Here is a 121,896-nt window from a genome sequence, read left to right as displayed (position 1 = left end):
CTCTTATTCTGACCCAAGAAGTAGACTTGGGCATTAAACACATTAAACTTATTGCTCAAAAACCAAACACACAATCATAAATGCAAAGAATACTTCCACGTAAACTCAGTTAAATGATAATTGACACATTATTAAAGAATATTGACCGAAATAAACATGCTTCAAAAACCCTTCAAGCCACAAAACAAAGTTGGAGAGTAACTGTGGATCATAATTCACTTTCTAAATTTCAAACAATGTATATGGGTAAAATATAATGCTGTTAATAACATAAAATTACTCAAGTTAGTAATAATTTATTTACACAACATTAAATAGTTTACACTGCCAGTGCGTACCAATGCTTTTTAAATTTGTCAGGAAGGCTCGAAGGGCTAACAAACTGTATACAACGAACTTTTTTAGAAAGGTATTGTTTTTCACGTAGTAGGAATTGTATAGATATTTTTTTGGAATGTTATGAAACAGCAGTTGTATCTATTTAGAATCTGCCATGATAAAATGGATTCGTGAATTTGTTAAGTAATTGATTTCAATAAGTATATATCGAGTTAAGATGTAATTTGATAGGTAATCAGAAGGCAGAATGTTTTCCATTTACTGTAAAAATGCATAATATGCTTTAATTTTACAATACCTTTCTACAAAGAACAATCAAAGAGACGATATAAAAAAATAATAAAACAAACTTAAGAAACATATCTATTGGTGAATCTATAAGATTAGTACAAAAAATAATAAAACTCTTTAAAAATATCTTCTTTTTTCATAAAAATACTTTTGATTTGAAACCCCACAAATCTAATATTAAGTTTTCAAAATAATCCCTAGAGGACAACTTGAATTAGGAGACATCAGACATTATCAATAATTGTTATTGCATTGAATCATAGACAAATAAAATAAATATAGACCGGCAGCAGTGCTGCAGTTAGCATGTTCCGGCACCCACCACTAGGAGTATCGTGTAGTTACCACGCACACCGCTGCAGCGTCTGCTGGTAGAATACGGCTCCTGCGCTCCTCGCCTGCAGCAGTGTGCGCCGTAACTACACGGCACTCCTAGAACGCGCCGGAACCTACCTTCGACAGTCTATATTTATTCTATTTTACTATGATTAAATGCAATTATTAATTGACTTAATTTTTATTTATAAGAATAAAAGGTTGAGTCTAAACATGTTTTTAAAAGTGGTATGCATTAGATTCAACCCGCACCCAGAAAACCAAAACTTGGGTTAACTGAAACCATGATGAACAAATTTGTAATTAGAAGATCTTGTATATCATACCATAGTAGGTTCATAAAAATTAACTTACAGATTAGATTAACTTACATACATTTTTAGTAGGCCTATACAATAATAAAAGTCAAAACAACTGCTGAAGATCTCTTTGAACCGAACTAACTTTAAATTCCAACCATTAATTAACTTAAAAAAACAGGTTATTCTAAATGACATCCCATCTTTACTTTGGTTAATCGTAACAGTTTTACTTAATTTTAGAAAAAAGTTGGTGACGTAATGAAATATGTTTTTTTAAGATTTAGGTTACTGCATCCAAAATGGCCTTGCCACCTTTATTTAGTGATATCAGGGTTTTACTGTATTCTCAATTCAGGAAATAATAAAGGTTAATGAATTTTTACTTAAATATATTTTATACATCTTAATTTATACATAGGGTGTCTCACGAAGTTGCTGTTTTTGAATTAATAAACCAGAAATTTCGAGCTCGCTACAAACTTGAAACTTAACTAACAGTTATCATAATTATATAAATAACTTCTCGATCAGCATTGTACGTGTTATTAAATTTACGGAAAGTAAATAAAAGAAACGTCTTATAACACTTAAAACATATATTTACGCTTAATGTTACCCACAAGATGGTAAATATAAAAAAATGTGGTAAGTGGTGATCGATTTCCATCTTTTTTGTATTTTGACCGTCTTATGAGTAACAATAATACCCCCGCCGCAGCAAACCTGCAGACTAAGCGAATTTCCATTTGCCTGATTGGATTTACACTAAAATGTCTACTTAAAAATATAACATTTATTTCCTATTTAAATAGAATTAGTTTAACAAGTACTTAGGTTTGCTGCATCAGGGAGGGTAAAACTGTTTTTTTCTTTTTTTTCTAAAACGTTAATAGTTAGTAAGAAATAAAAACATTTTCCAAATTTGATCAAAATGTGTTCATAAACAAGCAAACTACAACAGTTTACTTGCTCTCCATAAGAATAACATGGGAATTTAAAATTTAAAATTCTTTAATTTTCTCCGTAACCATTAGGCGCATCATAACACTTCAATATACTAAATTATTTGTTTTTTTTTAAGCTCTACAAAATGGTTTGGAAAGAAATTGCTAAATTTTATGTTTTTTGGGTCAAAAATGAGAAAACCTATTTTTACCCCATAAAACCCCCCGTAAACCCCCGTTCCCATAGTCCGATCATGCTGGTTCGCGAACTCATTCAAGTTTATCCCGCCTAACACCTTCATACCAAATTTTATCAAAATCGGACAAAAATTACTCAAGTTATCGTGCGGATGGGCACATATATACCGGGTGTCCAAAACCACCCGTACACCCCTTTAAAAACGAGGGAAACGTTTTCTTACAAACAAAAAATAATACAGAACTAGATAAATTGGTCACGGTCTACCAAATGGTGATAATTTCAAATCCAAAATTACACCGGAAGTGGCTTTTTCAGACCGGAAGTGGACTTTTTTAAATGTAAACTACCAATTTTGATCACAGAAACGGATTCTACGTTAAAAAATACATAACTTTTGTCTACAAAAATTTTAGAAAAAACTTTTTTTCTACCCTTAATCCCCTATTAAAATCAATAATTTTGGGTCATTCATCTGTCAAAGATACTCGAAACAATAATAGAGAAAAACAATAACAAAGATTACATAAAGACATATGACGAATAGGATCAGCTGTTTATTGTAAACACTATGGTAATTGAGTAACAACTGGTCTACACATTACTTAGTTTCATTTTATTTTAAAAATAAATCATTTGTTTTTACATTAAAGTGGTCAAATGTAAAAACAAATGATAAAAAAAATTAATTCTAGCCATGTGTTACTCAATTACTAATGCGTTTACAATAAACAGCTGATCCTATTCATCATATGTATTTATGTAATCTTTGTTATTTGTTTTTCTCTATTATTGTTTCGAGTATCTTTGAAAGATAAATGACCCAAAGTTATTGATTTTAATAGGGGATTAAGGGTAGAAAACAAGTTTTTTATAAACATGTTTTAGACGAAAGTTATGTATTTTTTAACGTAGAATCCGATTCTGTGATCAAAATTGGTAGTTTACATTTAAAAAAGTCCACTTCCGGTCTGAAAAAGCCACTTCCGGTGTGATTTTGGATTTGAAATTATCACCATTTGGTAGACCGTGACCAATTTATCTAGTTCTGTATTATTTTTTGTTTGTAAGAAAACGTTTCCCTCGTTTTTAAAGGGGTGTACGGGTGGTTTTGGACACCCGGTATATATACAGGGTGTTTTTTTTAAGTGTGCCACCATTGGGATCTCAGTAACTAATGCTTTTACAGCAAACTTTAAATGGGGAACATTCCCTTGTTTTAAAAGAAGTTCAAAAATAATTAAATAAAATTTTTGTAAATGGCCGCCATTTTCCAATATGGCGGCAAACTTCATTTTTTCTTATGGAACACCCTATATTTTATCATGTTTTCGGATAGAACATGCAATTTAAAAACTTTTTTATTCTTGACTTTTTTTCGATAGACTCACTCGTTTAGGAGCTACAGAGAGGTAAAGGTTTAATTTAGTTAGGTTTTCATAACAGCTGTTATTGCTCTATCGACCATTTCCATTTCCAGCTGTTTACTAGCATTGTTGGAATAGCATTGGTTTTGTTGTAACCTGCAAACTTGCAGTCTGAGAATAGTTGTCGTTCACCGTGCCATTTATTTATAATTTCTTGTGGTTTTTAACTTGTATAGTTTTATTAGTTTTATTTTTTTTATTACGCTTATTGTGAAAGCTTTCTTACTATGGAATTTACAAACAATGAAAAACTTGACATGGTTGAAGTGTATTTTCTGTGTAACAGAAACTGTAGTGCAGCAAATATCGCATATCAACAGAGGTATCCTGATAGGCGAGTACCGAATCGTAGATATTTCAAAAAACTTATTTTAAACTTGGCAGCCAATGGTTCTTTTGTGAAGCCACGTCAGAGAGTAAGCACAGTTGTTACTGATGAATTTGAAATTGATGTTTTGGCATACTTTGAGGCTTTTCCTAATGCTTCTATTAGAGAAGTTGCATCCATTTTGCAAACTACAACCTCCTCAGTTTTTAAAGTAGTAAAGAAAAACAAGTACCACCCTTATAAGTATGCGACAGTTCAAGCTTCGCTGCCGGGTGATGAAAATAGGAGGCTACAGTTTTGTGGATGGTTAGCTCAGGAGGCTGTAAATACACCAGGGTATTTATCGAACATTATATGGACTGATGAAACTAACTTTTCAAATAGAGGAATGTGGAATCGGAAGAACTACCATTACTGGGCTAAAGAAAATCCATTAGTAGTGAGAGAAGGACATGACCAAGTTCGATTCTCGATAAACTGTTGGTGTGCTGTGTTAAATAATGCAGTTATAGCAGTACACTTTTATGAGGGAAATTTGACAAGACATATGTATTTGCAGATTTTAGAGAACATTTTATTGGACTCAATTGAGGATTTACCTATCAATGTAAGAAACCAGTTGGTGTACCAACAAGACGGTGCCCCAGCACATAACAGTCGGGTTGCAGTGGAGTTTTTGAACACTCACTTTCCTGGAAAGTGGATTGGTACAAATGGCCCATTACAATGGCCAACGAGGTCCCCAGACCTAACACATATGGATTTTTTTCTATGGGGTTTTTTAAAAGACGAATTGTACAAATCCCGATACAACAATGTTGCAGATATGACAACCAGAGTCAGAGAAATCCTTCATGGAGTACACCACAACACACTCAATAAGGCTGTGGTGAATGATGTTTTGAAAAGGGCGACTGCTTGTATTTATACAGATGGTGGCCACTTTGAACACCTATTGTAAATAGTTTATTGTATCAAAAGTAAAGTTGTTACAATTAAAATAAATCTTTCCTTTGTGTACAGTAGATAACTTTAATTATTTTCTTATTATAAACAGCAAGTAAAATAAGAATAAGCCACGAGCTCACTTGAAACTAATACACCTTATATTAAACCTTTACCTCTCTGTAGCTCCTAAACGAGTGAGTTTATCGAAAAAATGTCAAGAATAAAAAAGTTTTTAAATTGTATGTTCTATCCGAAAACATGATAAAATATAGGGTGTTCCAAAAGAAAAAATTAAGTTGGCCGCCATATTGGAAAATGGCGGCCATTTACAAAAATTTTATTCAATTATTTTTGAACCTCTTTTAAAACAAGAGAATGTTCCCCATTTAAAGTTTGCTGTAAAATCATTAGTTACTGAGATCCCAATGATGGCACACTTAAAAAAAACACCCGTATATCTCTCTATATATAGATATATATAATACATATATAAAAATTTAAACGAATGGTGTTTTTGGCCTCTGGGGACATCAAAATGGAAAAGTAAATCGGTCCCGGGCCTAGGTCTTACCATGAGACCTACGGTAATAGCTACTTCCCTATAGGGAAATTCGCTAAAAGCGTAAATATATGTTTTAAGTGTTATAAGATGTTTCTTTCATTTAATTTCCGCATAAATTATATATAAATAATATAATACCCCGAGTCTAATTTATTTCTGGCTGATCAATCAGAACAAAATTGCAGAAAGCAAAGTCTTTCAAATGCTTATGACTTTAATTTTTTGTTTCTATCAGTGCATTAGATGCATCTGTTTCAATGACAGTTATGAGTAAAAATAACTTAGTTTAAGATTTAACTCTTTCCCATCTCTTTATTTTTGATTCACTTGGAATCAGGCATTATTTAAATAATTTATTAATAAAAACCCTTTTTTAAAAACAAAACGTTTTTAAACGCAGTATAAAGTAAAAGTGGAAAATAATTTATAAATATGTGGAGGGTATAAATACTTGTAAGATTTAAAACGAAAAACGTGGGGTTCATGCAATAGACAATTTACAATTACCTTCGCCTAATTTAACAAATGTATTATTATCAATTGCATGAACCCCACGTTTTTCATTTTAAATCTTACAAGTATTTATACCCTCCACATATTTATAAATTATTTTCTACTTTTACTTTATAGTGCGTTTAAAAACGTTTGTTTTTAAAAAAAGGGTTTTTATTTATAAATTATTTTCTACTTTTTAGTTATAGTGTATAAAGAATCTCTTGGGAGCATAACCTGAACCTCTTAACCTCTTCTCTTTGAACTGTTAAATTTAAGCATTTATAGCTGACTTAAATTAATTGATATATTTACATTCTTTCAAAATGTAAACATGGAAAATTTGGAAGCCCATGGGGCGTAGCCCAAAGGAAATATGAAAATTAAATGATATAATATTGCATTGTCATCCATTTGTGAGATATGTTTCAAATTTCAAGTCTCTAGCTCATCGGAAACTTCGTTTAAAATTGATATCAAAATTTGTAGGAAAGCGAGCTAATAAAAACAAGCCCATTGGGCGTAGCCCAAGGGAAATATGAAAATTAAATTATATAATATTGCATTGTCATCCATTTGTGAGCTATGTTTCAAGTCTCTAGCTCATCGGGAAGTATCAAAATTTGCAAGAAAGCGAGTTAATAAAAACAGGCCCGTGGGGCGTAGCCCAAGGGAAATATGAAAATTAAATTATATAATATTGCATTGTCTTCCATTTGTGAGCTAAGTTTGAAGTTTCAAGTCTCTAGCTCATCGGGAAGTTAGTATAAAATACATTGCAAAATTTGTACCGGACAAGAAAGCGAGCTAATAAAAACGTTTTAAAATGGTTTTGCTTTGCATAAAATAAATTACTTTAACAAAACAACAGCATTAGGCCACTTAGATTCCTGCCATTTTGTTCTGACATCAGGTCAAGTGAGACTTGATGTTGATTTTTTCATACGTTTCTTATTGTACCTCTAAAGTTTCAAGTGAAGTGTCTTTGATACCTCCGGTGTCTCAATTAAAAAAAGCAACCTCTTTGTGGGACGCCATGTATATTATATAGTCCCAGATGAAATACCAAATAGCTAGTTTACCAATAGTTAACTGTAACCAATATTTAGATAAGTGGGGTTCCTTCGTAGCCATTTCGCTATTTACCCTTAAAGGCCACAGGCTCTTTGAAACTCTTGAGGAACTCTTCAGCTTCTTTCACGATGCCCTCGAGTCTCTCCCTGGTGGCCGTGGAAATACCGGAGGTGGACAGCTTGTCCCGGGCGGATACGATGGCCGTCCGTCGTCCCGTCATGTTGTGGAAGACTCGGACATGCTTCTCACCAGCCGTCAACACGTAGTCTCCAGCGGAGTCAAACAACACTCGAGATATCGGACCTGCAACCAGATTATTTAGTTTTGGGTGTACGGTAGAAAAGTAAGGGACAGAGGAAACATTCAATACTTTATACTTTATACTTTTATACTTTTCAATGAAATGGTGACCATACAAAGTAGGTATTTTAAGCCAAGTATGAATGGAGATGAGTGAAGGATGAGTGGCGCGATCTTGTAGTCTTGTTAGTGACTAAGGCCGACATTCCTTAGAAACAGCTGTTAATTAATAGCCCATACAGCTAATGGCAACTAAGGGACCTACAGTTTATAGTGGAATCCGAACCACATTTTCGCCTTGGTGTATACGAATTGGTCTAATTTTTAGATAGCACTGTGGATAGTCGTAGTACTCAGTAGCGGACGTTAATCCACACCAGGGAGTATCGCATCCACAGTGCATGCCTATAAATATCCACAATTAGTGATTTCCTAGTAGCTGGATTACAGGACGACGCCCCCCGTCCCAGTGCACCACAATGGTGCACTAAGTGGTTGGATTTCTTCTCCTAAACCCCCTCGTACAGTAAAAGAAAGAAGAGGTGTCATTGAATTTTTGATGGACAAAGGTATAGGATTGTTAGGTTTTCTTAATATGTCACCTGTAAGCACGAAGGTAGTATTGATAAATTCTTAATGTAGTATTTACTGTCAATCCGGTAGGAACTTTGTTATTTTGATAAGATAGTATTAATCCTATCCTTTTATATTCATGAAACCATTATAACCTTTTTTCAAACTTTTAACAATGCAAGTTTTAGAGTTGATCTGTTATTCTTTTCTAGTTAAATAATGGTCAGCAGTACCTGTCTGATTCGTCACTGTTATAACTGTGTGTGTGATCAGAACAGAAAAAAGGGCTGATTAATTAATTAAGATTCAATCAATAATACATGAAGCTGGACAGTGTTTTTGGTCACTGGGGACATAAAAACAAAAAAGTAAATCATTTCTGGGTCAAGGTATTACTGTGCCAAAGTAACAGCATCTTCCTTATAGAGGAAATCCATTTTAAGTATGTTATCACCATGCTACCGGTACTGTCATGTTGAACAGATTGGAAAACTGTATTTTATTTAACTTTTCTCATTTTTTTTCTACTACTTAATACACTTAAAATAGAAGGGAATACCTCAGTAACATCCCTTTAACGTTTGTTCTACTTAAATGATGTTGACGATTTAGGTGTTTTTTTAAAAGCAGAGACAAATATAACGAAAAAGGTTTATTTAATTTAGGGCTTAGCCCTCCTAGTGTTTGATTTATTTCTAGATTGCACTTTTAAAGGTCCAGCAATGCTGATCAGCTCTTTTTAGGCTAGGAATATTAGGTATATAATTGGCAGTTAGCGGAAAGTTTAGGTACAGTCCTAATCATCACTTTTCTTTATGTTTTTTGGGTCGCTGAACACGAATATGAGGTTTGCTGACAGATATTTTGCCCGGAACATGGTTTATTTTGTGAAAAACCTTAAAATTTGGGCACTTTTTTTGGTTTTTCGGGCAAATCTCGGTAAGTATGGGTTTTGAGAAAATCCTGCTTTGTAAAATTAAAGATGACAAAATTTACTACAAGTTTCCTACATAATGTTTGTTTCTACGACGAACCGTTACGCCACTAGAGCACACTAAAAAAGGCCAGAAGTACAAAAAATTTAAAACATTGCTAAATGCTGCCGTTTTACATTAGGTTTCCAAGGAAACAACCCATGTTACGATAATTTTTACTATTTATTCATAATAACAAACTGAAACACACTTTAAAATACCCCCGCCGCAGCAAACCTGCAGACTAAGCGAATTTCCATTTCCCTGATTGGATTTACAGTATTACACTAAAATGTCTCCTTAAAAATATCACATTTATTCCCTATTTAAATAAAAGTTTAACGAGTACTTAGGTTTGCTGCAACAGGGAGGGTAAAAAGATGTTTTTTTTTGTAAAATGTAATATTTTAATATGAAATGAATGCATTTTCCAAATGTGATCTAAATATGTTCATAAAGAAGCAAACCACAACAGGCAAACTTATTCTCCATAAAAAATAACATGGGCTTTTTAATTTACAGATTTTTAAATATTTTTTCATTTTAAAACATTTTAAATTTACAGATTTGTGGAATTTTCTCCGTAACCATTATGCGCATAACAACGCTTTAATATACTAAATTATTTGTCTTTTTAAGCTCTACAAAATGGTATGGAAAGAAATCGCTAAATTTTAAGTTTATATATAGGGTCAAAAATAGGAAAACCAATTTTTACCCCATAAAACCCCCATAAATTCCTGTTCCCATAGTTTATCTTTGAATATTCTCAGCTGCCTACCGTTTTCTTCTTTATAGCAAGGCAAGGAGTGGTGAGTGTGTTGTCGATTAAGTTTTTCTTGGTTGATGCTTGGTTTTTGATGGTTGAAAGGTTGATGCTCTGGCCATAACTTTTGTGTAGTAGGAACCCACCATCAATAACATACTGCCCTTGACAATGGAAGTGCTTGTTTTTAATGGGGACAGGGGCTTTAGGCCTTTAAAGATTTGATTTGGTTCTTTGTGCAAACCGTTATTATCAAACAACGAGAAAAAGTATGGACCCAGTTCGTAGGACAAGAAGTGTTTTAGTTCTTCAGCAGAATTCTTAGCGATGCTGATACGTTGAAACAATGTGTTGGGGTTTACGGGTAAGAATTCTCTACTTTCATCGCGTTATTTACTATGGCAAGTGGCTGGACACGGTCTGCTCGTCGGAACTTGACGTTACCAAAGTTAAAGTTATCTACAACTCTTTTAATGTATTTCATCCTTTTTTCTCAATCACTATATAGCAGTCAACCCTGTGGCCAGCAACATCCCTGTGCTGGGAAAATAAATGGGGATTTTGTGGGAAGGGGAAAGTTCCAGCAGTCAGTCATACATCTTGGCATAGATTTATCAAGTGTGTTTCAGTTCATTATCATGAATAAATAGTTCAAATTATCGTAACATGGGTTGTTTCCATTGAAACCTAATGTAAAACCTTTGTAAAACGGTTTTATTTTCATTGTTGGTACTTCTGGCCATTTTTAGTGTGCTCTAGTGGCGGAACGGTTCGTCGTAGAAACAAACATTATATAGGAAACTTGTAGTAAATTTTGCATCTTTAATTTTACAAAGCAGGATTTTCTCAAAAACCCATACTTACAGAGATTTGCTCGAAAAACCAAAAAAAGTGAACGAATTTTAAGGTTTTTTACAAAATAAACAATGTTCCGGGCAAAATATCTGTCAGCAAACCTCATATTCGTGTTCAGGGACCCAAAAACATAAAGAAAAGTGATAATTAGGACTGTACCTAAACTTTCTGCTAACTTTCCTAATATGCCTAGACTATAATGGATTTAAATGTAAATTGTTTAATAACAGCTGATCCTTCAATTGAATATTTAACTATTGTCAGACAGTAAACAAGAGACAAAACTGAACTGTTTATGAAATAATAGTGTAGGCAAATTTAAATGATAATTGCAACCTGATTTAATTTATTGTAATTTAATTTATTATTTAAATCAGTAGTTGTTTTCACCTAATAACGGTCTTAAACACAAATAATCTTTGGACGGTAAAAGGATATCACATTCACATTATTCGTTTTGAAAAAAAAAACAAGTTTTGAACTTCAAAATTCCCATTTGAGCACGTATACCTCTTTCCAAACTTTTTATTTCACACATTTTTTTACCTATATTAATTTAAGTTATTAAAAATATTCACCATAATAAACATGAATAAAATAAAAATGAATGTTTACAGAATGTAAGAACATAAAAACAATTGCTTAGCACTGTACAACAAATGTTCAAGATAAATCCAAGGAGACATCAAAGAGAACTATTGAGTAATCCAGCTCAGTCACAGTCACAGTCATTCAATGACAGAAGAGAAGGGGGAAGTAGAAAGTCTTTCACTTGAGAATGCGGAGCCCAGAACACACTTTCACCCAAACATGTGAGGATGAAGTTACTGGTCTTGTACACGGCTTGGCTGTCCTTTGTGGGTGAGTTTGATTTGATTGTTTTATTCATCTTAAACATCATAATAAATCAACAAAATTGGTGGATAGTGAAGAAATGGATGGCTAAAGCATAGTTGTTCTAAAAAAAAGAAGAACATAATTGTAATAGTAGGAATTAAAAAAATTCATATTGTGAAATATCTTTAAGAAAAGTATAATTTAAATAGCTATCCCGAAAATCAGAAAAATAAAACTCTGAGAGCCACGCATTTGAATTTGGTTTTAGATTAAATTATTTTATATATAGCGGAGGTTTATTGTACATTTTAGGTGCCAATTATTGTGTAGTCAAATTAAACCAGTTTAGCTTATGCTGTGATGGCTTTTGAATTTTAAAATTTTGTATCATAATTATTGAGGTCAGATTGGTTTAGCATGAATGGTAAAAGTTTTTATAATATCATTCAAGTGATTTGATAGATATATGAGCTCTACTAGGTAAGGTAAGAATTTTGAATTTAATACAAAATAGTTTACCGTTTTTTTTTCTTTTTGCTCATTACCGTGCATTGATCCATAATAACAATTCAGTCGTATGTAATGATAGAAAACATTACAAGCACTATTTGTAGGTGTTATTTGTGATAAAAAAAAAATAAATAAATTTTAATCTCATAGCTTTAAAGGCAAGTATTAAATAATGTCCAGTAAGCTTTTTTTCATTAACCAGAAATCTTGCTATAATACAATATTATAAATCAATTTTATGACAGTTATTGTAAGCAATCTTCTTTTGTCGCAAACCCTTGAAGTAACGTTCTAATGAATTTTGAATCGTTAGAATTAAATAATACTTTCATTACACAGTAAAATAAGATTAGTTTGAAATCTTTGAGAGATTCAAATCTGAATTTTAGATGATACACTTTCTTTGGCAAGAGCAAGTTTACATTTTCAACCCAAATCAAACTTTCACTCAGGTTCTAATGTGTTTCACAACGAATCTAGTTTGTCCAGTCACAAAATGAATCTGTATTTAAATTTAGATTTCCAAAATCAAGATAACTAGGTTACTAATTGAATTGAAACCCCTACACAGATGGGTCAAAATATAAAAAGATCCTTTACATAGGATTTATATTATTGATGGTGTATGTATTTTATCTAATTTTTTACAAATCTACAAAATATTCTTCTAAATAGATGTACTTTTTTCAGTTTCAAAGTGATTCAAAATGATGTTCAGGATCAGTAATGTAGGTACATTCTAGTTTGTTTTCAGGACTATCAGAGGCTTTGTTTATTCCTGAAGAACTTCCAACATTGCTGTCCTTCTTGTACACCAATATTCCTCCAATATTCAAAGGTAAAAATTAGTTAAGTAATAAATTAAAAAAAATATATAATAATATTATTTATAATACTTTTAAAAATCAATGTTAGAAGGTTGTAAAGACATAAACTAAACATTCTTAGAGTTTAATATTGGTTTGAGGTGTTTTGAACGCTTTGCTAAGTGTTTGAATTACTTTGATAAAAAATGCCACTTCTATCAAACAAAACAAAAAATCTTCTTGTATCAATAACAAAAAGGTATGACATACTTTTCAGAACTGTAACATAAAACACCAGTTAAATATGCCTGGTTCAAGTACCACACCACACGCTAAATTTCCGGTTAGACCTGCGTACAGAGATCTTGGTTATCCTCCAAGGGTTTGCCCCTAGATTTAACTTTAACCCTCAACCGTGCCGTTGCCTGGGTTGAGGGTTACCACATCAGCAAACTGGAGCATCTGGTTTATCACACAAATGTCCGTATGGTCCAGATCAATTCGGTCACTGCCCCTTTCACCGCAGTGATCAACGTGGTGGCCTTCCATCACCACCCCTGTAATTGTTTCAGTTTTCTGCACACAAAATACAGGCGCTTGTGTTTGAAACACAAGTATGGGTTAGCTCTATCTGCTTCTGTAGCCTGGGGTTCATAGTTGTCCACCTGTTACAGCCACAGCTGAGGCTTATTCTGCCCCACTCCTAGCCGCAGTAGGTTGGGGCTCATCGGGCCTCACCTGACCGTTGCTGTAGGCTAGCTCAGTATCGTAGCTAGTGCAGTCACGATTCACACTCCCTTATCAGTCACCGCTATCATCTGGGCGTCTGGTATCGCACACAGAGCCCTGTATCCAGCTCTTTGCACAGATTCCTATCACTGTCTCTTCCACCGCAGTGAGCGTGGGCTTTCTATCTTTATCTGTCATTCCCACGCTCGTCTATATGTTCACATGTAGTCCTAGGAGGTCTGGTTTACAGATCCCTGCGTCGCCGTGGTACTCTGGGGACTCCACCTACCACTGTAGTCTGAAAGTTCAGATCACCCACCTAACATAACACGTACAGGCTGAGACTTCAACCTCACTGCAGACTGGGTATCCATCGTGGCCTCAAGGCTACAGCTGGGAGTTATCTGCCCCATTGGTCACTGCGGTCCTGGGTGTTTAGTTAAATACGCAGACATCCACAACTGCAGTTAGTAGTTGTCCGCAGAAAGGAAAACTCATCCTACACTTGTTTATTACCTATCACAACAGTGTAGCATGCCTATCAAAACTCAAAACCTGTTTAGGTTGAAACTCTAGCCTTGGTTAGGCATTCCAGGCTATGCCAATGGTTACACCAGACAGGGTTTTTTGGAGGCACAAATAACCGAAAATAAGGATAGGAAAATAAGGAGAGGAGGGGCGCGCAACTACCTCTTGGGTCCATAGCGTGTCATACTCATATGCTAACCGTGGGCCTGACTAAAGGTCTGGTTTCACCAACCCCTCCCTCAAAATAGGCACAAAAGTCTGAAATAATACCTTTCGAGCATTACAAAAACATCCATCTAGAGAATACAAACAATTCTCATTCGTCTTTAAAATTTTAAGTTTTTCACGTCTCTAAACCAATCCTTATCAACAGGCACAGACTCCAGGCTCGGCGTTGGTTTCCGAGTTGGACCAAACGCGGACTTCCAAATCCAAGTTGAACTCGGACCTCAAACACGGACTCAGCCACTTGGGCCAGACGCTGAGGGTTCAAGCAAGAAGCGACACGTCCCGGAGCTAGACCAGGCGTTCGCCTCCAGCGAGAACCATGTTTATACACCCAACAGAGTAAAAACACGCCCGGACACTCCTATTGGCTGGCTACACACGTGGAAATCCTCCTTGGGGTCGTCTGCGGAGAACGAACTGACCAGACCGAACAATCCAGCTTTGGACTACGACGTTGTGAAACATCTTCAACAGCTGTACAAGGTTCAACCAATAAACGAGATGGATGAGGTGATCAACTGACGTAGAAGTGAAGTTGAACAAGTTGAGGAATTGACTGTGATATTGTATTTTGGAAGATTAACTTATTATGTACAAATGTAAAAATGTGTTGAGGTAAATGTAGATGAGTGTGAAAAGTACCATATTTTTCCTTGTGTATGTTATATAAAATTTTAAACAATCTTAAAGGAATACCAAAGTACAAGTTAGCCGATGAAGGTCTTGATATATTTTGTAGTATGATAGGTGTCTATAAAGTAATAGTTTTGATGTGGTTTGAAAACACTTTTAATATATGAACATGGCTTTTAAATCTATTTTTGTATGTGAAATGTGGATTAAGAAACAAATTAGCCCATAACATTATACATAAGGCTAATCTTGTAGACATTCAATTCGTTTATAATGGTAATAAGTGGAACATTTTCAATAAAGAGGATCTTCAAAAATGATAGGACTAGGGATAATCAATCATTTGGAAAAGGCACTTTAATACACAAGAGTAAGGAATAACACATATTAAAATAACCTTGCCACTACAAACCTGCAGGCTAAGCGAATTTCCAATTTTTTATTTGATTCCAACTTTTTGTAAAAATTTGTACCCAAACATGTGCAATTCAGCTATAAGGTTGTAGTTGATAATGATGTTAATGAAGTTAATAACCACCTACGGTAATAGCTTCTTTCCAACAGGGGGTATCCACTAAAAATTTCATTTTTTTAGACCAAAAAGGTCAAGTATCCAAAATGGGCTTGGACGTCTGACAAAGAAGTACCTGGGTTGAAACTGATGTCAACATCGCTTAACTTTCAAAGTCCACAAGATTAGCATGTTCACCAAACAGCTACATAACTAGCTGAACAAACAGTTTCGCTTTCACAGCTCGTTTGCACTTCGTTTCACACACTTTCACATGCAAAGAGGCAGTCTTAGCGTGCAACAGCGGTCAAATGACATGCAATGGTAAACAGTTGAAGTTTGTAGTAGATGGCAGTAGTGGCATATGAGGAGACCTCAGAACAAAACAATATTGTAAGGAATAAAAAATTGAAATGGTTATGTTTAAAACAATCTTTGGTAAAAATAGTCAGTTCATTATCCTCTTTGGTTTGGAGTTATAAACTGTAGTTATTTCCAAAATTTCTACTGGTAATGTATTTTGGTATATGTTTATGTAAAGATTCACCGAATTATACGATTCAAGCGTGAAGTTGATTTTATATAATTCTATCGATTTAGTTCACAAGCTAAACGCTGTGTTCAAGGTTTTGATTGATTCAAATTTTTTTACAATTTTCTTTGATGGATTTTGAATAGGGAAGCTAGTAATCTGATTAACATTAGATAGACCTCTGAGGTAAGGGACGCTACACTTGCTCACTTTGCGGTGTGTATTTTCTACAGGTATAAATGGAACATCAGTTTTAAAACATTGCCATGATAAATTGTAACAATTATACTAAACTCTAATGAAAAAGTTCTGATTAAAATGAAAATCAAATCAAGGGGTAACATGCAAAAAATTGAAGTTAGATGAGGTTTTGATAAGGTGACTCAATTTAGTCAAAAAGACTCTTTAAAAAGAGAATAGACTAGAATTGTTTAATTAAATAAAAGAATTTGAACTATTCCAGTTTGATCCAAACTCTCAAGGATCAGTGCAGTCTTAAACTTTATATTTAGGCCTACACCAGGCTATGCCTTTGTTAGTTATTGAATCATAGACTGTAAAGGTAAAAAAAGTAGAAATTCTTTATAATACAACTAATCAGTTAAAATAGTAACAAAATGGGGACTCGTTTTCAAGGTTTTTTTCAATTGCTTTGGATGAAAGATCAGGTAGTTCGACATGTATAGCACAGGCTAGATAGCCTAATTGGCATTGCCACTTAAGAATATTTCCCATCCCAAATGTTAATTACCTCACAAGTATCTGAATTAACTCCGGTAGACTTACCGTTGCTATAAACGTTGTCTATGACTTTATCACAGACGCCAGAGAGAGCTGAGTATAGACTGAGTGTTGCGCCGGTTGCTATAGCGACCACTTCTCCGTTGGGAGACAACGCGAGATGTGCCGCAGCCGAGCTTGCATTGTACTTCCCAGTCACACACAAGTGTGGGTCTTCTCCTTTCTCAAATTCAACTGGAACACACAAAGGACAATGAGTATTGAGTTATGTCATTGGTTTCACACCTTCACATTCTAGGACGCTAGACTCTAGCATGAAACTGGTTTACACATTATTTCAAGATAGACCTAGAGGGTTGCGGCATTACCATTAACATTTCAGATGAGGAAGTATTTTATTACTAGGTGCATATTAACCCAAATATGAGTTAAGGATGAATGTAGAATAAGAGTGTTATGCTTTATGTAGCTTTGTTAATGACTAAGATCAGCTGTTTCATTAACCATTTATTGAAAGTCCAATGATCAGGGACAGCTGGATCTAGTTTCAAACCATAAAAAAGCTACGGACTTTTCTCAGAATCAAACCTATACATTACTAAGCAGGCAATATAACCACTCAGCCACCCAGCTAAATTATCATGTAGCTAAAGTGTCATAAGAATGTATAATATCTCTAATCTCAATAGAGCCTAGAGAGTTAGCTGGACCAGTGATAGAGCTCAGGACTTTGTCCCAGAGGTTCTGGGTTAAAATCTCACCATTCCCCAATAGATTTTATCCACGTGATAATGCCATGACTCTTTAGGCCTAGCCTGAAGTTATGTGTAAAAATGGTTCCGTGCTAGAGCCTAATGTCCTGGGGTGTGAATTGGGACATAAAAATAATAAAACATCATGAGTGCCAAGACATTACTTAAACTTCTGTGAATTACACTTACTATTTGTGTTGAAGACTTTCCACGTTCCGTCTTTGCTGACCGTAGCTATTCGGCTAGAGTCTGAGCTGAAGTCAAAGTCATACACACCGCTTGAATGTCCGGCCAGCTCAAACGCCCTTGAAACCTGCTTGAACTCTCCTGTCTTGGCGAACACTACTTCCCATACCTTCACATCGGGGGCGAAACCTGAGAAATATCATCGTCAAACAGCTTTATTAGTTAGTAAACACTGAGGACTGTGAGAAAATAAGCGCATATTTTGTGTTAGCATTGTGAATTAGTTTTTACAAAATGACGTCAAAGGCATCAAAACCAGTCGCCATATAGACAAATTTTGGATTACTCGGACAGAAAAGGGTTATTTGACCTTTTGTAGATAATTTGTGAAGTAATCCGGAAAGTAATACTCAAAAATATTAGCTACAACTGGACTATATATTTTCATGATGGGTTAGCCTCTGGATCAAGATAATGCAAGTATAAAAGGTTTAATTTACCTGTTGCGTCAATTGATCCTTAAGTTATGAAATAACTACGGCTGTTTCGTACTGCTAAACGAGTACATCTTCTAGCAGTACGAAACGGCCGTATATATTTCATAACTTAAGGATCAATTGACGCAACAGGTAAATTAAACCTTTTATACTTGGACTATATAGATGTTATGTCTTCTTAGGTATCGTAAAGTCAATGGTAAATTGGTAATACCCAGTATGAGCAATCAGCCCTAGACTAATGCAGTTCACAACATACTGTAACAGTGCTACCAATCTAATCTCTGATATATTTCCTGATGGAGGCTGACATTCTTAGGCAGTAAGGCATAAAAAATCTTCTACAAAAACAAATGCTACCGCCAAAAAGGTAACTTTGAATAAGTATCTCAAGTTCTTAACTGAAACAAATACAAAAATAAAGTACTACCAACCCGATGCCACCACGAAGCGTCCACAAGGAGACACTTTAGCCCTGAATGTATTCAGCAGACACGTATCTAAGGTTGTCAGCACTGAGCCCTTCAAATCCCAAATGACCAGCTGATTAGCGGCTGAACAACTCATGATGAACTTGCCGTTAACTGCCACGCCGAGACCAACCGTCTCCTCGGCGAATTGCTGGAACAATTGGACAACTTCGGTCAATCACCTGAAGCAGTTGGTAAGAATCAATTCTAATAGCAACAATGTTTACAAAGCCTGGTTTTTTATTGTGTCATCAGAGTGGCGATCGAGATACATAGCTGCACAAGAAACCTTCTCCATCATTGTAGCCTTTGTTCATCTCAACAATTAATTTATGTTGGATTAATCTAAAAGAAATAAGAACCAACCTAGAAACATTTCATTTTGTGTAAAGAGGAGGACTTTGAGCTTTAACTTGACCAGTTGCATTTGTTAATTACTGCGTCTAAGAATACCAGTAACATTTTAGTGTTGATTGCATTTGATTCCATGTAAACACCTAAAGTTTGCCAAAGAGTTTAAAGCATTGACCTTAAAGTCATCTCTTTCATGATGATCAGCCGAAGCCAATGCCATAGATAAGCATACTCCCTTAAGTTGGGTCTGCACAGTTTATTACTATTAATCAAGCTTTTTCATTATAGACAACGCTACACAAATATTCCCTCAAATGTATTATGTTTTATTTATATTGAAAACCTCAACCCTCTATTTCAAATAGCTCATTGAATAACTAATTCAACATCAGAATTCAAAAGGGTTAGTAAAGCAAATAAATTTTTAACAAGGTTCTAATAACACTTGTATGTTATGTACAAGGAAAGGATTTAAAAATGTTTTCATCGCAAGGCTAGTTTTCACCTCCATTACCAAAGATTTAGTCAAGGCCATAATTTTGTTGTTGGCCGAATTTATATTCCTTGAACAACTGTGGATACTCATGTATTGGTAATTATTGTGTAAATAAATTTCTTGAGTGACTGATTGATTGATTGACTCATAGTTGAACAAGCCTCAGGAAACAGATAGAAACTACAGCAACAAAATTCACTAAAGAAGTAGATGATAAGAATATAGAATAATTTACTCTCGACGATTGGAAAAAGTGGATGATGCTGACAAACAGGAAGTTAATCTTTTGCTGTAAAAGTCAAGCAGTATATATTTTTCCTTCATGTAGTTTCAAGCTCGGGTTCAAAGAAGTGTCAGAACAATAAATGTATTTCACTTTTTTCTCTCTAGTGTTGTTTATCATAATTCATCTTGACAAAACTCACATCTATGAACTTGTAAATGTAAAGATGTAATGAGGCAATAAAGAATTTGAATCTCAAGGCCTTGATCAATTTGCAAAACACCTTTTGTTTGGTTCAGCAATAAAACAATAGAAGGAAGGAGAATGCAGAGAGAGAGAGAGAGAGAGAGAGAGAGAGAGAGAGAGAGAGAGTGGGGGGGGGGTCAGTAGCTTAACCAAGGTTTGAGGACATGAGCCTCACACTGTCACCTTGGTTTCAAATGCAATATCCTGAAAAGCCACCAGCCTCAGTCGTGATGCACCGTTTCCTTAGTCCCGTCCTTCGGGACAATCACTTCTTCCTTGTTTCGGCCAAGGGGCAAAACGGAACTTACTCTAGCTCTATAGTTGCTCCGGGGAGCAGTGTGCGAAAATGCCCAAAATATTAATTTTTAATAAATGATGTCAAAATATTGTGTATTTTGTGCTGTTTAAGAAAATATATAACACTTTATACTTTGGATATTTTTTTTATATAAGAAGGAATCATTAATTCTGCATTAAGATACATTAAGGAAACTACCCATTTTCTCAGTTTTTCCTGATTTACTAAGCTTGTAATAGTCTAATCTTAAATCAAACTGCATATTTGCATTTAGGAAAAAAACTGAACAATTTGCATACCCATAGTCCAATATTGTATAAAAAAATCATTTTCCCGGATTTTTGAAAGAGGGCCCTTTTGGATTCTACTGAGCCTGCCCTTCAAGGGTTCAAATGTGAATATCCAAAAGTTAGTTTTTATAAGTTTAGTACCATTCTAAAGAAAACTACTTAACTCATCAAGCCCAAATATGACACAATACTTCCTGTTACCATGGTGAATAGTTTCATGCAGTTTTAGAATGGTACCATTAATTATTTTACTTTAAAAATAAATTGTTTATTATAAAAAAAAACACAATAAATAATTAGTAATTTTTTATTTTATATTTTAAAAACTAGACCTAATTACTTGTTTATATAGCATGAAATCATAGAAAACAATCTAAGGAATGAATATCCTTAGATATTCTGTCAAATACACTGACTTTTCAAACAAGTAAAACTTATATGACGGCATAATGTTAGCTATAGTATCTTTCATATTGCATCAACTATCATGATAACAAAAACTAGGCCACAAAATCGAATCTAGACTGTAGGGCACTTTGTAAAAATTTAGACGGTTTTAGGAAATTTGTCCCCTCCACCTTATCAACCTACCATTAAAATAATAGCACAACACGATGATTGCCAAAACTTCAATCAGCTGTTACATTATACAGGGTGAGTTTTTTAAAGTGATCCAATAGCTAACTTTTTAATTACAGGACTTAGCACCTCACTTTAAATTTGAAACTTGCTCAGTTTTAAGTTTCACTCAAGAATACGATTTCAGATTTTTTCATAGATTTTTCAAAACCTACGTCCAATTGAATCTGGGATTCCTCAAGGAAGTGTCCTCGGGCCGTTTTTGTATATTCTCTACACAGCAGATCTCCCAGAAAATGAGTTGGTAGAAATTGCTACATTTGCGGATGATACTGCGGTTTTGTCTGTTCATCGTGATCCATTTCAAGCTTCTCTAAATTTACAGCAAAATCTGAACATAATTACTGATTGGTTTAAGACATGGAGGTTCAAAATTAATGAAACTAAATCTGTCCACATTACTTTTACTCTAAATCAAAATTCTTGTCCTCCTGTCACAATAAACAACACCCAACTTCCCGAAGTAACTGAGGTTAAATACTTAGGTATCCATTTAGATAGGAAGTTAACTTGGAAAACACACATTTGGAGAAAACGGCAACAACTAAATTTAAAATCTAATCAGTTAAATTGGCTCATCGGAAGAAAATCAAAACTTAGTCTAGAAAATAAATTATTGCTATATAAAACTATATTGAAACCAATCTGGACATATGGAGTGCAACTATGGGGCTCAGCGAGTACTTCTAATATAGAAATTCTCGAAAGATACCAATCGACAATGCTGAGGAAGATAACAAATGCACCATGGTATGTCAGCAATAGGACACTACATCAAGACCTTAAGATGCCTACAGTTAAGGACGAAATCATGACCATAAGTGAACGATATATTACGAAATTGGAATCTCATCAAAATCATTTAGCTCTTAACTTATTAAACAACGTGGATACAATTTACAGACTTAAGAGGCCATCAATTCTCGACCTGCCCTACAGATTTTTGTAAAGTGTTTTTATTGAAAAATTTGTTGTTGAGAGTGCTCAACAGCTATTTTTAATGTTCCAAAGTCAATTTTTCGTACTACATAGTATTTACTTATTGTTCAATATATAATAGAACAGATTGTAAAGTAAATAAATAAATAAAAAAAAAAAAAAAAAATTTCTGACAGCAGATTTTTTTCCACAGGTGCTCATTTTGACAGAAAATTGGTTTTAGTAAAAAGTTTAATGTTTTCTGTTCTATCAGTAAAATTTTTGTCAAAAGAACTAAGTAATAATTAATTATCAACATTATCAGTCAGTGTTAAGGAGACATAGGGAAACTTTATTCTAAGAAAAGAGTTACCAATCTGTTTCCTGAAACTTATCTACTGTGATAGGAACTTTTGGAACAAAGATATAACAAATTTATAAAATAATAGTGGTTTAGTTACCTTTACTTTCGTCCCAGTTCAATAAAAAGTTGTAATATCTACAACCATGGTTTCAACGCTAGTTGCGTCATGGGCAACTTACCAGTTCAGGGGCAAGCCACAACAATGAGTATTTACTTATAATTCATGATAAATTAGTATAAGTAATCATAGAGATATTAAAGCAGTGAAAATTTATGATTAATAATCATGGAATTGATGTAGAAAATTATTATTTAACATTTATTCATATGTACTAGATAAAAATGTGTTTAGTTACCACAACTTCACAAACAATAAAAGTACAATTTATAGTTTAAAAACCAGTACTAGAAAATCTAAAGGGAGGTTTTTATAAGGTTTCGAATCCTTTTAATGATGTTTTTATATTTTCACGCAGGATCTTAACTTGAGATGGGTTTGGATTGATATAGGTAGGCCTTTCTGTAGATTAACATTATTTATTTATTTACAAAAACCGCTCATATAAAACCTTTTTAGAATCTAAATGTACAAATGAACATAACTCCAAAAAATTTTATTCATCTCTAGGAATAAAATATGAGATGGAAGTAGACACATTGTTGACTATATTTTGCTAATCTACTGTCAGCTTAGATACTACCCATACTTTGATAAATTGACACAGCTATTAGCAATTTGGAAAATTATTCTGGAGATGCAAAAACAGTACGTTTCATCACTAGGAGCAAAAGTGGCTCTTCATGGTACGCAATTATCCGGGCATGAAAATACAATTAAGTACCAAAAAGACACTTTTTCTCCGTGTAATGAACAACTATTTACATCATACTGTGGAAATAACCTTCTAATCGTAACAAACTTAGACCAAATAATTTGAGGTTATACAAAGTCGTCATGAATGTTTACATTCCTGTTGTTTACAAACATAACTTAAAATATCAGGTGATTAGCAGCGTAAAACCAATGTGCCATAAACAAATTTAGAGGTTAGCGAATGGAAAAAATTACCATATGTTTATTTGTTCCCTATTTGAAGTTACACGAAAACTATGATTTTGCAGACGATTTAGAGAACTAAAAACGGCCGTTGTCCCGACAGTATGATGAAAAATACATTATTAAGACCAAGAATTTTGTTTTATTTTAAGAAACTAACTAAGATGTGTTTCATCCTTCAACCATCAATATTCCGCCAACATTAATGAAGACATGACATATTAAATTATCCGTAACAGGATCACATGTCATATCAAGAAGTTTTCCCTATCAATTGGCGTTTTCTGCCAAGATTCAAACTTAACCGTTTTATCCGTCTATTCATTTTTAACCAACATTTTACCTCTACAATAGTAATTATTTTACTAAGGGGCGAGTTTAATCGTAATTAAACCACATCTATTGTTGCTAAAGACTCGAGCGTCCGCACAAACCACATTTCTACAAAGCAGGAAACCACTGTTGAAAGACGGAGAAGAATCAAAGGCGTATGGGAACAAGATTGCCTTGACTGGACGTAGCTTGTCAGGAGAACTAAGAGCTTAACACTTCCTTCGTTATGTAAACACCGTGCGATCAGGTAAAGCTGTAACGTACGTGAACCCGCATGCGTTAAACCGACAAGTTAATCACTAGCTGTTAGCGTACACTCGAGTGTTTATACGTGTTTGCTTGAAACTACGATGGGCTTGACATTCTCTTGTAGATTTGTTACAAGTAGGTCAGTCGTAAATTCTGGATACAAGAGATTTAAATGGTTTAGCTAAAAGGGAAAAATTATGAAAGAATTATTGCAGTTAAATGCAGTGCCATAGATAATTGGTCAATGTATCAGCTGATTTAATTAGGTGTTTAACATGTGTTATAAATGGAAGTTTTTTGATTAGCGTAAAGAAAATAAAATTTAAAGTTTCATGACACTAGTCTTCCATAAAAAATACAAATCTTAATTTTTTTTACCTTTTTCATGAGGAGATAGTTAATTACATTAGTGTAAATTCAATAATTGCTCAGAAATGTATTAAACTTTTAAATCAGTTTTTTTATTGACGCTAAATCTTATTAAAATCCTCATTTTAGTTTGATGAAATCCAAAATCAACCAGACGTTCTTAAACGAGGTGATCAGAACTAGGTCACATGTGTGAAAGAGTCGTTCACTTTTGTACAGACACGAGGCTGAAAGTTGAACTGCAAACAATGAAACAAAAGCTGTAGAATGATCTCTGTGTGTAGATTGACTAAAGACACTGATAGTAGATTTACTGTCACCATCAAGCATAGGTTTTTACTAAGACTCGCAGATTTGTTAATAATAAAAAACTTGGATAGGATCAAAACTGACTTTACCTTAGGAAATGTAAAGGCCTTTGCGATGCTGGAAATCCATCCGTCCGGGCGTCGCGAGACTTTGTAAACCTCAAGAGTGTTCTCAGTTCCTCTGTTGATGACGAACGCTTTCGAGTCGGGCGACCAACAGACGAGCGAGGCAAAGTCGAACTCCACATTGTGACGAACATGCTTGTGCTCCTTGCTGGAAAACTCCTTTGTACTCCAGATGAAAATAGCTCTATCTGCAACACACACTAGATATTAGAATCAGAAGCATCTTAATTTACAATCATTGAGACAATAGTGTCAAGGATTGCTGTGGAGTGAAAATTACACTACTACCATTCGTTGTAACAATACATTTCCATTACATGTTGTTGGCAACAAAAACTTTTGTGATATCGCTCTCTGCAATGAACATAGTCATAATGAATTGGCAACAAAAATTTATGTAATACAGCATTCCCTCAATAATTTGTCTCTTAGTAATCCAGCTCAATCACCTCCCTAAAAAACCAGAGCCTAAAATGATCTAATTTCAATTATCAATTATCAATCATTAAAATGGGGATGCCACCTAGGTGCGTATTTTAACCCAAATATGAGTGAAGGATGAGTGTAGAATGGTGTGTGATGACCTGTGTAGCTTTGTTACTGACTAAGATCAGCGGTTTATATCATAAAGTACAGTAAAATAAATAAAATACCATATTGTACTGTACTTAAATATGAAATAACATTTATTACTGTCCCTACAATTAAACAATCATTGTACAGTAATTAACATCTCCTGAGCCAGACTGCACTTTCACTACAATACTAACAGGTTACAAGCCGAGGTACATTTAGCAGGCACTTAAGCTGTCTTAAGTCTCCTAATTGGTCTGGCCTTTTCCTAAATCCAGTATTTTAAAGTCCAATCAATTTAAGCCAGATTATCGAAGGACTACAGTGTATCACTTTAATTCAACAAACATTGACGTGGTTTTTGCAAGATAAAACTGTGTTTCAAACATTCCTCTTATTCTATTTGCAGCAAATAATGCTATGTTTATGATTTTTTCTTTTTTCATGTGATACTATTAAAAATAGTTATCTACTCAAACATGATTGTAACGGACAAAAATCCTACTACTAATATTATGGGGAGCGAGCTGGCGTAGTGGTTAGAGCGGGACTTCAGTCCCTGAGGTCCCGGGTTCGATCCCCGCCAAGTCACCAATGGATTTTATCTAAGTGATAGTGCCGCACCCCTAGGTCTAGCCTGAAGTAATGTGAAAAACAATTCCAGGCTCGTGCCTAGGAAAAAAAACTACCAATATTATAAATGAGAAAGTTTGGATGTATGGATGTATGTTTGTGACAAGTAAACGTATTAACCACTGGACGGATTTTGCTGAAATTTGGCATGATGATAGCTCACATTCCCGATCAACATATAGGCATATTCTTATCTCAAAAATCCTTTCGGGCTCCGCCCCAGTGGCTCTATAGTTCCCCATGTTAACCTTATGAGTATTCATATATAAAGGGAATTAAAGAATTTAGTCAGCTGTTTCAACTAAAAAGTTGGTTCTATGATATGCAAAAGCATTAAAAACTTATAAGATTTACCAACAGGGTGCAGCACTATATTTATTTTGCATTCATGAAAACTGCTAATTTGAACTAAGCAGTGACAAAAAAAACTGTGATATGCAATGAGAACTAACTGTCAAAGTAGGATTGTTTACAGTTATGTTTATGTTTTTAGTTTCAGGAATAATTTGTGATATTTTGCGATTTTTTAAAATTTATTTTTCTCTATTGTTTAGGTGAAGAAGTAGAACATAATGGCTATGGTAGATATGTGATACAATAGAATACTGTAAATTTAAAGTAGTAAATTTTATCAAACTTTGTTCTCCCTCATTGCAAATGCAAAGCTCGAGTATAACTGCAATAAGCATTTTATAGCCAACCCCGTACAAAGGACGGGTACTCTGCTAGTTTATATATAATTTATTCCACTTGTTTCTGACTGATAAAACTATATTCTGGAACTCCTATTATATTCCATTAAAAATAAAACGTGCTTGTTGGATAAAATTAGTCCAACATAATTGTGGTAAACTCAACATTGAAGGTAACTAATGTTACAATTTGATACCGTTTTTAGTTTAAAGTGGTATTTAACATCGGAGTGTTACATTTTTACTATTATATTTCTAAAATGTTTGATCTATTTTACAACAACGTATGGTAAATTGTACAGAAGGGCGTTATGCTGAGTTTTTTAACTTCAATGACATGTTTTCAGTTTAAATGGGTATTCATTTTATTTATTTGTTAATCGTGCAGTACACATTCATAAAAAGAATGCAGTACTTACTAAAGGATTTCAGAACTGTTCATAAATTAGCTTTCTTACTTATTTAGTAATAATACTGGTAATATTAAATTTTTATACGCAAACTAAAGAAACATTTTTTCATGCGGAAAATATTTTAAAAGATCATCAAGGCTAACAAGTAGCATCGAAAATTCAGTTCAGATCGCTTTTGTCATCCAACAAAGTATGTTTGTGAGGTCGGTGATGCGATACAATATAAATAATTGAAATTCCACTGCGTTCCACTCATGATCCAAGTACGGAGTAATCAGCCATAAATATGCCACGGAGAAGTCAAACCTGCCTACCTTAGTAAGCCAATTGGACGATCAAACCTTATAACGCTTCTTATATAAACACTGTTACAAAAGAAACATAAATTTTTGTACCCATCACTGTTCCTGCACCATATTGGGATTGTAAAAAAAGTGAAAAAGTGTTTGGGAAATATTCTGTATTTTGTAATCTTATAATTTGTTTGATTTAAAAATTGTATCAGTAAAAGATTAACGAACCCAAGTGTTGATGAAATGGTTTCATGAAAGGTCACCGAATATTTTAAAACCTATGAATTTCAAGAAAGCATGGCATTTTTGTGAATAAATTATTTACTAGTAACAAGAGGAAATAAGGAAAACATAAACTCTGATTTAATCCTTGTTTTGCAAAATAATCACCTACGGGTGTATACTTTGTTCACTTTAGGCGGTTTAAGGGGAAGAAATCTATCCCCTCCACTTGATCCTTACCTTTAAATAATAGCCCAACAGCTGTTTAAGCAACATACAATAAATACAAAAAGTATTGGGGAATTTCCCCTCAAACCGTCTAAATATAGAACGAAGTATAATACTTATTTTTACTACTACATAATTTTTGCAAGACAGAAATCATACAATTTTCTTCTCAAATGTTGGGTAAAACTATACCGTATTGAGTTTAAAATGTGGAAATAAACTTTTAGTCATTATTTACACACCCTAAAGAATTACCTTAGAAATAAACGTCCAACAAATATTATAAGTTTTTAGGATCTGATATTATTTGGCAAAGAACTTTTCAGGAATAAAATGATAATGAAACTGTTATTTATCGCAGCGATCAAAATACTTTCTTAACTTAAAGGTAGCTCCTTCTCTGAGGTAAGTTCCCTACAAACACCTTAATCTTAAACATTGCAGGCTTAATGAGGTTTAAAGGCTAGCAGATGTGTAATTAACAGCTGACATTATCAGTGCCAAACCTGGGCGGTCGCCAAAGCCAAGTCACTAATGTACTATCTGAGCTTCATATGCTCTTACTATCGGAGCTGTATATGCCAATAGGGCTTCAATAGAATTACAATCTATAAAAGGCAAAGCCCTCGCTGACTCACTGACTGACTCACTCATCACTAATTCTCCCACTTCCCATTTACCTAGAAGGCTGAAATTCGGTACACCGATTCTTTGGGCATTAAATAGGACAACTAAGTAGTTTTTATTCTGATCGGGCTTCCGGGCTCCGCCCCAGTGGCACTGGAGTTTCCCATGTTAACCTTATGATTTTTCATATTTAAAAGGAATTAATGAATCTTAACAGCTGTTTCAATTAAACAAGTTGGTTCTGTTCTGTGATGTTGAATAGCATTAAAGTTGCAAAGATTACCAACAGGGTGCAGCACTATTATTTTTTTAAATTTATGACAACAGCTAATTTGCAACCAAAAGGTGAGTGAGCGTAGCGAACGAACTTCAACCTTGAGGCGAGTTAGCGTAGCGAACGAGCTAACCTGAAGGCAAGTGAGCGCAGCGAACGAGCTCCAACCTAAAGGTGAGTGAGCGTAGCGAACGAAGTTCAACCAGGACGTAATTGAGCCATGCGAATACTTATGAAGTTAAACGGGGCAAAGCCCGCGGGTACAGCTAGTGTTTCTTTAAAATTTGGCCGATTTCTAAATTTTAAGGTGATTTTAAAATATCGCCCAAAAACTCATTCGTCTCTTAAACGCTAAACTGAATACTTCTTCTTCAAAGTAATATATTTTGGAAAAGTCTTAGAGTAAATTTTCTTTAAAATATTGAACTTGTTTGGAAGAAAATTCAGTAAAGCTCTTTTAAAACTGTTTCCTGTTTGCTGCAACTAGGTGTTTTTAATCCATCTTGTTTACATTTCAAAAGACCTCGATTCATCTTCTGTATCAAGAATTTTTCAATTGTTTATGTATTTTACAGTAGAGTAAACAAAAGATTTGTATTTTTAATTATTAAATTCCTGAGATAATGATAATAATTTGTCTATCGTTGAGGGTCATTGCGCAGTTGTGAAACTCCGAAGTTCAACTGTTATTTTAATACAGTAGTGAAAGAAACCTCCAAAAAACTTTTCTGACATCTTGCCAAACTGTTCAAAACTGGCGATAGTGTTTTTGCTCACTTATAAACAATATCTCTAAATGTTATGGTTAAATACAAATTTTTATCTTGTTTCTTTTGTAGGTTAACATTTTTTAGACGTATGTTCCTGCAAGATGTAACCAGGTTAAGATATTTTTAATATAAAAAATTAAATAGGTATGTTTCCCGTTGTTAAATTTTATTCAAACAAAAAAACTGTTAGACGTTACTTGTTGATTATATTTTTTTATATATTTTTTTTAATGTGTACCCTGGAAATATTATGGTTTAGTTTGAGTTTTAATATGCATACTTCCTTATAGGGTATATTTTACTTGCAATGAACTTACTCTACTATAGTGGATTTGTACTTTGAGGCTTAAGTTTTATCAACACCTGGAGGTCAGAACCTCAAGGTCATTTGTTATCACTTCCTGTCCATCACTGAGATAAGAATGATGTATGCTCATTTAGCATCTCAAGTCCCATAGAGACCAAATAGTATCTATAAGTATAAAAGAGGATGTTTGTGTATATATATATATATTTGGCAGTGATAAACTCAGACACCGCTGAACCGATTGCCACGAAACTTGGTACATGCGTGTAGAATTTCATGGATAAGGTTTATACACCATCAATTTCGTGATCCGTCCAATCGGCTCCGCCCCAGTGGCTCTGGAGTTTCCCATGTTAATGAATCTTAACAGCTGTTTCAATTAAACAAGTTGGTTCTGTTCTATGATGTTCATTAGCATTAAAGTTACAAGGATTACCAACAGGGTGCAGCACTATTATTGTGATTTTGTTTTGAATAAATATTTGAGTGCGAACTTGCGCACTAGGATTTGATATTATTTTTTTTCACTCTTTTGATGGGGTGATGGGGATATCATCTAGCGTATACAAAGGCATCAGAACCAGAAATTCTGTATTCATGATTTATTCAATTAACCTTAAAAGTCATAATGACATTATGAAAATATAAGTTATAACTGAAGACTATGTGTACATGACATTCTAACTGTAAGAGTACTTAACTAATTTATTTCCTATGGCTTATGTAAACAGTTTCTAAATTCCGCCTTTGATTTTTTTTCAAATAAATGATCTAGTAAACCATTCATTAATAAATAACTGAAATGAAGTTATAAATATTACAAACAAAACATATTTTGAAGATTTTATCTTAATACCTTAATAAAATTTGCGGTGTAGAATTAGAATCTGGCAAATCACATCATACTTAATGGTGTCAAATAGCCGTTATTTATAGGTGGAACCGCATTCAACCGTACGAGAGGCTGACACATGGGATGGACAGTTGGCCCGACCACGGAACGATCGGATCGGAGAATATGTGGCAGACGATTCACACTTCGGAGACCAATGTTACAAATTGCGACATACTCATTAGAAAACATTTTGGCCTAAAACTTTATTTCCTTGATTTTGTGACTTGATTATGAATATTGTCATTTTGGAGGTTGAATATACTGATTGCAATTTGTGTGTTTTATGTGATTTTAGCAAACAAATAAAGACTATTTTTTTTCTATTTTGGTAATGTGCCCTTAAAATTTGGCAATCTAGGTTTTAGACCATTCACTCTTTATGAAATGTGGGATTAGATTGTTTTACTGCTATCTATCTATATTAATAATACGCTGCATGAAACTTTGTGAACAATAAGGCTTTTTTAAGATTTAACTCCACATATTATACGAAAATGTTTGTCTACTGTCGGGGAAAAAAGTTTAGACACTCGAGTTTGGAGCTTTACAGAAAAGTAACCAAACTAACTTAGAAAAACATATAGTATATATAATTTTTTTTTGTTTTATTCTACGTATTCCTGTGGAAAAAATTTTTTAGCTCGTTTAGGAAATTTTTTATGACAGTTGGAAGGTAAAAAATTCGCACAATGTAAACTAAACGTCAGAACTTTATCAAACTTGAATACAATATACAGGGTGATTGATATAAGTGTGCCAGCCGTTTTATTCGAAAACTATAAGAGATATCAAAAAAAGTTAAATAGTAAGTGCCTTGGATTTTTTATTAAAAAAATTATAGTCGAGTCAAAAAAATTATTTTAGCCGCCATTTTTCCAATATGGCCGCCAACTTTGATTTTTCTTATGGAACACCCTGTATTTTATGATGTATTCTGGTAGAAAAAAGTAATTTTAAGACGATTTTATTCTTGTAATTTTTTTCATAAACCTAACCGTTTCAAAGATAATAATGGTTTAAGTTGTGAAATTTTGAATGGTTTTCGAGCAAAACAGCTGGCATGCTTGCTTAGGCCTTTATCGAAACTCTTTCTCATGCAGAAATTTCAAAACTTTAACCATTATTATCTTTAAAACGGTAAGGTTTATGAAAAAAATCACAAGAATAAAATCGTCTTAAAATTACTTTTTCTACCAGAATACATCATAAAATACAGGGTGTTCCGTAAGAAAAACCAAAGTTGGCGGCCATATTGGAAAAATGGCGGCTAAAATATTTTTTTTGTTTTTTAAATAAAAAATCCAAGGCACTTACCATTTAACTTTTTTTGATATCTCTTATAGTTTTCGAATAAAACGGCTGGCACACTTATATCAATCACCCTGTATTTATAATGAATTAATTTGTGTAGTTTCCGAATTTTTACTCTACCCAAAAAGTTTTTGTTGCAACGTTTGTAAATTAACTTTTTCTCAAAAACGGCAATCGCTAGAAAAAAATTGAAAAGCTTGTTTTGAAGGTGATTGGTTTTGTATTTGAAATATTGATGCTGCTCAACCACATTGTTACGCATACACCAAGTAGGTGTGTATATTTGCAAACTGACATTTTTGAAAAAGTCCCTTGGGCTCTGGCCCAGTGGCTTTTAAAGTTCCCATGTTATCCTTATGAAGAACATATTTTGTTTACATTGTGATCAGCTGGATAATTTAATTGCTGTCAATATTTTAGTTACAATTTAAGAAAACATGTCCTACAATGAATATCTTACTAATATTATAATCTGAAAGTTTGTGACTTTGTGTGTTTGTGTGTTGCTCAATCACGCATAAACTACTGGACGGATTGGGCTGAAATTTGGCATGAGAGAGAGAGAGAGAGAGAGAGAGAGAGAAATCTTTATTTTACAATCATCAAGATTGAAAATGGTGTCATTACACAAAATTAGAAAAGAGTATTATGATCTTGCTTTACACAGAGTCATTCTTCCAGTTCTTAAACTCCTCGATGTTATAGAATGGGCGTGACAGCAACCAAACAGACAGGATCTTCTTCAGCTTATCGGGATTAGTCCTCTTCACCTCATCCGGCAGGACATTAAAGAGCTTTGCTCCGGCGTAGGTAGGCTTCCGTTGAAATCTTGCCGTACAATGTGCTGGAAGGTTGAAGTTTGAGGCATTCCTAGTGCGGTGGGAGTGGACATCTCTGTTTCGTTGCGGATCTGCTGAGACAGCCAAACAGATCACCTCCAGTAAGTAAATATTTACCACAGTTAGGATCTTCAAGTCTTTAAAGGCCTCTCTGCAGCTGTCCCTCCAACCAAGACCAGCAATCATCCGAACCGCTTTCTTCTGGATGGTGAGCACACGCTTTAGATTGCTCTGCGAAGTGGCGCCCCAAAGAACAATCCCATAGCGCAGCCGGCTCTCAAACAAAGAGTTGTAGGTTGTCATGACAGCTTCCGGAGTACTTATATTTTTCACTCTTCGGAGAGCAAATAGAACACTACTAAGGCTGCTGCAGAGCCCATCCAGATGTCCCCACCAAGTCAGCGCGCTGTCGATCACCACCCCCAGATGTTTTGTGGCCTCAACCCGTTCAATATCGGGGAAATCAGACACCTCCTCCCTCAGCGTTCCAAAGTTGAGCTGCTTGGTCTTGGATTCGTTGAACACTAGGTCGTTCATATTGCAGAACTCAACAGCCATGTTTAGGGCAATGAACGATTCAACTTCAAGCTTTTCTTTATCCTTGTTTGATGTGATGAGCACCGTGTCGTCAGCGTACATTACCATGTTGCAGAAAGGACTTGTGTAAGCGGGAAAGTCGGCCATGAATAGAACAAACAGCACAGGGCCTAAGACTGATCCCTGAGGGACACCTCTATTGACTGCAAGTTTGCTGGATCTCACAGCGGTGCATATATTGTTCTTGGTTTGCTTGATTTCCACAACTTGATCTCTACCATTTAGGTAACTTTGAAACCATGCAAGGGCTCTCTCCTCAAAGCCAAGGGCAGTGAGCTTGGCCAGGATCAGACTGTGACTGAGGCAGTCAAAGGCCTTACTTAGATCGAGAAATATGCCCATGACGGTTTGGCCCTCCTCAAGCTTGTCTATCACATCCTCAACTAGAGAAACCAAGGCGGTAGATGTGGATCTATTGCTGATGAAGCCATGCTGTTTATCCAAGATGATGCCATTCCTCTCCAGGTGGTCAACTATTCTGGACAGAACCACTTTCTCCATCAACTTTGAGAAAGTTGAGACCAAGGAAATAGGCCTATAATTGCCCAGCTCGTATTTACTTCCCGACTTGTGAAGAGGGACCACTTTGGATGACTTCAGTTTCTTGGGGACGTGGCCTTGGTTGAAACTAAGGTTGATAATATGGTTTAGAGGCTCTATAAGTTCCTCATGACATCGCTTCAACATCAACGAAGACACCTCATCCAGCCCGGAAGAAGTTTTGTTTTCCATGCTGTTGATTATCTTGACAAGTTCCTTCTTCGATGTAGGAGTGAACACTGATGTTGGATATTCAAACTGCCATTCATGGGATTGGATGTGATCCGTTTTCTCAGTCTGTATTTTCTTAAGAGTCTCTTCTGCAATAGACGTGAAAAAGGCGTTGAACTCATTAGAGACATCAACAGGATCATCAATGACTGTTTCGCCTATGTTCAGATGTGCTGTGTTTGAAGGTTCTCTCTTTGGTTGCCTTTCACTGTTAATAATTTTCCAGACCGCTTTACTTTTGTTGTTGGACTCTGAGATGTAGGTTGCATTGGCTGCCTTTCTTAATGATCTCAGTTTTAAGTCATAGGACCTTTTTAACTCATTAGCTATTTCCCTGTCTTCATTTCTCCCACTCAAGATGTAGATGTTGTGCGCTTCGAGGTACTGTGTCTTCAGTAAGCCAGCCTCCTCATCAAAAACATGTTTAACAGTTCTGCGAGGTTTCGCTCGGGATCTCCTAACAGGGCAAGCTGAGTTTAAAGCGAGCGTCACAGTCGTGATGAAATTGTCGTAAGCTTCTTCGACGTTGCCACATTGTAGCACTTCATTCCAATCTTGTTCAGCAAGAAGAATCTTCAGATGTTGTAAAGTGTCATTGTTGATGTGTCTTAGGGTTGCCGTCATAGGCACACTTTCTCTGATTTCAGGCAATAGGTTGAACAGTTGTCCTGTGTGGTCCGAAATTCCAGTTTGAGCCACCTGAAAATCCACTTCACCCAAGCGCTGGGAGGAGATGCAGAACATATCGATGGAAGACGATGTGTCCTTGGTGATCCTGGTAGGAGGAAGTTCCAATCTCTGAATGTCATAGGTCGCTAGAAGTTCATTGAGAAGCGTCCTCTCATTGGATGGTTGAAGATGGTCAACATTGAAATCCCCGGTGATAACGGTAGTGTTGTTGGCTGAAGTCCACTCGTCTAGCACGTTCGAGAGTGTCTGCAGAGCAAGAGAGAAAGATTCCTTATCATTCTTGGGAGGGCGGTAAACACCCAGAACATTCAAGCGTGACTTCTTGCTTATAACAAACGAAATGGCTGTTACCTCACAAATCAAAGGGGTGCTGAAGTGCTCAAGGTTTAATGAGATTATATCATTGTTTATGCTATCATGTTTGTATATGGCCACACCTCCCTTCATCACATTGTTCCTGCTGAAAGCCGAGACAAGACTGTAGTTGATAAGCCTGGTATTAGCTATGTCATTCTCGTTTTGGCCATGTTCGGTGATCACTACTAAATTTGGATTCGTTAAGTGGAGTAAATGGTTCATTCTTTCAATTTTATTACTGATCCTGTCTGTATTTTGGTGGAAAATAGTTAAACCTTTGGCATTTTTCTCGCTGAATTTATAAAACTTCTCTTGAACCCTGTTGGGTCTTTTAACTTTGACTTTATCTTGTGGCTCTGTCCTAAAAAATAATGATTGTCTTCTACGATTTCGACTGCTGTGTCTAGATTGGATTTATCTTTCACTGACGGAGATAGAACTAGTGGGAGTTGATTTTCTTCATATTGCGGCTGTAGTAGTTGTGTTTCTTTGCTGGGAAGGACACGAATTTCTTCTTTGATTTGTTTTAGAAATTCTTCAATGTTATTGTTGAAAAAGTCTTCAAATGTCTCTCCCTCAAGAAGAAGCTTGGCGCTAATTGGCGGCTTCCTAAGAGTTCCAATTGCAATCTCTTGCTCTTCGCAAATAGGTGGTGTTTTACAAATTTTGTGTGGATTGACACTTTCATAATCTGTGCAGGAAGATTTTTTAGTGTTTGCTTCCAAGGACGAGAGCCTTTTTTCCATGAACAAGTGGCTATTTGTAAGTCTATTTAATTGTGCTGTAAGATTGTTCAGAACATCACTATCTATTTCCTTGGATTCACTTGGGCTTATTTTTAATGAGTGCTCTTCCTCGGAATACCCGTTGTCATTTTCTAGCTTCTTTAGTTTGTGTTGCAGCTTTTCAATTTCGTCTTCTTGTGCTTTTAAAATTTTTATTTGTTCATAATCATGATCTTCATAAAAATTACGCACCGTTATTTTCTCTTCCTTAACTCTTTCAAGTTCCCTATCACTGTCTTCCAACATTTGCATTAGCTGTTCTTTTCTTATCACTAGTTTGTCATTGATTGATTGCAGATCCTCAATTTCCATCATAAGCGTTAACAGTTTATTGTCTTTCTGTAAATTTTCAGCCTTTAAGTCACTTATCTTTTTTAGCAAAGCATTGCCGACTTCACCAGCAATTTTCAAGGCATCATCGTCAGTAATAATATTATTGTCATCAGTGGCCTTTAGACTTAATTCTATTCCAAGTTCATCCAGAGTTTTTTGGGAAGCACTTGGAGTTGTAACGTCTAGTATTTCTGAGACCTCAGTGCTATCACAAAAGGGACAAAACCATTTTTCATATCCTTTGGCACCTACAACAATCTTATCATAGTGGTCCTCCATCATGCCCATACAATTTCTGTGATACCATGTGCAACATGAACCATCACAGAGAACCCCCTCATCGTTTACTATAAGTCTACATATGGGACACGTAATGTTTTCAACTTCACTTTCTTTGGTCGTTTTACGGGCAGCTTTGGACCTTAGGCGCATTGTAAAATTGTCTTGATTTGATCCCCTTGAGTCTTTCACGTTAAAACATTGAGAACTGCGATCAGGTTGCATTTTTTATAATTGCAGATGTATATAATATATAATGATGGTCCGTACTAAGAAGGTTGTGACGGATGAAAAGCCAAGTGATGCAGTTTTTAATAAAGGGTGCGTTTCTTCCTGTTGCATTTAATATAGTACGTATATGCTTGAAAACATGATATCTGGATGGCCGTGGCGGGAGAGAGAAAAAAAAGCGGTGGCTTGGTCGGAGTTTGTTCTTCGTGACGTAACAAGAGGATCGGTGGAATTGAACTGACGTTTGAATTGAATTGAATGAGGTTGAGGTTATATTGTTAGCGTGTTATGGTCGGCATTAGATTTGTTAGTTGTCTTTTGGATGTTGGTTAGTGTTTAATTAGTGTTTCTAATGATTCATTTGACTCACGCTTATTTCATGATCAGTTTTCAGTCCCTTAAAATATAATTATTGTCACAGTATATGAGATATCGTAAATTAAAACACTCCACCCAACATCCTGCCGCCAGTTCCGCAGTTCCAACAGTAAAAAAAACATGATGATAGCTCACATTCCCGATTAACATTTAGGCATATTCTTACCTCAAAATCCTTTCGGGCTCCGCCCCAGTGGCTCTGTAGTTCCGCATGTTAACCTTATGAGTATTCATATTTAAAGGGAATTAAAAGAATTTAGTCAGCTGTTTCAACAACAAAAAATTGGTTCTATGATATGCAAAAGCATTAAATGTTATGAGATTTACCAACAGGGTGCAGTATTATAATGTTTTCTGCATTTATGAAAACAGCTAATTTGAGCCATTGAGTACTTGAACTAAGCAGCAACAAAAACTGTGATATGCAATTGAGAACTGTCAAAGTTGGACTCTTTGCAGTTATGTTTATGTTTTTAATTTCATGAATAATTTTTGATATTTTGCAAATTGTTAATATTTTTTTCTGTTATTTAAGTGAAGTGGTAGAACATTATGGCTATGGTAGATGTGTAATTAAGTATACCGTAGATTTAAAGAAGCACATTTTATCAAAATGTCTCGTCCCCAATTGCAAACACAAAGCTTGAGTATAACTGCAATAAGCATTTTATACTTAGCCTATATGCCAACCCCGTACGAAGGACGGGTACTCTGTTAGTTTAACATATTTCTAGATTTAGATATTTAACATCTATGAAAACAGAAAAAAATAATTCTATAACCACCTTAATTGCACATTGTATAATTTTACGCAGGCAAAGCCGGGTTTTGCTACTAGTATAGTATTAATTGTGGTATATAATGGTACTACTGAAAATACTGTAGGCCTAATAACTAATATTTACACAATAATGCTCGGTGTATCAAACCACTTATATGCCTTGATATTTTATACAAAACAATGTGAATTTATCCTCCTGAAAATAGATATAAAGCAAAACAGATGTGAAGGGAGGTATAACAATCGTTCAGGTCATCCGCAAGTAAGACAATTCAACAGAAAGCATTCCATTCATACCAGCTCTGGCAATCCACCAGCACATTTCTATTTACTGCGTTCAAATTGGGCCCATCGCTCCGTTACTAGCAAGCTAATTGCCAATTAGTCATTACGGTTAGTCCCAATCACTTAACCACTCAGTTGAATCGCGAGTAGACAAAGTTTAAAATCTGTCTAATTTTATGTTTAATCTGTACGTTCAATCTATGTTTTGTTTATAAAAAGGTTTTGAAGTTATGCTAAAACCATTTAACAAGTCATTTAATCCACAAAGCTTACCATTCAAGTGACTTAAAATGTTGAGTTGATTTTTTAATTGTATCCTCTTATCAGGAATCTATTGGGAGATTGATGCAAGGGATGGGATGGGAGGAGAAGGATTAGGAGAAGATGGTCTGGCCTGGGAGAGGATGTTTGGAAGTAGCTGGTTTAAATGTTATAGGAGGGGATGTTTAGAAGAGGATGGTTTGGAAGTACATGGTTTGAGTATGTACACGGTTTGAAAGAAGATGATTTGGAAGGAGATGGTTTAGGAGAATGGGACCATGGGGGATATAGAATGGGATTAGTAGTAGGTGGTTTAAAAGAAGGCTAGATGATTTAAAGGGTCCAGGGGAAAAGTCCATAAAACAAAATTCTTCAGGAAACATATTTTATATTTTAAGTTCAAGTGCTATAGTCTTGGACTTGACTTCTTCTTCCTTAGAACTGCAGTGACTTGGCCCCTTCTTCCCCAGCACCATGAATCTTTATTCTTGCATTTCAATGTCAATGAGCCTCTTTTTCCCCAGAACAAATATACTGCCATATTTAGCATCAGAAGAAGAATATTTTTGCATTTCAAACCCAATTTGAAAAAAAAAATTGGACTTTGCCCCTTTTTCCCCTGGACCCTTCATTTGGAAGAAAATTTTTGAGTTTTACTAGAGGAAAGGTAATTGCAAGGAATTTGGTGTGAACGCCATACATTTGAGCCTAGATGAATAAAAAAAAAAGAATTTCCTTTAGTAAATAGCGTTACATAGGTGTTCTAATGTTGAACATTAAGTATTTATCTACTTGCTGTAATCCATAAATTATACAAACATCGTTAAACTATTGACGAGATTCCTCGATGAGAGTTGAAAATTCAGTTTGAATAACACTCCTTATTCTGTATAAAAATTTAAACATTGGTTTTATAATTTAATCAGCTCCATTAGCTTTTGCACATTATACATCATTTTTTGTATAACGTATAAAAGTTCCTGGTCCTTTCAGATCTCTGTTCGGTATGTAGCCAGTAAATTTATCTAGTTATATTTAATTGGAACTAGTTTTTATACAGGGTTTTCTCCATTTCCCCGCTTTCTTGATTGAGGTATATACTAAACAACGTATGTTTTGTTTAGCTTGGATTTTAAAAGTGATGAATATCTTTTGTTTAGCCGTCGTAGAGCAGATACTTTCATCATCAAGGGCAAGGTTATCTGAGGAACATGCTCCAATTATTAAACAATATGAAACTCTGATACGAGTTAAAATCTATTACTTTAATACAAAGTTCATCTTTCACTTGCTGATGGTAGAATTTTGTTTTGATATTTTGCTATCTAAAAATTTCTTCACAAGAGATAAATTGTTAAGGAAAACAATAACAATAAAGTTTACTGAGTGTAACAGTTCAAATAGAAGTTTTGTCTACCTTTAAATGAAGTTTATATGGTATTTGAGAAAAAACTCATCTTCATAGGTAATAAAACTATTACTATTCCATTGCAAAGTGCTTAAATGGGAGGGAAGGGAGGTGGAAAAGACCCATGTTGCATTAACGACTGATTCAACGACAAGATTTAATAACTCTAGATGTAGAACTAATAGAACAAAATTATTTATTTAGAGATACAAGCCCTCATCAATGATACTAGACTAATTGGGGTTACAAGTTGTTCGGATTAACAGAAGTCTGCAAAAAAACTACATGTGGAAAAGCGGTAAATATTATGGGACTATTAGGGTACCCATAACCCCTTGTTTTATGAGACACCTCGATACAGAAAAAGGTGGAAAAGTGTATTTTTAATTTTTTAAATAGTAATCGACAGCACAAAACGGTAAACTATGCAACAAAACTGCACTTTAGTGGCTTATTCCAACTTATCTGTTTGAAACTTTTACCTACTGCTGTCAAATGGCTGTCAGGATAAGACGAAGGTACCTTATTGGAAATCAGGACAGTAAAAATGTTAGCACAGCTTTGGCGTACTTGAGAAAGAATTGAATGTAAGGGTGAATGTGATGTGATGCTGTTTGTAGACACACACGCAGAGCCCAACAAATATGAAAACAATTCAATTCATCAAAATATTAAAACCCAAAATATGGGATTTAAAATTGTTGGTCTCTTTAGTTTGTTGAATAAAACAATGGGTGATTAACTCATAGATACAATCAAAATAGAAAAATTTTGAAAAACATTAACACTAGAGATTAACACTTAATATTATATTCTTTGACTAACAGAAAAAAAGCTTGATTGCAGCTCACTCTGTGATAGGCTAGTTGAATAAATTTTTAGAAATATTTAACTCAAAGTAATATTTAATAATTAAATGTCTACTTCAGTATAGACGAATTAACATTTTTGTAGTATACGCTGAGATTTTTCCTTAAGATAATATCCATCGATCAACGGTATCAACAAGTTTGAGTAGGTTTTTACATTTCGGCCTTGTAATGAGGCTGGCAACTCTTTGGCTACTCTCCAATCTGTTGACTAAGTCGTAGTTCTTCCTGTTTTCTTATCTAATCCCCTTTGAGCTCTAAGTTGATAAGGGAAAGTATTGTTGGCCTTAACACATCTAGATATCAAGCATAGCGTGATGTTTTCAATTTTTTTAACAAGCTGATTTCAAAATTCGGAAATGATAAACTAATAATTTTGGATATCAAAACAAAACACAACAGCAATACCAAAAAGCAGAACAGTTATTTGACTGCCATAGTGTTCTAGGATAAAAGCTCATGTCAACACAATCAAACGATGGCGTTAAAAAAAAACAGTACAGATGACAACTGTTCCTTCCTACGATTTAAATTATTAAAAAAATTGTGTGTACTTAAAAAGCTTATACTTTTTAGTACTAAAAGCCACAAAATTCAAAGGAAGGCTATTTAAAAACTTCTATCAGTTTACTATAAATTTAACTGTTGTTTTCGGATATCATTCATTGTAAATAACCTATGATCAAGTACCTTTACCAAGTTAAAATTTAAGAAAGTAAGAACAAGGATAGAATTCAATTCAGTTTTCTTTCTTACAATCAAAATTGAATTCCTATTCTTCCGTCAAATTGTATTCTCTAACCTATTCTTTCTTTATAAAATTAGTTCCTGATCCTCAGGTTTAATGTATCTGATTAACTTTTTGTTTCAGTTTAAAATAAATAAATAATTTTAAAATTGTTTCTTGAATTAACCATAGTTTTTTCTTGTGGTAATTCTACAACCCACAGTATTTTTGAAATATTTTGTAAAGGTCTCCTCTATTATCAAGTGCAATATTATGAAGTATTATCAATTTATATTGTTACTATTCTATATTGAACCATTGGAGCTTATAATGTTGAAACAGTGTATGAACTCAAATGTCTCCATTTTATAATATCCTTCTGCATCATTCCGGGATCAACAATTGTCCTATTTATATTCCTTCAGGATTCCCTACTTGTCTTCCTGTCAAGTACCAAGATATTGCTGCCATAACACGGTTAGTTCTAAAACGATTGCACGCTGTGAGGAAAAGCTTCAACTCGTCTTTCAGCAAATAAGAACCTTAGCGTGGTTTATATTACAGCTACAATCGTGGCCGAGCAACCTTCATTTAGCAGCAATCTCCATGATCATGCAGCCTAACCTGGTGATGATTGCCTCATTGAATAATTACACAGACCTACAATTACTTGAATCTATTTACGAGGATACAACCTCATAACGAGCTGAAGCTGCAATTGCTTTATTCACGATTGCCTTCCTCCGTTGTGATAAGTAGAGACGCTAATGTCGTTAATAAACATTAATTACATAAGTAAACAAGTAATTTGAATGAACATTACATAGGTAGGACTTTTGGAAAAAAATTATTGCTAGGGTTAAAAATTAAAGTTTATCCACATTTAATACTTTAATACTTTCTTATGAAATGGCGACCATACAATGTAGGTATTTTAAGCCAAGTATGAATGGAGATGAGTGTAGGTTTGACAATATTATTTTTCAATTTAAAGAATTTTATCTAACTCATCACAATTCCCTGAACATTCTCTGAATTTATAATTTATCATAATTGCACGTTTTGATGGAATACGAATTTTCCGATTAGTCTATAAACCAAAACAGCTTTTTAATATTTTTGAAATGTGGATTCTATTATATTAACTATAATTATTTAATTATTTGTCTAAATTGATGAAAACATTTCAGTTAATATTTCAACTGACCAGAATCTTACCAGAATTCTTGATTTTGATCCTGCTAAATCTTAATGATTTAGCAGGTATATAGGCCTCAGGACAAACTTTAACTAGTAGATGCGAACGAAATACAAATAATACTATTGTCGTTGATAGATAGCCGAATACAGCCAGCACCCTTCCGTGTTGGGTTTAAGTGTGCTCTCCAACAGCCGCCTGAAGATTTCACATTCAATTTAGGACTGATGGATAATCACTGCATAAGCTGTTGATTTTGGAAGACAAGGAGGCGGGTAGGACTACATCGGAAACAGAAGATATGGGAGATGGGCCATTATGAAACGCAGTTTGTAACAGGTCATGGACAACTTTAAGGCGAATTTGCCAAGATTTCACATGGTGGAAGAGGAAGTATGTAGATGTGAAGAAATAAAAACCACGAGTCACATATTTATAAATTGTTCACTTCAAGAGACAAATAGGAGAGAACAGGAATAAGTCTTGGTTAAGATAGGTCTAGAGATGAGAAAATAAAACATGATGAGTGACAAGGAAACAATTGAGACGTTTAGAAAAGTAGCTACGGAAATAGGAAAAACCAGGAATACATTCAGGCGTTCAAATTTAAAAAAAGAAACAAACAAAAACTAAGAAACAAAATGAATGAAAACTTGCCAATGAAGGGGAGAGGAAAGGTTAGAGCGAATCTCAAGGATCCCTATCGCTCAGGGCGGATTCCACATATGGGAAGGGAGTCGTGCTGTTAGGCTTTTGGACACATAATGTGTCTGGAAACCTAATGCGGCTATGAGTAAGGCTTTTTCTAGAAAACACTATACACAATAAATGTTGATTATATCGATCTGTTATGTACATCTTGGGTATTTCCATAATCTTTGAGTCGAGTCTTTTAAAGTCATCAGAAATTATTACCGTTATTCGTTTTAAAATAACGCCTGTAATACTAAGCAATTGCTCGAATTTGAGCAACATGTACACTAGTTTCTCTTATTTAATTAAACTGTTTAAGTACTTCTCCTCATTGGTTTCAAAAACGATCTATAACTGATTAACAGACATTTTAAAATATTTTGAGGTGTTTACTTAACATTTTCCCTAAAGTTAGAAGTTAGATTTACCTTAAATTGTTGTTATCAGCATTGAAGGTCGTACAAAGTCGTCTTATCACTGCAGCAGACTCACACTTTACACATTACATATAAACTCTTACTTACTTTGAAGGTTTAGCAGGAAAACCATATTTTAAATGAAACTCACTACAAATTAGACTCAGAAATGGTTTGAAGGTAAAAGCCAACCCTTTGAATGTTAATTTACAAAGTTAAGTTAAGTTTAATTCATTATTGGCAATACATCAGTAATGTAAAGGGAATGTTAAATTTATTAACAGTTACTATAAATTCTTTAACGGCAATTCATTTGTGTGTGGATAATATTTAGGAACCAAATAATCGGTAAATATTTAACATTTCAAATTGCAGAAGTAGGCCTAATATAAAAGTCTTTTTAACTTGAAATGAAACAAAATAATTAAAAGGCCGGGCAAATCAAACTATGCATATTTATCCACTAATCCAAATGTTACGTGTTTACAAAAATAAGACTAAAAAATTGTAGTTTATTCTCAACTACAATTTATTCAAATGATTTTAAATGTTATAAATATCAAATGAACAAAAATCATTAGTCTAAAAAAAACGGAAATAAAAATATTTTAATAAAAATAAAATAAAAAATATATTATAGGGTATAATTGTACTTTTTTAACATGTCATATTAAAACTTCAATGAACTAACTAGCAACATTGTATGACAAAGTATTCCTTACAGATAAAAAGAATCACAATTAACTAGCCTACAATGGTTTGGAAATTTCACCTTAATTTTGCTTGTTTACAACATTTTACAAAACTTAATTTTTATTTAATTGCAGATTAAGGATATTTTTTCTTCAAATGTGGTAAAAGGTTTTATTGTTGGATTTTATTTAAATTATTAGGGCCTGATATGAAAAACAATTCGGGTTGTAAATAATAAAAATTAGATCAATCTTTGTAAGATTTTTTATCAAATTTCCCAGTACAAAAGTAAACACAGCAGTCGCCAGCAACAAAGTTGTTACATCTTTCTCAAACCAAACTTCAAAACACAAAGTCAAAACTTACTTCAAAATCAACGCCCCAAATAAAAAATACTTAAACCTTACCAAAAAATCGGTAAGTCACTATCTTATGAACAGCCTCGTACAAAAGTATCCGTATACGAAACTAAAAGGAACTAGTAAAAAATGCACTAGATGAAAATCAGCGAGTCCGTAAACGAATGAGTGAAATCGCAAGATGAAAACTTAACCTAACCTAAACTAATCACGCACTAAACACCGCTTGAAAGTCTTTTTGTATCCTATACAACATGAGACCAATACAAGTCCTCGCGTCTTCACAACTGTCGTGTCCGCTCGAACTGTTTTGTATCGAGGTTTTAAGAACGAACACCGCGAGACTCTTTAACGAACGTCTGTAAGGCAGACCGAAGTGATGAGGGAAGATGATGGAAGTGTCGACACAAGTAGTGTGGATCATCTTCAACGCTCTGAGATCATTGTCGAGCCCGTGACCGATGAGGATCGTGTCTGCCTTGATGAAACCCATCAAGTCGTTCTGCACTTCTCGTAGCGTCTTCGCACATTTGCCGTTGCTGTAGTCTTTCGCTGAGACGCCAGAGAAACGTGTGTTGTAGTCGATGATGTCGGACTCTGGTCGCACCAGAGAGTCGTAGACCAGTTTTCCGTCACGTGCCACCACAGTGACTCTGGCCAACTCCAGCCCCGTCGTCGTGTAACACATCTCGCAGTCCAGCCCGTAAATGCCTGGCAGTTCGTCCGGAGGAGGATTCTTGCGTGGCCGAGTTCTTACGAACCCCTCCAGTGGACCGTTCATCCCCACACAGATTCCGCTCCAGACGTGTAACTTCCCCGAGGCACACCCCTTCGAGTACGGGTTACCTCTGCAGCAAGTGTAGTGAAGGGGGTGCTCCTTATTAGGATGAAGCTTTCCCCAGTGGTATGAACAATGCTCGTTCGACAGATACTCGCCTTTGTTCGTAACGAAGAACTCTTTCGAGCATCTTACACACCTACGTTCTTCCGCCCTCGTTTCCTGTGGTTCCCGGAAGATCTTGGGTCTCCCGTAGATTTGTTTGTAGTCGTACGAATTGTCAATCAGTGAGTTGATGTAAAAGGAGTTGTTCTCTTTGGGGATGAACTCCCTTGCGTTGACGTCAAAGCCAGGTCTGTGGGTCGGTCTGGGGTCTGACGCTTTGTAGATCATCGCTCGGCCGGGGTACAGCGAACTCTCCACCGGGAAACCCAACTCCAACAATTGCGCAGGACCCAATGTGTAGTTCCTCAGACAGTTGTACAACTCGTACTCTGAGTAACTGTTGAGCGCCTGCAGCTGTTTTGACATCTCAGATGGAGTTTTCTGCCGCTGTTGTCGCATCACTTCCTTCTTCTTCACTGTTCCTGGCGAGCCATCGTCTTTTCTCGTCCGGTTTTTCTTCTGTCGTCGACTCAGCGGTTGTGTTCGTGGATTATTCTCCTTATTGCCCTCACTTCCACTCGAAGTTCCGCTACTGCCATCTGCTAGCCAACACAAGCAACTTAAGTCTTACTCTACCAATAGAGTTGAAGGTTAAATTAGAATTTTAGTTTGAGGAAAATCATAATGTAGTAAAAATAATTGTTGACAAAATATCATAAACGCAAATAAAGTTCCTTTTTACAATTTATCTAATTTTTAAATTGAAAAGTATAGCAGGTAAAAAGGGTTTAAATTTGTCAATAATTAAATTTTGATGAAAGTTTATGATCGTCACTTGGATTAAAACCCAATGCTTATCAGAAAGATTTTACTCAAAAAAAAAGGGTTTACTAAACACCTACTAGGCCTATTGGTTTTACAATTTAAACAATGACAATTTGACGATGCAAGGAGACACTATTAGGGTTAAAGAGATACTGCAGATTTTGTTTAAATTTTAGATATGTTTTAAACTTAACTATCCATCACAAATACAGTATGAATTTAAAAAGATTAAGTCAACATAGAATATAGACATCCTTAAATTTTATAATATCATCCATGAGGAATTTGTGATTTGGTATTTATAATTAAGTAGTTACCTAACATATCTTATTACCTGAAAATAATTAACATTAAGCCTATGTGTTTTTGTAGACAGGTGTTTTTTTAATTATTAAATGAAAAATCTTCGGCTAAGTTAGGATTCATGTAGCAGACTTATTTTATAAAAGTTTTTGGTGTTTACACTTGCTATTAGTGATTAAATGCCATTTTATGAGATAAACTTTGAAAATCGTAATTAGACAGATGAGGAAAATAAACTGGCTACATAATTTCAAGCTAATTGTCTACCTCTTGACAAGGCCTGACCAATAGAACAGCTGATGGCAGTTGAGTGAACTACGCTGAAGAATTGAAAACGAAAATAACTATAACACATGGCCCAGATGTACAGAAATTGTTTGTTAACGATTAACATACTACGATATACCACACGTGCACGCAGTCAGAAGCATTCGCTTCACATGGATTACGAGTTGAGTCAAGTGCATAATAGGCTTACCTACAATAATTTTTACTAATATTTTTTGAATTTTATTTCCCTCCTTTAATGCTAAATTGTTTAGGTTAATTCTAATTTGTGAGTTAATTACTGTAAAATTTATTCTTACTGTAAAATCTATTCTTACTGTAAAATTTATACTTACTGTAAAATTTATTCTTACTGTAAACTTTATTCTTACTGTAAAATTTATTCTTACTGTAAAATTTATTCTTACTGTAAAATTTATTCTTACTGTAAAATTTATTCTTACTGTAAATACCTTAATGTCTCTTAAAGCTCAACGTGGTTTAGGTTTGTGACAGTAATTTGTTTTTATGAGGGTACGGTATTTCTTCCCTTAAAACATCACGATCACGGATCCCCAAAGGTTTTTAAATTTTGAACTAACACTCAGCAGCAGTATAGGGATTGTTACGTGTGTTTACATCCATTTAACAAAAGTTTAAATTTTTTAGGACTGTGTAGTAAATTTAAATCAATTTTTTAAACACAGTCAACTCCACTGTGTGTACATTTATGATGCCTATGTCTTCAAACTATTAGACTAGACTGAAATAAACGTTACCAGCGCTGAACTTGTTGTTACGATACAAAAATACGCCAGAGCTTTACAACCTAGTGTACGGATTTAGAAAAACTTGCAAGTACTCAAAAATGCTGTTACAACTGTTACAACAATATATCGTAGGCCTACATGTATCATACAGTGCATTTAATTTGCTTGAAATTTTTCACAGCCTATCCTAATAAATAGCTAAGCCTAATAAACGAATAAACTAACCCAACCACAGACAACTAGTTAGGCTATGTATAACAAATAATAAGAAAGACATTAAATCAAGTTTTCAAGAGCCTAATAGCAATGAACCAAATAAACCACCAACCTAACCTAACCACCGTCAAACTATAACCAAACATTGCTTGGAATTAAATCAAACCAACAACAGATCTGTTTTAATAATTTACAGTGAATTTCAAATTTTTCAAAGCCTAGAAGCTATAACATTAATGAACCAATAAAAATGCTTAAGTTTTAGCCTAAAATATTTAGGCCCTAACATATTTTTTTCAATAAAAATGCGTAAAGTTTTAGCCTAACATATTTTTTTACTGCAGCATGTCAACCAGTGTAGGCTGTTTCTAATTACATCCGTGGTGAATGTGATCGGCTAATCACACGGTGCCAACGACATTACACTGTCAACACATCTGCATCGGTAGCCGCAGTTTGGCTTTACGCCAGCATGTGTGAGAGACCAAGGCTAGATCACCGCAATGATACAAAGTAGCGTTAATTATGTTACCGCACATCAGCTGAGTTACTGTAATCTCCCCTCTGACGATATATTAGTGTTTCCTAGTTGGCAACTCTGTTTACGATTGCATTACTCCTAGTTTAAACTTGTCTGCCTACGTTTGAAATGCTAAATTCGGAAAGTAATGCCCTCGGTTACTTTGGTTAAAAATATAGTTTAATTAAATGTTTTTATAAGTCTTAGTTATTTATTTCAGACTATTTCTCAATAACATTTCCTAAGTAGCAGGTGACAAATGGAAGTTTTCTTAAATTTTCCTACGATAAAAATACTTTATGAACCTAAATTTTCAGTATAAGTTTTTAGCCATATATGCCAATGCTTGTAGCCCTATGGTACCTACAAACTTTAAAACTATCGTCTAACTATGACGATGCCAATATTTTATATACTGACAGAATAAAAATAATTAACTTTTTTTGGAAGAAATACAAAGAATGCCAACTTTGTTCAACTTTCTGGTACAGAATACTATTTTGAAAGTTGTTGTCGTTGGGAAAGCTTTAAAGATTAATATAAGCTGCCAGACTCATGAGTATTCTGAATAGCGCAAGAATCTGAGAATCCCCAAAACTAATTTAGAAAAGTGAAAGCTCTGTGTTTTGTAATCCAGCCACATGGTCAATATTTAATCTACTCACAGCACATTGGGAAAAAACTGTCAATTCAACGTAATTAGGCAACTAAACATTTTTTATTACAAGTGAGCCTAAATTAACAAAATGTTCAAAGAAATAAAAAATAGCAAAAACTACTCTAACTTGTTTGGAAGGTTTAATTTATGTTACCTCTGTTTTGGATTTGTAAAATGTAAATAAGTATTATATTCAACCAAGATATAAAAATGAACAGACTCACGTTTTGTCGAGATGTTTAAATGAAGTGATCTCAGGAAGAAAAATAACAAACAACTCACTAAATTTTATCTACTTAATCCTCAACACTCAATAGAACCTAACATGATAAGAAATCTAGTGATAGTTTCACCTTAGCAATGGATTTACAGTTGAAAAGATACATTTTAAAAATTAAATTTGAAATATTATTTTTTAGTCTGTTTATTAGCTTAAAATCCACTGAGTGACTTGCCTGAATCTAAAGTATACTCCTTCCCTTCTGTTGACTAACCCTAATTACATCATTAGCAAATTCAATTTGATGTAAAGTTATTTATAGTTTGAGTCTAAAATAAAATTTTGAATTTTCCCGATAGTTAACAAGCAACTTATGACAAATTGATTTACCCTCTATAGCCAATATGGGAGACAACTTATTGAGTTATAATATTAATTAAAATTATTTACTAGCATTATACAAATTTTATTATAACACCAAACATTACTACAAACCTTTAAATCGCAACAACAACTGGTTCCCAATTGGAACCACCTCAAGTAAAATTACACCCAAGAGATAACATGGATTGATGGCAGAGCAGACCATTGTGAAACATTGAACCCGAGACACAAACACAAAACCAGTTTGGAAATGTTTTCCGTTTGTCCGTGAGAAAACCAAGGCGAGCCGCATGGTAAATAAAAACACGAGAAGTGCAACAGTAGCGAAAGGGTCAAGAAACAGCTGACACATGGAAACCGACACGTTCTGACGAGGTGAAGGTTGTAGAGTATCAACGGGAATGTAGGCCACAGAAGATGATACCAGATTTGGAAATAACCAGGAGAAATCATAGGTGAAATTAGGTCTAGGACTCAGGGTGTTAGGACCAAATCTCTTTATTTACAGGTTTAATTTTGCATTTAGTGGTCTAAATTGTTTTTTTCTTATTTCAAATTAGTTTTTTAGTGAGCGATTATTGAAATTAAAGGCTAGGTTCAAAGGGGAATTCGTAGGAAAATTGATTGTTACAAAGAGTTTTAGATATATTTAATAGTTGAACCAAATAATTGTTGATTGAAAAAGTGCTTGGCATAATTTAAGAAATCTATTATTGGCATATAATATTGGTAATATTTTTTATTTCACTTAACTACAACATTTGTGGGATTGAACTTCTCAAGCAATGAATAGGACAACAGTATTTTTTTATGTCTAGGTAAGGCATGGTTTTCAAATCTCAATAATACTCTTACTTATGATGATATACAAAATAACAAAATTCTAATATAAGAAAAAAGAAAGAAGGATCTTAATTCAATAGAGAAGAGACACAAAATAATTCTAGCACCGTAATTAGTATTTTACAGCAAAAACAAATTTGAACTCAGGTTATTACATGTATTACAAAACTGAATTTTGTCAAAATTTACAAGAAAGGGGGTGACAAACTAATTTAACAACATATGGCAGGTTGAATTTCAAATACCTTTCCTTGACTGAGTGTAAAAATAGCAAAGTTGTCTACTAAACATTGTTTTGCCACAAGGTAAGTTTCCACACCGTACTAATGAGTCTTCAATAAAGTGTATAATTCACCCACGGCTGAATTTCTCTATCAGTGTGTGCATTTAATGATTAGAAAGTAGAAAACTATCCATTATAGTGTTGTAAACACTTAAAATTTAGCATTACAAAATATGTCCACATATTTATTGACTCTAAGTAAGCTTTCTAGACTATTTTTACCTTCTTTGTACATTAAATTTTTACTGTCAGCTGTTTGTTCTTTAAACGTGCTTTTGGAACTCATCTGCAGGATTATTACAAATAGATAACTATTATTCAGTAAACCCCTCAATAGTAGTAAGTTTGCTTGATCCGAACAGCCATTTGAGAAGCAGTATATAAAATAGTTAGCAGTGCCGCCCTTAACTACTAGGTATTGTAGATATTTTTAACACATAACTACTGTTTATCCAAAAGGGTTTTTTCTGTTTCATACAAAAGGGTACTCAAACAATCTAGGAATACTGCTACCTTACTTTGTGTAAGAATCATTCAATTCAATCCAAACGTTCATTAAAACAACCTAATTCGGTACCAATTAATGGGAATTAACTAAATGTCCGACTTTCATAAACGCAAAAAATTGAATAGTGAAAGGTTAGTTGTGATAAGACTATATTTTGAACCAATTCGTCCACCGACATTCTTAGCGCGTAATTTGTTCAAGTTAATGGATATAGTTTCAAACAAACAAAACCTAGGCTAATAAACCCATGGCTAACTAGTAAGTAACAACCGAGATAATATTGTTTACTAATCTCTGACTAACACCATGAAGTGAGATGACAGAGTCAAAATGGAACTAGTTAACAAACATGACATCATTGCCATAAGTACTAGCGTAAAGAGCAATTAATTTATACACGTGCGCAATTAGATCTGAACGCAGTTTGCTCTTAAACGTTTTAGAACAAACAATTTTCTCTCTATAGCATGGAGGACGACAACATTCATTCACAACATCCATCACAATTCGTCACAATTAAATGACAATTATGATGGTTCAATTCTTCCGCAACCACACACATTGCTTGCTAACATTCTAAAACAATGTCGTCTGCGTAAGAAAAAAGAATTCACCTTAAAAGGTTTATACTGGAAAGCGTTAGGGTATTTATTACTCGTAATTAGAATTGACTCAAGATAGCTTTCATAGGAGATGTGTGTTGCTTACAAGTGTTTGAAGGAATCTTAATACTTAGTAATTTTCTGTGTTTTCTGAATCCATACCAAAAATTTTAATTTGAGAATTAATAATTAAATGGCCTGTGTAAAAAATTTAGTCATTTTCTCTGATTTGAGAAAAATGTTGTTGGATTGTCTAATTTAAAACTATGTCGTTACCTAATACAACCCAGAAATTGTGTGAATAATGACTATTATTGGACAGCCTTAAGTGCATGAATAAACTTAATCTGTTCAAAATAAACTCAATGAAACAACACTTTAATAATACTTTTGTTGAACAAATTATTGATGAAGGCTAACCAATATCTTTGATTGAGTGGTCAAATTTAGATAAACATGTTATTTATGTATAAGGTGAAAAGTTAGAGATCTGCAGCAACTGGCAGTTGTATTTCACTATGAGTAAATTAATGTATGAATGAATTATTAGCACTTAATGCGGGTAATTAAGTTAATTGGCAATTTTTCAGGTTTTGTATGAGTTTATTTTTTTACTACTATCTATTAACATGGAATTTTTAAGATTCAATCTACTTGAAATAAGTTCTTATTTAGTGTTTGTTCTTTAAGTTATCTCTAACTTTTTAGTTTATTTTACAGTTTTAAAGCCATAGTGATTTTGTGTGGACAATAACATCTAAATAATATTTTTAAATGTCAAAAGTACAGTAGGTATTCATTTAAAGTAGGCCCTACTTAGTTTGTATTCAAAATAGTTATGTGATATTAATCAACTTGGGTTACTTAATATTTTAATAATAAAAAAGCGCAATCAACAAAAGCGATAAGGCTAAACACCGTAATGCCCGAGGTAAAATCCATCGACATTACGTACAGCCAATCACAACAAAAGCTTAACCTCATTCCCTCTAAGCTAAAAACAACTCACATTTAGAACAGAGTGAAAACAAGGCCGCGAGTAGCAAAGTTAATATCGAAAGTTACCAAACAGACGCTAACTAAAGTGACAAATCCGCTTTCCAGTGCCACCTACTTACTAGTCCACTGACAGGCAGAAATAACCACGGACTTACAACCGTTTACAACTGACTACACCCATTTGGTCTTATCAGAACTGAGAATAAACATGATTCACTTCTGTCACAGATAAAGATGTGCTTGCTGACAAACACCAGTTCACTCTAAACTCTTTAAAATTCTGAGAAGTCGAAAGTTTGCAAGTGAACAAATTAGTCAGAATCGGAGCTTTTGATTATTTTTTACTTATACCTAGCTGGGTAACAACAATCATAAAATTGAAATATAAATTCCTATGCTGATTCACTACTCCAGTGGTATTTTTGTTACTTATGTTTCGGTCAGTTTTAATTTTTGCATGTGATGTAGGCCTAAGTTACTGCTGTTAAACAAAGTTATTTTTGAAGGAATTCCGTTAAGGTTGGTCCTAAGGAAGGGTAAATCCTCCAACAAATTAAACTTCTTTTGATTAGAATTCAAAAAATAATTATTTTAAATTCTGCAATAAAATTGATAATCGCAAGGGACGTAATGCTTCAGCTAAATTATTACGAGTAGATTATTACAACTAAATTATTACACCTAAATGTTAAGTTTTCGAGTTTCAGTCTAATTGTATAAATTTTAGATTTAAAAAAATCTAAGTCGCATCTGGTGGTTTAAATTTATGTGATCTTTCATATTGAAATTCATCTTTATTCCCAAAGTTAATTAAGTAATAGTTCACCCTTGTTTAGGCTATTTCCTTCAAAATTTGTCAATTAGCCCGGGCTTTTAAAAAAGGCATAAATTGCGTTTTTTTGCCACACATGCTTAGCTACATGTTTAAATACCTAAGATTGAGTTTCCGAACACAAACATTACCTTCTGCGCAGGTGACGAGAAATTTTCCGTTGGAGCTGAAGTCAAGGTCCGTGACATGGCCCGAGTGACCTTTCAAACTGGAAACCATCCATTGATGGGTGAAAGTTTGTTTAGACAACTTCTGATTCCATTTCTCTGGTTTCTTCTTGGTCTTGACTGTTGTCTGGTCGCTCGAAGTAACTTTGGTCACTTGCGACCGTTCCTCACTCGACACACCTGCAAAAAAGTAAAAGTCAAGTATGGTAACTAATTGAGAAGAATGCAGTCAATAAATTGTCTACCGGTAGCACAATGAATTGGTTAGGCCTATAATGTTTTTTTTAAATCAAATTCTTTTAAATTCTTGCCGTCTGACTTGTTACCGTTTTTGTTACCGTTCCTTGTTGTACCGTTTCTTGTCATTTGACTTCTCGGTTGAAGCATTAGAGATTCCTACCAGCTGATCTAGTACAAAAAGTTTTTATGGCTTTATCGACTTAACTTTTTAAGCTGAGAATTTTGTAAAAGGCCAAAAGTGAATTCCTGTAAGCGTATTGTATTGCAACCTAAAAAATGCTAGTCAGGGGAATAAAACTTAATTTGTAAAGTACATATGGGTACCAGGTATCGGTAGGTTGATGTTAAAAGAGTCAAAATACTACGACAAATTTCAATAATAATTTAAAAGCAATTAGGCCTACCTACACTGTGAAATATCAAATGAAAACCGATTTTAAGGGAACAAAGTCACCGGTATTCTTATCATGCGCTCAAGTTGCACCTACAGGTGATGGATGATTTTTACAATAAAAATTAAATTCTACGAAGTAGTTTATAAAAAAAGTTATTGTTTGATTTGACGCACAAACTAACTCATATTGGTTGTAGGCTAATATTTTTTAAATGATCCACTAATAAGTTAGGTACCGTAGCACACAATTAAATTTTGATTACGGTAAAAATTTGACATAATCTTCATTTACCTAGTAAACTATAGTGCGTTCAAACAGCCGTGGCACCTGAGGGATTAGGAGGCCCCAAGGGTTTCCATGGGGTGTCCTAATCGTCAGGTGCCACGGCTGTTTGAACGGAGTATAAAAGTAATCCATTCAAATTTTAAACATTTGCTAAATTTGGGTAAGTGCCCTACTATTTTGGGTACCTAATATTCATATCAATGATGTTTGACATAAAATGTAGTTTCGGACCATTTGTAAAAAGAAAGATTAACCTTGAATGATGTGTTCTAGCATCAAAATGTTAACTGAACTATAAAATCCTAAATTATAGGTTAATACCTATATAAGGTTATTCTGAAAACTATTCAATGATTAGGGCCTATCGCAAAATAATCCAAACATAATACCTATCCTACTGATATATTCCACTAAAAGTAAAAGAAATTAATTAACTAACTACCGTTCTGGTAAGAATTTTTACCACTTAGTATCTGGTATTAAAATAAATTGTGTTTATTTATAGAAAATCAAATTATACAAGAGCACAATTAATTGTGTGCTAGGTCAAACTACTGCATTTTTTATGTGTTACACCTTATATGAGAACTGGAAATTAAAATTAACTATCTACACACTACTTACTACAACATTTTAAACTTTCAACACCCTAATCACAGCTTACCCATAGTCTGAGTACCTATAACACCCCCACAATGGGGTTCACAGAAACATACACCACTAGACACAGAATGAGAATGGCTAGAAAATGGAATAGCACACCTATCAAGACAAATAAACAAAGACACTACCTCCTTGAACAAACAACAACATGGCTGATGCACTATCACTAGTAGTCTGGTTGGCTACACTAGTGTGGACTGGAACTGAATGATGAAACTAGTCAGTGACATGAGGTAGTTGTATACAGTGTGAGTCATAAGTGATACAGTCATCAACAGTGCTGCTAACCCAGTTAGGGAACAAAGAGTTTGGGAACAAAGACTGGGTTAAAGGTTTAGAGATAAGGGGATGACATGTGTCCAGAATGCATTGTGCAACTTTTACAGATTACGGTTTGAGAATGTATAGGCTGTTGGCTGTTTTATCCTATTTTCTAGCAGTTAGTACCTATTTAATACTGTATATTGTTAGTGGGCCTATAACAAATTATTTATTTTATTCAATTGATTTGTTTAAATAAAATACAGGCTTTTAATTAAAAGGTGTAGGAATTCCAAATAAAATATTATCACTGAAATTGAATAGTTAACCGGTACCGAATTATGCACTAAAATAAACAAAAATCTATTGTTTAACTTTTAACGTTCAATCTATATCATTTAAGCCCTTATTATATCGGATGGATACAATTTTGTTTGTTTTAATGTCAATATTTAATTAAAAAGGTACTAGGTAGTATTTAAAGTCATAACGGATTGGGATCCAAGTTTTCCTAAGTTTAATTAAGTTTTACCATCAAATGTGTCAAAAGAATAGATGAGTAAAACAAAAATATGTCCAATCTAAAATAATCCAAACTTACTCCCACCCTTCCGCACTATCTGCTAAATAAAAGGATTTACGATACCAAAGTTTATTTTACAACTCTCTAAAGGAATAAAATATATAACAAAATATAGTAAATAAAAATATAGCCTACCTACTGTAGGATGTTCTTATTGTTTATGGTGTTAAAAGGTATCCCAAAATTAGAATTCATAGCCGGTAGAAAAGGTGAGAATGAGAATCGATAATTAATTAATACAACTTCACAGTAAATACTTTGTCATGTTCTGTGTTATTACTTAATTAGAATTATTATTAGTGAAAATCTGCTCTGTCTTATTTCTAATAATCACTCACTAAAGCTTTTTAAGATGTTTGTTTAAACATTATTAAAATCAGCAATTTCAGTCATGACTTGGCTTTAATGGAAACAGATTAAGCAGTTTTTACGTTTGCATGAAGTTGCATTGACTGAAGAATAACTTGGACAAAGTATTTTAAACCTGACTGTCCATATCGTTAAAGATAAAAATTCATTCCCGAAAATATTTCGATTTGGCTTAAAAAAGGATGGTTTTACAGAAAAGCTAAGGTGTTTTATTGTACCAAGATTTATACATTTAAACTTGTAAAACATAAATCCAGAGTTTTAAGTTGAGTTTTCTAAAGAAATAAAAAAATATGTTTAGTTAACAATTTCTTTTGAACTGCAAATAAAATTAGCTTATATTAGAAATCAATCAAATATTGACCAGCATATTACATAAAGTTTTATAACCAGAACTGTTTTTGAATTTTCGGCACTGAATAGATTTAACAACTGACTTTTCTTCATCTGTAATTACCGAAGAACTGTTGTTTCTCCATACCTCACTAAACATGATTTAATATGGTACCCAAAGTACCACTTTTAACCGTTTATTGCTCACCAAGTAAATGGGTTTTCCGCAAATAAGATTAAGATTTACGAGTATGATGTTGCTCATATGGCGAATGAGGTGTATGAGTAACACGAATGCAAACCGAGTTGAGTACGGCAATAAATGTATTTTCAGTTTATGACTACAAAACAGCAAGCTAATATTCCATCTGCATTGCATTAGGCACTCGGTGCTGGTTATAACGTATAACTTGCAAAACATTTTTTCAAAGATTTATGTACTTTGACATTTTGGCAGATTTTATGTTCCTTAACAATTTGGGATTAAGGACAAACAGTAACTTATTTTATTTTAAGTAACTTACCGGTAACGAAAAATATTTTGAATAGAAATTAACCTTGTCTCTTAGGCATTTTATATATGATTGAATAAATAGATACCCAAGTCATCTATATAGGTTCCTAACCCCTTAGAGGGAAAAGCAAATGTAGAAATTTGTTTTATCGAAATTTAAAATTTGATCATATTAAGACAAATTCCTGAAATCCGTCATTTACAGGATACAGACCAAGGATTGTACTTGGATACCAGGATTTGTTGCTACTGCCAAAAAACTTGTATCTTTGAAGCCTATTATTGAAGGGATTTTTGATCTGATGTAATTGGTAATTTTTTTTATTCGCAGGAATGTGAAGGGCTGTATTAATTTTAATGAGCACCGGTACTTGCGGACCAGACAGATTCGATCATGATAACAAAATGTTATGGGGTTTTTAAAATGTTTCAAAATCTTTGCTTGGCCGGCAGTTTTGCTGAGGCGAGGCGGCGTGGGTATTGTTTTAGGTTTATTCAGGTAAGTTAAATCTTAATCTTAAATTGGCCTGGCTGGTCAAGCCGAAAGCAAATGAAAAAGTGTGATATATGGATGTTAAATATTCTACTTCATTCATGGTTAAATCTGTTATTAAAAATTATAAATCCTTGTAATCACGTGTAACTTAGTCCATATACCGGTTCCTAACAAGTTGGCTAAAGAACATAAAAATATAACTCTTATGCCTATCGGTACCTCAAAACATGTCAATATCCTGTAAAAAAATATTAATTGCGCCCTCTAAATTATTTGATTGATCCAAAAGGACTTAGTTTGAAGTAAGTTACGTACCTGATTAAGAGGTTACATATGGCCAAGTAAATTTGCCTAGGCCTATACAAAATAAAACTAGTCGTTTGTAAACCACTTAGGCTACCTGTTCTAGGAATTATTGCTAGACGGATTAGAACTGCCTATAGAGAAAAGGTGTTATAATAAAAGAGAAAACCAATGGCAAAGAAAACTGTTGAAGAATATTTACAGCAATAGGCCCTAAACAAATTTATCCATGTATTTGCATCAAGCCAGTTGAATTTGCATTACTTATTTGATTGTAGAGTCCATACTCTACTGCTTAAGTATGATCAGAAGTAAAGAAGAATTCAAGAATATTGTAAGAAGACTCCTAAAAACAAGTGGTGAAAGATATTAGTTTCCCTTAAGAGCATTAATTGGATGGTTCGTCTTTGCTCCGTTTGATAACGTTTCCTTTGCTTCTTGACGTAAGAAAAAGGATCTTATAAACTAATATGACATGCCTAGATTAGGGTATCCTTATGTAACACCGCAGAGATCTTATCCCACAGAGAAAAACTTTGAATGCAGTTAGTAAGTATTAAGTAAGTAGTTACAGTACCGTATGTAAGTTAACATATGATAAATTGTATCCACCTGTCTCTATCTTAAGTTAGCCAAATTAGGGCCTATTCAAATGAAGGTAGGCTTTTAAGTTATTCATGATAGAGTTTGGATTCAAGGAATACAAGGAGGTCTCAGCGTTTGAAGTCAAGAAAGTTGTAAGTTAGTTAAATGATGTCATATTAAACATTAAAGTTGGGATCTAAGTGGGAAACAAGTACAATTTTGATTAACAGTAAGAAGAAAACTAAAGAGTACTTTCTTGTGTTCTTCCGCAAACCATTAGGCCAAGAAACAAAACCAGCTAAGCAAAGATATGTTTCTCACTAGCCTATTATGACAAGTAAGATAATCCTCTCAGATTTAAAGACCTAAATCTAGATTAATATGCTAAATCTTCTAAATGGGACTAATATTAATGGGATGGTTAAGGTAAGGGGCTTAAGAATAACCTCCAACTTTCCAAACACTTAAGCTGTAGGCCCACCTAACCTAGACCCTATTATTCTAACTCAACTAGATGAATGATAACATCATAACATTAAATTTATGAATTGTGCTCAGATGTGGAAAATATTTATTCCAAATTTAAAACAAGGGATCGTGATTGTAAGTCAATCGTAATTGGTTGAGTTAAAAGTCTGACTACCAAGTTATGGCCTAGTTTGATGAAGAATCAAAGCTTATTTACAACCTAAACCGGCGAACATAACCTCAACATTAAAGACATAGTAAACACGAAGACTCTCTCATAAAATATGGCAATCCATACTTGAGCTAATACTTGAGGAATATGATTGAAGTCAGTAATAACAATTAGTACTGAACCTCTGAAGCCATTAGAAAGTAGTTTCGAGTATAAGTTAAAATCCACACTAATACTATGCTTAAAAGTTAACCTTACTTTTTACGGGTTCTTCTTTCTGAGACTTAAATAAATTCGATATGTACACAATCACTAAAACGGTCGCACCCAATATCAGGGTGATTATAAAAATTGGAAAATCAGTAATTGCACTCACGAGAAACTCCACCATAGTGAAATAATTGAAAATTACTATCACGAAAACACTCCGATTCACTCACGCACTTCACCACACACGAGGTTACTGCTGTCTGTATAAATGGCGGGAACTGAATTGCTGATCAGCTGCGGGCTCGTTGATACAGTAGGCAGTGAGTGAGAGATGTTTGTTGAAGCATTGTCCGCTGGGCACCGCTGTTGTAGAACACACTATTAAAGTTGTAGTACACATCACCGACGTGGGGGACAACTGTCAGGGTCTAAATCTAGCGCTGAACTCCTTCCTCTCTTAATCTCGCTGACGAAGTGAACCTTTAGCCGCCAGCACATGCAGTGGCTCCCCTCTACACCTCTTGACTCACTTTCCGACCCTCTGACGTCACGATGGCGGGGATCCCCTCCCATGTTCACGCACCGCATTCTTCTCGCTCGCATTTCCTTGGAAACGCCGGTCTTGGCCGGAATCCCGTAGCCTCTGGGGATAGTGACAGATACACGTCATTTGAGCGGCAATCTGGCAATAGCAAACTGCATAATCACAGTTTTTCCCCCTGAAACTTACCAAACGATTTACTTGCAACTCTGAGCAGCAAAAAGGTCTGCGTTGTTTGCCATTTGATTGACGCTCGTTAGTATTCAAATGATTTTAGTAATTATACCTATGTTTCTTTACACTCATAGAACTTGTATAAGTTACATATTAAAATATGCTTAGTGAGTAATCAATTTTAAGCTCTCCTATAATATTCTAAAAGTTCTACGACGATCATACAAAAATCAAAGTTTTTAAATCCTAAAATTACTCAGCAACCACATATTTCTCTGGGACGATAAACAAGGATCGTCAATCAAATATCAAAGTAGTTTTACAGTACTGATACATTAGGTACGTTAAATATATTTCTACAAATTGAATAAATATTTAGTAGTAAGAAATTTAAAAAAACCCCTGGAACATAACAAGGTTATAGTCAATAATGTAATATCAATACTGTACCTACCTTTTTTTTAATAGGATAACAAATTCTCTTCAATCGCCAAGCCAAGGTCTTTCTTCTTCTTCCACAGCCTTCTCGATGGTGTTGACACTCAGATTTCTCAGAAAGTGTATTTTATCACATTATGACGTAACAAATCTCAACTTTCACTCAACCTCTTTTTCTGAACTCATTAAATTTTTTTCACTGAATGAGGAAATGCCAGTTTCAAGTTATATATAGGTCTTGACATTTTAGTTAGTTAGATAATGTATTGTTTTATCTTACTGAATAAATAATTCAAAATTGAAAATACACATTCAAGTATAATTAATGTACATAGATACTTTAGCAAACACACTTTAACGTATAAGTTGTTACCAAGTTATTTCAATTAGGCTATTAAAAATGAACTTCGGCCTAGTATTCATTTTGTAAACACGTATTTCAAATGGTTTTATATTATTAAAAACAATATAAACGTATAAAATAGTAATATTTATTGTGTTTTATATTTTAATGCTGAGCTGCAATGAATAAATGTTATACTTGATTTTCAATTATTATACAGGATATGAGGTCAATGAATAAATCAGTTACCATAACATTTTGTTTATTATTCAAACTACAATATCAAAAGTATAAAATTGTCATAATATTAACAAATTGTTTCTTATTTGTTACATTATAACATTGTGATTTGAAACTTATTCAATTCTACTTGAAACTATTCACTACTATATCTAACATCGTTATAAAATAATTATTTATTCTATGCTACAATAAAAAGTTATTAACATATTTGGTCAGACTATATTCTTGGACGGACAACTACGGAAGCAAGTGTTATCTGAAGGTCTACTACATACATATCATATTTGTTAACTTTAAAACATAAGTGACAGTAACAGTACAAGATTCTGCGAAATTAAAAATTTTTCTAATAGAAAACTCCACTCTATGGAGATGTAAGTATAAATAGTGAGATCAAAAACGAATTGTGTATTCCTTACATGAGATACACAACATGAGATTCATACATACATGAGATAATTTAAAATATGGCTGGTTTGTACCCATCGTATTTTATAGTACCAAAGCTATATCAAAATTAAAATTAAAATTACAAAACTTATATGGCTCCACATAACATTGGCAACATAATTATATAATTCTTTATCCTTCAAGTAAATTAAAATCTAAATTTAAAATTGGATAAAAAAGGAATGCTTAAACTACTCATCGTTTCAAAGACTTAATACGAGTAACAAACTTGAGGAAAATTAAGAATTGACCACGGGCAATACAAAAATCCATTTTAAATATTCACGTATTTGTCATTTTTAGTATCCAGTATGATAAAGCTAGCAAAATTATATTTTAAAAGCATTATAGCTCTAGGTAAAATTCCAAAAATATGGCAACTCTTCATTATTCAAATCAATTACAATCTAAATCTAATTCGGATTAAAAACAAATTGGTTAACTAATGACTACTCTAAAGACTTCATACGAAGTATCTACACACTTTGGCAAATTGAGGATCGACTAGGGAATACAAATATTCTTTTTGGTAAAACTTCCCGAGGAGAGTGTTCATCTACTCGTACTTCTCGACCTTTCTTCGAAGATAGTTGTGAACCTTTTCAATGACGAGGGCCAACGCAGCTTTAGCATCTTCTGCCGGATCGTGACCTTGACCAGATTCCTGAATTCTCCTTCCAAGGACCTCCCACGCTAGATTCTTCAGCGACCGTCGCACCGGAAACCCTTTAGGATGCGGATACAAGATGGCCGAGTCCACCACTAGATGATGTATTATTTTCAATACCCTCAAATCATTCTCTAGACCGTGGCCGACTATTATGGTTTGTGAGTTCATATGGCTGTTGAGGACCTTGCGGAGATGTTTAAACGTTATCTTTTTCTCAGTGAGATATTTCTCTTGGGTGATTCCAGAAAATCTTGAGTTGAAATCGACGATTTCGTATTGGGTCTGAACTAGAGTTTTGAATATGAGGCATCCAAAGATGTCCAGCAAGGCCACGCTGGCTACTTCCATTCCGGACAAGGTGTACACCATCTCGCAGTCCAGAGCGACAATACTGAGTTTAGGAGTTCCTTCGAGTTTGGTGAACCCTCTCAACTCATTCTCCCCTGCATTCAGCCCGCTCCAAACGTGTTGTTGACTTTGAGTGCATCCTTTAGACTGCGCGAGTCCACCGCAACACTCATAACTCTCTGACCGCAATTTCGCCCAATGGTACCGACAAGATTCTTTAGTGTAATAAGAGAAATTGCTTTTATTTATGTAGAAGCTTTTTTCGCATCGAGCACATATTTTTTCACACCATCTCGTTTCTCTGATGTTATGAACGATTTTCCCCGCATTAGGATTGTGTACGATCGTCACGTTGGGATTGGTCGGGCTTTCAACAGGATACCCGTGTTTTTTCAACGCCTCCAGGTTAGGAATGAACAATGCCACTTGGTCGTACACTTTAGAGTTTGCCGAGTCAATGACATCACTAGAGCGTTTCATAGGTTCTTGGTTCACTTCAAGCTCTGTTTTTACTTCTATTACATTTATTAAATTGTGCGTTATCACCTCATCATCGGACGTACATTCTTGCTTAATTTGCACGGGCGCATTTACTTCCACTTCTTCATCGTCGGATTCAATTTCAATAATTCTAGCTGGAGAATTTTCAACTGCGTCCGATGTAAGATCAATGAAGTGAATCACTAATGGCATGTTTCCTGCCGAAGTTGATGGAGCATTAAGAGCGTCTGCTTGGAACAAATGACTTGGTTGGTAGCCTGCGTATTGAAAAACTGTGTTTGGAACGAGAGACGGTCCTTGAGGTGTAGCTTGATCTTCATGTGGTTGAGCTGACGTTGATGGGCGGGATGTCATTTGCTCAGCCCCACTGGAAGGGGTGTCACAGTTGTTTTGCTGCCCAACATTGGCTGCTTCGATTCTGTTCTTCTTGGGCTGCTGGACATTTTCGAACTGGCCTTCTGCTCCATCTGAAAACAGAAAGATGTTCTTCTACAACAGAATTTTCAAAATTGTAGGCATCTAACAAGTTGAAGGAAATCAAGGAGTCAAGGGTAATACGGTTGGACTCGAGGAAGGATAGTGAATATTCCAAAATGTTAACAAAGGGTGTAAAATATTCTCCCTCAGAGTAGCATTGGAAATCATAAAAGTGTAATTTTGATACCTCAGATACGTGTACCGGTAATCATGAAAAATCTTCATGTCAGTACTATGAACGTCTAATAAATATTTGACTGTTCAAACTTGTCATCCTTGGAGGTAGGCTCTGGTCCGAAACCGTTTCACATTACTTAAAACTAATCCTAGAGAGTCGCTTCATTTTCACTTAGATCAAATCCATTGGCGGGATTTGAGCCCCGGAGCCCCCTGGACTGAATTACCGTTCTCTACCACTAGGGTCGCCTAATATTGTGTTACTTTTATATCAGGAAACTCTTCAACGCATAGCTTTCCTACCTCAATCAGGCTACGATTATCAATCAATCAATTCAATAAATGAGGTTGAAAATTCAACAGAAGGAAATCAGCTGTTAAATCACAATTCACATTTAAACCCATTGTAAAGCAAGTTGGCTATTAGCACATGGTCCTTTGACAGCAAGCTCGTCATCACGACAAGGAGTATTCTGGGTTACTAGAAATCCAAATCCTCGGTTTCACTTCACACAGAAGTTCCCGGGAACGTTTGTTTGTTGACATCCGGTCCCTTCCAACAATCTGTTGAGTGATGAGATGACGTCACAAGTCGAGAGAAGCCTAGCATGCAGTCTAAACAGAATAGAGAGCAGATATGCCAACAAAGATCAGAGGTGTCCACAGAGAACTTGTATACGTCTAAATAGAGAACATAAGCAGAGAACTTGCAGGTATAGAAACAGAGAAAAGATGTCACCATAATAGCATCTATCCAGAGTATATATAGTCGACAGAGAACTAGCAGCCATCCAAACAGAGAACGAGAACAGATTAGTCAGTTTATCCATCTGATTAGTGCTCGAATGGACAAGAGTTATTTTTGTGACTCTGTTAATCTTACTCTTACTGCGTTTTTCCTAGAAGCTATCTGGTCTATTACAGTGTTAAAGCGAGGGATTTGTGTCCCAGAAACCCCAGGTTGAAATCTCGCCAATTACCAATAGTTTTTATCTAAGTGATAATAAACTAACTAATGATAATAAACAGCGAACCTCTAGGCCCATCCTGAATACGTGAATAGTAATGTGTAAACCCGCTCTAGGCGTCCATGAATATGAAGGTGGGACATTAAAAACTACGTGCTCACCACGAATCTTATGTACTATAAAGATCGCTCGCTATATTATTACTTTAACTTTCAATAAACATTTTATCAACTCACCCTCGACGTTAGCATTGCCGCTCAAAGCTCTCTTCCTGCGCCGTGGCTGGTAAGGACCTGGCGTTGGTAGTGGTGGAGGAGGTTGTTCAACACGAGGCCTTGGCTGTTGGGGCTCTGGATGGCGAGGCTGGTAATTGATGTAGGGAACCACCTGTAGAGACCCTGGCTGGTGAGGCCCTGGCTGATGGGGCACTGGCTGTTGAGGCCCTGACTGGTAGATCAATAGGGGTCCCGAATTGTTAGGTCCCTGTTGGTCAGGCCCTAGCTGGTACATCATGCTTGGCCCTGGATGGTTAGGCCTGGAATGTGGTCCTGGCTGTTGCCGCCCTGATTGGTAGATCATTAGGGGTCCCGGATTGTTAGGTATCTGTTGGTCAGGCTCCGGCTGGCTATGCGCTGGCTGGTGGATCATGAGGGGAACTGGATTGTTAGGTTCCTGTTGGTTAGGCACTGGCTGGTAGATCATGCTGGGCCCTGGATGGTTAGGCCCCGAATGGTGTGGTGCCTGTTGGTGTGGTCCTTGCTGGTAGGTCATGAGGGGTCCTGGACTGTTAGGTCCCTGTTGGTTAGGCCCTGGCTGGTAGATCATGCTGGGCCCTGGATGATTAGGCCCCGGCTGGTAGATCATGCTCGGCCCTGGATGGTTAGGCCCCGAATGGTGTCCTGGCTGTTGACGCCCTGACTGGTCAGGCCCCGACTGACTAGAACCTGACTGGTAGATCATGAGGGGTACCGGATGGTGTGGCTGTTGAGGCCCAGGCTGGTATGTCATGAGATGGCCTGGATTGCTAGGTCCCTGTTGGTTAGGCCCTGGCTGGTAGATCATGCTGGGCCTTGGATGGTTAGGCCCCGGCTGACTAGGCCCTGGCTGGTAGATCATGAGGGACCCCAGATGATTAGGCCCTGGATAGTGAGGCCCCGGCTGTTGAGGCCTTCGCTGGCTAGGCCCCGGCTGTTGAGCCCTGAGCTGGTTTGGCCCCGGCGTATGAGTTCTCTGCTGGTTAGGCCCCGGCTGATAAGTCCTCTGCTGCCTGGGCCCCAGATGTTGAGTCCTCTGCTGGTTAGGCCCCGGCGTTTGAGTCCTCTGCTGGCTGGGCCCCGGATGGTTTTGGACGAACGACCCAGGGTGATAGTAGTTTTGCATCCACGGTTCTGTACGGTGACGTGTGACGTACGTGGTTGGCATGCCTGGGTATGAGTAGAATACCGTCCAACCCTCCGGAATACCGGGGTACGTGGGAAGGTAGCTTGGCCCAAGATACGGGTATGACTGGGGGTAGTTCCATTGTTGAACTGAAAAAATACATACAGTGGTAAGTACAGTGGAACTTCAAATAACCGTGTGCTCCCGCTATCTCCGCGTTCCGCCACCTCCGAACCCAAATCTGTCCCGCCACCTCCGAATTCTTGAGTGACCCTTATAATACCGTCATTGCCTGCGTTGGTAGCTGTCATTGCATCCACGGCTGCAAAGCCCCGTGGATGGAAGATTTAATGAAAATTTAACCCGTGGGTTAGGTTAGGTTAGGTTAGGTTAGGACGGAAAGTCTTAACGCATGTAGTAACCGAGGATTATAGGGGTCACTCTGAAATTCGGAGGTGGCGGGACACGGAGGTGGCGGGACGCGGAGATAGCGGGAGGTAACCCAAATAACAGGACCCTCAATAGCAGGACCCTTGATAACATGTGTCATTATTCCTTGAATTTTGTTTCATTTTATTTCAAACCTCGATGATATCAAGCCTTCGATATATTTTTAATGTGAAAGTTTGGATATTGAGAGTATGCCACATAAGGATTCACGTGAAAACTACCTACTTGACCAATTGAGTTGGAATTAAGCAGAAGTACAGCTAGTATATCCAATATACAGATCACCTAGCAGCTAAGAGCCTTCCGACGTATGAATCAAGAGTGAATACTCTTTAACCTGTGCTAAGAGGAAGTGCTGAAGATTTTCTATAATAAGTCCAAAAGTACATTACTGTATTTTGCAATGTGTATCCGTCCAATATTATAAACTGTGTTTTAATGTTCACTATTATACGCTTCTTGCCATTTACCCAGCTACCAAAATACATTTTACCATTACCACCCATTTATTTTAAAACTGATTGCCTTTGGTAGGTATTCCACCTAGTTAAGCAACGGTGTACTCTTACTCTCGAATACGAAACGATGATTAATGAATCTACTTCGGCACAATCTTTATTCAGTGCACAACTAACACTATATAAACATGATTCAAATTTTAGGGCACAATAGGAATCCACCGATTTCTGTTTGGACTACTCTGCTGAGTAAAGACATCCGTCCGACGAGAAACGCATCCTATAGCTGTTTACAAACATTGGACTTCACGAACGAAACGCCTGAAGTCCAAAATAACACTTAGGCCGCAGGAATTGTTTTTTGAACTCCACCTAGATACCCGTGTTTTCCTTTAGCCCGAAGGGTGGTTTTAACGGATACACTCAGTGCTATTTTCCTCATAGGAATGCCGGATGATCTCCTGAACTTCGTTAAAATGGATGATTTGGATAACCTTGATCATTTCCGTATCCTATTCCCGGATATTTTATTTGCCGGTGGCTTTTAAAGTACAGTTTCATCCATTGTCTAATTAAAAATTCATTTTCAAACAGACATCTTTAACTCGTGAACAGCCTACTTAAGCAACGCAGTAAAACGTACAAGTTCGATTTTAAAATGTACCACTTGCTCAACAATGTATTTTAATTTTTTCCATACAGCCTTGCACTGTTTACATATCTCCATAGTTAGCTTAAAGTAATCAATCAAAACTGCAATAGGAGACAAATGCGTTTTAGTAACAACAACTTAACTACACGTACACAACTAATTCAATGAGTCGGCAGGTTTGCTACGACGGGAGGATTGTTTTTAAACGTCATCACCGTCAACCACGCATAGCCAAGGGGAAAAATTACGTCCTGGAAATTTGTTTATGAATAAATAAATTAACATGGACCGCCTTGTGCGGGGAAACTTCCCATTCTCCATTAAGCTGCGGAAAATTACCCTGCTTCTGTTTAATCACAGGCGGGATTTCTATTTCAAAGTCGGGACAATTCTGGTTATTATTGTACCTGACTGATCTAAATTGAAACAATGTTTAGGTATGTAGGCCTACCTAATTGATGATTACAACCTAAATATACAGACTGTCCCAAAAGTCCCGGACCGGTTTAATATTTTCTAAACGACAACAGATAAATCAATAAGATTTGGTACATCAAAACCACACCTAAAAATCTACTTTTTTATGGAAATATCAATTTTCTGTCACATCATGGGGACGTCCCGCAAGGGGTCAGAAGGAAATCTTAAACAGAAGCATATGTTGACTTGTACATCAAATTAAAGGTCTTTACTAGCAGAATATAATGCCGCAAATTTGAACTCAAACTGACAACCAAGTCAAGAATGAGCGTGGTTCAAAGATTCATTTAATTTTCGTTTGGGGGCACAGCCCTAGGAATCGGAAAAAATTGTTAACGTAAGCATATCGATATGCACATCAAATTAAAGACCTTTACTAGTAGATTACAATGCCGTAAATTCAAGCTCAAAAGAACGTCTGAGTAAAAAATGGCAGCCGTTCAAAGATTTCTTGAACCTGCCATTTTGAATCTTTGAACGACTGCCATTTTTTACTCAGGCGTTCTTTTGAGCTTGAATTTACGGTATTGTAATCTACTAGTAAAGGTCTTTAATTTGATGTGCATATCAACCTATGCTTCTATTTAAGATTTCCTTCTGACTCCTTGCAGGACGTCCCCATGATATGACAGAAAATTGATAGTTCCTTAAAAAAGTAGATTTTTAAATCTGGTGTTGATGTGCAACATCTTATTGATTTATCTGTTGTCGTTTAGAAAATATTAAACCGGTCCGGGACTTTTGGGACAGTCTGTATATTACCAGTTGTTTGGTTGTTACAAAAAGTTATCCATATTGTTGGCGAGCAACATATTTGCAATCAAAATCGTTGTATAGTTTTGTTAAATGTAAACTCTTAAACTTGATTTACTCTGATACATCAACTCAGGTGCGTATTGTATGCTTAATACAAATGCAACGTGAGAGTGCAGTAGGGGTTCTAAGAGCTTGTCAAGGGGGGCTATCGGGGGGTGTTCCACAACAGGATGGGAATCCAGGGGCCTTCCCCAGATGATTTGCTATTTTTGAAGCCATTTGGCTACTTGTTAAAGCTAATTTTAACGTTTAGAACTGTGTCCAAAAACCTCCGTTACGTTTTTATAACGAAAAGTGTTTGGATGTATATTTCAGGGGTCCAATGTTGGGGGGGGGGGGATTAGCCCCTATAGCCGGCCCCTTGGAACCGCCCGTGTGAATGAAGAATAAAGTTAATGTCCTGTGTAGCGTTATAAAGTATAATAGGATTTAAAAGCATTATGTTATAGGCAGGTTAATTAATACGGCCAGGTTATCAAGAAGGCTTATCAGTAAAATGTTCTTATGTCTAGACATCATCTGCATATTGGAAAAAGACTTAAACATACGATTTGTGTATTTTTTCCCCCATCTTATAAAAAAATCTCCATAGGTTTAGGTGTGCCAAATTTATTATAGTGGAATGAGCGTCATAGTTTATTCATATTCACTAATTCAAAGAAACAAAGCGGTCTTATAAGAAAGTCATAAGTTCTTTATTCGAGTTTTTTTTATAATCTGTCTTATATATGTAATTTAAAAATACCATTATTTTGTGTCCCCTTGATTTATTGTAAGCTCGTCTTCTTAAATTGTACCCCACGATTCAACAAGTTGACCTACGAAGAGTTGTTTTAGGTTGTATTATTACTAATTATTAGTGAAATAATAATAAATTAACAATACTTGAAATATAAATCACAGTTAGATAAAGACTCGTGCCAAGTTATCAGGAAATTTACAAACACGGCGATATCTTATCAATCCCCAAGTAAGCGGCGAGACGGAACAGCTGATATCAACAATGCTGAATCAACAGCTGATCAGGTGGTCCGGTGGCGCGACAGAATGACTCATGTCCGGTATGCGGCATTTCTCTGAAAGGCATAAGTCCGAAAAACACTGATTCGAAAAGTATGCTCAGTTTAAGACACTGCTCTGAAATAATGTAACCGGCCCCAACCTACTCCAACAGCTCCAAAATAGATTAATTCCAATGGTACTGCTCCAAAAATAATTACCAATACCGACATGCAATGTTCCAAAAAGAATACAACGCTTATGTACTGCTCCGGAAGAATGTAGCTACACGGTCAGGCAAAATGTTTAGATAAAATTGATAACAGTCTTGATACCAGCGAAGATGTCTTTTGGGTATAACATGACTCTACATACAGGGTGAATAAAAAGTCAAGACCCCCCCCATCTAATATTTTTCCAAGTAAATATACAGAGATATCCTTTTGGTGGTCGTGCAATCTTAGCAGGAAGTTTCATTTTATGATTTTGAAATTTTTGAACGTCCCCCCAAAAGGGGGGATTCGGGGGGGAAACTCAAATATTTTAAACGTAAACCCCCATTTAGTGACACTTCGTTTTAAAGTGTTTACAAAAACTTAAAGAATGGTGAAATCCAGAGTTCGCTATCGCTTCTCTAACCAAAATGGTAGCCAATATTGCCATTACGAACCAATTTTACCATTGATTTTCCACAACATTTGATGGGCTACCATTTTGGATAGAGAAGAGGTAGCGACCTCTAGTTTTCACTATTCTTTAAGTTTTTGTAAACACTTTAAAATGAGGTGTCACTTGAAGGGGGTTTACATTTAAAATATTTGAGTTGCCCCCCAAATCCCCCCTTTTGGGGGACACTCAAAAATTTCAAAATCATAAAATGAAACTTCCTGCTAAGATTGCACGACCACCAAAAGGATATCTCTCTATATTTACTTGGAAAAATATTAGATAGGGGGGTCTTGACTTTTTATTCACCCTGTATATTGATTTGTGAGTCATTTAAATCAAGTCTAATTACACCATTGTTTTATAAATGCTATCATTTGAATATATAAAAATTACAGAACTTGTCCTTTGAGTAAAGTTAGTAACGATTAAAACTGTCCCAGAAACAGCTCCGAGGATTACCACTGTGTGAGCGTGTGAAATGGATAACTAAAAAATATGTATAATTTTCATTTTTCAGATGTAGAGCACTTTTTGGCAAAATAATTCTACCATAGATTAAAGGAGTAGTATACATACTACTCATTTAAATGGAGTAAGTCTATACTCCTTTTATCTACGATTCTTCTCCAATGCACCGGCTAGGGCACTGTTCCGAAAGCGGTGGTCCGAAAAGAACGCGTCTCTGAGGCACTGCGAAAAGCGTTTCGAAAGACACAACTCCAAAATGTGTTTCGGACCAGTGACTTTCGGATTTATGTTTTTTTGAGCAAATCTTCTGCTATGCGAATGTTACACCACGACATGTGATCAACCGCCATCTACGTTGGAATAGCAAGATTGCTAAATAGCATCAGGTGATAACGCACGTATAGCGAGTAGAACTGCGCAAATACTACACGAGCTGCTTAAGAAATCTTTATCCAACAAGCTGTACACATAAAAGAGTATACAGTATGTTAAACGAGTAAAAAATAAATAAAATTTTCTGGTTATCTGGTCTGTATCCCACAATTAACACACTTTTAATCACACATTGAAAGCGTAAATTAATTGAACCTGTCTTTGAAGTGTAAGAAGTCTATTAAAATCCATCAATAAAACATTAAGAACTGCACGAGGAAATGATTAAAGATATACAGTTCAACAAAGTTTGTTAGGTGTAAGAATTTACGTTATCACAGCATAACGTTAAAGCTTCGCTGTGAAAGCATATATTTTGCTTTGGTAATTAGATACCTCAATATTTTGACATAATAACCAAAATTTCCTGTAATACGAGTCAAAATGTTCTACATTTTAAAAAGTGGTCTATCAATATTAACGTAGCCTCCTCCGTATTATGAACGCTATTGGTGTTTTGAAATTAACCAATTTATCGACTTGAAGCTCATAATTTTCATCAGATTTGACAAGATCAATCAATTGAAGGCAATGAACCTGCGATAATCGATAGACCCAACAATAGTTCTAAAAATACCAAATATTCTTGATTCCGGAATAAAATATTGTTATATTGGGCGTCAACAAAACTGCATATTGTACTGACATTTTATGGTGTTCTGAAATCTTACAATGACGAACCCTATCCTGGGATAATTCCAATAGAATTAGCAGCATATTTCCTACAAATTGTCAATATAACATATTATAACCGTGTACGAATTAACCAACCACCAAGGTAGAATCAGGAATCAGGAATGTTACATCGAAGTTTATACAAATAAAATTAAATTAGATAAGTGTAACTCTTAACCAACCACCAGCCAGGGATAATCAACTGAAGAAGAATTAGAGTGATAAACAATCAACGGTTTGCAAAATTTTTGATAAAATGTAAAAATTTTTTTTATAATCTCTATAACAATAAAAAAAAAAACAAATTTAACTTTTAAAACAACCAGCTTACAAACATTAACCTAGTAGGCTTGGCAATTCAAAACGACCAGTTTGCAAAAATTTTAGATGAAATACCACTAATTGTTTACTATTCCATTTTTTATATTAAAAAAACATAACAGTTTACTTTAAAAACCAACACCGACTTTGAATCAACAATACTGGTGTCGAAGTACTAAACGATTAAGTTTATTCGAAAAAACCTAATCTTTTTACAATTCCTGTACAAAATCAAAATCAAATACTTTTAACATTTCAATTACTTTTTGAGAACTAAAATAATCGTTGTAATTACCTGGATTCCGGTAGTGGTCCATAACCTCAGACGCAACACTGTCAAGTACCGTACGTGCCTAAATGAACGACATAAACTGATTGTCCGGCTAACCGCTCCAGTACTGCACTGACGTAGCTGATAACATTCTGCACTAGTCTTATTTCAGGTACAGGCAAATAGTGGGGGTCGCGAAAATGACACATTGTGCTTCAAAATAATTTACACCAATCAATGTTTTGAGAGATTTTTTGGTACATTATTAAAATGTAGTTGTACAATACTAGGGATTATTCGTTAAATGTTTGATTATTTTGTCATAACCTACAAGTGTTGCCTTACACTTTTTTAAAGTTATAAGTTTGTAGGTTTTGTACGTAATGACATTTAAAACAAACTTAAAGATTCATTTGCATCAACCTCTCAAACGTGCGCAGAGCAGGAATCGAACCCGGCAACCTTACACCAAATACAATACTACATTAGTTTTTTTTTACCTAGTTAATTTGATATTATTTTTTTTTAGTTTTTTGTGTTTATACCTATGTGATTTTGTTATATCTTGATTGATCGCTACTAGATTGATATGTTGCCTAAATTGTTTTGCAAATAGTGTTCAAATAAAAAGCAAACAAACAATAATCGTTTACCAATTAAAGATGGCTTCATAGCTCTCCAAAAAGAGCAAAATGCAAAAAGATACGATTTAAAGAAATATTAGATGAAAAAACTTTTAATTAACAATATTTAGTTGAGTATAGTATTATCCATACCGCAGAGAGTGATTTACCTATATAATGAGGCTTCAACTATCAATAATGGTATCCTAATTAAAATTAAATTACATAAAATGTTTCGTATCTAGTTTAAGGCTTGAATGTGGTTAAAAACTAAACTGAAGGTAATCAGTTTAAATTACAATTGATGGTAATGTAAACCCGTAACAACGCCGGTTGGTCAGCACCTGAACCATGAAAGCGTCTAGAAACCAATCAAGATTTTATAGAATTTAATATAGTTCTCAGATAAAAAAAAACACATAACTTTGCAATGCTTAATTCATACTAGTTGTGCAGATATTGTTGGCCTTTACAGCTACCCTAGTAATAAAAGAGATGCGGTTTAAAATTTACAACATGACTAAGTACGCTAAGTCTACACTAGGAGTCTCAATCCCGGGTCTTCAATCCAATCCCGGGATTTCGGGATTCGTCTCAACTGATCCCGGAATCCCGGGATTATATTATATTATGATTTAAACTTTTTAGTCATTCTAAATAAGCGAGAAGTCCCCTCGTTGAGTACTTTAATGTTTTAAACTGGCTTCACCAGTGTTACACTGAGCAATGTTTCTGTCTGCCAAGTAAATAAATATCACCACACGGAACTTTCATCACCCGTCTTTCTTATTTACAATGTATATATGATCATGGTGATATGTCACTCTAGAATATAATAAATAATTTTTTTTTATCAAGAGTAACCACACTCGCATGTAGTTTATACAGTAGAACCTCGATAACAAGACTCTCACGGGGATTATTAATAAAGACTTGTTATCCAGGTCGACTTCTTATCGAGGTTTGCAATAACATGTGATTAGGTATTAAATAAAATTCAAGGGGATTAGAAAATGACACTTGTTAAAAAGGGTGACTTGTAATCGAGGGTCTTGTTATCAAGGTTCCACTGTATGTCACGCTAATATGGAAACTAAATAAATCAAAATATAAAGATACAAATATAAAATGGGAAGAATCACGAGTAGCAGCGTAAAAATGTTATTATGACTGACAGTAATATATCAATATAAGGTACTATAATAGTATATTTCGTACCTAGGGTCGAAAATTAGGTTTTGCCGGCTCGAGATAGTTTTTAAGTTCGAGACGAAGACGAGAACTTAAAACAATCGAGAGCTGCAAAACCATTTCCGTCAGTGGTACGAACGCTATTTTTCACCACACGATACCCTCTTACCACTATTCACCACAATAATAATGCACACTGTCAACACAAGTACAACTTTAAGGTTATGTGAAGAAATAATTTGAGGAATCAGCAAAAATAATAATAAATAATTGCTAGGCAGCGGTGACAATAAAATAATTTTATTGCAATGCCATGGATACTGATTGTGTATTTAATATGCATTCATGTTTTAAGAAAGTAATCGGGCAGCTGATTTTGTGGCCCTAGGGATGTAAAAACCTGCTCGGTCCCCAAATGACGATGACAGCTGGCATGGCCAGCAAAACATAACTTTCAGCCACCAATTAACGTATGTAAAACACCTTAAAACATCATAGTGTGGTGAAAAACAATAAACCATCTGCTTATGTAGTAGCGTGCGTATGAAAACCGTAATTTAAGATTGTAAAATATTTAATCACCCGACTAATAACCAAATACGAAGATAAAGTTATAGACCCTAAATATAAGTAATCTTAATGATGAAATAATAATGCAAATCTAATGACAGCTAGCCTAACTATACTACCGGACCGAAATACACGTGGTTGGTACCAAATGAAAGATATTTAACTGTAGATGCGCAGAATCCATTAATAATTGGCAAAAAAAAACACAAAAATGAATTTAAAATTTTAAAACATTAACATGAGCCTTAGGTCCATGCTGGTGACAAAATATAAACAGAATAGCAAAACAAATGGAAAAAATTTCAATCGAACATGTTTTATTTACAGCGTGGGGTGAAAATAGAGAAGTTTGCACAAAACATACTTTTGGTCTAGTTTTCGACCACTGGACGACTTCTATATTAGGTCAATATCTTTAAGTCATTTCACTTATTTAAATTACCTACAGTACCTACTTAAGTCAGGCTACCTATTCCAATCTAGGCCTGTTCAAATTTTTAGAGAAGATAACCCTTTTGATTATGCATGTAGCCTTAGATAAAATTCCATTTAATTGAAGACCTAACTTAATGCCCTATTAGTTAATAGCGTATATAAATACAGAAAAGTTCAAATAGGCTTCAAATTGATTGATTATCTTACAAGTTACTTAGTTTCACCTTCACCATTCGCTGGTTTCTGTGCTCATTTTTACTAGAGCAAAATTTCGTCACTAACATATCGAATAGTTACGTATATGACAAAAATAGTTTTAATACTTTTCACCGAGCTGCATTAACTCTCTCATAAACCAATGTAATTTGCCGCATGCATAAACGGAGTCTAAATCGAGAACTGCTTGGAAAATAACGTTACATAACAATAATCACCTTAACCAAACACAATTCTCATCAAATAGAATATTTACCTTAGTATAACCATTGACTTACAATTTACCCTCCAAACAACATGTTTTCCCATAATTAATAGTTAAGTTAAGTTGGAAAATAATTGAAAATGTCGGAGAGGATTAAAAATGAAAGTTTACTAGATCATACTTAAGTTCGGTTCTATAGAAAATTATACACATAATTTATATAACCTAGTCAAAATAAAGTACAATTTTATTTAGGCCTAGGCCTAACGGTACCTCAAGTTCAAGTACCTAACTTACTGTTCTGTAGTAAGCTATAGGCCTTCCAGTTTAAACGCTATAACGCTTACATTTTTACAACGCATTGTTTAAATTTATTTGCCTCGTAAGTTATTAACATCAGAGTCTATGGTTAAAAGAACCGTAGAGGAATTGGTTCATAGGGCAGACTTTTAGAAAAATAATTCGTTACCGATAGACCAATGTTCTTCTTTCATGATATAGGCTACGGTATTAGCCAATCTTATAAACCCTGAAAACATATATTTTCACAAGCTTCAACTGCAGTAGGTATAGGCTATCTGATATCCTTAGAGTATACAATGAATAATTACTAAGAAACAACTAGGGTACCTTTCATATTAGGTTAATCTCTATGCAATGGTTTTGGTATTATCCATTTGGTATGGATTTTCTGCATAGGGCAGGGCATGTAGCATTTGGCTTAAACCTATCCCTTTATCATCAAGGCCTTTAAAATAAAAGCAATGGCTTAGGCTACTTACATGTTATATGTACTACTTCAATATAAGTTGTTTTATAATTTGTCATCGTTAGAATATTTAAGATAAAATGTATTTACGAACACAAAGAATTTAGACGTAAAACAATTCCGGAACGCTTGGGGGAATGAATAATAACTGATTGTTGTCCAAACATGTGATTGCAGTACAACAATGGGCAACGGACTGATCATGGTCGCTTGCGACAACAATGCAAATAGACGGTGGACCACGCTCCCATTACGTCACAAGTACAAACGTTGTTTTATTTGATTTTTCGCTTCCTAGACCTTTACTTTTAGTTATTTGTAGTAATTGTAGTAGTGTTATTAATGTAGTACCGTGTAATAAATAAAGAGGACCTATAATAACGGTTATTTGATCAATTATTTTTATGTTTTAAGCTTTCGAGATTTTAAGCTTGAGCTTTTTTTAGGTAATGCACATTTAAAATTACTATAATTAGTTATTGTTGGACATTTTTTTTAGAACACTGAGCCATTTCGTATGGCTGCATGGATGAAACTCAGCATGGAACCATCGTAATAATTTAATTTTGTAGCCTAGTGAAGATTTTTATTCGGTGAAGGGGTTTCTACTAAAAAACTGAGAAATTTAACCATTTTTCAAAGTCAAACAAACAAAATCGCATTGGGGTACGAAATTAAAAGCAGTTTAATCCAATTTATATTTGTCCGTAAATATGTTTTCGTCCTACTGACTTACTGAAAACTTTCGAGTTCTTTCATTTATGTTCAATTTTAGACGAGTTTGATGGTTACAAATTTTTTTAAGCTCTATCCTGATTTAGGTTCTTACTTAAAAATTGATAGTTCAGGTCAAAAAGGGCGAATACATGTAAATTGATAATTAGAAATTAATATTGACGTTTAAAGAGTATTTTACTCTCTCATTATTTAATAACTAATCAGAAAAAAATATTTGTTGTAATTCCTTTATTAATTTAAATACAATAACTGAATTAATGAAAATAGATAAATATTTTCAAATTAGCACACGCTTTTCAAAACATATCACCATCAAATAAATGTCACGTAGTCCTAAGTATTTTAGAATAAAAAAATTTTAAAAATATCAAATGAGCATACTTTGGGGCTCCAGATTTGAAAATAAATTTAATAACTTTTTGTCTACAAACTTAACCCTTACACGGGAAACAAGACTACTTGACAGTTTGTTGTACTACCGTAGAGAGTTCCAAAAGATTATTAATATTTTGAGATTGTTGAACTGGTAGAACAAGACAATCCAAACAATTCCATTCAAATATAGATCAGAATTGGTTTTGACTTTCAAGGATTACTATACTTCAACCTCTTAAACAAAGGTTTGACATTTAAGGTGTTAACTTAGTAGACTGAGGTTAAGCTTTGTTTCGACAACAATGGAAACCAAGTAAACAACCTTGCTAAACTATAAACTGTAAACAATATGACGTCATACAACGCAGTTTGATAAGCAGTTGATAAGTTTTGTGTTCTTGGCCTCATCGGTCATCGCAGGGTCAAACTGTTCAAATGTGATCCATTTGTTGTGGATAAAACTGATTGTACCAAACAATCTGATAATAAATTTGACTATTGATAGTGCACGTATTATTCCTACATTTAATTTGTATCCCCCTGATTTAGAATACAAGTGAACTTGACTTAGTCGAATTAAACCATTGATTTCTATACATTAGTAGTTTTAGCGAATTTCCCATATAGGGAATAAGCTATTACCGTAGTACTCATGGTAAGACCTGGACCCGGGACCGATTAACTTTATCGTTTTGAGGTCACTAAAGGCCCAAAATACCATCTGTTCAAATTCATATGTATGTATTTTGATGAAATTCTATACAAACGTGTAAACCTACATTTATTCGAACGAGTTCGCGAACCAGCATGATCGGACTATGGGAACAGGGGTTTTATGAGGTAAAAATTGGGGTTTCCCCATTTTCGACCCTGAGAACACAATATTTTCACCATTTCTTTCTAAACCATTTTATAGATCTTAAAAAAACAAATAATTTAGTGTGTTGAAGCGTTATTATGCGCCTAATATTTACGGAGACAATTCAAAAATATTGTAAATTTAAATTCCTATGTTATTCTTATGGAGAATAAGTCAAGTGTTGTATTTTGCTTGTTTATGAACATATTTTGATCAAATTTGGAAAATACATTAATTTCTTACTAAACTACAGTATTTACATTTTACAACCAAAAACACTTTTTTACCCTCCCTGTTGCAGCAAACCTAAGTACCGTACTAGTTTAACTAATTCTATTTAAATAGGGAATAAATGTAATATTTTTAAGGAGAAATTTTGGTGTAAATCCAATCAGACAAATGGAAATTCGCTAAGTCTGCAGGTTTGCTGCGGCAGGGCATTTTTGTATTCAAGCATTTTTAAACCAAGCCGAAGGAGAATTTATTCAAACTTTATAACACTTTTATGTCATTTCCACTTTCACAGTATTAAAAACTAACGAAGAAAATAGGATTTTACATGAGCAAACTATCGGATTTTTCTAACTATTGTACTGTAACTACTGTAAGAAATTATTCGCAACGAAAAAAAGAAACAAAGCAGAAACGTAGCTTATCTCCATGCAGATTGCTTACTTCAATTTATCATCTATGATTCTAAATAGAGAGCGCTGAATGGACAATAGGCCTGCCTTGACCATGAATGCTGCTTGATGTGAAGATATTGTTGTCGACTCAGTGTTTTGTCTTCACCTTGCCTCAGCATTGCTGATTTTACTATTTTATAGCAATTTGCACCCGAGGATGTAAGATTTATAGCGTACGTTGACTTATAGAAACTATTTATTGAATTTGGAGTCATCGATTATTTATATTTTGATTATGCAAACTACTTGAAAGATAGATTTGTTATGATTGAATAATAAATTATCTGTGAACTTCGTTAGTGGTTTCTCTTCATCACCAAAATATTAGAAAATTATGTACACTAGGTTAAGCGTGAGCTAAATGAGTTGTGAGTGATATTTTTATATCCAACTTTTTTATTTTAACATGGCTACAAGCTACAACTATAGAGTGGATGGATTCAAAACATGGCTACAACGATGGGAATGGAAGATAAATCAATCTATCCACCTATTAGTCAATCAATTGTAAAATCTTAGCTATATGGTATTGTGTATTACTGTATAGCTAACGATTAAGTCAACAGTTATTCAATAATACACTAACAATAACCCTAAAATTGATCTTGTTTTGAAACCATACTCTAGAATTTCACACATGCAAATTGTTCAAATACTCAATGTGAGCCAACTAACAGTAAGAAAGTTTTTAATCATTTCCCACACCTTGTAAAGCCTTTAAAAACGATAAAACAAGTCTCGTTTCTCCCAATTTCCGCTTCCGTTGTACGATACCGAAGAAAGTCAAAGACCTACCAATGAGGGACGTCGACTTGCCAGCGATGGATGGCGCCGGTTGTAACTGTGTGAATTCACATGTGCCAATTATTATCATGTGCTATTTGATCATGCTATTATGCTATTACATGTGCCACATCAATTATTTAAGATGGGGACGCCACTGTGTGCGTATTTTAACCCAAATATGAGTGAAGGATGGGTAGGATGAGTGGCGCGATCTTGTAGTCTTGTTAGTGACTTAAGGCCGACATATTCGAGGACAGCAAAGATTATAGTTGGCCATTTCAAGAAGAGGGCCAATATTAAAATCTGACCAATGCAAATGCCTAACACAACCTAGCATAGCGAACATATAATTTTAACCTATCTTAATTTGCATAGTGCACATTTCAATAGTGGCAGACATCTTCACGAAAAGGCCCTAATTGAACTGACTGTTTTTGCCTTTTGTAATTGAGCTTCGAATTCGAAATCAGAAATTTCTTCAGAGATTCTGCTCAAGAAGTTGCGGTCGTTCGATTTCTTCACAGGTTCCAAATCTCGTTGCACACCGACAAACCATTTGCCCTCCCACCCATTTCATTTCGCAATTCACTTTTCCTTATTGCATTAGAATGTCTTTGCGGTTAGAGGAGGACTTCACTTGAATTATTGTTGTTAAAAACGGATATACAAGCTCGCACAAGAGTGGGTTGCATCTACAGACAATTTTGTTTGTAATTAATTGAATAAAAAGTTTAGGTCTAGTCGTAAACAAACCAAAGAGCATTGGAGATATTGGTGAATATTGAAAATACCTCAATATCCATTAAATTGGCAAGTATATAGCAACTAGTTTGGTACCGAATTCTACCGTCTTCAGGCTGCACAAAACATTCGTCTATTAGTCTTCTGCTAAAGACAATCAATAGGAAAAAATAACGAACCTTAGAGCAGACTAGGAACAATATTTATGACCAATCTATTAAAATGGACAATGGTATTTTGGACAGCTTCACTTAGCCCTAACTGTAAGCTATTTAATTGACTTTCCTTCCTAAACTACACATAAGAAATATATTTAGCGAATGCCTAGTAATGACTGAAATCTGTCACTTCTTACATAGTTTTAAAACCCTTTCTTAAATATACGTACTTTTCCGGAGTATTGTGGATTGTTACAATTTGACGTGTCATTGATTTTAGGAACTCATGAGTGGCATTAATAATGAGTGAGATAATGATATTTTACCTAGAGTTTTTGTAACAGTGTCTATGAAAGATATACCTATTAGTCAGTAAAGATGAGTATGTTTTCTCTAGTGAAATTTATAAAGAAATTTGCATATCTTAGTACTGATTCAGTAGGAGATGTATGTTTTAATTTTGTAAACTTTTGAAAATGTGTTTTTGATGGCATACAGCCTAACGCTGTGATTCGGTAAAGGACATTTTTAGACTCTACAGTCCTCTACTAAAATATCCTCTCTTATCAGAATAATGCAAAATGACAATAGAGATGTTGGCCCTTTTATAAAACTCCGATTTTTCTACGATTTCCTACGGTTTGAATATTGGCAGACCGAAGATGATAACGACGTTGAGGTCGGCGATGAATGGCGAGACATTCAAGGTCACTCGGTCGTTGCTCCAAGGTCGTGACGTAGTCAAAGACCACGTGGTCGTCGACACAGAGGCTCCGGAATCCCAGGAATCCGAGCTGGAGCATCCCGGGACCGGACGTGAGTCAGGAACAGACGAAACATCCTGTCGGGATCTGTGAAGACAGTCAAAGACGGCGGCAAGAGTCTGTGGAACTTCTTGGAACAACAATGTGGGTGACGTCACATGTGCAGTTGGAGTTGAATCAGCTGATTAATTTACTACTAGCATCGATGACGTATCACTCAGCGTTATGGTTTGATGATGTCAACAATGTGTCCGTGCTTACAGTGTATCCCGAAATGGTTGATTAATGAACAACACTTTTGAAACGTTTGCAAATCGGTAAGATTTTCACTACTATACCAATTGGTTACTCAAAATTGTACTTTATAAATTGTGTATAGTTTCAAATCCTTCTGTGCATCCTCTTTGTGAGACACTCTGTATATGACTCGGTGTGTATACAAATCATAAACTGTAGTGAAATCTACCGAAATGAAATTGTTGGCAAGGGCTATTAACAAGGGTTTAATTTCCTTGACATCACTAATTTGATTACTACTGGTCTGGTTAAGTATTGCGTCCTCCCATTTGGTTACTTTCAAATTATTAGTACAACTGTGTACATTTCACCGCTCAATATTTCATCAAACAAAATATTAGGTGTACATTGTTAGTGTACAGTTAGTACGTAGCCTATCAGTTCAGGTAATTGTATACAAGTACTTTTCAACTACAGTACATCGACCCGTAGATTCATGAAATGAAACTATTTTAACAATACGTATGCAATGTAATTTTTTTGGGATAAATTAGTTGAAAAAGAACCCCTTTAAGCGTATAAAGCAAAAGCTTTTGGGTTATTCTACTCCTCAGGGTAAATTGGCAGTGAATCTAATTAGATTACGTTCCTGTGTGGTTAATTTGAAGAAGATCAGTCAGTCAATTTTTTTCTTTGTAGGTTACACGTCACCAATATCGTCGTGATTGTATAACAGGAGAAATACAACTTTTTGACAATCATATGTATTGAAAATTCAAAACTTGAAAAACTAAACACGGTGCTGCTGCATAAGCAAACATTTGGAACATTTGGTTTCGAATTTCATTACTATACCACTTAAAAATCTATTAGAACCAAATGATATATGGTTGGGCGATAGGGACAGGATGATGCAACTTTGTATTAGCCGAGAAGAAAATATTTTTTTTTTAAACAAATCGCACACTTATCTAAAGTGAGAACATGGATTTATCATTAGGCTCAACTGTTGCATCCGACAATGGATTTACGGATGTGGAAAAACTGGTTTTCACGATTATATTTCTACAAAGGTTAATGAACTTCTGATTCAGCAACGAGGTGGGTTTTGTTGTTTGTTTTTAATCTTTTTTGAGTCCAAATACGACTCTTCCACGCTTTGATTAGTCGAAAACACAAAAAGATTACTTTATGCTAAATTTGTTGTAGCCTGAGGCACGAACTCTTGTTTAAATGTTTGGAACTAGCTATTGACTGATTTGAAATGCTCTGCAATAACTGTAGCTTCGAAGTTGAAAGAAAGTAGGAAAGTTACATGCTACTTTGTTGTGTTGTATAGACATCCTTCAAGTCAAGATTTTTCTGTAAAAGAAACATTGGGAGTTTCCTATATTAGTACCTGGAGCTTACTACACAGACGTGTGTAAATTAAGTGGATTTCCCACCTAGGCGAGGAAAAGTCGCTGTCTATATAAAGTTGTACGTTTTCCGCTTTAAGTTTTTAATATATTTTATATCGAAAGACGAATTAAGATATTAAGCTAAAATGATCTTTTCAAAGAGGATAAACCTTTTGAGAATCCATTTTTATGAAGTATGAAGCTGTGGAAGCTCTGTAAATATAATAGTTTGAGAAATATTTTACCCTATAATGAACATTACATCAGCTCCTTCTTCAACTGCTAGCAGTACGAGTTATTTTTTCTATTGAACATTTATTTTTAAACATATATTTCGTATTATATAATAGCTACCAAATCATTTAGTAGATGTCGATACCCGTTTGAATTCCACTTAAATTATATCTCTCAGATTTCTAAAAAAAAGTCTACAAATTATCAAGAACCTCTTTACACTTGTAAAACAACTACAATAATTAACGTCAGCTACTTTGTCATATTTATCTTCTCCCCAACCAGTTAATGATCCAACTCTATAAATTCCCTACATCTGGCGTACTTTGTTTAAAGTTTGAGACGTATAACCAAGGTGAGCTTGATTTCATTGACACTGATCAAGGACTAAAAACTCGCCGTCTTGTAACCCGCCAAAACAGGAGGCCTTGAACACAGCTGATCTACTGCGGAGAAGCGCTATTTGCGCGGGAAGGAATTCGAGGAATGCGAGTATAACAGTACAGACACACCTGTATAATCGGAGGGAACCTATAGGAGAAGTAAACACACGTTTCAACATACGGAAGTGGGACAAATTATACAGCTGCTCTACAGAGGCCTTAATTTTGACATAATAGTACTGCAACTGCGCTGAAGAAGTACTTGAATATCAACTACTGAAATCCAATGAGTACTGAAGTTAGTTCGTAATTAGTTTGAGAATCCAAGTAGTAATAAAATAGTTTTTGCTTGAAATGTATCATAATTATTGTGTGTGACAAATCAATATTATGAAGATAATACATCTCTCGACGCATTTTAAAGTCTCGGTTTCTATATTTTGTGAACATTATTGCTACACGCTATTAAATGTAATGAATATGTTTTAAAAGTACAGTATAAACAGATTAACACCACAGTGCTCAAGTTTGGGACATATACGAAACCAGCAGATTGTGCGTTTCCTTAGGAGTACCATTTAGACATTTTTTAGGGGATAGTTTCAGAAATCTCAACATAAAATCATAAGCTCAAAGCTCATTCCGATACCGCCGAATGTGCCATTGTGATCGTCGGTTTTGTGGATACTAGTAGATCTTTTTAGTTTCCAATTGTATTTTTGCCTTTATTTATTTGCTGCTCTGACAATTAATTTGCCATTTCCAGTTTCTATGATTCGCAGATTTCCTAGGTTTGTATATTAATCTTTCTGTAGTACTAGATTTCCAAGTGAAAACCGAATAAAAGTTTAGATACAAGTTTTTTTCGAGAAACTCGGTTTTATGATCTGTATCTGTGTTAATATAATAAAAAGGATATCTTCAATAATTACTCGATCAACATAAACTCTTTATCACCAACAATAAATAAACAAAGACAATCCTTCAGGTAATTGAATTTATTAGAGGAGATCCTTTCTCCAAAGAATGGAGATTTAAAAAATTATGAATAGATTTGTATAATTTTATAAAAAAATAGTGCATCTCAATATTTTTTTATGTTGATAAAAATGGTCACGTGTGGAAGAGAAACATTTGAGCCACATCTTCGGCGTTCCGGGTCGTTGATATCTGACGAAAATAAAAACGGTCCTAAAATAGAACCCTGAGGAATCCCCATTGAGAATTCGTTCACACCGTTGTTCATTCTAATCGTGCATGACATGAAGCCGTTTGCCGCTATAACAACTAACTATCGATAACTTATACAACAACTGATCGAATTACAATTATCAAAAGATTACTCGTCAATAAAACTAGTGCAGTGACGTAAGATTTTTAAATCCCCTTTAAATACCTCAAAAGACTCACATGTAAAAAAACAATGGTTCTCATAAACGAAAAACTCTCACCGCAGCAGACCTGCATATTTCCATCTGCTTTGTTTAATTTTTTCATTTAAACAATTTCGTAGAAAAATTATGTTGTTCTTAAATGTCCAACAAGTAAATAAATGAACACTACTATTATACTACGTTCACAATATTTAGGCGGTTTGTGGGAAGTTCCACCACGACTTTTTTGTATTTAATGTATGTTGCTCAATTAGCTGAAGGGTCAAGTGGATGGGATAGATTTCTCCCCCTAATCTGCCTAAATATTGGGGACGAAATATAGTATTTATTTAATACTGTATTAGGTAACTACTCAGCAGTTAACAGCAGAAGAGTTTTACTAAATTGCTAATTATAACTCTAGCACAAACTGCTACAGACGGCGTTGGAAAGGAAGCGTTTAAATTGTTTGTTTTATGCCAACGACCTCGCAAAGCAGTCGCCAATAAAACTAAACGCAATCCAGATATGCCTGGGCTGCGCCATAAAAGTACAAAAAGTCGAACCGCATGTCTCGATGTGATCTTGAAAATGGTGCTGTGTGTAACTTCCGGGGAAATACTGCCAAAAATGTTTATATCCTATATGAGATTCTGATAAAAGTATTTGAGAACTTTCCAAATAGTTTTGCAGCTTGCCAATCAAGCAATTCGTTACAATGCAATTAGATTTTTATTGATGTTTAATAGCTTTGGGGTATAAGAATTGAATAGATAAACACCAATATAAGATTGAATTTTTATATAGAGACGAGTTAGGTTTTCTGGACCTGGATGCTGAACGCTGGAATACAGGGAAGTATGGTTATTTTGAATGTAAAAAGAAAAATGTTAAAACTAACAAATCTTAATAATATACAGTAGAATTTTAATTGTATCAAAATCTAATATTTTAGTTGAGAAGTGTTTAATAGTACTCTGTCATCTCAAACAGACTGACAATTGTGAAGCATACACAAGACCAAATGTAAAAATGTTAACGAAACATAACACGTCATTAAAAGTCGTTAAATAATTAAAAGAAAGAATACTTCAATTAGTTATGATTTTTTTAAATCTTCATTGCTTAACACTTTATTTCTTTCGCTATATATTTTTAATAGTGTGGAAACTTTATAAAATGTAAAGGAATTTAAAAGAGTTGTGTAGGCCTAGTAATCTTAAAATATGTTAATCCTTCTAAATTAGTTTTCGTCCCGTAGGGTAATAAAATCCAAATTCTTATTTTTATTAAGGTACAGTACGGTTAATATAAATTCATTGCTAAAAAATTATAAAACTTTAAATATGAAAAGTGTAGCTTAAAAAAGCATACTTATTTCTGAAAAACACTTAATTAATCAAGACTTTTTACTTTTTTTAAATCATTAAATATATTAAATTCTATGGGAATAATTTAACCGCAATCCTTAGTTTACCGAACGATTTTTATGTGAAAGAAAGTTCTACTCATTATTAAAACTTGTCTTTTGCACCATACCCCACAGTCTTTTGCGCATGTTCCAAATTATGTTTCCCTGGAAAAAATAAAATAAAATGCACAGATGTTACAAAGTTTCTCAAGTAATGATTTGGACCTCGTTTTCGACTGACTTTCAACACCTTGTAATTTATTGGGGGTTTTTGCGTTCCAAGATTACAAAATCCTTGGGTTGTCCATCAGATCCTGATAGAAGTATGTCACCGCGAGGCGAACCTCTCAGTGAATACATGCGATACAACTTAACATACAGTTGCCGTTTACTGTCAACTATTTTTTACTTAAGATATTTCCTACAATTTTAGACAATACATTTGTGTCGGTTTTATTCACAAGTCGGTTTAATATCAGTTACAAGTTTTATTGTGTCGGTTTGATATCAGTGATAACTGATATTAGAACATAAACGGTATGCATCTCAACTGAAACAGATGACGTCACCGGCCCGAATGTAAACATGTTGGCTATATTTAAAAGGAACTGTCATAAACGCCCAAACTATACAATGTTATCAGTATAGGATTCGGGCCAGTGACGTAATTTGTTTATGTTTACGATCGATACCGTTTCTGTTCTAAAATCCGTGATTATGGTTATGACGTGCAGGTTCAGAAATTTTAAAAGGTACCTGCACTTCCATACGTTTTGTATGGATTTGGAATGGTTATAAATTTGGTCGTTTCATATTGACACGTGTAGATGTAATCAGTATAAATTTGAAACTTACATAGAGCTTTACTGAGTCAAAACTGTTAAATGAAAATGGCTGTACATGAGTTTAACTCATTGTGGTTCATCATCAACGTCATTAAATATATGAAAAAGGCTTTAGTGAAATGTATTAATTTTAGTTGATAGTATTGTGTATTGTATTATTGTGGTATTGTAGAGTTTTGTATTATTTCGTGCTGTATTGTGATTTACTGTATTGCGTTGTGTATCATTGTAAAGTGTGTAGGATAGAAGATGTACTAGCGGTTCAAATCCACCAAATCACCAAAGGCATTAACCTATTAGATAATGCTAGCTGTTCATGGTCCGAAGCACAGAAAACATACTACTAAAACCTCCGAAGAGAAAAAATAGTCCTTCCACGAATACTAGAAAAATACCGGTATGGATCATAAACATAAACAAATGACGTTTTTGGCCCGAAAATAAACATTATTTAACATTGCTTAAATGGAACTGCCAAAACATATATTCTATTAGTATAGGATTCGGGCCAACAACGTCATTTGTTTATGTTTATGATCCATACCGGCATTTTTCTAGTATTTGTGAGTCCTTCGGAAGAAGAGAGAGTTCATTTTATCGGAGAACGCTCTCCCAGTCCACCCAACGATAGTTAGGGTATTGCATCTGTATTTTACTGTATTGCTCTTCAGTCAAACTTGATACTTGTCAATGAAAAGTTCGTGTGGCAAACCAACACTTAAAAACTCAAGTAAATGAACTTTCCATGACATAATTAATTGTTTACCAATTAAATGTCAAAGGTTGTTTTTGTTTACATGAAGTTGTAGTCGGTGTTTCGTCATGGTTGATTTTACTCGTGACTTTCAGTTTGTAAATAAAGTTAGACTTGTTTGCATATTCTTTGACGTAATTACATCTGGGCTAGAGTTATTAGATACATTCGATGACGCAGTTTCGTTGTCTGTAGGTTGAGATGAACGAAAACAAGATATGACGTTGATGTTTTCCAGAATATTACGTGGATAAAAAGGGTTAGCTTCTAAAGATTAGAAGGTAATCGTTATTGTTAGTTAAAGACTACTATTACAATAAAAATCAAGTAGTTCTTTACCAGCATCAATTCACTTTATAGTTCAATTGTAGGAGTTTCCTTTCTTCTTTTTAGTAGACTAATCGTAGTAATCAAGTACAATTTCGATCTGAAACATTTCATTGAAATGAATTTATTTTGCTACTGAGTAATTGATCATTTGAGTATCGAAACGTACTGGAGGCTGACTATTTTTTTAAATTTAATACAAAAACCTCTTTTATCTCTCGGAGTATCGATAACGAAGACACACCATCCTATTCCTGCGTTAAAGTTGGTGTAAAAAAGAATCGTCGTAGTTGAACTAAGCGACCGAAAGTGGTGATGTCAACTATAACATTTTGACTGAAATTTAAACCTTTTTTAATCTAGCAAAATAAAATATACAACTAATGGTAAAACAACACCTTTTTGGTACATACATAAGAAAATATCATTTTTACTCCAGTGTGCTGTATTTAATTTAAATGTAGTATGTTTCATTTGAGAAACACTATCGCTACAGTTCGTCCATATACTTTACAGATTTCTATTTCAAAAAGTCAATGCGTATTCCCTGAAAGCTAGAAACTATTGCATCCGAAGATGGGATGATGGGAGTGACTCGCCGGTAAAGCACATGACTTCGGTCCCCGAGGTTCCGGGTTCAATTCCCGCAAATCACCGACGGCTTTTATGCAAGTTACAATGTCTTAACCCTCCAGGCCTATGAACTTATGACACTTAACACTGAAATTATGTGTAAAAAGGTTTCATACATAACGTCCTAGGATGTGGAGGTGTTACATTAAAACCCTGAAATACTTTTACCAAACTTATCGTTACTCATATCGAACTATCGTTACTTCCGGTAGAACTACGTCACGCATGGAGACACGTGTTCCGATGGCTGAGATAACCCTCGTGACCTTGTCTGTTATCAAACAAAGAGAGAAGATTGATAAGACCCGCGTCATAAGGTACAACCACGCGTCATATGTGCGTGAGTCATACATAGTCGAAACTTAGTCACACACTTCCTGTTATCGGTGTTTGGTAAACAATATTGGATTGTTGAGGTAGGTTGGAAGTCAAGTCAGGGCTTTGTCAGCAATCGGTTGACGGTTTCATATTCAGTTGGGAATCGTTCAAAATATTATGTCCAAAAATCTTCAGTCAGTCCAAAACTGCTTAAAAAGTATTTAGATCTTAAGCCTGCAACAGCGTCTAAAAAATATATTGTCTATTTGAGTGAGTAAAAGGTATAATGCATCTAGGCATATTGCAGGACCAAAGAAATAAGCTGAACCAAAATACCTAATATTTAGATAAAACAGTTTCAAGCTATAAATGCAACACATATAAGACATTCTGCGAATAAATAAACCTATAAGTTTTAGTTTTGAACCTCGCAAAGGATAGCTCTATTAAAGGTTTTAAGTTTTGAAACGTTCCTCAAAACTTCTTCAGTTCCTGTTCTTCTTGTCTCAGTCACAACTTTAAATGTTTTCAATTGTTTGAGATATTCAGCAAAAAGTATCTTTCATTTGAAGCTTGAAGAAAAACATTACTTGAAGGCTTTGATTTTTATAATACTTTTTGATAGTGGATACTTCTTTTTCATGATAGTTTGAACACTGAAAATATCCATCCTTCCTAGTGGCTCAAATCCTAATTTGAGCCATATATGATTTCCAATAATGATATTCTGTGTAAATCATGTTCGGATTTTTAGAAGAAAAATTTTAGATGACTTAAGTATCGAGATTTCACTGATGTTATGCAAGAGCTGCCCCTTTTACAAGCTCGGTTGTTATAGGCTACTCTTCTCAACTCAACTACAACAATGAACCTCGTCAGGATGAGCTGTACCGTACACCGGGCTCGTACCATGTGATCGTCGTGTCTTCTGATGTTCCACCTGCTACACCAGCTAATGCCAAGTTACCGTTTTGATTACCCTGTTGGGTTGGCACCATTGTACCGTGTAGCGGCTCGCCAGACCAGCAAGGTCGTCCTCAACTGTCTTCTTCTTCCTCACTACAATTAGCGGGTCGACTAAGTGGTCAGAAGAGTTAGCAGTAAGATCTTAAAATAAATTGTATAGCTTTTCGTGGCTTTTTGCATTCATCTTGGCCTAAGAGATCACATTCTTTTCCATAGGTGTAAAAATATCTTTAACTGGGCCCCAATACAGGTAGCAGATTATTTAAGTGCCTACAATTTGACCGACAAGTCATTTGATCGACAGGTCATTTGACCGGGAAGTCATATGATCGACAGGTCACTTGATCGACAGGTCATTTGATCAACAAGTTAGCTGCCCCCAAGTGACTTGTCGACTAAGTGGTTCTACCTATTTATAGATTAAATTTAAATTGTCGACCAACTGGCTTGTCTAGCAAGTGACATAGCGGCAAAGTTGTGTCCCAATCCCTTACATAGACCTATTGGTCCTTATTACATAGCTAGGAACCAATGAAGATTTAAAGTATTTTGATCGTGAACTTACAGGAGAGAAAGCTGCTGCTCTAATGACTTAACAAGCCGCGTTTTATTTAACTATAAGTTATTTGTAATTTGGCATTCTTCACCAGTAGGCTTACTTTAGTCGAGATATTATCTTGAATTAAATATCAATATTGGATCGAAAAACTAAAAGTCAATATCCCAAATCTCATCTGACAGGAATTTATAAACGCTCAAGTTTAGGAAAAGGAGGTTACGTAACTTTTACTCAAAATGCTTTATCTGCAGCAAAAGCAATGATGAATCGCGTAACAGAATAACTACTAACAAGCAGCCTGATTCAGAATTGAATATTCTTTAAATTAGTATGAGTCATTAATATATTAATAAGTTGATAGGTTTTGTTTCACACTTTTGATCGAAGGTAAGTCGACGAAATCACACGAAACTTAAGACTTGTCGTTCCAATGAAATACTAAGAAACATATATAATATTAAGAAGAAGAGGTGGTGTGTCTGTCTGCCTGTCTGTACAAATTAAACGCAAAAACTACTGAACCGATCGAACATAATTTTCACACAAATAAAGCTAGACATAGAGTTCTTGTTCCAACGGAATACATAAGTACATTTGAAATAAAACACATATCAAAACCAAGAAATTAGCAATTTATGTCAAACACACGTTATAAATCCGTCAAGGTTTCTTTTTAGATTAAAAAAACGCACGTGTTACGATATGGTCACGATCCGCACATAAACATGTGTCTTCTTCCACCTTCCTTTTCTGGAGTGAAGCCCATATACCAAAGATGTACCAGCAGGAATTAAACTGTCTGACTTTACTTGACAACTATCGCTTATTCATACAACCATCAAGTCCAGATACAACTTGGGTTTCTGACCAACTCACCAACTGGAAGGGCGATTAGCACAAATTTCACATTTAGCCAGTTCTTGCTTCTTAGCTAACCTCGTCCTCAAAGTCCGGACTGGACTGCCCCAAGGATCTACGCCGTCTGCCAAATGTTAAAATGTTAAATCTAGTAGTTGAGAGAAAAAGTAATTTATGTTCAGTGTTACAAATCGTTGTGAGCTTCTTTGTTCGGTCTTTTTGTGTTGAACAACGCTGATGATGTCTTCTTCTTTTACGTCATCTGTTTCTCAGAAAAAAATATAAAAAAAATGGAACTCCTCGTACATTTTATCTCTTTTTGTTCTGAAGGCCAGGTTGGTTATGGCTTCTTGTGGATGGAGGATATTTTATACCGTACTTAAATATCATTGACAGACTGGAATCATAAACTTCACTCTCGGTACAGAGTACGTAGCTCTGGAGGAGGACATACCTCCCACAAAAATTCTACCTCCAAGAAATATACCTGATAAAAGCCAATGTATTTTAAAACAATTAAAGAATAGTTCTTCCAATCGTAAAGGATTCACTAGACTTCGTTTTGTTTCTTACATCTGTTATCTCTACCAACATAACATTGATGATTCCTTATATGGGGTTTCTTACTTGTTGGCAACTCATGGAGATTGCGTGATTTTACGATAACCGACGCACCTATGTAGTAAGAAATTGAATGTATCAGAAGATGTTTATCTAGATTGGATCTGGGATAAATGTTATGTTTGCATCAAGGTCAATCGTCTTATTGTATTAAAGGCGGTTGCAGCACTCCTTGTGTGGTGTCCTTGTTTGTAATGCTTTAAACTCTAAGTTTATCTTGAAATTAGAAAGAAAATGGCTATTCAATATAGTTATTATATGGCGATTATTCTCTTTCAAAAGCAAATTAAGATAACAATTGGATAATACCTTGGCATTGGAACAAGACAAACAATTGAACATTCTTGAATTTTTGTAATGTATTTTTTAAGTTTTCAGTAAATTTTGAATCATACTATTGTTTCCTTGTCAATTGGAGCGAGTCGTTCAATAATAGTTTCTAACCCAATTAATTTTTCTCAGTTATAAACATCACACGACTAGCGCGGCATTTCTTCAATACAAACGAGAACTAACCGCTGCTAACTGATCGGTGATAAAAAGTCAAGGGTATGTCGGCGTTTTATCTTTTCAGTAAAGTAAAAACTGCAAGGCTACTATCACCTACATCCGTTCTTGTCGACTACTCCTAGAGTTGGTCCCACCTTGGACAAGAACTGTTTTACGTTGTCATTATTTGCAGGAATGTTAAGGTCTCCTTATTGATGTATCAATATCTTTCATGATTATATCCAGCTATCAATGTACCCTGAAATGCCGATGTCAACGTCGTGATTTTTCACGATGATGTCTTGGCTTAGGGTCCAAACACACATCTTAATGTCTTCCTAATCATACCCTCATGTATTGTCACTATATCTTTAAGATGTAATAATATCTTTCAGTTTTAATTATGTTATCCACAGGTCACAGGTCCTGGTATCAAATGACCCTATGATGTAAGATTCCAAGAACGTAGTGTTCTAGGATCGTAGTGTCCTGATATCCAAGTGTTTTGATACCCTATTGTTCCCTGATATCCTAGTGTTCTGATATCCTAGTGTTCTGACATCCTAATGTTTTGATATCCTAGTGTTATCTGATATACTAGTGTTCTGACATCCTAGTCTCCTGATATCGTAGTGTTCTGATATCCTAGTGTTTTGATATCCTAGTGATCAGACAACCTAGTCTTCTGACATCCCATTGTCCTGATATCCTGATCTGCTTGGAAGCATCCTCGAGGATTTAGGTCACTCTGTGACGGTTTCTCCTTCCGCGTCCGTCCGAAGGCCTCCGATTTCTTCAGCTTCAGTTCGACCGGCGTGCAGAATCGATTACTGATGTAACCTCGCTTCCCGCCAAGCCGCGCTCTGCCGCCATAGAGTAACAACCGTGGAGACAACTGAGGAAACAAAGGGAAACAGCTGCAGAGAATAACTGGCTGAGTTATTTTCTAAAGTATCTACACGGTGTGGGACATGAGCTGCTTTGCTGTTTTGGAACGGTGAAGTAGAGGTATTGGTTTCAACTTGCCATAGTTCAGTGAAGGGAAACTTAGCTATTACTATCATAATTTCCCATACATATTATTTCGTGTTGAAGAGGGAAAATGCTCTGAAAAGTATACGGGAACCGACCTAAGCGAGGAATTAATTCAAATATAAAGTCACCAAAAAAGCAAAACTAAAATAAATCTTGTTGCAGCTTAGCCAAATAACTTATTACATTTAGAAAACGTTTCGCCTATTGGAGGAATTTTATGAAAACAAGTTGAAACACATAAACCAACATTTGCACAACACTTAGTGCAATAATATAACTACACATCAAACCCTGTGCCTCAAAAGATAACCTATCAATTGCAATAAAGTTTCAAGAATATGTAGAGGCACGTTTTGTCCAGAGTATTGGTCAACATTTGAGGAACATTAAGCTTCGACAACAATACATTCAACGACTACAAGTTGAGACAAAGAGAAGAAAAGATCTAAATAAAATAGCTGCCCTTCAATACAGAGTTTTTTTTTAGTACAGGAAATGCATAGAACAAATAATAACACTAAACGTATCACCATACAACTCTAGTGACCAGGTAACTCAACGCCCATTACGACATTGAGAACGTGCTAATAACCAAACAAACGAAAATGACTCTAACCTTCGAAATGGACAAGATATGTTTGTAGTTCTATATTTGACCATAATGGTCGAGATGTTTACTATTCTATGACATAATGGGTGTTGCAAGATGCACTTACGTATTAAAGTACACTTTAAGGCCACTTGGGTTTGTTATTGTTTGTTTTTGAAATACAAAATGGCTAACACAAGTCAAATTCTATTTATGTAGAGGAAAGACTCTGATAGGTTATACAACATTGTCAAACGAGAGGGATTTTACTTTCATCTCATTCACATACACCCGTGGTTCTTGATTATGTTGAAAAAAATAATAATTGAGAGACCATGTTTCGCATGATGGAATGAATGAATGAAAATGAATGAAATGAAAATGAATGAATAAATGAAATATGTTTTGGTATTAAATTAAATGGATTGAAATATTCTTAATTATTTACGTTAATGCTTTACGGTAATAGTTAGGAGTATTAGCAAAATTGTTGATTATCGTTTTAAATTTCAAATCAGCTATCTAAAGTTTTCTGGAGCCTTTCTAAAAGGAGAAATTAAACTTCCTAAGGCTACTAACAAAATTGGTTGGAAAAAGCAAACCGTAAGATAAATGAAATTGGTTAATATTCCTTCATCTGACATCTTCCTTTGTGTTTCTGACTAAACAAACCATTCGTTTAAATCCCGAGTGTAGTATAAATTGGTAATGGTGGACATATTAATATCTACAGCTTTAACAGCTTCCGAAACACCTTGTAACGAAATCATCACAAAGTAAGAATCTTTGTTTGAAGTCATTCGTGAGTGAAAAAAAGAAGTCATTGGTAATCGGCTGAAGTTGAACCCGCGTCTCAAGGCAAAATTCCCAATCTCTAGCCTCACCCTCAGTCAAACACAATTTTCCGTTTTATCATCACAAGTTTTGGCAAACAATCTAGCATAGTTTTTGCAAGGGTACTCCTCCACGACTGAAGAGATTGTCGAATCTTCCGGCGAAATCTCACTATTCAAGACGTCGCTTGTGGTGGATGAAGCCAGACAAAGCAATGTTAGTATTCATGTAGTAATGAGGTACACTGGAACCTTGAGCCCACCTCGCTGTTAATCTTATAAACGACTGACGCAGACAGATATACAACGATGGAAGATGAATATACTGGTAATCGTTACTGAACGCCCATGCCCGTTCTGTGATAGTAACTTATACAGTGTAAGCTATCACTGCAAAAAATGGACTAAAAGTTGAGAGCGAATTAAAGACGGTAGTTCGGTACCAGTTAAAAATACTACTCTTGCTGGCAGACTTGCAGAGTTGATCGGAGGGATGGTCATTTTCCTAAGATAAAAAACATTTTACAAATTTCTATAGAGTTTTGTCCTCAAAAACAAATTTAAAGATTTTCGGTGAGAGATCTCTAACAAACATTTACCCTTTCTTTTCTTTAATTATTTTTTTTCTTGATGCACCGACATATACTTGATTGGTTAAGGGGCGTTTTGAACTAAACCATGGGTAAAGGCATTATCACCCTATAAACCCCCCTATGAAACCCCGTTTCCATAGTCCGATCATGCTGGTTTGCAAACTAGTTCGAATTTTTACACGTTTATACCAAATTTTCATCAATTTCCATCTCGTTCGCCACGATCAATTATTCTATCAATACTTATAAAAGGCAAAGCCCTCACTGACTCACTCACTCACTCATCACTAATTCTCCCACTTTCCATTTACCTAGGAGGCTGAAATTTGGCACACCGATTCTTTAGGTATTAAATAGGAAAACTAAGTTGTTTTTAGTTCGATCGGACCCTCGGGCTCCGCCCAAGTGGCTCTGGAGTTTCCCATGTTAACCTTATGATTTTTCATATTTAAAAGGAATTTATGAATCTTATCAGCTGTTTCAATTAAACAAGTTGGTTCTGTTTTATGATGTTCAATAGCATTAAAGTTACAAGGATTACCAACAGGGTGCAGCACTATTTTTTTTTTAATTTATGACAACAGCTAATTTGCAACCAAAAGGTGAGTGAGCGTAGCGAACGAACTTCAACCAGGACGTAATTGAGCCATGCGAACGAGCTCATCTTAAAAATTAAGAAGTTAAACAGGGCAAAGTCAGCGGGTACAGCTAGTATATACTACATAGCTTCATGGGAACTCAGGAAATAAAACTTATTTCAATATATACATGATATGGGGCTTTAGGTTCTCCATTATTTTCAGCTGATGAACACTAGTGGTGAAACGGCAAATAATCAGTGTATATCAGCGAGTTCACTGCAGATGGAGGATCTATTATCTTATAGGGATAATCTCCTACATCTCTGTATTCCTGAAGACATCTTGCATAGATGGTCATTGAAGCTGTAAAAACATTGGTTACGTAGAACGTTTAATATTTCCAGAGATATTGGAAAACCTGAATAATGGATGCAACAGGTATTTTTAGCTTTTAATCACAAATGTTTCTCAAAGAAAATCTTCCACTTTATGCCTTGGAATGGTCCCCTCCATCTCTACCACTCCACTCGGACTCCTCTAACGACCTCCACCTGGTATCCACGTCTCCGCGCGGAAGCGGCCCATGTGGAAGGTGGAAGGTGGAAGGTGGGAAGTGGGAAGGTTGCCCAGACTGAGACAGAAGGACTTTCTAAGGTGAAAGTGTTCCTACTCTTACCATACCGTTACATTCGTTTCACACTACGCAAACACTTGTACAACAGATACCCGACTTGCCTTTTGAAGGTATAATGTTGCTGTAGAAGAAATTAATTTCTAACGTTACGTAAGGTTAACAGTATTCTAGAGTTTATTTCCAACTATAATTAACATAAATAAAATGTCTTTATAGTGCCACACACTTGGTGTTTTGGGAATGCGTCCATTAAACAAACCCTTAGATAGGAGGAAGATTTGTCCAAGGATGCATGAATGAACTTTGATTCTTGCCCAATATCCGTAACATGAGTTACCAGAATTTGTCTCAAAAACGTACCTTGACGATTTTGCCTGGATTTGTATCAATGACAAGCATAAAGTAAATGGTTTGTTGTCAATAGTTCTATCTGTAATCATAAGGATCAACTTATGATTTCAGATGGTATGAAATGAGACTAAGAAGCATTTTCATCAAAAAACTAATGAAAGATTTGGTTGGACTCATGCAAGATGGCATGTATCACATGTGCATTTTTGGTATCGGATAAGTCAGGACCATTCGTTTTAATCCCAAGTATAAAAAATCTGGTTGTATTTTCAAACAACTAAACGAATTCAACGGTTTCTCATTCGTTAACATAGGAAGATGCTTTCAGACAGACTGTATTCCAGAGGGCATTCATGGGTATACACTGATAAGTGAATAAACGATGATGGTGAACAATCTAGAAATTCGTCGAAACAACCAAGATGGCACTGAACGTTCCATCAACCGTTACTTACTCCACTAAACACCGAACAGTTTCCAACAGTTTCCTGGATGAGCCAGCTCCATTACAGTAATTGTGTAACAGTACACGCAAAGTACAGTTGACACTTCTCTCTCGCACCTACGTTGTCTCTCTCTTGCAATGACCGTTCCAAGTCAGCTGTGACATTACTGATGACGTCACTCTCAGCTGATGATCCGCATCCAACCAACGGAGATGACTGGTGAAGAAACCGAGGAAGAAGTATTTGTTGGGAAACTCTTCGAGGCTATGTTCGGTGAAGAAATGGATAGGCCAAATGATAAGGATGAGATGAAAAATGATTCGTCAAACCTGATTGATAGAAGGAGATGATAAATGAAAAGTAAACGTTCTTTAACAAAACTACTAGTAAATGGCGAATGATTTATGAAAGATATTGTTCTTTGTGTATATCCTCCACCACTTAACAATCAATTATCATCTTGATCTTGTACACTAAGGTACCTTCTTGTATAATTGAACTTTGTAACTCCTCAATTACGTTAAAACATTGTTGTTCCAATTTGGACATAAACCACAAAGATGGTGGCAACGAGTAGAAACCTCTATTTGTGTATTTCTGCGGTAGAACCGTGATGTTTCTGCGGTTTGTGCCGCAATGAACCTTGCCACGAACCGCAGAGAATCAGAAAACACAGATCTGACATACTAGGTCACTAGAATACTCTGGTAAACGAACTATGAATTGGTTTAGTTAGACGGTGGTCTCTTGTGAAGAATAATTTTTTATGGTTTCAGTAGAGTTTTATGTTATACAGCATGATAATATGATCCAAACCATATGCATTTTCAATTGGTTGTTATTTAAGAATAATATTATTGCACACTATTCAATCTTGGAGCTTCAGAACTGAAATCATAGGCTAGATTTCCCTTTGTTATGCCATAGAAAGCTACGCCCACCCTTATTTTTGACGATTCACTTCAACTAATAATGTTCTCGAATTAACCGAGGATTTAACTAGTGTTGTGACTAAAAACATTTTGAGAATTATGAAGGATGTATAGGGTTCGCAAGGATTAAATTGGGGTTGTCTGAAACAAAAATATTGATTTGACGGATAGTCTAGAAAATGATATCAATTATACCTATTTACACGAGAATTTCAGTCTGTATGTCAAACAGTATCGTTATTGATCATCGACTTTGCTAAGAGTAGGGGTAGGTGGTGATTCATTTTATCATCTCCACAGCAGTTAATAATCCATCGAGAAATACTCTCCAAAAGCCACTCATTTTATCTTCCTGGAGTTCTCTTTTTTTTAAACAGTTTCTTTCCAAAACATTATTGCAAGAGTCTCTTGCGATTATGTTTTGCAAGTGGACGATGTTGCCCTCAAGTAGGTAGAAAAGCTATCAATTAACACACCAAGAGAGAAATATAAATTTGCACAGGTGTACACTGGGATTCCGATATTTGGCGATATCCATACTCTGTTACAGCTGTTAACCTATGAGCCGAACTGTTCCAATTCCACCTCTGTAATGTTGCGACTCTGCGCCGGCGTTGTGCGCGAGGGCGGAGTTTTCTCCCGGAAGTTGCGTAACGCGATCGACTTGGCGGAAATAACAGCTATCGATTGTCCACTGCCACCTGAATATATTTGCTCGGTCGAGCAAAAAAAAGGAGAAAGCAGACAGGCGGAACGACGGACCAGTGGACCGCTATTTTTGGCAGTCGGCGTTATGCGTTGCGATTGCGATCAGCTGTATACCCAGCTGGACTACTTTTACTTCTAGATCATAAACCAGAGATTTCGTTGTATCAATCAGAGGCCACGAGTTGTTCGACCATTACGTTTTGCAAGGTGAAATTGACCAAGTCGTTAGAGATTGATGGAAATATAGTTGTGATCTTTGTTGTGCAAACCTCTGAGAAATGTTCGGTTTCTACAGAACGTTTTGCGTTCTGTTTGAGTTTTACTTGCGGTGTTGTAGCTCTGAATACTCTGTAAAATATAGATTCTAACCTTATGCTTAAGCTGGAGCGAATTTTTAATGAAAAATGACAGCCTTTGCATATTTTATAAGTATACAAGTTTGCACAACTCTCTCAAACAAACAGAGTGCTGCTGAAGTTTGTTTAGCTCTCTGCTCAAGAGTTCCCTTTCTTGCTCAGAGAGAACAATACACAATGCCCGCTGCGGCTAGAGACGCCCGCCTCTGTATAATCGCGTTGAGTAACACGAAGCCTACGGGAGAATAGATTGAGGCCACCCCGCACAGGGATATTTGTGTGCTTATGAAACTACCAAATATATTATGACACGCAACATTTTGTTTGTGGGTCAGTACTCGACTCATCAGTCGCGTTCAATGTTAATAGGGTCCAACTATTTTACACAATTTGAATTTGCTGAAGGAAATGATAAGATCGCCTTAATCCACTTCACAGATGTAATAAAAAATTATGTTACAGCAGAGTGTAGGCCTATTTTGGCTATTATCTCGAACAGTGTTTCCGACAGGGCTTCCATTGCCTAGACAGACGATACCGTAAGTTTTCAGTGGGTAAGGTTTTCCAGAGTCCTACCCTAGTAAACGCTTAGATCCTAACGGTGAATGATGTATTTCCAAATCGTAAGAACAAAAACATAGGTTTGTTTTGGCAAATCTTCTTCTATCTAGGTGTTTCAGCGCTACATGAGTTCTCCGGTGGTGTTTAACTTTATACCTCGTCAGCCTTAAGTCAATAAAAAGACTCAGTATTTTTATATTTTCCTTTATCATCAGCATCCATCATGTTATCTTTCCCAACAAGTACAACCCGAAAACCCGGCAGTGTTCCCGAGAAACAAATTCGCCATCGCCAAACTAGACTCTCTAAAACACTTTTGAACGGAATTCTCTGCACAATGGTATGAAACCGCCTACAGCCGGAACTGGCGGACTCGGAACTGTCCCAGTTCGCACCTTTGTGAGGTCTGATGTTGGTCTAGACTGAACTGTGTGAAGTGTGAAGTGTGTCGGCGCGGAAGTAGGCCGGCGATCGCCACTCCCGGAAGCGGTACAGACGACCAGCACAGTTCAATGGTCGGCGAGGGTCGTAGCCTTCAACACACGGCGTCCTACAGACCGCCATCGCCAATGTTCGCACTTGCAACCGGGGGGTGGGGGGGGGGGACTTAAATACCCAACATGTTTTATCTGTGACCCAACCCTTTGGCCCACGACTGTAGCTGGAAGCATTGATTTTTATACTCTGTATAATGAAACCTGTCTCTTGGCCGGGTCTACCAGTGGCCAGTCCCCAGGTAGACGAAAAGTCAGGAGACAAGTTCCATCATACATACTATAATAGTAAATGTAGGAAGCATTGGAAGCAAGTACTAAAAATAGAGAGGCACCCACTCGGATATTGACCACCCAGAAAAACTGACCTCTTCAACCCAAATTTTGATTTTATCAAATCGAATCTCAGGTACAATGATGTTAAATCAATCTTAAAATTGAAGTCAATTGACTTTGTGTATGAATGAAATTACCTGTTGAAAAGTCAATGTTTGTCATCCTTAACGTTTGATTGAGAACAAATAAAAAATGATATAGTGGTTGGTAAATAACAGGGAAGTGGAGTGGAGTTCATACACAACTATACTCTAATATTATTAAACTTAATGTATATAATATATATTTGATACATATTATAAAAGATTATTGTGCTACAATGGACCCCTAGCTAATTATAATCTCCGTATAAAATCCTGTTAAATTCATCCCCTAAAATTGTCGACGCACACGACCCTAGTAAATACTAATTTAAACACTATCCCCAAATATAACATGCATCAAAAGGAAGCTTGGTTTACTTTAAATCCGTAAACGTCACTAGAAACAAAACAATCAAACCGCAACAATGACAAATTGATCACCACACCCGGCGATCAACAAAAGACCCAATTTATCGTCGTGGCCAATGGTTGAATAATAAAGAGTACCGCGGTCCGCAACTCCAAACTGTTGTATTATTCATTATCAAGGAATTCAACGCTCGGTACGTGTGTGTATATTCGTATGTTTGTGTATGTATTTGTATGCGCGTGCCGGTTTCCCATTGAAGGCCGTCTCGCTTGAAGAATCTCTACACAAACGTCGAGATACGACAAAGATAAGTGTCCACTTTTGAGTTTTCTCACGTTTTTCATCTTTTACTACGACCTTCGTATGAAACAGGTTTTTTAGGATATATAAATTATCTTCCTGGACTATACTTTTAAAATTGATACAAACCTGTTTCGTCTACATCGTAATATGTATTAAACAAATGTGGCTGTGTCTCAGGAGTTTTGGGTGGCTGCCAATAAGTTGATCTACAAGTGTATAATTTGTAAGGATGATTTGTTTAGCTATCACATATTTTTTGCTGCTTTAACATTTTTGTAAGCATTTATAATTTTCGACTATGAACACACTACTAAATCACAACACACGTATGTAGCACAATATTTATGTGTTAATTTATTAAACAGGTTTTGCTGTGCAAAAACACAAAATAAGAACGTCACTGTGTCCTAGCTTCTGGATTACCATTAAATTATTGCTAAAGGAGTAAAAACAGTTTAGTACTTCACAAGTAGCCCTTAAATTACATTTAACGATTTAACAACAAGTGCCGAATTCATGCCATATTTAGACGTGTTTACCAAGTTTGGGCCTTAAAAAATATTACTACAGTAGAATGCCAATGTAGAGCCTGAAGATAGCACAAATATAGCACTAGAACTAGTTGCTAAATGTTCAGTCGACCACATGCTAGGAGGATACATGCCGTTGGATGGATCCTTGAACCATAACGTGAGCTGGATATTACAATTACCTGACCACAAACTCGGACGATTAAAGAAATGGTTCTTCTCTCCGACGTGGTCTTCTTCTTCTTCTTCTTCTTCTTCTTCTTCTTCTTCTTCGTCTTACGGCAAATGGCTGTTGAACATTAGCTGCTACAATCGGCCGATCTGCAAGTAAGAATATGGGTGTCAATTCAATTTAAAATAAATGTATCGTGTGACTCTACACAAAAATTTATGCGCCAAACTCCAAATTCAACATTATTTTGTTGCACATCCCATCACCATGTTGTCAATTTTAGAATAAAACTGTACGTAATTGAGTTGACCATTTAATTACTGTGCTATCAGTTACTTATTTCGAACATTGCTTTTTACCAAGCTGAACAGAAAGAAAAACTTAATTTAGGCCCTGAACTGAAGGATATTTTGTGCCACAACAACCACCTCCGTATCGACAACTATTGGAGACATTTTTCAGTAATTTTTTTGTGAGCATTTACCTGACCATAAAAAACTGTTTGAACAAAATTGGGATACAGTTTGGTCCATATAGTTGGGATATGTATTGAAACCCAAATTCAATTATACAACTTATATTGTCATTGATCGGTTTTACCAAAACCCAAGTGAAAGTCAGGTAAAAATATTCCACGGCACAGCGATGATGGATTTACCAGGTTGGTCACTGCTGACGCTTCTCTGACGTCATCAGGTGACCATATGACGTCATCAGGTGACCATAGATGCGGTCCTTTAGAACCTCTAGACATACAAGGAAATGCCCAGTCATACATTATGGAGGTGGTTGGCAAAAGGCCACGCGAATCTGCAAAAAACTTGGAGCCGCTGTTGTCAAAGATACGTAATTTGTCCGCAACTGGGACAGTTGTGGTTTGCGGTGTTTTATGGATTGCTGTGGTAATTATGAATATCATCATGGAAGACCTGTAATATGTGGTGTTTGGATACTTGAATTTGTTTTATAGGTTAGCTCAATGTTTACAGCATTTGAATTGATGGGATGCAACAGGATCAAATTGGCAAACAAATTTTTTGCTTGCATATATACAGTATCAGCTTTTATTCTAGGAGTTCACGTATAGAATCAATATACAGTAGCAGTAGCAGAAACGTCGAAAACGCTACAAACTTGAAAATCCATAGCTAAAACCAACACATTTCAGTCCCACTTGAGTCCAAATCAGAATTGGAACATAGTAACGGTGCATTTTCATTTAAGTAATTTTATTCGCAACACTATGAGTGTTTAGTGAGTCAGTTGTAATCTTTCACTAAAAACTGCCCCTGTTTTTGCTCTCGTCCTTAAACCGAAAACCTTTTTAAGTTGTTATGGATGTCAACACTATCTTGTTAAATTATATTATTATTATTATTGATACCAATAGTCATTGCCTGTCTTCAGCTTTCGATATTCAGTTGCAACCGAAATAAACTAGCAGATTTGTCATAGACCTCCAGTTCTGCAGCGGTGGCCTTTTGACCATAGAAGGTATGATTCCGAGATGACTCATACCCACTGTCACCCAAGTCTAGTCTGCTACATTGGGTGTTGTCGGACAACTTTCACTAAAGAAAGCAGTCTCCTACGTTCTCTTGTGTCTCACCAACAGCTGGGTACAGGAGGGGGTGGCAACTACAGATGTTTCACAAGTATTTTATGTTTGCCAATAAATAATTTGTACAAGAGAGCAGTATTGAAAACACACTGATTCGTTTATTAGAACACCGTATGGTGATGAATTAGAATCTGACATCAAAATTACTCTATTTCCCTTCATTGAAGCATAAACACAGTCAATGATGTAGTGATTAACACACAGTTTCCACTTTCCACCAAGGGCTTTCCACTTTCGGGTTGGTAGAATACACAGACAACATCTGTTCAGTATTTCAGACGAACCAGCATAGACCTAACTGTAGTTCGAAACAGATCGCAAGAAAGGAAACCAGAGCAAAGCGACAAAGCCACATGGTGCCATACTGTCTTGTAGCCTACTTGCATTAGTTCCCAGATGTTGGTTCTCTGAGAGAACTAAGGGACAAAAAATAAGTTCAGTGCGAGACTTAATGATATGATCTTTCGAATATATGTTGACAATTTACAAATTTAACCAATTCGTGCCTTCAAAATTAGTTTGTAGCAATAGCAACACTGTACTGTTTATACCCTTGAAATTAATTAGGTATGTATATTCTTTATAATAACTGCAATTAGGTGATTAACACGGTCGACGTTTGATTAATTGAGAGATAATTACCGCAAGCGAGCGAACATTAGACATTATTACACGAAAATTTGCATAATGTCGGAAGCCACGCACTTGCATAAAGAACAAACGATTACACCTAAGTAAATATCAAAGTCTTGCGTAATCAGCTGATAAAAATAACACATGGCAATGACAGCATTGTTGAGATGTTCCATAGGATGTTCCATAGGACAATGGCGGGTGTGGTGTCTGACAATGAAGAACCGGGCGGTTCAAGGTCATGGCCATCAAGTTCCAAATCAGCTGTTCCACTTGTAATAATCAGCTGTTTAGTTTATGAAGACCTTCGCTGTATTATTGGACGCTTCACTTGTTGGGCCATTGCCAAATTGACAGCTGCACTTATATTTCAATCGTGCATGAAATTATTGGCTGTCAGGTAGTGTCAAACTTTATGGATATGAATAGTCAATAAAGAAATGTGTTAGAAACATTGATTTACTTTCATCATTTGCAATTCATTTACTTCTCTCTTGCTGTAGATGTCAGAGGGTCCCGCGCAATTGAAGGGTAGACCTGGGACCCTCTGACCGCCTTCGCTGCTTCGCTCACGTATTTTATGATCAACCCATGTGTGGATCACCTGGGGACCCTCTGTCCTACAACCATATTAGGTTGTAGTTGTAGGTACATTATAATGGTTGTAGTTGGTCGATATTGTAGTTCTGGGTTCACAGTCCGTCACAAACTCGTAGCGTAGAAGAAGTATTGTATTGCTTCATCTATGGTCGTAGACTTAAACGAATGTAAACAATGCAATCTCCTAAACACAGCTTTAGATGATGCTTGTAACACGAGTGTAACTATTCTAACGGTTTTACATTTTACAGCTGGGAACTGACTCGAAGTCAGAAGATTCCCACAACTGTTCACGACGTAAGACCGGGAGTTGCGTCAAGCTCACATTGAATTCAGTTTCCGCAAGAAACTTCTGTACAGTTTGCAGCCTACCCACTGGAAAATGACTTCCTGGGCGTTATGTGAGAAAAACGGCTGTCACGAGGGAAATGTCTACAATGGCTTGATTCCCTCTGTTGTTGAAAAATCTTTTAAAATCTAGTTTTGACATTAGTTGTATCTCAGCTGTGTGTAAAATCAATTTAAAACTTTTGAGGTGTTTTCAAGAAGAGAGTCGACAGTATTGAAGTTGTACACATGCAAGTGAAGACAATGTAAAATTAACTAACCTAACCTAACGTATCCAAAACTGTCAGATTATGCCTGATAGCCAGCTCGGCGCTGGGGAGACGCGGCGCTCGGGAGACGGAATCCTCTTCAAAGTGATATCTAAAATCTAAATAACAAAGGCTGTCAGGGTTGGGGGTTGGGACCTACCTGCAGCCAATGAACCTTATTCATCAGCCGTCTGTAGATCGTAGATCCAATCCAAAATCGCCTTAGTTATTTGAACAAACTACTGTATAGTGTAGAGCTAGTTAGAACTCCCGCCAAATGTGTGTAAGTAACTGTCTAAAACTCCTACCCTTGCCCCACCAGGGCTTGGGGATGTTTTATTAGGACAAGAGTCAGTGTACGAAACTCACGCGACAGGGACGCACACAGCGCCCTCCGTCAGTATTTTAATATTATATTCACTCATTTATACAATCCGGATATTACCTATCTGTTATGTGTTTCATAATTTATTCAATTAAAACATGGTGTACCCTAAACTATTAACTTAATTTCTATCTTTTTACTTGGTTTGTAATATTAAATTCAGCATAACCAGTGAAATCAGTGTTTTCATCACATCAACACTCAACAGAGCTGATGAAAAATTCAATTTACCGCAATGTCAAAAAAGAAGACTATTGACTGATTGCAGAATGAACAAAAAGAAGCAAAGAGCACAAAACGATCATCTGTAAGCCAAGGTTTTACAATTGCAAACCAACTGGTTTAATAACCGTAATCTCAGCCACTTTTGCTTCGGTTGTGTCTCACTACTGTCAATAACCTCTCGCGATGAATTATCACTTCTTTAAATTGGTTGTTGTTAGATTCATACACCTTCAAATATAGTTAAAGTCCAATTTGTATTCAATAAACTTCAAAGGTTGTCAAACCTAGCTGATTTAACTCTCATAAGTAAACATGAGTGCGTAGTTTATTGTGAGAAGCATGTTTTTTTGAAGTTAAAAGAATCCTGAATAAGAAGTTTCTTTTTTCATTCAGGCGTTAGAGGATTTCCACCCATTAAAATGGTAAAATAGAGGAACGATCACCATGAAAACAAATGCTGAAGCCAAATTTAAAAACTGAAAACTTAAGCCTAGGATCTATGCCCTTGGAAGCTTCAGTGGCCAGTGTTGGAGTGTTCTCCATCCACTGACAGTCAATGAAAGAAAGCAAGAAGAAAAGGGTGAAAATTTGTCGTAAAGTATTGAACTTATTTAACGAAACCGTTAAACCGATGAATCGTTCCTGAGCCTATAACCATTTAGAGAAAGATATTAAAGTAGTTTTGAGGGGTTTCTTTTTGCTTTTACTCAGATGATATCAATGATGTCTTTTTGTTTTGACAACCATTGGTAATTCAATATACTCTTATCTGTCTTTGAGTCCCTTTAACCAGTTAAAAGAAATTATCACCTTTCAAAATCGTCTCAATTCCAATACTTCCAACAAAAGGCTAACCTGCATACAAGAAACTTGGGCACCTTTTGGTGCACAAAGAAAGTGCTTTCAGTTACTTTGTACCATGGTACCTGGTACCAGCTGGTGCAAGGATGCAAGTGGGTCAGCTGACAATGAAACAGTGCTACCAACATCAGACACTATTACTTTCCGACCCAGGGCTGCCAACTTTCTACCTCTTGGCCCTCTCACTTTCCGAAAGCGTATCGATGGCCGGATGTGCCTTTGTTTACATCGTCATCTTGTTTCTGTTCCGGTGCTTATTTTCATATAAGATCAGACGCGGAGAGGCTACAACTATTGTCTGGTTTTCTCTTTTCTGTGGTCAAACCGATTTGGCTGCTGATGGTTCCATCCGCCATCGAAATCATAGTATTGAAACTGAGTCTTGGTCTGCACTTTCCTCAAGTCCAACGTTCCAAAAACAACCTAAATTCACGCCAATCTTTTAACAATTAACAGTTAGATTTTTAAATTATCTGTCCACAAATACAAAAATAAACTTGGTAATGCAAAGTACGATCATAAGAAATTAGCCTAAACAGGATTATCTACAGTACCTAATTTAACTGGTAGCTAATTGAACAATATGAATTTTATGAATTGTACTTCAAATTGGATATTTTTGTGGTTACTCTCTTCCAATAAGATCCAATTACATTCTTTCAACTTTTTTTGTTAATTGACACCTTTTAAAGGTTCTTTATTATATTCTCGTTGAAAATCTCAATACAGCTTACACTAACTTGGGGACAACTTGTTTTAAAGAAGTAATATATTTAGCAAGCATAAATTGATAGCAAAATTATACAATGTAGTCGTACAACCAAATAGTTCTGGTAACTTTTGAATAATTACATTAGTTATTTTTCTATCCGGGGCAAGTATATTATTAAACTAGTATTTAAGTTTATACTATTAATAACTTTATAAATTTAACTTTACTTGAATTTTACGTAAACAATGTACGCAGACTAATGATTAGCTATTTAAAGTATGATTCAAATACAGTAACATATTTTATCGTTCTGTATACGAAAATAGTCAATTTCCGTACAGAAGAGCTATCCGAAAATCGTCGATTTCTAAACTAGCAAAACACATGGTTTCGCCTGTAAAACATAACGTTTCCTTATCAAAACACCAAACAAGCGAATTTTCTGTTAAGCTCAGCAGGAAATGTACATGCATCATTATTACGAGGCGTATTTTGATTTTTCTCTCAGCTAACTTTGAAATAAATTGGTATGTAAACTAAATCAGAACTGCTAGGCTATAGAGTAATATTTTATTATTTAAAACAAATGAAAAGTATAGTTTCATCGTCATGAAAGGTCTATTCCGATGCTTAATAGTTGTTTTCGCGCTCAAATTCGCCTCTAAGCTAATTATGTGCCAAAATGGGTCACTTTATGGACTAATATTTAAAATAATATTATAATGCATTTGTTACGAATATTACATCGGCATATTTATTTCGGCTACACATGACTGTGTTTGGAGAAAACCATCATACATTTATGTTTACACTTTTAGTGCTCTCCTGACTGTATCAAAAGGTCGCTGGTTCTATCCTGAGAAATGCAAAATGAATAGTTTAATAGTTTATTCTTAACTGAAACCAACTGTCCTTATAACCTACTAAGCCGTTGATAAATAATGGTCCTGACTAATCAACCAGCTGATTTTAGTCAGCAACAAAGCTACACAGATCATCTCACTCTGCCTTGACACAGCCTTGATTCAAATTCAGCTTGAATACGTTTGTTTACTGTCTTGAAGCGAATAACTGAGTAGAATGATAAAACCATAGATTAAACACTGCCTCAATAGATTTATCATCCTTATAAATCAGCTGAAGACAATTAATTGTATTGTTAGTTCCGTCCGGTGTACTAAGAGGTCGTGTTTTGTTTACAATTTGTTTCTCGTTATTTCAGTCATTTAAAACCCCGTTTAACCAAATAAAACGAACTATAACTAAACGTAAACAACAACTCGTCCTCTAGTAATATAGCCAAACAGTAAAGCACAAACCCTAATAATACTGTTACAGATATAATACTGTAGAAACAAAATTCTGTCGACACTAGCGATCAGTGTCACCGGACATGAACTAGGCACAAAAAGCGAGCTTCAAAATTTACAATGGGATAGGAGAAATCTACTTGTGTTGGTTAGTCCATGACAAAACTCACACTGATAAATATGATTCATAAAGTTTGTTCATAAAGTATTGTTCCTCACAAAATTGCACCGACATTTACGTTTGTATTTTTGTTATTGTTATTGTTTGCTAGTGCTTCGTCCAACATCTCCAGATGCACAGTTCTAGATTATTTCACCGTGTTGCGCAACCGTTGACAATCTGCATTGCAAATGGAGAGAAATTCGAGCGTGAGGAAATATTAAGTTTCAATGACAAGAAGCTTTCTTGCGACGGGGAAAGCTGTGGCGATGCATCGCAAGACTTTCTGGTCTGTGACTGTGATAGTCATAGATTCACAGCATCACGACATCATAACATCAGCATCAGAGAATCATAGCGTCTCAGCATCACAGATGATCACCACCGAATTTACGAGATTTCTAAACTTTTTACGGTTGTGAAGATGTGCTGGTCATCGAATTTATCCGTAATTACTATAATAATGGAAGATGTTGCTGTATCGCTGAATGGACAAAATCAACTGAGGAACTGGACAAGGAAGTTTCTTAACCATATTCGATCTAGTGTGAAACAGACTATACTTTAAATTTAATTTATCGTTCATCCATGTTTGAGCACAAGGTACCTTCTTGCAAGTTGATGTGATGATGTAGGTAAGTACCGAAATGTATTGACGTACGAAACTTTATGAAAATTGTCACCGATAAACTGATAAACAGTGAATTTTTTGCGTTTACCACACACTTCTCCCCGAAATAAACTTCTTTCGGCATTGTCACAGTTTTCGACAGGTGGGCATTAATTGTCAGGTAGGCAGGTATACTACCTTTACGTTATGGTGTTCAAGAATTGCGCCAACTACTCCAGGGAGCCACCCGATTCGTTAATTAACTGCGACAAGTGGCGGCCCTCTTTGACTGCTTGATTGAGTAGGTTAGGTTAGGTTAAGTTAGGTTAGGTTAGGTTAGATTAGGATGACACGTAAACAAGGACATTGACATTCCTTCTTCTGGTAGCTCACCCCTACCAGGCTTGGCGCAACTAGGAACATTTTTCGGGGTCCTTTGAGGGCTTGGCGCATTAAGGAACTCTTTGGCGCAATCGATGCACGACCTTGTCGACTTATCTACAACATGCACTCTAGCACCCAGACGTCTCGTCCCTCGGCGCCTTTCGCCTTTCACTAACTTTCTCACTTCATTTCTCCGAGATAACCTGTCCTCGGTCATTTCTCGTTATCGAATTTCGTTTTATTTATCACCATTTGCTGCACTCAGCACTCGCCAAGCGAAAGTAAGTGAAACTCTTGAGTGGGAATTTACTTAGTGATTTGACCAATGTTACATTAAGAGAGTTTTGAAATTCAGACCTACAGTATAACAGTAATATCATTAAAAAATCAAGGAAATGATCGTGGTGATTATATAATTTTACTAGCTTACTGTCATACTATGGTATGGTGAATAATTACTATTGGTGTAATTACCGCCCCTAAAGGGACAAAAGGCAAGGACCACTAATACAATAAAAAAAAAAAAAAAAAAAAAAACACTCCATATAATAACTTCCTTTGTTGTAATATTGTTAGACAGTAATAACATTCATATCACCAGGGTTGAGTTACCACTACTGCTTTTCACTTATTCTTTGATTTTACTCTCACAGCTTTCAAATGAAGCTGTCTAACGTCCTTTTTAAGTCTATGACATTTCCCTTTCAACAAGTAAAACCCTCTGATGTTTTTAAGAAAATGTTTTAAGAATATCAATTTCTATACTGTACCTATTGGAAAAAATTGTATAAACCTCTTAAAATTATACCGCATATTATTCTGAGGTACCTTACCGCTTTATCTTCACATTCAATTATATTTTCCCATTACCATTGTTTGGCTCATTTGTATTAGTTGGAAATGCGACTTTATGATTAAATTTACTATATGTAACAGCGTAAACCATTCCTTATTAGTCACAATATTTAGCAAACAACAATTTGGTTTTCACACTCTTTCCACCAAGCACTGCCATTGCGCTTTAATCATTAAAGGGCTCAAGTCTAATCGTTTAGCAAGACTACCCTGACCCTCACCAATCAGCTGATAAGGGTCCAAGGTCAAGGTCGAGTGATGTGATAACATATCACCAAGGCAGTGACGTGGGACGCTTCCCTGCTTATTACCATCAGGGCTGTGCAAACCGCGGGCCGTGGTTTAGGAAACTGGCGGGAAAATACTTCGAGTCTTGACCTTCCGAGAAACTAAGATGCTTCGGGCATAGATAAAACATACTTCGGGTTTCGGAATAGGAAGAGGGGCTTGATTAAATTGTCCACGAATGTCTCCAAAGCTAAGACATTTCCAATTCTGTATAAGTAAATCTAGAGTATGAATGTATAATTTTAGTAATGGCTTTGCTAATTTTTCATTGATCAACTTATAAATCATGTATTTATATCTAAAACTCTTTAAATCGACCAGCAAAGCCAAATGCAAAGACTAATTGAGCTGGATTTGTTATACCTACTTTCTATAATTTGCAGACAAAAACTATATTCACCAATTGTATTTTTAATAAAGTCAACTTTTAACACTTGGGAAAGCGGTCAAAATACATTACAATTTTTCGATGTACCGGGAATCTAATCCGTCCCTCCCGCACCAATGTCCGAGACGCTATTAACAACTATATTAACAACGCTATTAACCTACGTGGCTAGTAACAAAATTATGCAGTGATGGCAACTTTTGTTTACATGTCAGTGGCGTCTGAGTCATCTTTTATATCTAAATCATTAACCCTCCTCGTATGCGACGTGTAGCGACGGATGACGAAACATCTGTGTAAGATCAGTCATAATGAACACGTAGACTCCAGCGATGACTCAGACTACGTGCAGATCTGCAAGTCACCCTGACCAGTATCATCTCACGTAGGTTGATCGAAATCGAGCACTAATATTTATATGAAAACCCCCATTGTCTTTTTGTAGTCAAACCTCCAATCCATCGTTGATGAACAATATCATTTCATATAGGTTTGACTATCGATCACTAATCTATACGTAAAACCAGTAGCCTGTATATCTGTGATCTGTACGTCCTCAGGAGCAAACCAGCCATAAAATCACCGTGGAATTAAGGTGAATTCGGCATTCACACTCCTAGGGCTTTTACAGGTTTTCATGTTAAGCATTTGACATTCATAAGTTATTTAAATTTCCGAATGCATTTATGGGATAAAAGTGACGGAGTCCTGCTCAGAATCGCTTCAATAGCTAACTTTAATCTTAGAGGGGGATAAAGCGTTTCTATTGTGTTCCACATGGCTCAGATTAAAAAGCTTGGACTTGTCAATAGAAAGATGCAATTGGATTGGACGTTTGGGTTTGTTGGTGCCAAGAAACTGGTGGAATTAAAATTTAAATGCTATCCATCAAGAACACCAAAAGATTGAACTGACAAACTTTGTTGTCCAAGATTTTAACTTTGATAAACACGGAAGGTTAGTTTTTGATTATTTTTTTCGTTATCCAAATATTATCCATGGTCCGACAGTATCCGATTTCCGCATGTTAAGCCACGTTGATAACGAGTGTCCTTGAACGATAACACTCTGAGAGTACAATTATTATTGAGGGTTCAAGGTTTATTATAGAAATATAGGCTTGCGATAAAAATTATTGGATTGAAATGACAAAGGTTGGCCTACGGTCAAAACACTGTTATCACACGATTGATTGCCAACTACATCGACAAAGTTTCCGTTTTACCGCTTACACAACTTATGAGCCACTTGCACAATCATACATATCCGCGGTGTGGTGACAGTTTATGTAATCTCTATGGCATTGTCGTCCGTCCTTGAGTCAGCTGATTGTCGTGTCAAAGGCGCCAAACAGCTGATGGCGGTTTTGAGGTTATGCAAGTGACGCTGGTGATATAACGATGTCATGCAGATTATCGCTTTGCCACTTCGTTAGTAAACATTTTGTTCACTCCTGTTGACTTCCCCATTGTCGCAAGAAAACGTGCGAACGCGTCGACGGTTACAAATTATCGACGTTGTTAAGAGCTTGTCTTCTGATCTTTTTGTACTCTTGCTGCCTACTTTCGAAACTCTTTTGAAACTGCGCGTAATGTGCAATGCTTGGTCGAAATTTTACTCTTTACTGTGTCTATAGTTGTTGCTGGAGCACGTAGAGTCCAATCTTACTTTGTTTACATTTATTTACAAATACCATCCTTTGTGCACTTACATAAATTAATGTGTTTGTAAACAGAAACGTACTCGTTTTATTCAAGAGCCATAATTATTGTGATACAGGTTCTCTATACCCCTATAAAACCCTATTGTGAATTTGTTTCTCTGCACGCTGACAAACATGCAGTATTTCACAATACAGTATAAACGTGGTCCGAAAGTGCTTAGTCATCCGTCTGCATCCTATGTTTCTGTGTGATTATCACAATACTCCCACAACTTTAGAATTCAAATCCTCTTTAGATTGGCTTAGTTTACTCTTTTCGCAACTGACATCAATGCACTCCTTCTGAGACATTTTTAGTACGTTAAGCTGAAACTGGCAACTTTCACTCGGGATGTGATGTACTTACAAAAGTACATTCAAAAGTTTTACACAATTTTTACAATTTATTATGTCAGTGGTGAACGGCATTCCATTTCCACGAGCCAGCCAGGACCTCTGGCTTGAGGGACAGGTGTTAGGTTAGGTTTGAACTAGTAAAGGAACGCGCGCGACAAAAACACAAAAGAAACCATAGCAGCTGCCGCAGCGTGCTGCACCTGGGGTATTCGTGAGGTCTGAATAGAACGGACAATGTATGAGACTCATTTTAAATATATCTAGAACAGGAAAAACTTGGTATTGGCAAACAAACTTACAAAAGAATACGAATTTAATGTAGAGCCATTTCAGAATACAATTAACTAATGATTCGGTTGTCCTGACTTCCTGACTAAGTGGTTCTAATCACGACTGATTTGAAAATTCATTAAAAATTCATTCATTTAAAATTCATGCTTAGTGCCATCATAATTGTAAAACTTCTCTTCCATCAGCTTTTTTTTTATTTGAAGTTCATTCAAGATAAAAAATATTCCCAAGATATTCAATTGCTGAAGAAGATAAATGTTACTATACACAACAAAGACAACGATTTTAACCTCAGCTCAGGCGTGTTCTGTGTATCCATAATTTCTTTGAAATGAAATTTCTAAACTCTTTAAAAAGTCTTTAATATTGTTATCAAATATCTTCATGCTAAATGGCACAAATATGGATTATTATAGAAACGTATAATACCTACTATAGAAATCATTAATTTTTTCCTTCACCATCGCCAAGTAATTCTAAATCAATTTATTATGCTTTGATAAAAAATACTAATTTCTAAAACCAGACATTCACCTTGTGATTGAACGCGGCAAACTTCCAGACTCAGCCACGGCTCCGTTGCAGGAACCGCTTAGTGACCTTGACACAAGACACAAGGTCAAAGTACTTCCGGTCCCGGTCACGTGGTCAAACTAGCGCGGGAAATGGATCCTTCGACAAAGATCTACAAGAGCATCACCACGTGGTCATTGTTGCTCGTAGACTATCTCTAACGGTAAAGATCTACAAGAGCCTCACCACGTGGTCATTGTTGCTCGTAGACTATCTCTAACGGTAAAGATCTACAAGAGCCTCACCACGTGGTCATTGTTGCTCGTAGACTATCTCTAACGATAAAGATCTACATGAGCAACACCACGTGGTCATTGTTGCTCGTAGACTATCTCTAACGGTAAAGATCTACATGAGCATCTCCACGTGGTCATTGTTGCTCGTAGACTATCTCTAACGGTAAAGATCTACATGAGCATCTCCACGTGGTCATTGTTGCTCGTAGACTATCTCTAACGATGAAGATCTAAATGAGCATAACCACGTGGTCATTGTTGCTCGTAGACTATCTCTAACGAAAAAGATCTACAAGAGCATCACCACGTGGTCACTGACGCTCGAGACGATCTCCTTATGGAACAACTGAAGCATATGTTAATGTTATTTCTGTCCGGTGCACTGTAGAGGTCGTGTTTGTTTCTTGTTAACATAAAATAGAACTATATATTCATAGATAATGACTCGTACCCTAATCCTAGTTATACATAACAAATCAGTAATAAAGCACAAATCATTAAATCAACCATAAAATAATATGAACAGCATTTCGTCAACACTAACGCCCAGTGTCACCGAACATTAACTAGACACGAAAAACTAGCTTAAAAATTTACAATGGGATGAGAAGTACTTGTGGTTGGTTAGTCTATGCCTAGCCCTGAGTCTATGCTAGGACGTATTTTATCCAACTGAATAAGCCATGGACACTACACTATTCTCCCGCTACGGCACTTCCGCATCACCATTGGAGATTGGATTGGAATAATAGCCTACTAGTAATAAACATACAGACAGACACCATTAGATTTTATAGATACGAGTACGCCTCCCGTCTATGTTTCGTTGTCGTCGCGTCGGAGGCATTAAAAAGAAAAAAACAACAAATAAACAAATTATAGCTACACAAAACAACGATAAATGCACAAATTTAAGATACAACCATACTAACACGTCTTGGAGGTTATGTTGACACAAACTCAAATAGTAAATAAATGTACTCAATGCGTTTCATTGAATTGAAAAATAAATAACAGCAATTAAATTATACAGCTGATCAAAATGTAAACAATTATGTTCTTCATAAGGATAACATGGGAACTTTCAAAGCCACTGGGGCAGAGCCCAAGGCACTTTTTCAAAAATGTAAGGCCAGTTTGCAAATCTACGCGACACGCTCTTTTCAATGAGACGTCAATGGATGAAATCGGTTAAGAAATGGCGGAGGAGTTCAACCGACAAAGTTTCATGTAGCGTATTAATTATATAGATTTTATTCATACGACACACTTCAGTCCTTTTATTCCTCGGTGTACATAATAATTTTGTCATCGCTTTGCTTCTGCCATTCCGGTATTCCATATTCATTGCTTCATCTTTTTTGGCTCTTTCTTTCTTTAGTCAATGATGGATGAACAATGCAAGCTCAACGTCATGTAAACGTAAACTGAAAAGTAGGGTTATGTTTATGTTTATATCTCAAAGTTCACGAAAATAACTCATCGCATCTCATCGTAAGTTTATTTAATAAATAAGTTAGTATCAGAAATTAAGTTTTTAAGAAACCTCTATATAGTTTAACCCTGATCCGTCCTTCTCAAATAACTCCAACATATAGTCAATAACTTATATAGGCCTACTTGCTGAGGTAAATGGTAGACTACTCTTTGAGTAGACCTAGCTTCATAAATGAGTTTTTCAACCAACATGTTCTAATTAATGAAACATTGAATGCTATCAGTGACTAAACTTATATTCAATCATGTTCGTCAGAAATAACCGCAGCCCAAACGCCAAACCTAAACTTTACTTAGATAGAGCCAACAGCCAAATATCTTCTAATTTTGAAGCGAGGCTAGGCCTACTTATACTTCTTACTGTTTATGATGACACTGACGTTTTTCTGGCAAAAAAGAAGCTATTTTGAAGTCTCGGGAGTCAGGACGAACTATCAGAACTCTCAATAATAAATATTCCGATTGAAATCTCTTTTTTGGTTCAGAACTCTAAAGGTGAACACCTCAACAACCTCAAACCAACCCTCTAGTTTCTAGATACTCTTAGTAACTTAGCCTATTGTAAAATTGCCTATGCTAGAACTGATGTCCTTCAACGGTGACACAGTCTCAAAACACAAATTTTGTAAATGAACTGTTTTGATGGCTGCACTTTACTTGACGTCCTACACTCATTCGAATGAAAATATTGATCGATATATCGATTAATCGATTGCTTCATTCGATATATCGTTTGGTTAGTTAGGTAAGGTTAACCTAACCTAACTAACCAAACGATATATCGAATGAAACAATCGAATGAAAATATCGAATCGAAAAAAAACAATCGAATGAGTGTAGGACGTCAAGTAAAGTGCAGCCGTTTTGATAGGACTATCCACAAAAACAAGTTTGTTGCTTATCCCTTATTTTTGGAAAACATTTGATCAGTACTTGCAAAGTTCACTTCAAGACAAAGCCTACTTTGAACACAGCTTTAAGGTCAGTTGGACAGTGGTGCACAGAGGTACAGTAGGCCTTTCTATCAACCCCTCCAAAGTGGCGGTTATCTCCTTCACCAGGGGCAGGAGGGGCGATCTAAATGGCATAGGACCTCTGAGAATACAAGACACAGTGCTTGAAATGCAGAATCAGGTAAAGTACCTGGGTGTGGTATTGGACCGAAAGCTGCAATGGGGACCACAACTCCAAAAGGTCATTGATCGAGGTAAGTGGTCACTCATGGCATGCAGACGGATGGTGGGAGGAACCTGGGGGCTCAAGCCGGGGCTCATGCACTGGATCTGTGGTAAGGCCTGCCATGACATGTACGGCTCACTCATGTGGTAGCTCAAGATGGACTCGGTGTCGGCGGTGAGAGATCTGGCTGCCGTCCAAAGACTCGCCTGTCTCATCATCACGGGCGCAATGAGCAGCTGTCCGGTTGCCTCACTGGACTGCCTTCTCAACCTCACTCCAATTGACCTGCATGTCAAGGTCACTGCGAGGAGGACTGCCTACAGACTCCAGTGTGAAAACCTTTGGTTGGATGCTGGAGGATCCCGAGGTCACTATCGGATCACTCAGCAGGTAAGAGGGGAGGTAATGGTCATGCCCTCGGACCATATGCCGACTCGATTCTTCTTCGCCAGGCCATTCACCGTCCTTCCATCTAGGGATGAGTGGGTGTTCGGTGGGAATCCTCTTTCACAAGGCGACCTTGAATGGTTGGTTACTGACGGTTCAATGGTAAGAAGTGGGACAGGGGCTGGAATTCATGGAGTGATGAACGGGGTGGACATTTGTCTTCCTATGGGCACTCACCCAACTGTGTTCCAGGCCAAAATGACTGCGATAATGGAAAATGTGCTAGGGAAAACCTGAGGCTAGGCTTCAGGGACATCAACATTTCCATTTTTACAGACACCCAGTCTGCGCTCAAAGCGCTTGACTCCTACGAATTCAATTTCAAGGTGGTCTGGGACCGCCTCTCTGCAGTATGCGACCTGGGTAGGTGCAACAAGGTAACACTCTGTTGCGTTCCTGGGCACTCAGGGATAGAAGAGAACGAGGTGGCTGACAGGCTAGCAAATGTCGCGTCAGCCTCAGACTTCGTGGGACCACAGCCTTTCTGTGGAATCTTTCGTGGGCATGCATGTCACTCAGTCATGTCATGGGCTCAGGAAGAACACAGGAAAAGATGGGTTAGGCTTCAGCACCACAGGGTAGGAAGTAAGCTCACCCTCTTCTCGCCTTCCAGACGGTCGCCTCCAATGCTCTACGTTTAGACAGAAGGCAACTCAGACAGATCACAGGAATGGTCACTGGCAATGGCTTCCTGAAATTGCACCTGCATCGCTTGAGGATCCACAATGGAGATCCACTGCGTGTAGGAAATGTGGGCAATCAGAGGAGACTGCTGACCACCTACTCTACGACTGCACAGCTCTGACCGAGGTAAGGGACAGTACTCTAGGTGCAATGACAAGGGGCAGACACCTTCCTCAGGAGGAGCTCATAGACAGGATGCTGAAGTTCAGTAAGCAACTCAGGTTTGACAGACTCTCTGACTCTGAAGTACCATGTGGGGAGCGCAAAAAACCCAACAGTGGCTGACGTGCAACAGGACAAGGTCCGCCCCTACAGAATCAATCAATCAATCAAGCCTACGTTACACTTGATCAAATCATTACCTATCTTTGCTGGCTATCATTATCTATATTCAGATAATTTTCAAACAATTTCAATGAAAATGAAGTTCTTATAATGTACTTTAGTATAATATAGAAGACAACTAGCCTAATACCCTAACCAGGGGTGCCCCCCTCCCCCTCACTAGAGCCCAGGTCGCAGAATCCCCCCCCCCCCAATTCGATGTTTCGATGTTCGACCCATGCTGGGAGAATCCAGGCATCTCCCCAGTTAAAATGCTAGTGCTCTATTTTTTGTAATAGGGCTTTCAGCTTTTGAATCATATTTTCAACCATATTTAAATGGCCGATTTTTCTGAAAAGGGCTAATTTGGTTAAACTTAATGTAAAATACCTAATTATCTGAGAATTTTATAAATAATTTTAAAACGTGTTCAGTAATCCAATGTACATGTGCAATATACCAGTGCATTTTATGTAAATTATTTACTCAAGTCATAAAGAAAACTCTTGTTCAAATTTGCGGAATTGGTAAAAACATATTACTGTACAAAAAGATGGATTGGGTGGTTAATTTTTTTATATTTTGATCGCATCATAAGTAATCATTTAAAATAGCTATTTAAACCTCTTTAAACTGTTGATTAGTTTGTTTCTATTAGGAAAATTATCAATAATTATAATAATTATTATTATAGGATGAACGTTGGATATCCACCTGATCGACTAAAGTGTTGGAGGAGGTCAAAGTGGTACAGCATACAGTGGAATAACATCCCTTGATACACTTTAGCTGTGATTGGGCACTTTAAAGTGATAGGCCTGCAACAATGCAAGTCAAGAGTTTAGTCAAACAACATATTTA

At 35.7% G+C, this 121,896-nt stretch overlaps 2 protein-coding genes across 6 annotated transcripts; one reads left to right on the top strand and one right to left on the bottom strand.

The window, feature by feature from the left end:
- Positions 1-7,050: 7,050 nt before the first annotated feature.
- On the bottom strand, positions 7,051-60,791 carry LOC128992317 (transducin beta-like protein 2). Of its 5 annotated transcripts, XM_054415863.1 has the most exons (7): positions 60,334-60,791; positions 54,373-54,588; positions 24,905-25,128; positions 18,635-18,821; positions 17,707-17,892; positions 16,811-16,999; positions 7,051-7,545 (listed from the first exon to the last, which is right to left on the bottom strand). In XM_054415863.1, the coding sequence occupies exons 1-7, from the start codon at positions 60,464-60,466 to the stop codon at positions 7,307-7,309; spliced, it is 1,374 nt and encodes a 457-aa protein (XP_054271838.1). In that variant the 5' UTR covers positions 60,467-60,791; the 3' UTR covers positions 7,051-7,306. The 5 variants fall into 5 exon arrangements, with proteins under 5 accessions (XP_054271838.1, XP_054271801.1, XP_054271810.1 ...); XM_054415826.1 differs by lacking the exons at positions 7,051-7,545; positions 16,811-16,999; positions 17,707-17,892; positions 18,635-18,821; positions 24,905-25,128 and adding an exon at positions 45,016-46,613 and having other exon boundaries at positions 60,334-60,788; XM_054415835.1 differs by lacking the exons at positions 7,051-7,545; positions 16,811-16,999; positions 17,707-17,892; positions 18,635-18,821; positions 24,905-25,128 and adding an exon at positions 45,016-46,610 and having other exon boundaries at positions 60,334-60,787.
- LOC128992336 (uncharacterized) lies at positions 11,520-14,972 on the top strand. Its single transcript, XM_054415876.1, has 3 exons — positions 11,520-11,571; positions 12,812-12,895; positions 14,494-14,972. Exons 1-3 carry the CDS (start codon positions 11,529-11,531, stop codon positions 14,868-14,870), a joined length of 504 nt encoding a protein of 167 aa, XP_054271851.1. The 5' UTR covers positions 11,520-11,528; the 3' UTR covers positions 14,871-14,972.
- Positions 60,792-121,896: the final 61,105 nt, after the last annotated feature.

The sequence above is a fragment of the Macrosteles quadrilineatus genome, unplaced genomic scaffold, assembly GCF_028750875.1.
Source record: "Macrosteles quadrilineatus isolate MER2022 unplaced genomic scaffold, UCM_ALF_1.0 Scaffold_1__1_contigs__length_201487025, whole genome shotgun sequence".
NCBI lineage: Eukaryota > Metazoa > Arthropoda > Insecta > Hemiptera > Cicadellidae > Macrosteles > Macrosteles quadrilineatus.
Note: the sequence above shows the minus strand (reverse complement) of the source record. Positions and strands in the feature narration are given on the sequence as shown.

What these genes read in the sequence shown, in the direction of transcription:
- LOC128992336 (XM_054415876.1), top strand. Translation starts at nt 11,529, where the DNA reads ATGAAGTTACTGGTCTTGTACACGGCTTGGCTGTCCTTTGTGG. An exon ending in GGCTTGGCTGTCCTTTGTGG is followed by an intron (nt 11,572 to 12,811) that starts GTGAGTTTGATT and finishes GTTTGTTTTCAG; the next exon opens with GACTATCAGAGGCTTTGTTT. An exon ending in TATTCCTCCAATATTCAAAG is followed by an intron (nt 12,896 to 14,493) that starts GTAAAAATTAGT and finishes CCTTATCAACAG; the next exon opens with GCACAGACTCCAGGCTCGGC.
- LOC128992317 (XM_054415826.1), bottom strand. Translation starts at nt 60,466, where the DNA reads ATGGTGGAGTTTCTCGTGAGTGCAATTACTGATTTTCCAATTTTTATA. An exon ending in GAAAGAAGAACCCGTAAAAA is followed by an intron (nt 54,589 to 60,333) that starts GTAAGGTTAACT and finishes ACTTTTTTGCAG; the next exon opens with GTGTGTCGAGTGAGGAACGG. An exon ending in TCTCGTCACCTGCGCAGAAG is followed by an intron (nt 46,614 to 54,372) that starts GTAATGTTTGTG and finishes TGTGTTGGCTAG; the next exon opens with CAGATGGCAGTAGCGGAACT.